We start from the raw sequence: 131,158 nt of genomic DNA on the forward strand, positions 1-131,158 counted from the left end.
AGCGTGGGGATTCGAACCCGCGTCGTCCATCACGCGGTGAATGTGGGCCCACTACGCTACCATTTCGGCCACCGCCACCTGAACAGGCAGTTTGTGATGTAAGTGACAGAGTGAAGGCCCTTGAAGACTGCTTGGCTGGAAACGGACAGCCAGTGCCTGCAGGGGCTAGTTGTACCCAAGATGCTTCTCCTACGCAAGTCCGGGGTAGTTTGAGCCCTGTTTCGCCTGAGTTTATCCCCGCAAGAAGTTCCGCCAGCCCCATGAGTCTGCTGGGTTCGCCTGTTAGAAAGAAGCCTCAGGAGTTTGATGGCAAGGTCTCCTGAGAGGCTTACCGCGCTCAGTTTGAGCTGTTGGCAGCTCGGAACGGATGGGATGACGAAGAGTGCGCGGTACAGCTGGCCACTAGCCTGAAAGGGGCGGCGCTGGAGGTCCTTGCTCAGCTCGACAATGCGACAAAGGGTAGCTACAGCGGGCTGGCACAGGCGCTGGAGCAACGATATGGGACCAAGCACCAGACCGAGCTCTTCAGGGTTAGGTTCAGAACCCGCAACAGGAGGCGCGGCGAGTCTCTTCAGGAACTCGCTCAGGACCTTGAGAGCATGGCGCACAAGGCATACCCAGGTGCCACTCCTGACCTGCTGACGGTTTTGCTGCGTGATCAATTCATCGATGCCCTGGACAGCCCTCAGCTGAAGATACAAGTGAACCAAGCTAAGCCAACATCAATGCAGGAAGCTCTGGCACGTGCCATGGAGCTTGAGTCCTTTGTTAGGTCTAGCTTGTCAAGCTTCAGGGACGACTCGACTTCTGGCTTTAGGGCACGAAAGGGCGCTGTCAGCGACACAGACAGGTTCCAAGGAACGTGCTGGTACTGCGAGAAGGTTGGGCACAAGGAGAACGAATGCTATAAGAGGAAGAAGGAATATGAAGGTGGCGTTAAGAAGACGCACAGAGAAGGACCCAAGTGCTTTACCTGTGGAGAAAAGGGGCACTGGAAGAAGGAGTGTCGGAAAACTGTGCCCCCGGCGAGGGACCACCACTCGGGAAACTAAGGGGGACTGGTTCACGGGGGCAACGACCAGTCTGTCCTGTACATGCCCCGAAGATATCAATGTGCAGGAGAACCACCATGACGAGCTGCCAAGTGGAGGGCAAGGTTGACGGAGTGTTGTGGCCTGTGGTCGTCGACACAGGCTCGGAACGCACATTGGTGCGGCCTGACGTGGTGAGTCATCGTCGGCTTCCTAAGAAGTCGCATCGACTGTGCGGAGTCACTGGACACTATGCAGAGCTCAGAGGCCCAGTGGACGTGAAGTTTGAGCTCGGAGGAAAGGAAGAGTCCCTCTCTGTGTACGTGGCTGACATGGACGACCCCTGCATCCTAGGTATGGATTATCTTGTCTCCCACAGGTGCGAGCTGGACTTTCGCGTTAAGCAGCTGACTGTAGGAGGAAGGAGGGTGCCACTGACGACTGTGAACAAGGAAGACCTGCCAGTGACGGTCAAGCGCACCACCATTATCCCTGCGAGGTCGGAGATGCTGTTACCCTGTCAAATTACGGGTGCCCCTCCGGCTAGCCTGTGTGTGGCAGAGAGTGGAAGTCGATGTCCGGTAGAAAACGGGGTGATTGTAGGCAGTACTTTGGTAGACCCTGCTGCAGCGGAAGTGCCTGTCGTCGTGGCCAATGTCTCCTTCAGCCCAAAGAAAATAGAACAAGGGACCATGGTGGGGTTGTGTCAAGAGATCGACACGGAACCGAGAACCTGTGTCTGCAGGAGAACCCTGACGAAGCCCCAGGAGGAGCTGCCCGACTACCTGCGCGACCTGTTTGACAGGAGCTCCAAGTGTCTAGAGGAGCCCCAAGTGGAACAGCTCAGGGAGCTTCTCGTGAGGAATGCAGATGTGTTTTCCACAGGAGACCTGGACTTGGGGTGTACGGACCTGGTAGAGCACCACATCGACACAGGTAGCCACCGCCCAGTGAAGCAAGCTCCTCGAAAGATGGCACCAGCCCGTCGCAAGGAGATGGATGAGGTAATGGATGATCTCCGGCAACAGGGGTTAATCGAGCGGTCCAGCAGCCCGTGGGCGTCTGCTGTAGTGCTCGTCAGGAAAAAGGACGGTTCCCTCAGGTGCTGCGTGGACTACCGAGCCCTCAACGATCTCACCATCAAGGATTCGTACCCACTCCCACGGATCGACGACACGCTCGACGCCTTGGTGGGCTCCAAGTGGTTTTCAACACTGGATATGAAGTCTGGGTATCACCAAGTCAAAATGGCGGAGCAGGACAAAGAGAAAACAGCCTTCTCCTACGGTCAAGGCCTGTGGCAGTTTAAGGTCATGCCCTTTGGCCTGTGCAACGCGCCGGCCACGTTTGAGCGGCTGATGGAGAGGGTGCTGGAGGGACTTCACTGGAAGACGGCACTCATCTACCTCGACGACGTGATTATCTTTGGCCAGACCTTCGAGCAGGAGATGGAAAGGCTATCAGAGGTTTTCGCCCGGTTTAGAGCTGCACACCTTAAGCTCAGCCCGAAGAAATGCTGTCTGTTCCAAAAGGAGGTCCAATACTTGGGACACATCGTGAGCGAGGCTGGAGCACGCACTGATCCTGAGAAGGTGGCTGCGGTAAGGTACTGGCCGACACCCACCAACGTGAAGGAGCTACGGAGCTTCCTCGGGTTGTGCTCATACTACCGCAGGTTTGAGAAAGGCTTCGCTATGATTGCTGCACCACTGCACCTCCTGACGAAGAAGAGGCGCAAGTTTGAGTGGACAGCGGAAACTCAGGTTGCCTTTGAGAAGCTCAAGGAGGCCCTCATCAGCTCGCCCGTACTCACCTACCCAGACCCCTCTAAGCCTTTTATACTGGATTGTGATGCCAGTGATGAGGGGATTGGTGGAGTGCTATCCCAGGCATGTGCCGACATGGAACGGGTTGTGGCCTACTTCAGCAAGAAGCTCACCCCAGCCGAGAAAAACTATTGCGTGACCCGGAAAGAACTCCTGGCGGTAGTCAAGAGCCTTGACTTTTTCCATCCTTACCTGTACGGTGCAACTTTCACCATCCGCACGGATCACGCTGCATTGCGGTGGTTGAAGTCGCTGAAAAACCCTGAGGGCCAGCTTGCTCGCTGGATAGGTAAACTAGAGCAGCATCACTACACTATTGTGCACCGATCTGAGCTAACACACGGTAACGCGGACAGCTTGAGCCGGCGCCCCTGCCTACCTGAGTGTCAACATTGCCTCCAGAGGGAAAGGTTCCAGAATATGTGCCGCCGAACTACAGTGGAACAGACAGCGGAGGTGCCATGGGAAGACTTGGGAAAACTGCAGCGGGAGGACCGAGATCTGAGACCAGTTATGGAGTGGCTGAGTCAGTCGTCAACGCGACCTGGGTGGGAAGTAATTTCGAGAGAAAGCCCTATCACCAAGAATTACTGGACTCAGTGGGACACTTTTCGGATGGACGACGGGGTGTTGCAGCGAGGCTGGGTCTCTCATGATGGTCTTGACCACTACTGGTCCACGGTGCTACCTATGAAGTCACGGGAAGGCGTCTTGAAAGAAATGCACGACAGCATCACTAGCGGACACCTTGGGGTAAAGAAGACACTGGGACGCCTGCGCCAAAGGCTCTACTGGGTTGGCATGAGGAAGGACGTGGAAGAATGGTGTCACGCGTGTGAGGTGTGCTGTGCAAAGAAGGGCCCCAAGAAGCGTCACCGTGCCCCATTGCAACTATACCAGGTTGGAGCCCCCATGGAACGGGTGGCAGTGGATATAGCAGGACCCTTGCCTCTGACGACGAACGGAAATAGGTACATCTGCGTCACAATGGATTACTTCACCAAATGGCCGGAAGCCTACGCCATCCCTGACCAGGAAGCCACTACCATCGCTAAGGTATTGGTGGAGGAGTTCTTCTGTCGCTTCGGTGTGCCTAACGAGCTCCATTCCGACCAGGGAAGGAATTTTGAGTCAACAGTCCTTGCTGAGTGCTGCAAGCTCCTGGGTATCAAGAAGACCCGGACCACCCCTCTGAATGGTGGAGAGGTTTAATTGGACGTTGGGCCAGGAGTTGGCTGTTAGCTGTTTTTTGTGTTTTTGATTAAGGCGCGAACTGTTATCTCACGTCGGGTCCGGTGTACCGTAGCCTGCTTTCTCCAGTTGATAGAAGTCGTGAGACAACACAATAGCCTTTTAGTTAAGTGATGTGGGTTATGTGTTGGCCGAGCGGAGCCGTTAAGTTCACTTTGAGTTCACTTAATTTACTCTCTCTCTCTCTGGTTGATTAAATGGTTGTATTGCTTTTTAAATATATTCACAGAATAGTTACAGTATTTTGTGGACGAGTCGTAAGTCGTACGCACACTCCGAGAAGTCCTGTGCTCTCGTCCGCCGCCCGCCCTGATCTGCCCCGGCGTCTCCCGGGACAGGAGCGGCCAGCGGCACCATGCTTGCTGAATCAACACCGTTCCCACGGCAAGGAACACCTCCTAAGCACAACGTAGCGTCTGTGGGTAACGTCCTGGCGCCGCTGGGCCATGGCGAAATGACATACATTCACACATTCACATGTATGTTATAATATACACATTACATCGCTCGGTCACGGAAAAAGTCGCGACCTCGCGGCTCACCTGACCCTTAAAATCAGTGTATCTACCCATGTTACAGTCGCACAATGTGTACTAGTTAAATGAGGGCCTATTATAGTTGCATGTAAAAAAAAAATATATACAAGTCAGAGCCCGCCTAACGATACAACATCGGGAAATGCCAATGACAATAAAAATAATCATGGAAGTAACAAGAAATGGGCAAAGTACATACAGGGCGAGGTAAACAGGAAGCTCAGCACTATTCCGAGAAAACAAAATAATAGCTCGAGTAGTCATTTATAAGATACATCCTAGAAAAATAAATTGGATACATGGTAACGGAGCTATTTGGAATAGTAATAAGGAAAAAAAATCCTTGAAGAAGATTTGAGACAAACTGAGTCTTCGAGTCACAATGCGTACGAACTCAGCGCGGTGGGGCAACTCTTGCCTGAAGATGGTTGTACAAAGTCAGAGCCCGCTTAACAGTCATACATTCACATGTACATTATAATATACACATTACATGGCCAAGCAGTGCAACAATGATCAGTCTTCATGGGATCAGAAGTTGCCTGCGCTCCTCATGGCCTACAAGTCTGCCGCCCACGAGACTACGGGGTATTCACCGGCAAAGCTGATGTTTTGACGTGAGCTGCGATTGCCGGTGGACCTACTGACAGGAAGGCCTCCTGGGGAAAGCCTTCCAAGGGACGCCTCCAGTTTTGCCCGTCAAATAGAGGAACGGCTGGAAGAGGTGCTCCATCAAGTCCGTGGTGCCTTGAAGTTCTCCGGGGAGGCCATGAAGCGCGGTTACAATATGAGGGCAAGCCACGTTGACTTCAAGGAAGGAGACCAAGTCTGGCTTTACAACCCGCAGAGGAAGAAAGGACAGTCTCCGAAGTTACAGAGCCCCTGGGAAGGCCCTTATACTGTGCTAGAACGCCTCTCCGACGTGACTTACCGAATCCGGAGAACGGAAAGGACCAAGCCGAAAGTTGTCCACGTCAACCGGCTATGGAGGTACCACGGTCCGGGAAACTACACCTGGAACAGCTACAGACACCCAGCAGCCGACGAAAACGCAAGGGACGTCCAGGACCGAGAGGAGGTCGACGACGACATAGGCCTTCTGGACCTTTCAGCCGAGGGAGATAACCTCCCGGCTGCGGCAGATGTTCCAGGGACACCCCAAGAAGCGGACGACGACGAGGCGCACCAGGAGACAGACGCGCAGGAGGCACCGAGCAGAAGACAGAGACAACGCAGGCGTTACGACGATTATTATGTTTTTGATTAATTTTTTTATGTTTGTATATAGTTAAGTGTGTGATCGGGACGATCACAATTAAGAGGGAGGGATAGTGTTGTGCTGGAAGCTTCCCCCGGCGTCCATGGGCCTCTAGAAGGCTCCGGGAGGAACGAGCAGGGGGGCGGGGAACAAGGCGAGCCGTCCGCGCCCCGCGGGGCGCGGCCAGACGCCAGGCGGGAAGTGTTGCCAACTCGCATATATTTTTGCTACATGTTCTTGTATGATTTAAAATATACTGTAACATTCTAGACTATACTGTTCTGGATATATGTAGGAGAAGAGGGCGAGAGAGGGCAGTCCCAGTCATAGTAAGCTAGTGGTAAGTGAAGAGTCAGAGTGAAGTGTACTACTAAGGAAGAATATTAAACTACAGAAGCTGTGCGAAGTGTTTACATATCTCCCTCCCACGGAGTCTCCTGACGGCGACACGGAACCCAAGTAACACGTCCGGCATAACAATATATATATATATATATATATATATATATATATATATATATATATATATATATATATATATATATATATATATATATATATATATATATATATATATATATATATATATATATATATATATATATATATATATATATATATATATATATATATATATATATATATCTTTAAGATGTCGGTAAATTCTGGGTATGTGCCCAATCAATGGAAAGTAGCTAATGTGACGCCGATTTTAAAAAAGGGAGACAAGTCAGCCACCTCAAACTATCGCCCAATTAGCTTAACATCAGTTGTGGGAAAGATGTTATAGTCAAGAGCATTCGGGACCATCTAGAAAAGCATAATTTAATTTATGACTCACAACATGGGTTCACAAAGGGTAGGTCTTGCCTTACTAACCTGTTGTCCTTCTACACTAAAGTAATCGAGGCGGTTGACAGAGATAAAAACTATGACATATTATATCTAGATTTCAGTAAAGCGTTCGACAAAGTCCCTCTGTCAGGACCCAGAAGACGAGGAAACAGAGGAGTGAGATATACAACTGTGTAGACATCTGACAGGACAGGATTGTGATTATTTGTTTGCGATGTAAAGCAAAGGTAAAACCACTGGGTGTGGTAAAATAATGTGTTTCCATGACTTGTAGTAGATTATACTACAGGAATGTGTTATTAGGATTTTGTGAAGAGAGTACATAATGATTGTGATGTAAGCAGAGAGATACAAACCACTGCTTGTGGAACGACGAGTGTTATTATTATTGGCAACAACTGAGCACATATTGTAGTATTATGTTTAAGACATGTCGTTTGTCATATGTTGCATCCATTGCTGAATATGCCAGTGTTATGATCGTCTGAGCATAGAATATTGCGTAAGGCAATTACTTTCATTTAATTTTAAATAAATGTATATTTACTTTTTCCCTTGTTTATCCCCGAACACCAGTCTCCAATAATAACTTAAGCCGGATCACGCTACCAGGGATACGAGACGGTGAGATCATTTATGGAGTAATTAATGAGTGATAAAAGAGTTGATTTAATACAAGAAAAGAAGGGTCTAAAACTGGCGGCAGCGGTATAGGGATAAATAGGGACATGTGCTTACACTGCTTTTGTTTAATTTACTCTGACGAGAAAACGCCTCTTATTTTCATTAAGCTTTGCTCGTTTTAAGTGGCGGAAATAATAGTGACGATTTAATTATATAATTAATGGTTCTTCCGGAGGACATGGACTTTGACGATATGGTAATGGAAACTCTGGCCAACCACTGTTGTTCTGTAGTGCAATGGGTAGCACACGCGACTCAACCGAGAATTCATGAGTTCCTTCCCGGGCGGAGTGGAAAGGGATGGGCAGTCTCTCTCCACCCGCGCCGCGATCCATTCATCAGTGAGAGGGTGTCAGGTGACAGGCAGCGGCAGCGTCCTGCCTCTCAGGTTTGTTTGTTTTAGGATTGTTACCCCAGGATGGAGGGGAGCACGGGGCTCACAGGGTGGTGGTGTGCCGCGGCGGACATGCAGCCATAGAGTGACTTTATAAAGGCCTAACCCGCGTCCCCCAGGTAGGAAGTGTAGAGTATGATCTAGAAAAAATGTGAAATACTAAGAAAAGTGTGAGGTATGGATAAAAAGTCATGAATGAAAAAAAAAAAAAATTAAGCATATGGACAATAGTGTGAAGTATTAAGATAAGTGTGTGAAGTAAGAGAATCAGAGGAAGAGGAGGCCAGGGTAGTGCCCCCCTCAGTTATCTACTACAAATAACATTAAATAAACAAATGAAAATAAATAAATAAATAAATAAATATGCACACTTGCACTGGAAAAAACGGAAGATGAGCGAAGAACAAAACAGGGAGTAACCTTTAATATAATAAGATGAAGGCTATAACGAAGAAGGGAGTAACCTTTAATATAATAAGATGAAGGCTATAACGAAGAAGGGAGTAACCTTTAATATAATAAGATGAAGGCTATAACGAACAAGGGAGTAACCGCCTCACATAAATATAAGGAAAAGAAGGCTATAACAAACAAGGGAGTGACCTTAAAAATAATGAAAAGAAGGCTATAATTAACATAACTCAAGAGTAACTTTGTTAGGCAGATCGCACTACTCATGATAACACATATGCAAAAGTGGCAGCGCTCCTAGAAACAGGAGCGTGTGTGAGTTTTTAACGGATGAATTTATTAAAGAATTAGGGCTCGCAGTAAATAACTGTGAAGCGAAACCCGTGAATATTGTCTCTGTGCAAAGATACCATATTGAAAATGACGGTAAAAGACAAGTTAATATGGAAGGAAAAAGTAGTTTCCAAGACTTATTGATAACACGCGATGTAGATTTGCCGACTCATATTATGTTGAGTACTGATTTGTCGTGTAGCACGAGATTATTTTGAAAACATTGCAACTAAATGAGGAACAAAAGAACGAAGCTTAAAACTGATAATAGAAGGGGAAACCATACAATTATGCCAGGAAAATATGTCTTATATCTAGAGGTGAAGGATCTTAGCTAAATGTAGATGGAAATGAAGAATGTCTCACTGAAAATAAGGCCGTACGTTGCCGACAGCGGAACCTTTGCAACTGCATGCATCTGTTGCAGGTTACATAACGCTAGTGACGCAACTACAGGCAAGTGAAGCTTTATTTGAGCCTTGTGTTAGTACTCCTCAGGCTAGAGTCTTGTGCTCAGGGATAGTTAAGTTAACCCCTTCATCTGACAATCAAAGATCTTATGTCACTGTGCCGTATTTGAATATTGAAAGTGAGTGTAAAGATAGATGATAATACAACGTTAGGATTTGTGAAGCCTGTCACTCATGAGCAATACGCTGATCTGCCACAAGTATCTAGTGTACAGACCGCTGACACAGCTAAAACAGACTTGAAGCCCGCAGAGCTTGAAGTAAGGAAGAAAAGCCTCTTTCAAATTGTTGACGCTAAATTCCCAAGTGAAGAGAGAGAATCAGGTTTTAAAGTCCTTAATAGATAAATATATAACAGTGTTTTCCACAGAACAAGAACCATTAACAGTAACGCCCTATTGTTTTGAGCACCATCAAGCAAAACACTGATGAAGTAGTGTACAGGCGTCCATATAACATTCATATCAGTTATCATGACAGAGTAAACAAACAACTTATATCGCTCCAGCAACAGGGTGTGATTCGCCCTTCGCGATCACCCTATAATGCCCCACTTATCCCAGTGCAAAAAAAGATGGAGTACTACGACTTTGTCTGGACTTCCGGGCACTTAATAAAACACTACGGGACGACCGGTACCCACTCCCTAATATAACTACCATACTCAATCAATTGGGAGATAGTAAGTTTTTTTCATGCCTAGACTTGAAACAGGGTTACCATCAAATCCCCCAAGATGAAATCAGCAGAGAGAAGACGGCATTTTCTTCTCCAGCAGGACATTGGGAATTTACTTCCCTCCCCTTTGGCCTTAAAACAGCCCCGTCCTGCTTCAAGAAAATAATAAGCACTGTCCTTACAGGACTATTAAGCAACAAGGTTCAGGTGTACCTTGATGACATAATTATCCTGGGCGATATATTTTCTAATCACGCAGATAACTTAGAACAAATTCTGGATCGCTTAAAGGAAGCCAAACTGACTCTTAAGATGGAGAAGTGTAACTTTTTTAAGGACAAAGTAGATTACCTGGGCCATGTCATCAGCTCAGAGGGAATAAGACCTCAATCTAGCAAGCTGGAGGCCATACAAAACGTCCCGGCCCCTCAAACTGTTCATGATTTACAGTCATTTCTTGGATTGACTAATTATTATCGCAAATTTATTGCAAATTATTCACAAATTGTTGCTCCTTTTCTAAAGATTTACAAAGGGAAGAAAGGTACACTAAAAGAATAAATAAAAATAAAATAAAACTCCACTCATATGGACGGATGAGACAAAAATTGCGTTCTCAACCCTTAAGGATAGAATGCTTGGTACAGTCACTCTACGCGTCCTACTACAATACTGGTGGAGTATTGCAATAACAGGATGTTGATGATAAACTAAGACCTGTATCTTTTTTTGTGAGAAATTGAATACGGCAGAACAGCGGAACAATATAGTTGAACGAGAGGCTTTAATAGTAATTTATGGGTTACACGTAAACCGCCCATTAATACTGGGTTACCCTGTTGAGATCCACACGGATCACAGACCTTTAGTCTGGTTGTTACAGGTAGCTAGTCCCAACGGCAGGATAGCTAGATGGCAGACTCTCATGAGTGAGTATGGTTTCACAATCAATCATTTGCCTGGCAAGGAAAATATAGTAGCAGATTTTTTTTTATCAAGGATGAAGGCTCAACAGGACACTGAGATTGAATTAGAAGGACACGCGCGATAATGTTTGTGGATGGGGAACAACAAAAACCGTGGAACACGTGGATAATGAGGGGCAAGGTATTGCACTAGTGCAGAAAAAGAAACAGGCGCCGAAAAATGAGAAAATAAAATATGATATGTATGGACCTGAATAGTGAGTGTATTGGCCACACACTTGACTGGAGTATTCAGGAGATTAGTGAGCTGCATGATGAGCAGCCAGCATATAAGTTTGCTAAAAGAAGGAAGCCCCATGAATGAAAATTGAGGAAAGACTCAGAGAAAAAAGGCATATTGTGAGATGCCGCCCCTGTTAGAGGTACAGGTGGAAATTACGTTATATTCTGTTGAAGATGGGCATAATGTGAGATGCCGCCCCTGTTAGAGGTACAGGTGGAAATTATGTTATATTCTGTTGAAGATGGGCATAATGTGAGATGCCGCCCCTGTTAGAGGTACAGGTGGAAAATGTGTTATATTGTGTTGAAGACGGGCATAATGTGAGATGCCCCGGTGGAAATTATGTTATATTGTGTTGAAGATGGGCATAATGTGAGATGCCGCCCCTGTCAGAGTTACAGGTGGAAATAAATGTATGTTTTAGTGAGTCCGTACGGAGAAGCCACTAAGGTGGTGATTCTACCCCCCAAGTATTTATAACTCTGGCTCATTCGTCGCCACTGCAGGGCACGGAGGAACCAAAGTTACGTTATGTCGGTTTAGAAAGTTCGCTTTCTGGCCTGGAATGAAACGGGAAAAAATAAGGAGAAGTGCGTCATGGTAGTCGTTTTAAAAGTGAGTTGGGAACTTGCACCCTGCTCCTTGGCGGCAATATCCAGACGTCACCGCTCCTTTTGAAGAATACACATGGACCTTGTGGGTCCCATGGGTGTATCGGACAATGGGGTTCGATACGTAATGCCCATAGTTGATGTTTTTAAAAGGTATTTGATTATAGTACCTTACGGAAGAAAAAAGCCCGCGAAATGCAAGGGGCGTTGTACGTGGATGTGTTTTGTGTACACGGTGTTCCTCAGACAGTTGTTACAGGTCAAGGTTCAGAGTTCGTTAATTCCGTGATGCAGGAGATAAATTAGAAGCTACCTGTGCGACACGCGAATAACGGCTTACCATACAAATGGGAATGGAATAATAAAGCGCGCAAATTATACTGTTGTTAACATTTTGAGGAGAATGTTCTAGGAAATGTGTCCGTTTGGGATATAATGCTACTTATAGACATCTTGGCCTATAATGCTGCGTATTATCGCACCATAAAGGAGTCCCTATTTTATCGAGAGAGACAGAGAGAGGATTTTTAGAGATCCTCCTGTACCCTACACTATGTTAGAAAAAAATTCAGCAGCCCTGGTATGATATTTACTCCTATAAAGAGGAAATGACTGCAATTGCAAGGAAAGTTTATGATATTTATTCCTATAAAGAGGAAATGGTTGTAATTGCAAGGAAAGTTTATGATATTTACTCCTATGAAGAGGAAATGGTTGTAATTGCTGGGAAAGTTTATGATATTTACTCCTATAAAGAGGACATGGTTGTAATTGCAAGGAAAGTTTATGATATTTACTCCTATAAAGAGGAAATGGTTGTAATTGCAAGGAAAGTTTATGATATTTACTCCCATGAAGAGGAAATGGATGTAATGCAAGGAAAGTTTATAATATTGACTCCTATGAATAGGAAATGGCTGCAGTTGCAAATAAAGTTTATGATAGATGCCAGGTTTACATTGAAAAGGGTAGAGAAGAAATAGAAAAGAAATACAAAGCTTCAAAATCAAAACTATCAACGTTGGAGACAGTGTTCCTCAAACGAGACCAAAGAAAAAAGTAAATAAAAAGTTGTAACTTATTTTTGATGGACCCTACAGGGTAATAGAGAAGATCAGTGATATAATGGTAAAAATTATAAACCTCAGGACTAGTAAGGTTTCAACGGTCCCCACAGATAGAGTAAAAGTCCTTCATGAAGATTGCATCGACGTGCAGCAATGTCCAACGATTAGGCGAGCATACCCTTTAAATCCAGAGACAGACACTGATCTATTCTTTGCATTGCTCAACCCTGAAATCGATGAGAAAACTTCTACCGAAAATAATGACTCGTAGCGGAGAGGTGACTGCTACTCATGACACATTAAATAATGTTCGTTCTACAACAGCAATAAACAGCTGATGCACAGGCCCTACCTTCTCAGGTTACTCCCAAACTTTCAGAGCCACCTCGGCATAGATAAAGCCGTCGCTCTTCGACGGTACAAGAGTTGCCTAATGTAATGTCAAAAATATTACGATATAGAACAGGAATAATGCATAAGGATGAAAATGCAATAATTGAGCGGAAATATGACGAAATAAACCACAGATTGATTTGACTCTTTCGGTGTACGACTCAATGACACAACAGGAGTCCCCAACACGTGCTGGCCAAAGTTTCACACCAACATACTATCTATATTATAGTCCTCACAGACAGAGACTATAGTACCGTTTAGCCTCACAGAAGATATTTTAGCTGCATTATATAAAGCACGGATTTTAACTACTTCGTTACTTGAAATGTTATTCAAATGTCACCTGAGTATCCAGCTGTAAAAGCAATAACATACACACTCTTCAATTTTGAAAACGAATTCAGTTCATTGTTGCATCATCTACGAAAAAAATTAGGCTATGTGATGACTACTATTCAAAACAAGCTGCATGCTTCTATGAATTATAGAAAAAAAAAACGGGAAATAATTTTTTTGAGGATCCTTGTCTAATAACCTATTTGGTACCGCGACCCAGGCTCAAGTTGATGCTATTCATGAAAAAATAGAGAACTAGAGTCATTAACTGAGAAAGATTTTATATAGTTAAATGTTTATTATGGAAAACTCAACATCATTAAGTAATATGCATGCCATGCAATCTGCCTTTAATAGGCTATATTCAGCTGTAGATGTATTGAACCAAGTTGTGCGCCATTTTACTATAGACTATGGCATTAGGAAGAGAAAAAAGCTCCTACAAGAATTGTTATATTTTGACTTAGCATTGAGACACATAAGACCAGGTATACAAGATTTATATTTGAGTCTGCAGGCTCCCCTGCAAACAAACATAACTCCAACCATTATGTGAGACAAACAGTTGTTCAGTACATTAAAGGAAGCCTAGGCTCGGCCTCCAGGTCTTTTGTGCCTTGCAGTTCTTGATTTTTTAGCTCTATATAGGGATGTAATAACTGTCCTCCAGGACAACGGCTTTGCACGATTCTCGTAATTTCTATTTCACCAAACCTTTGCGAGGAGATCCGATTGACACCTTTGATGTCTTTCGAATCGACTCCCTTCCATTTTCTGTGCATAATAGCACTTACTTTCTTATGTATAGTGTTGATTCAAGATGTATTGCCTTCAGTGAGAATAGGAAAATATATTTTATGCTTTCTAGTATAAAACACTGTAACAAGAATAACCATATGTTAGTTTGTCCTCCCACAGGCCCCTTCTATGAGGCTAGTGACGCAGCCTCTTGTGAATCGGCTGCTTTCTTGAAACATGAGTCAGTGATCAACCTCTGCCACACAATAATCTTGAAAACATTTCCCCCTATGTTTCTAAAAGGTCCTGGCTACTGGACCTGTTCACTTGCCTCCCCCATCACTGTGACACTCACATGCCATACCAATCCTGTAAACAGACATACTGTCAGCCTGACGGATAATGGGATATTGATGCTTCGGCAAGGTTCTCTTCGCAGTGCTGAGTCCATCCCCCTACAGGAGCTAACAGCTGGATTCCAGCCCCTAAATTATGTGGTCGAGCCGGATCAGCCCTTTCAACCCGCAATCCATTGGTGGATTGTCTTCGCCATTGTCGTGATCCTGGTTCTTCTGCTGGTGACGTCTGCCGTGGGGTATTCCTATGTCCTACGCTACGCACGACGCCGCCTAATTCCAGACTCAAACCAACTGCAAACATTGCAAGGCGTATCTTCACCAACACCTGTGAGATCTCAGGGGCGAGATCTTCCGGAAGGGGAAGTATGTCAGGACCCAGAAGACGAGGAAACAGAGGAGTGAGATATACAACTGTGTAGACATCTGACAGGACAAACACTAACAAAAAAAGTGACATATATAACAGTGTAAGCATCTCAAGTACCAAAGAGGGGAAACAACGAGGGTAAAAGAAAACAGATACCCAGACTCAGATATAGAAAACAGATGCCCAGTGGGCGTGGTCAGAAAGTGTGAACAACCATTGAAAAAGACTCTGACCCGTGACGTCAGTTGTGGCGACATGTTATGAGCCAATAATTTAACAGAAAAATCACTGTGGGAGTGTCTTAAGACTGACTCACGAATAGCAGGAGAAGTAAAACAATACAACATAATGAGCGAGCAGATGGGTGTGACAGGAAGTATTGGCCATTGGTTATGTAAAGAATTAAGGGCGTGTCAAGGATGTAAGTCCGCCTAAAGCAAAGAAAAATGTGGCCTAGAAATCAGTGGTATGAGTAGACCGAGCTTGGTTCTCGCCTCAAGCAGACCTGCTACTCACTCAGCCGAGGATGGCTGTTGTGATCTTAATCGTGAGTAGAAATTCGAGAATCTAAGGGAAACCGACTGTATTGTCCTGGAGATTATAATGTAGGAGATGTGAAGTAGGATTGTGAGTGGGACAGGATTGTGATTATTTGTTTGCGATGTAAAGCAAAGGTAAAACCACTGGGTGTGGTAAAATAATGTGTTTCCATGACTTGTAGTAGATTATACTACAGGAATGTGTTATTAGGATTTTGTGAAGAGAGTACATAATGATTGTGATGTAAGCAGAGAGATACAAACCACTGCTTGTGGAACGACGAGTGTTATTATTATTGGCAACAACTGAGCACATATTGTAGTATTATGTTTAAGACATGTCGTTTGTCATATGTTGCATCCATTGCTGAATATGCCAGTGTTATGATCGTCTGAGCATAGAATATTGCGTAAGGCAATTACTTTCATTTAATTTTAAATAAATGTATATTTACTTTTTCCCTTGTTTATCCCCGAACACCAGTCTCCAATAATAACTTAAGCCGGATCACGCTACCAGGGATACGAGACGGTGAGATCATTTATGGAGTAATTAATGAGTAATAAAAGAGTTGATTTAATACAAGAAAAGAAGGGTCTAAAACCTCATCACCGGCTATTACTAAAATTACAGGCTCACGGCGTAGATGGGAAAGTTTTGAACTGGATCAGGGCGTGGCTTAGTGGTAGGAAGCAGAGAGTGTAAATCAATGGTAGGAAATCTGAATGGGGCAGTGTTACGAGTGGAGTCCCACAGGGGTCGGTGCTGGGTCCTCTGCTTTTTATTATTTACATCAATGACTTGGACACAGGAATTAGTAGCGATGTCAGTAAGTTCGCAGATGATACCAAGATCGGTAGAGTAATCCAATCAGACAGCGACGCTACCGTTCTCCAGGATGAGCTTGACAGACTATATGATTGGGCGAGGAAGTGGCAGATGGAATTCAATGTCGGGGAGTGTAGCATTTTGAGTGTAGGTAGGAATAACTCCTTAAACAATTACTCCTTAAATGACACTCCTCTAAGCAGGTCTGGGCGTGAGAGAGACTTAGGAGTCCTAGTGAGCGCTGACCTCCGTCCTAGGGCTCAATGCATTCAGGCTAAAAATCGGGCAAACAGAGTACTAGGTTTCATCACAAGGAGCGTGAGCAATAGGAGCGCTGAAGTCATCCTCAAACTTTACTTAGCACTAGTTCGACCTCATCTCGATTATGCAGTTCAGTTCTGGTCCCCCTATTATAGAATGGATATCAAGATGTTAGAATCTGTACAGAGGAGGATGACGAAGATGATTCAGGGGGTGAGAAACTTGCCTTATGAAGACAGGCTAAAGCAGTTAAATCTACACTCTCTAGAAAGGCGAAGGGTGCGAGGAGACTTGATCGAAGTTTATAAATGGATGAAGGGATTTAATAAAGGGGATGTCAATAAAATTTTGAGAGTGAAAGAGCCAGGTAGGACGCGTGGCAATGGTTTTAAGTTAGACAAATTCAGATTCAACAAAGACATAGGCAAGAATTGGTTCACTAATAGTGTTGGACGAATGGAACAGGCTTGGGAGCCATGTTGTGGGTGCCAATACCATAGATACATTCAAGAAGAGGTTAGATAAAGCCATGGATGGTGAGGTAAGGTGTTGAGTGTATGCCTGCCTTGTATAGGCCAACCGGCCTCTTGCAGACTCCTTACGTTCTTATGGTCTTATGTTCTTATATATATATATATATATATATATATATATATATATATATATATATATATATATATATATATATATATATACATATATATATATATATATATATATATATATATATATATATATATATATATATATATATATATATATATATATATATATATATATATATATATATATATATATATATATATATATATATATATATATATATATATATATATATATATATATATATATATATATATATATATATATATATATATATATATATATATATATATATATATATATATATATATATATATATATATATATATATATATATATATATATATATATATATATATATATATATATATATATATATATATATATATATATATATATATATATATATATATATATATATATATATATATATATCCTTACATCCTTCTGTTTCCCTCAACTTAGCTGTTCTGTACAATATCTCCTTTGCTGCCTTCTGCGATCTTAGTCTTAACTTAACTGGTCTTGCTTTCCCTCCCATATAGGGGCCCATCCTATAAATTTCTTCCACCTCCTCCTCAATGTTTTGCCGTTCTTCATCATTTAAGTTCTTAAGTAGGTCTTTTACAGATTTTAGTTCTTCCTTTTCCCTTCTTGGTTTGTATGTTATATTATTTTCCTTCATACCAAATATTACTACACTCATCTTTTTGTCTGCTACTTATTTTACTAATTCCTCGTTTTTCTTCAAGGCCTTAACCATCTCCTTCTCTACTTCTTCCTAATCCTCTATTATTTGCTGTTCGATTACTTCCCTGAGGTTCACATTTGCTTTTTCACTTTCCACTTTCCAAGTCTTCACTTCCCCCATTACTTCCTCTCTAACTCTCTGTTTTTCTCTGTTCACTAATTCCTTTAAATTTTCGTTTTCCTTTCTTACCACTCCCAGTCTTTCCCTCATCGATTTCTCATACTTAGCCAGTTTTTCCTTCAGTTTCTCATTTTCCTCAATCAGTTCCCTGTCCTCCAATTTTCGTACCCTTGCTTTAAGTCCTCTTTGAAATTCTTTGTTCTGTAAATCCTCCTCGTCTCTGCTTTTAACTACTTCTATCCGCATGTCCGGTTTCTTCTCCATAAGCACTATTCTCTTATATATAGCCGAATCCTTGCTTGCAAATCCCGCAAAACCAGACAATCCATACCTTCCATCTGTACTCTCGTCTTCACTACTCCCTATATCCGTCCTTCGTTCTTTTCCTCGCACTCCGTGTCCTTTTCTTCTGGGTGTTTTCCGCACCATGGTCTCCTCCCTTTCACTCATCTTACCTACTTATCAATATAGGAGACAAAAACCAGCACATTTGCGCCGCCCAGGCCCATGTAAACACTACTACAACAGGTCCGGCGATCAGCTGATCCCAGCACAGGGAGTGGGGTGAGGACCGTTTCTCTGCACTCTGTATCGTGTCTGGTATGTGTGTGTCCAACTAGGTAAACACACACACACACACACACACACACACACACACACACACACACAGAAGGGGAAATGGAAAGGGTGTGGGGAGGGAGGGGCGGAAGTGCGATTCAGGTCATGTCCTGACTGAAGCCCTGACCTGACTCTCCCTCAGGACCTCACCCGACTCTCCCTCAGTACCTCACCTGACTCTCCCTCAGGACCTTACCTGACTCTCCCTACTGCCCCTCTCTCTCCACACCCTTCTCCTTTTTTCTTGTTTTCATCCTCTCTATCTCCCCTTTTTCCTCCACTCATTTTCCTCGTTCTCCCTTCTTACATCCTCTATCGGTATTGTTTTCATGACTCACTCTGTCCCTCTCCTCCCTTTCCCCTTCCCTGTATTTACCAAGTTGTGATATAAAAGAGTTGAGTTACACTCATATTGTCCTTTCTCTGAGTATTCTTCCGCCCCGCTCAACAAACTAATTTCTGCGTGAAGTTCGTATTTACGAAGCAAATGACGAAAGTCGAAACAAGAATTATAGAATCATTTTTTGGGACCGCGTCGTAACGACGAAACGTTGTAGGAAGTGTTTATAAGAGTGTGGGAAAGGTCAATATGAGTGTGGGAAAGGTTTGTAAGAGTGTGGGGAGGGTTTATAAAGCCTTAAAATATATATAAATAACAAAATCTAAGGTCGCTACTTCGCAGATTTTCGCCTATTGCGGGGGGTTCTGGAAGCTAACCCCCGCAATAGACGAGGGATTACTGTATAGGGCATTTACAGTTTGAGGAGGAGCTGAGCGCGCCATTTAAAGTTTAAAAGTTGCCAGATGCGTACTGTACTGTTGGTCAGCAGCTTCCTTCTTCTTGTTCTTTTTCATCTTTTTCCTGGTGATCTCGTGCTTCCTGCCACTCAGTTGGAGGTGAGTGGTAGTTATGGTGCTTGGTGTGGATTCAAGCACCTCTCCCATATAGCCTTCCTGATAGCCAACATTGTAGTCACAGACTGACTCGAAAACGTAGTCTAAGATCTGCTTATTTGCGTTTTTGTACTTGTAACAAAATTCCATATTCTCGAATGAAGATGTTCGTTAGGAATCTGCGTCTTCCCCATAATACAGGCTGAAAATAGATTGTCAGATGTTAGTCGCCTGTATTCACCCTAGACTTTTTGCCTCAGCTCTGATGGTAAAATAAATGGACATACATCTTCTTATGGTTAGTGGGGACTTGGTTGTTTGCCCTGCCCTTTTCATAGAAATACCAGCTGGGGATTTTCATCCAACGATGAGCAGTGTAGAAATGACGCATATATGTCTTTCCTCATCTGTTCTACGCTGCCACTGAAATTACGTCGGATAGAACTTCCGTAGTACTGAGTCAACTTATGTAACACATTGTCTGTTAATTTTCCTCTTCCTCCCAGTCTCTTCATTCTTAGCTGCTTTCCCTTTTTTGTTGTTTTCTCAGTCACTACTTGGTTCCTCAGTTTTCTGAGTGCTGTTGCGAGTCTCTTGACAACATGATTGATGCATTCACTCTTCTCTACATCGCCGTAGGGTCCTTCGCCATCATTCATCATACACACTGCATCGTATACCGGGCTGTCACCATCAGATATAAAAATATTTGTAGCCAAGTTTCTTTGCTAGGCTTCTACAAAACAACGCCACTGCTGCTGCTGCCTCCATTCCCCTGGAACTGCCAGTGTAGTTTTTCTTGCACTGATCTTTGTGTCCTTCAAACCACTCATTGCGCAACAAATCCTACGAAGAAAGGCTTTCTACCCTTAACATGTTCTCTCTTGAGAAACGTCGCCTCCGAGGAAAACTGATCGAATGTTTTAAAATACTTAATGGTTTCACGAATGTAGACAGATCAACATTGTTTATGATCGATGACACTTTGCGCACGAGGAACAATGGCGTAAAACTCAAATGTAGACAAGTAAATTCAGACTGCACCAAATTTTTCTTCACCAACGTTGTAGTGCGAGAATGGAATAAGCTTCCACCATCAGTGGTCCAGTGTAACACGATTGACTCCTTCAAAAATAAGCTCGACCGTCACTTCCTTCAACTTAATATAAACTAGAGTAGAAATGCAACGTTTTGGAGTCTTCTGATTAATGTAAAATCACTTAGGTTTAAGGACAGACCACCTAGTCTGGACCATGGGGTCTGTGTGGTCTGATTTTCTATGTAAATCTATGTAAACTCTTCTTCAGTTGTTTTCTCTGCCTTCTTGCTACACACTCACAAAATTTACTAATGGTTTCATTATTATCATAGTCTATTACCAGTCCAGTTTCAGTATCAATCACAGCACCAGCTGCAAGAAGACTCGTGTGTCCTCGCTTCTGCCATGTACCGTCAAACAGCACACATATGTCATACACTCCATTTCCATCTGGCTTCACTTTTAGTTTTTCTGAGTAATGCTTCTTCACAGAACTAACACTCGCCTCTTATACACTCGCTGTTTTCTCTTTGGTGGCTTCAGTCACGATTTTGGCATACTGAAAATACTTTTTCCAAAGCGGCTTCATACTAGGGTTTCCCAAGAACTTGTGCGTGCAGACCATTATACCCAATGCCACTTTGTAAGGCACTATACACTACCATATTTGTCACAGGATTTTCAATTACTTCTGAAATTTCTTTATTGCCACATTCTCCACACTCCACATCAACTCCACAATTCAAATCCTCTTGCACAAACGACACCTTATGGTAGGCAGCTACTCCCAAAACACCGTCCACAGGTAAACCTTGCCATCACTTTCTTGATAGTTCTTCTCAATTATCAAATGTACTCCTTGTCCGCTACAGGCTTGTCTGCTTCCTGCACTTGTGATGAGAAGTCTCCTCTTCTTGGCATTATGTACTTTGTGTGTGTGTTCTAGCTGGTCAGGGGCGGAAGACGTGGTGGCTGACGTAGCAGCGTGACACCGCGCTCTGTTCTCTTCTTCTCTCGTCTCTTCCTTCTGGCTTCCTCAGTTTCTTTTCTTGTGTTCTTTCTACTCTGAAGAACACGTTTCTTCACGCCTGCCATCGTGAGAGGTTGGTCTGAGAAGTTGACAGGCCGAAAGAGGAGGAGATGCCTTGCCAATGTAAACGCGCACCTGCTTCCCAGTAAGGTCCGTAGACCCCTGAAGCTATTTCGATCTCAAGGACACGGAGAACCAGGTCAGTGCCATCCTAGAGATGCCAAAAGCTTCCAGACAATAATGACTTCATTTCACCGCAGAAAAACACCATAGTTTCTTGTTGAGTGACCAATATAGAAGTATTTCCTGTAATATTGGGGTTGCCTTGTTGGTGGTAGCGAGTGTTCTAAGTGCTAATCGGTTCACGGATAGAGAAACTCATATCCGCCAGGGTTACTTTATTCATAAAAACATACACAGGTCATCGAGACAAACACAACACATAGAAAAGGTGTTTGTGTGTGTATGCATGTGTGTGAATGTTGAACAGTGTTGGTTAACATTTAAGTGTTGGTGTGTGTGTGGAACAATGTGTAGAAGTGGACAACAAGAGGACATGGACGGACAGTCAGAGATAGACGAGTAACAATAGATAAACAGTTGAAGACACGACGCGGACTACGGAGCGCGACGAGAGACAAGGATAGTGACAATGAAAATACACAGACGGCACAGGAGCCAAGGACAAGGGTAGACATAAACATTTCACATTAATATACTTGTTAAGTCTGTGCTTGCAGCGCTACATTTTCTGTCTCACCGGAGGAGAGCACGCGACCGCTTGAGCAGTGGCTTGCTACAGATACTCCCCTCCAGTGACGAGAAAGGAGGAACGAAATCTTCCCTGGTGCGGAGGCGCTGTGGCAGACGGTGTTGCGTTGCGGTGAGTAGCGTTGCGCGGTGAGTTGCGCTGAGTTGAGTGGAGGTGCGCGGTGAGTTGCGCTGAGTTGAGTTGAGGTGCGCGGTGAGTTGCGCTGAGTTGAGTGGAGGTGCGCGGTGAGTTGCGCTGAGTTGAGTTGAGACGCGCGGTAGGTTGCGCTGAGATGCATTGCGTTGAGTAGAGTTCAGCTACGGTGAGTCGAGCTGGGGTGAGTTGCGCGGTTCGGACAGCTACGGTGAGTCGAGCTGGAGTGAGTAGCGCGTAGAGGACAGCTACGGTGAGTCGAGCTGGAGTGAGTAGCGCGTAGAGGACGGCTACGGTGAGTCGAGCTGGAGTGAGTAGCGCAGTGACAACAGCTACGGTGAGTCGAGCTGAAGTGAGTAGCGCAGTGACAACAGCTACGGTGAGTCGAGCTAGAGTGAGTAGCGCGTAGAGGACAGCCACGGTGAGTTGAGCTGGAGTGAGTTGCGCGGTGAGAACAGCTACGGTGAGTCGAGCTGAAGTGAGTTGCGCGGTGAGGACAGCTACGGTGAGTCGAGCTGAAGCGAGTTGAGGGTTGTGTGCATCTGCAGTGAGTCGAGCTGAGGTGAGTTGAGTGGTTGGCTGTTTAATAGATCCTGGAAGGCTTGAATCCGCACTCCAAAATCGCGAACCACGTAGACGGGTCCTGAGTAGAAGAGTGGTGCTCTGAAGGACACCGCTGTTGTAGAGGAAGAGTTGCATGTCGTCAGATATGGTGGAGTCGAGCGGCGTGGAGATGGGCAAAAGGCACTGGCGTAATCGCGCCGGGGGCCACGGCAGTCCGAGAGTGCGTCGAGGGAACTGCGTGTGAAGGCGCTAGCTGCCAGCGTGCCAGGGGCCTTGGCAGTCCATGAGAGTAGAACGAACTGGGTGTGTTAAAGGCGCTAGATGCCAGCGTGCCAGGGGCCTCGGCAGTCCATGAGAGAAGAACGAACTGCGTGTACTATGGGCGCTGGCGAGTGCTAGGGGCCTCAGTGGCTCGAGGAGCGAACCAGTGTCAAAAAAGGCACTGTAACATAACACTGCAAGCTTAGTATGTAACACTGTGACACTAACTGTTGCTGGGGACTTGCTGCACTAAACTGTTGCTGGACACACTGCACTGTACACAAAGATCCACAGGTGTAGGATAATCCAAGAGGGCGGTGGTAGATCCAGGAGGCGGTGGTTAATCCAGGGGGCAGCTAGTAATCCCAGTGGGGTGTCACACTGTGTTTGCGTGTCTCTCTGAGTCTGTGTGGTGTGTGGTGGCGTGTACACTGAGTCTGTGTGGCACTGTGTCTCAATAATGTGTCGCACTGTGTTTGAGTGTTCACTGAGTCTGTGTGGCACTGTGTGTCTCAGTAATGTGTCCTACTGTGTTTAAGTGTTCACTGAGTCTTTGTAGTGTCACACGGTGTGCGTGTCTCAGTCGCCGTACCAGCGGGAAGGCAGGGAGGAGGAGGGGTGGGTGGGTGGGTGAGCGCTGGGAGGAGCACCATGGGGCACAAAAGATGCCTGGAGAGGGGGCACAAAGGGTGCCTGGAGGAGGCGCTGAAGGTGCCTGGAGGAGGCGCTGAAGGTGCCTGGAGGAGGCGCAGAAGGCGCCTGGGGACAGGGCACAGAGGGTGCCTGGAGGGGGCACAGAGGGTGCCTGGAGGAGGCGCTGAAGGTACCTGGAGGAGGCGCTGAAGGTGCCTGGAGGAGGCGCAGAAGGCGCCTGGGGACTTGGCACAGAGGGAGCCTGGAGGAGGGCACAGAGGGTGCCTGAAGGAGGCGCAGAAGGCGCCTGGAGGAGGGCACAGAGGGTGCCTGGGGGAGGGCGGGGGAGAACCCTGAAGGTGGCAACTACGCCCACGGCGTAATGCTTCTCCTGACCCTGGGACTCAGCCTCACGAACCCCAAGAGGATGTGAGGATTTTTGCCCCATTAGAGGGCGGACGAATGGACAAGTTACCCTGCCCAGGTCCTCCACTCTGAGAGAGAGTGCCCTTAAAACGGCACCGGTTCTAAGCCACCTTGAACCATAGCAACACTGCAGGGTCACCAATTGTTGGTGGTAGCGAGTGTTCAAAGTCCTAATCGGTTCACGGATAGAGAAACTCATATCCGCCAGGGCTTTATTCATAAAAACATACACAGGTCATCGAGACAAACACAACACATAGAAAAGGTGTTTGTGTGTGTATGCGTGTGTGTGAATATTGTACTGTGTAGGTTAACATTTAAGTGTTGGTGTATGTGTGGAACAATGTGTAGAAGTGGACAACAAGAGGACATGGACGGACAGTCAGAGATAGACGAGTAAATAGATAAACAATTGAAGACACGACGCGGACTACGGAGCGCGATGAGAGACAAGGACAGCGACAAAGAAAATACACAGACGGCACAGGAGACAAGGACAAGGGTAAACATAAACATTTCACACTAATACACTTATTAACCCTGCGTTACTTTGCTGGGGTTTCCAAACATGAGTACTCCCCTGGGGTATTTACTCACCCCAATACAAAAATATTTATAATGTTACTATTATGTAAAACATAGTCAATCTGTTGATTCAGGACATATCTACAATCCCTATTGAACAGTTTGAATCGCTTGTAGCTGGCTGATATTAATATACAATAATGCAATAAAATAAATTATAAAACTAAGGAAAAATTACCAAAACTTAGATTCAGATCACATTTATTTTGAAAATATTCACGGGATACACCATTTTGTGTGACCCTTTAATATTTATGATGAATATTAACATTAAAAAATTACAAAATAGGCAAATCTCCCTTATAAACTACATGAAATGAAAACTTGAACTAAAGACATAATTATTCATTGAAATTAAAGTTAATATAAATTTGTTACATAAACATAAACATGGTTTCTTTATCAAAAGTAAACACAAAATGTTTCCATGAGTTGAAATGAAATAAAAAAATGTGAGCTCATTGCTTAACATTGAATTAGTTACATAAATTTAAACATGGTTTCTTTATCAAAAGTAAAAAAAAAAAAAAATGTTTCTATGAAATGAAATTCTAAAAAAAAATCAGTGTGAGCTCATTACATAGCATTACATTCACTCTGATTCACCACTTACTGCTGTATTCTCACAATCTATGCAACTCACAGTCATCTTACTGTGAACCTTGCAAACATGTTTCCCGCAAGTGCTACATACTGTTTTCACCTTCCGATCCTTTGACCTGGCATAAAATACACATCTCTTTGCTTGGCATTGTAATGTCTGTGAGCTTGTTGAGGTTGTTGCATCTGCAGCTTCGGGGAATAGTCTTGCAATCCCTGTTCTGAGACCTTTTGGCAGGCGGATGTTCTGGAGTCTCCTCTTTAGAGTGTCCTCTAATAGCATCATGCATACTTCCTTGATGAATTTGCGGCGCTTGAGTTTATTCTGTGGGTTGTGAGCATACAGGACATACGAATTTACACAGACGATGTTCAGGAGAGCAAAGAACACAGTTAGAGGCCAACGCCGGCTGTTTCTAGAAACGCTATACTTATCCATCATCATGTCGACCACATCTACGCCTCCTTTGGTTGAATTATAGAACGTGATGATTTCAGGTTTCTTGGCATCACCTGTAGCTTCGTCTATCCTGTCATCATGGTGCATGCTGCTAACGAGCACCACATTGTTCTTCTTGCTCTTACTATTTGGTATGTATGAGACTAATGTAAGGTTGTCTCCAAATCCAAACATGCTGTCCACAGGAGGTCTATTCTTTGTCACCAAGAATTCTGGAGGAATCTCCCTCTTGTTCTTTCTGAGGGTCCCCACACCAGTCAACTTATAGTCACGAAGTAGTGATTCCACTAGTGGATAGCTAGTATACTAATTATAAAATGTTACATTTCTAGCAGACCCAGAGATGTCAGAAATAAGTCTTGTGACCACGGCCTGTGATGAATTGTACTGCTTGTCAGCCTTGAATGGGCCATCTGGTTGTGTTCCGGCATATATCTCCATGTTACATACATAGAATGTTTGTGCATCACACAGTGCATGTATTTTGATGCCATATTTGGCTGGTTTGCTGGGGATATATTGCCTAAAGGGACAATGGCCCCTAAAGGCTACAAGCATTTCATCTATAGTCACAAATTCTGATGGGGTGTAGCTCTTTTTGCAGTTTTCTACAAACATCTCAAATATTTGCCTAACTGGGGCAAGCTTATCCACCCTCTTTCTTTCCTCGCGTGTTGTTTTGTCGTCAAATCGTAGACAACATAACAGAAAACGAAAGCGATCCAGTGACATAGTCAGCCTGAACACCTCGATACCAGTACCATCTGCTTTCCAAATATCAGCAAGGTGCAGCCTGCTAGCATGATATGTACCAGCTAACATAAGTAGACCAATCAGTGCCTTCATTTCGATAACATCAGTGTCTTTTGTTCTGTAGGACTGAGCATACTTCCCTTTCTGCATAGCGATCATCGAGTTAGTATGCTCTACTAATAAACCAATTATTTATGGAGTGATGAATACTCCCCAAAAGTCTGCAGGAGAATTGGCATTTAGAGCTGGTCCTTTTAGTCCTGGTGTAAATTTGATAACATTGCTAGAACGGGTACGACCTAGCAATTTTGGAACATTCTTCTTCCACCATGTTGTTTTATCTTTTCCCTTCCATCCATCAATTTTTGGCTTTTTTATTCCCTATCTATATTACACAGTAGGCTACCGATATACAATATGCATTTATCTCGACCCATTTTCATTTCCCATGGAAAAAAAAAGAGTGTATATAAGTCATAAAAAAACATACCTGCGTTAGTCTGGTGGGGTGACTGAACACCCCAGAAGGCCAAAGCGACGTCTACCTCCCAAGACAACTGACCCACAACTGAGCAACACTACATATGACACACCCTTCATGAGTCAGGAGAGTACTGGGAGGGAGAAAAAAAAATAAGTTGCCAACTAGGAATTACGAGCAATTAAGCAGAATTGGGGTGCCAAAACACCCCAGGGGAGTAACGCAGGGTTAAGTCTGTGCTTGCAGCGCTACATTTTCTGTCTCACCGGAGGAGAGCACGCAACCACTTGAGCGGTGGCTTGCTACAGCCTCTGATAGCAAAATTTTTATCTATTTTACTAATAAAAAACACTTTAGAAACCAGGTTTAACAACAAAACTTTGAGAGACTGTTGCCATCATCACAATCATGTTTTAGAAACACAAATAATTTTCGTCAAATCTCAGAAACTATTGTACATTTTACTGTGACGCTCCCTTAACCAGTACAGCCCCGCTGCTGACACCTGATTTGTACACTGAGGGCCCGCTGTCTGCTATAGCCGAAACTAACTTCTCCCTTTACTTACACGGCTTGTATGATATCCAAGGGTTTTCAAATTGAACACGTGGTAGCTCTCTCTGTCTCTTTGAGAGAGAGAGAGAGAGAGAGAGAGAGAGAGAGAGAGAGAGAGAGAGAGAGAGAGCATCGCCTGACTCCCGCCACACCCAGCCACCCAGCCACAGCCATAGTGAACTCAACACACTGAAGTGCAGCTCTAAATGAGCGAAAAAGGACGCTTACTAGGCTATATACAGGACGTGTCTTTCATTCATCCTGGACCTCCCACATGGCGCAGTGAAGCTGACTCCGGACCTTCACCATGGCCACACCTAACAGACCTGCCGTGAGGACCCTCAGGTCCCCTGCTACAACGTCCAGGGGCCTCACAAGCGCCCTGGCACAAGCAAGAGCCGTGATCCAGGCCCAGCAACAGGCGCTCTACTCTCTGCATGCCGGCCTCCCCGCAGTGGTCAGCGGCGGCCATGGCGGTCACCCAGTACGACAACCCTTGGCCTCTGCCCCGGAGAAGTGCGAGATAGAAATGACATGCACTGCCTTTAGGACCTGGCACCGTTCCATGACTGCCTGGATGCAACTCTGCAAATTCCCCCCATGAGAAGCGGTACAACACATACGGCTCACGTGTTCCTGTCTTGCAGAGTGCAGTGGACACCCGGTACACCGACGCCCAATGGAGCGCCTTCACCCCGGAGGAGGCCCTAGACACCCTAGGCAAGTTAGTGCTCCGCTCATTCAACCAAGTAGCCCTGTGGGCTGACTTCTTCGGTGCGTCGCAGGGGCAAGATGAGCCCATCAGTGAGTTCTTCCGACGCTCTGTGCAGGTCGCGGATTGTGCGTTTCAGTGCCCAGAGTTTCAGTGTGATTTAGCAGAGTATGTTCTGCTTCGGAAGCTTGTGGTAGGCCTAAGTGATCAAGAGTTGAAACATCACTCCCTGTGATGGCTGGCAAGCCTCACCACATCCATCTCATGAGCGGCGCCACAACCTACGTCTGCCACACTCCAGCGTCCATCCCTCGACACTGGGAAGAGGAAGTGAAAGCACAACTCGACGAGGACGTGCGGAGGGGCGTGATACAGCCCGTCCCAGCTGGCGAAGCCACAGAGTGGTGTGCGAGAATGGTCATGGTAGCTAAAATATCTGGCCAACCGAGGCACACTGTGGATTACCAGCGCCTAAACGCCCAGTGTCTGCAAGAGACCCACCACACTCCCGCCCCATTCGACATGGTATCAGGCGTGCCTCTCCACTCTTACAAGACTGTGGCCGATGCGTACTGGGGGTTCCACCAGGTGGAGCTTGATGAGGAGAGTTGCCGGCTCACTACTTTCATCACTCCCTGGGGAAGATACCAGTACTGTAGGACACCAATGGGTCACTGCTCTGCCTCTGACGCCTATACAAGATGCTTCGACAACGCAATCAAAGACATTCCCAGAAAATACAAATGCGTGGATGACACCCTACTGTATGACATGGGTATCGAAGAGGCGTTCTGGCACGCTTATGACTTCTTGAGGGTGAGCGCTGAGACAGGAGTCACAATGAAACCAGAGAAATTCCAATTTTGCCGGCGGGAGGCGGAGTTCTTGGGGTTCCACCTGGGCTAGGATGCTTACAAGCCCACATCCAATCAGCTGGCCGCGATCAAAAGCTTCCCCATGCCAGCCAAGCCCACCATATCGGACATCCGATCATGGTACGGTTTTGTCAACCAGTTGGCTCCGTTCCTCGCCACCCCACCAGTCATGAGCCCCTTCAGAGAGCTTCTGAAGAAGCCCACCGGGAAGCACGTATACTTTTTTTTTTTACAACAAAGGAGACAGCTCAAGGGCACACAAAAAAAGAAAACAATAAAAAAAAAGCCCGCTACTCGTTGCTCCCAAAAAAGAATCAAAAGAGGTGGCCGAAAGAAAGGTCAATTTCGGGATGAGAGGTGTCCTGATACCCTCCTTTTGAAAGAGTTCAAGTCATAGGCAGGAGGAAATACAGATGAAGGAAGATTGTTCCAGAGTTTACCAGCGTGAGGGATGAAAGAGTGAAGATGCTGGTTAACTCTTGCATAAGGGGTTTGGACAGTATAGGAATGAGCATGAGTAGAAAGTCGTGTGCAGCGGGGCCGCGGGAGGGGGGGAGGCATGCAGTTAGCAAGTTCAGAAGAGCAGTCAGCGTGGAAATATCGATAGAAGATAGAAAGAGAGGTAACATCGCGGCGGAATTTAAGAGGTAAAAGACTATCAGTAAGAGGAGGAGAGCTGATGAGACGAAGAGCCTTAGACTCCACTCTGTCCAGAAGAGCTGTGTGAGTGGAGCCTCCCCACACGTGAGATGAATACTTCATACGAGGGCGGACAAGGCCCCTGTATATGGATAGCAACTGCGCGGGGAAGAAGAACTGGCGGAGACGATACAGAACGCCCAACCTCGAGGAAGCTGATTTAGCGAGAGAGGAGATATGAAGTTTCCAGTTGAGATTTTGAGTTAAGGATAGACCGAGGATGTTTAGTGTTGAAGACGGTGACAGCTGAGTGTTGTCGAAGAATAGGGGATAGGTGTTTGGAAGATTGTGTCGAGTTGATAGGTGAAGAAATTGAGTTTTTAAGGCATTGAAGGACACAAGGTTCCTTCTGCCACAATCGGAAATAATAGCAAGGTCTGAGGTTAAGCGTTCTGCAGCCTCCAGTCTGGAGTTGTGTACTTCCTGTTGTGATGGTCTTCTATTGAAAGAAGTTGAATAATGCAGAGTGGAGTCGTTGGCATATGAGTGGACAGGACAGTTTGTTATGGAAAAAAGATCATTGATGAATAACAGGAAGAGAGTGGGTGATAGGACAGAGCCCTGTGGAACGCCACTGTTGATAGGTTTAGGGGAAGAGCAGTGACCGTCTACCACCGCAGAGATAGAACGGCCGGAAAGGAAACTGGAGATAAAGGAACAGAGAGAGGAATAGAATCCGAAAGAGGGCAGTTTAGAAAGCAAAGACTGGTGCCAGACTCTATCGAAGGCTTTCGATATGTCTAGCGCAACAGAGAAAGTTTCTGGGACGAACAACTCCACGCCAAGTTCCGGCAGGCCCAAAACACGATATGTCAACTAGCAAAGGATGGTCTCATCTACTACGACAGATCCCAACCCACAACAGCCATCACTGACTGGAGCAAAGAAGGAGTGGGATTTATCGTCCTTCAACAGCACTGCAACTGCACAACGGTCGACACACCCTTCTGCTATAAGGGAGGCTGGCACCTGGCGCTCTGTGGTAGCTGCCACCTCACCCCGGCCGAGTCCGGATACTCCGCGGTGGAAGGGGAGGCCCTAGCAGTTGTGTGGTGTCTTCAGAAAGCCAGGCTGTTTCTGCTGGGCTGCCCTAACTTTTACCTAGTTACTGACCACCGTCCATTCGTCAAGCTACTGGGGAACAGAGCACTAACAGACGTGAGCAACCCCCAGCTGTTCAGGCTGAAGGAAAAGACCCTACAGTTCAGGTTCACCATCGAATATCTGCCGGGGAAGAAGAACTCTGCAGCGGATTTCTTGTCCCGCTACCCGTCCCTGAAAGCAGCTCCAGACTCCCTGGACACCGAACTCGATGAAGACCTGGCGGCCTCAGTCGCTTTGGCAACCATACAAGATGGATGCATGATGGATGAAGAAACAGTGAGAAGAGCGGGCGACGACGACCCCGTGTATCAGATGTCGGTCGCCAAAGTGACGAGCGGAGACTGGCAAGAAAGCAGGTCACTTCAAATGCCCTGCCTTCGTCCGTTCTATGGCATAAGGGAATGACTGGCTGTGAACGAAGGGCTCCTCACTTACACATACGATCAGGGAAACGTCCGCCTTGTCGTCCCCGAGAGTCTCCATAACCAAGTTGCTTCCAACCTCCACGCTAGTCACCAAGGACTGGACTCTATGCCACGAAGGGCCAGACAGTCTGTGTATTGGCCCAGCATTGAGGGAGACTTGCAGCATCACAGAGCATCATGCGAGTCCTGTGACATCCACAGTCCATCACTGCCACGATAGACCATGGAGCTAACCCCGCCCCTGACTACCCATTCCAGCACACCGTAGTTGATATGTTCCAGTGGGAGGGCCACACCTACATGGCCTACGCTAACTGGTTGACAGGTTGGCTCGAGGTGGCCCATTTACCCAATGGGGCCAGCTCTTACATGATCCAGACGCAGCTTAGTGTAGTGACATACTATGCCGCGTGCTGTAGCGGTTTGCCGTCGCCGCGCGCGGCAGCGGCAAACCGCGAAAGTTTGAACCTGACATACTATGAGCGGCAAACCGACCTCCAGTGCGGTTCAGTGTTGTTCGGACATCAGCGGAGGATGGATGTGGCAAATTTCTTTAAAATTGCAACTTTGTGCGCTGCTGAAAGCGAAGGTTTACTGGATGCTCCTGGACGTGCCCGGACCTGCTCCGTTCACCCCTATAACCGTGGCCGAGATCCTTTCCCTCGTTTCTACGCAAATATTAGAAACCACAACGATAAATTCTTCACCTACTTCCGAATGACAATATCAACCTTTGATCACCTGCTCGAAGTGCTACGTCCTGCGATCACGAAGACAGATACTTCTTTTGGAAAGCCAATATCTGCAGAGAAAAGGTTGACCATCACCCTCAGGTAAGGATATTTATATTATGTAAACAAATTGTAAATATTTAGTTGATACTATAGGTTTTTGAGTAGAAGAATACATTATAGCAAGATTAATTTTACGTAGAAATTGGATAAAACAAAATAACATGGCTTTCAATACCGTTTATTTGAAGAAACAAGAAGTGTAACATCAGACATAAGAAAGAAAGAAAGGCATGTATCCACTCGGTTCATTGAATTGATATGCTATCAAATAAAAGCAACATAACATTATTCTTTACATCATAAATTTCTAGAAACTGATAATTCAAAACTTTAAATTCCTTGACCTGCTGCATATAAAAAAGTTAGCTGAAATGGCTTCATTTTATACGCAAATGTAATGCATCTTTTGTTGATAGACGGCCAAAATTATTAGAACTGAATTTTTTACCATTTTTTATTCACTGTGGATTGGGTGAGGGGATGCAAGGACTCGCCACAGAACCTGTCGGAGATGAACTTGCTGAATAAGAAGTATTAGTATTTGAGCAAAATTGTTGTTGATCTCCTCCACGCCACTGAGGTTGGTAATAGTTCTGTGAGTAGAATTGTTGCGAGGTTGTCGGAGGAGAGGTTAAATACACATTTTGGAAAAAATTGGCTACGTATGTCCGAAATTCCCACTTTTTTGCTGTAGTTAGGTTTTTGTAATCTGGGAGTAGGGACATCAAGTACGACTTGTCTGCATCTTCTGGATCGTTCTTTGGCGACTGAAGTGTCTTTGTTGCCTGGTCCAGGCTGCTAATGAGGGATGCCTGAAAAGGGATTATCTTTGATGGCTGGCTTGGTTTTTTTAAGACCCCCTTTCGGCGGCTTTCTGGAGGGTCGATGGACGAGGTTGACATTAATGAATCGTCTTCATCATCCAGAATCGCGGACTCATCAGGATCTGGATCAGCCGTGTTGTCATCTTCGTAGTTGCTACTTGTACTGTAAAGAAACAATTATGCAAAGTAATACCCGGCAATCTTTACTCATATAAAGAATTAGATATACAGGAGGCCCTCCTAGTTAGTAGCATCTTAAATAGTATGCTTCTCATCTAGACTCTAGACTCTAGACTTTACCTTCTTTTTTCGGCGCTGGTACGAAGGAACGTCAGAGCTTCAAAATGGACATATTTTTTTTTCTTTGAGGCACAGTCTCCACTCTTTGTTTGAAGGGATTTCAACATTGAATCCCTCATGTTCTTCCATTTGAGCTTAATATCGTTCACTGTAAGGAATCAAAATTCAGTTTGAGTATAAAACACGAATACTATGTTTTCATAAAAAGTGTAAATTTACATTCAAAGAGTACACTTATATACGCCCACAAGCCCCAATGCAAATGTTAATGCAGGTTGGTTAGGTTAGGTTCAAAGTTTGGGTGAGTCCCTCCTGTAATTTTTCCCAAAAATATTTTCATGTATTATAATACCTGTTGGCTGAGGGAGAAATTTTTATACCCTCTTCTGTTCTTCCGCAGATACCTGGCTACGGGGAATTCCTTCACGGCTCTTCAATTTGAATTCCATAATGGAAGAAGTACCATTGCTAAGATAGTTTTTGATACATGTGAAGCAATCTGGATTCTTTTGAAAGATATTGAAATGCCCGAAGTAACTACTGAAGAATGGTATAAGATTGCCGAGGCTTTTGAAAAGAAAATTAATTTCCCCAATTGTTTGGGAGCCATTGATGGTAAACACGTTCGTTGTATGAAGCCTCGCAGTTCTGGTTCAAAATTCTTCAACTACAAAAAGTTTTTTTCAGTGGTTCTAATGGCTGTTGCTGACGCTAACCTTCGATTTGTCTCTATCGACGTGGGGTCGTACGGCCAAGAAGGTGATTCTACTGTTTTTCGAAACAGTGCTTTCGGATCAAAGTTATACTCGGAACAACTCAATATCCCACAACCTAAGCTCTTACCTGGCACTAATGATGACCCCCAACCATTTGTTTTTATTGGAGATGAAGCCTTCAAAGTGCATACCAACCTTTTGCGACCCTTCCCTCAGCGGGAACTTGATTATCGTAAACGAGTTTATAATTACAGACATTCAAGGGCTAGACGTTCAGTGGAGTGCGCATTTGGATTATTGGCGAATAAGTGGCAGATTTTTCACAAACCGATCATGGTTGCACCTGATTTTATAGATTCTATTGTCAAAGCATGTTGTATATTACACAATTTCGTCAGACGAAAGGATGGAGTCAATTATTATGACGAAGCTGCGGAGTCCCCATTCCGTGATGTCACTAACACCGGGCCGGCTCCTCGTGTTTTAGGAATTCAAGTTCGGGATTATTTTGCTGACTACTTTGTTGGAGTGGGTGCTGTTCCATTTCAAGACAAATACCAGTATTGAAATAATTGTACCTCTGAAAATGTAAATAAATGCTAATACTTACTTTTTTTTGTTTGTTCTTCTTTACTGAGGGAATCCCATTCTTCGTAGACGCCATTAGCTACAGTTACCCAGGCTTTATCTTTTGCCAGTGGTGATAATAGAGGTCTTGCCGTACTGCCAATATACTGTCAGGCTAGACGGTAGCGGCCTTCTGTCTCTGAGGAACCGGAGACACTTACAATGTGAGAAAGCTGGGACAAGCAGTACCTCAGGTGCTCTACCAACTGCAAACCCCAGCAGCACACCCACCAGCACCTTCCCGGCACCCCAGCCCAGACGCCCAAACAGGGACAAGAAACGCCCTCGATCTGTGGCTGAAGGATTATGAGGCGTAGGCTACTCGCCCTGTTTGCCTTGCCCTGTTGTAGTTTATTTTTATTTGTTTACAGTACACCCTTTCTTAAGTATCAAATATAGAGTATTATTTTGGAGGGGGGATGTAGGGTGTACAATAATGTTTAGCTGTACCCGCGGCAGCACCAACCCGCGCGCCACTTGTAACCATAGCTGGGCGTTATCGCGATACTTTATCGCTGATAACAAAATCGGGTTATCGTCCATCCGCTACTTATTTAAATATATATCGGTATCTTCATTACTTTTGTAACCAAACTAGCGATAATCGCTACTTTTTTTCCGCCTCAGCAAAAAAAAAAAAAAAAAAAAAAAACGTTGTCTCCTTACTGCGCATGCGTGGCCCGGTATTGTATGAAAAACTTTGGGGTATGAAATATCTTCGGTGAAGATATTTCATACTTAGATCATCAACATCAAAACTTTAGGTTATTTTTTTTGTTACTCAAAAATCAATATATCAAAAAGAAAAACACTGGTCTCTCATGAACTGCACATGCTCAGACCAATAAGCGTAGACCTGTACAGTCTCACAAAGCTTTTTAACACATTAAGAGTTGCTGGAAGGCTGAATCAGACATACAGTACCACCATCCTCGCTGTTTCTAGAACGACTCTGTACATATAGATACAATTCGTACAGAGTGTCGTTCTAGAAACAGCGGGGATGGTGGTAGTGGTACTGTATGTCTGATTTAGCCTTCCAGCACCTCTTAATTACGGTTTAAAAGCTTAATGAAACTGTACAGGTCTACGCTTGCTGGTCTGAGCATGCGCAGTTCACAAGAGACCAGTGTTTGTAAACAAAAGCGCCAGCTTTTGACGGTGGGGAAGCCAAATAACACAACACCGGTTCAGTCGTTTCTAGTATTACCATCCATATGTACGTGTCAACGTGTGGTTTTCAGGTTTTGTAAGTTTTCAAAAATACAGATAATGAAAATTTGAATTCACCAATGTTTTTCTACTTGAAATATCAATACTCTCGATTTACGCGAGTTTGGTTTACGCGTTTTTTAAATAACGCGGGGTCCAAAATCCAAATAAATGTTTAATTTACACGTTTTTTCCACTTATACGCGATATTTTATGGAGTGGCCACCAGATGTCACACGCAACTGGACTCACACGGCGTCGCGGCCACACAGCTGAGCTCAGTTCTTCCCGTGCGCCACTTGAACAACAATACAGTACCCACGCTGCCACGCTACTCAACAATAGGGGTGGGCAGGTACCGGTACCAGTACCGGTACTAACGGTACCAGCTATACGGTACGGTACCGGTACCAGACCGGTCGTTACCGGTACCAATACTAGCCAGCAGCTCATGGTGTCCCTCATTTCTTCCTCACACGAGTGAGGCTGAGACTAAGTGCCTGAGTGGATATCTCGGTGATACGGATATTCTCTCTCTCTCTCTCTCTCTCTCTCTCTCTCTCTCTCTCTCTCTCTCTCTCTCTCTCTCTCTCTCTCCACTGTATGAAGTGAATAAGCATATTATTCCCACCATCACTCGTAGGTTATGACAGACAACTAGGCAAGACACAATTCACACGGTTCTGGTGACACGCGGCATGCAGCTGTTTGTTGTATGGGTGTGGTTGTGTGATTTGTAAACAATGCAAATGGCGGCCGGGCTGGTATTGCGCGAAATAACTCCTCGTACAAGACTCATGATGTACAGTTTCTGATATCATATTTACCCCATTATTCTCACTAATATTAATAATTAATAATGAACACATGGATATTTTTTTCCAATATGATTTTTAACGTAGCTTGTACTGCTCCTTAGTCATACAATCTTAAGCCACCTGTGACATCAAGATCAAGATCATACAAATGGCGCCCGACGGAAAAACGGGATAACAGCAGGGCATGGGCGATCCTCCACCTATTACATTTTTGTATAGTAGTTATTAGATCGCCCTGTATTCTATGGTAACATATTATAAGACAACCATGGACTATGAAGGATTATAAACAATAATAAAGGTAAGTTTGCCGTTGTTATTGGATATGACGAAAAACAGACCCTTAAAAACACCCCAAAGAAAAAAAATCATTAAAAATTTGTACATTCGGCGCATAACGAGCAAGGCTAAACTTTCAGGCATTTTTTATGTGAAAAAAGTGCGCGCTATACGCTGAAAAATACGGTATTTATTTTTCGACAGAAACCTACCTCTTGTTTGATTTACATTGTTTTTGATTTATGCGACCTCTTCAAGGACGCAATACTCGCGTAAATCGAGAGTTACCTGTATAGTATCGTTTTTGCCTATCGGAATTATCGCTAGCTAGTATCGGAATTGTGGATTTATATCGGGTATCGGTTATCGCCTATATTTGTGTCTCCAGTTAACGAATATCGGTTATCACCGATAAGGTTTTTCATTATCGGTTATTGGGAATAAGGTTTTCTGTTATCGTGCCCAGCTATGCTTGTAACACTCAGTCAGCACTCAGTAAAGGTCAGAGCAAGACGTGTTTTTCATTCATCCTCGACCTCCCACAAAAACATTTTGTGTTTCTTACATATTATTACCAAGACAATAATGAGTGACAGTAAGATCGACAGAGACGCATTGATAAAAATGAAAGTATGGTATTACACAAATAGTATATATTTAGTTATTATTATAAATTTTACAAAGTTGTTGATGTATACAGTCAAAAAGACAATCATACTGCTTACAAACATCACTAAAACAAGAATAATACAACGTCAGAGTGGCGCGCAAGATGAGGGAGGTTGGCGGCCAGGCGGGAGGACGCAAAGTAGCGCACGCCATAACCATCACCCATAGACAAAAATAAGCCGATATGAGTGTTATTATACCTCTTCCCCTTAGTTTTAGATAATTTTCAATTGATTTATGCAATAGAAAAAATTTGATAGTGGTTTGGGATTGAGGTGAAAAAAAGCTGTAACAGGTTAATGGCTCTCCCACCACAATTTCAAAAGGTCAACTGGACAGGGATGAGCTCTGAGCTCCACAGTCACACATAGCTATAGTATATGCTCCCATTACACACACATGACATGCAAACACACAAGCGTGTACTTTACCCTCAGCTAATCCGTTTTTTTCAGAATCTATGGAAAACATTTTTTTTTTGTCCAAGTTTTGTATTTTGTGCAATCTGTTTTATATGGTTGGCTAATAAAATCCATTGGAAAAGTGTTTTGATGTTTAATATCACAATCCTTTGTGTGTTCCTGAAAGTCATTAAGAACAAAAATAGTCTATGACACAGTCATTTGTTTTATTCCAGAAATTAAAGGCAGTGCAAACACTCAAAAAAGGAGAAAATAAAAAATGATTAGTGATTTTTCAGTCTGGCCAAGTTTTCCTCATGGTATTCTCTAATATACCTCTTTTGAATTTCAATAAGTTCCAGTTGGTTTTCATTAAGTTTTGAGAGATTAGCATAATGTTCTGTTGCCAACCTCTTTTCATGTTCCATCAGTTCGAGCCGTTTTTGGTGTACCTCCCGGTCCATTTCCCGCAGCAAATGATTTCTCTCAGTTGCTAGTCTGAGAGCTTCTTGTTTCTCTTGGGACGCAAGCTTTTTCTTTTTCGTACAACGTCCCACCTGACTGGAGGTTGATGGACCAGTCCTTGTGTCAGCAGGAGGACTGGGCACCGGTGGAGATGGTGTGACAGCAATGCCTGCATCTTTAGTGTCATTGTCTTCAACCTCAGACACAGAAATTGTTACTGAGCCATCATCTGAAATGAGAACAACAGAACATAATGTATTAAACTGCAAGAATATAACAATCTAATAATCTGAAGGAAACTGAACAACCTACACTTGGTGTGTGCACAATGTCAAAAAATATCAGTCCATTGACATAATGGGTACACACATGTGAAAAGTGCTTTAAATGTGACACTGCACTGCACTTAACTGTGTCAAAAGTCAGTGACACCACAAAGACCTAAAATATTGATTACACAGGGGAAAAAAAAAGTCAGTTTTTTCAACTGATTTTGGACAAAATTGCACTGCTGAATCTGAAAATGACACCTGTTTCTCTCGATCAGGTCAGGTATTTGTGCTAAGTTGATTTAAAAAGAAAAAGAAAAAACAAACAAACTTAAAACTAAATCAATTACATTTTTGTGATATTTTCAGTTGATTTTGTTAATATTTCTCATCCAAATAGGTTCTTAAAATAAAAATAAACTTTCCTGACACAATTCATTAATTGTTACAAAAATTGACAATTGTACACTGCATAGTCGACATTGATAAAGGTAAGTACATGCAAATTGGATATTAGGTCATCATTGTTCAAAATTCAGGGCATGAACTTCTGTTTCTTCGAACTTCTAGAAAGCTCAGTGGTAGGGATGTCTTCTCTCTTCAGAGTCCAACAGTAATCAGCCATCATGACTGCATCCCAGTGTCCCTGATACCTGGTCTCTATCTCTTTCATGTCCTGATGGAATCTCTCCCCCTGCTCGTCGCTCACTGATCCCAGATTCTCAGGAAACCGATCCATATGTAAGAAAAAGTAATGCATTTTGATGCTCATGTTGCATCTGAGGTTTCTGAAAGCAGTCAGCATATTGGTGACAGGCTCTGCATAGTTCCTGGCCTTCTTGTTGCCAATAAAGTTCTTCACGACAAGAACAAAAGCCTTCCACACTTCCAGATCCACTTCGTTCATTGAGTTTTCAAACTCTGGATCTCTGATGAGCTGACGGAGTTGAGGACCGACAAAGGTGCCAGGATTCAAATTCTCCATGGTTAATCCTGGAAAAGCCTGGCACAAGTGAAGCAGCCACCATCCTTATCCAGAGCTTTGGTGAACTGTTTGATCAAGCTGAGCTTGATGTGCAGCGGTGAGAAGAGTATCCTGTCTCTGTCCACCAGAGGGTTGTTTATGACGTTCCTTGCTCTACAAGGCACCAATTCCTCCCGTACAGGCCACTCCTTCCTCGTGTAATGCTGAGCTTTGTCCCTACTATCCCCCATGCACAGAAACCACAGGTACTTGGTGAACCCAGACTGTTGTTACAACAAAATACAAAAATACCAGTTAGTCAAAAACTGGCGCATGTAAACTCTTCAGAATTCGTTTATTTAAAGAAATAAGGAAGAATTTTGCCTCATATAAATAGAAAATACCTGTGCGTGTAAAAGAAAAACGTAAAACACATCATGTGGCAATAGATAGAAAAGTTGACCTGATTGAGCAAAAACAATGTGATTTTGGAATTCAGCACATCAAAATTGTCCTAAATCAGCTAAAAACTTCAGACAATAAAATTGTTGTTGGCCAGTGTTATGATTGAAATATCCAAGATAAACCCTTTTGCAGTAATGACTTCCAACCCTCCATTCAGACTGACAGACCATCCTCAGGTATGTAAAATGGCTGGAGAGTTGCAGCGTGGATGTGCTCCCCCAACACGAGGAGAAATTGCACACCAATCCATGATTTATGTTAAAGAATATGGAAAATGTGCCAAGAGCTTACAAATGAAACAACATCTAATTAGATGGATGTGATAACATTTACCATTAAACATTAACATGTGTTTAAGTCACAACTTCAAATGGCAGTGTATATATAGTGGATATGGTTGCTACATGTGACTAACCTCATACGGCTGAATATTTTGAAGACTTCACAAAATCGTCATTTCAGCTGATTTAATCAGACAACCCTGGTGGTTACACCCTAACCAAAATTTTCAGTTTCATTACTTTCTTACCAACACTCAAAGCAGTTTGACCATGAAATCCTTGATCACTCTCCCATTCCTGGTGCACCAGCCCGAGTTCATCCTCAATCAGGGGGAGAACGGCTACTGAGATAGGGTCAAAAAGAGCTGGTGTGGGGCCTCCTCCAGTCTTCCCTCTCGCTGCTTTATTGCGGGAGTAGTCCTTCTTGGCTCTGAAAAATTGAAGGATTTACAAACACCCAATTCTTACCTCAAAAAAACTTTGCTTTTATTATTTTATTTATTTATTTTTTTACAGCACAGAGAGCTACTCAAAGGCAACAAAAAGATCTAAAAAAAAAAAGCCCACTAACTGTTGCTCTCATATAGTGATAAGTCTAGAGTGGCCAAAAGAGAGGTCAATTTCGGATGGAGAGGTGTCCTGATACACTCTTCTTTAAAGAGGTCAAATCGACAGGCAGGAGGAAATACAAACGAAGGAAGGCTGTTTCAGAGTTTACCAGTGAAGGGGTAAAAGAATGGAGATGCTAATTAATTCTTGCATAAGGGGTTTGAACAGTATAGGGATGAGCATGAGTAGAAAGTCGTGTGGAGCAGGGCCGCGGGAGGGGTGGGAGGCATGCAGTTAGCAAGTTCAGAAGAGCAGTCAGCATGAAAATATCGATAGAAGATAGAAGAGATGCAACATGGCGGAAATAAGGCTGTCAGTAAGAGGAGAGCTGATGAGATGAAGAGCCTTAGACTCCACTCTGTCAGGAAGAGCTGTGTGAGTGGAGCCCCCGACACGTGAGATGCATACTCCATACAAGGGCGGACAAGGCCCCTATAAATGGAAAGCATCTGTGCGGGGGAGAAGAACTGGCGGAGGCGATACAGAACGGCCAACCTCGAGGAAGCTGATTTAGTATGAGAGGCGATATGAAGTTTCCAGTTGAGATTTTGAGCTAAGGATAGACCGAGGATATTTAGTGTTGAAGAAGGTGACAGCTGAGTGTTGTCGAAGAATAGGGGATAGGTGTTTGGAAGATTCTGTCGAGTTGATAGGTGGAGAAATTAAGTTTTTGAGGCATTAAAGGACACAAGGTTCTTTTTACCCCAATCGGAAATGATAGCAAGGTCTGAGGTTAGGCATTCTGCAGCATCTAGTCTGGAGTCTTGTAATTCCTGTTGAGAGGGTCTTTGGTTGAAAGAAGTTGAATAATGCAGAGTGGAGTCGTCATCATATGAGTGGATAGGACAGTTTGTTATGGAAAGAAGATCATTGATGAATAACAGGAAGAGAGTGGGTGATAGGACAGAGCCCTGTGGAACACCACTGTTGATAGGTTTAGGGGAAGAACAGTGACCGTCTACCACCGCAGAGACACAACGGCCAGAAAGGAATCTGCAGATAAAGGAACAGAGAGAAGGATAGAATCTGAAAGTTTAGAAAGCAGAGTTGCACCAGACTCTATCAAAAGCTTTCAATATGTCTAGCGCAACTGCAAAAGTTTTGCCGAAATGGCTAAGAGAGGATGACCAAGAGTCAGTTAAGAGAGCAAGAAGATCGCCAGTAGAACGCCCCTACCGGAACCCATACTGGCAACCAGATAAAAGGTCAGAAGTGGAATGGTCCATTTGAATCTTTCAGTTAAGGATTGAATCAAAAGCTTTAGATAGACATGAAAGTAAAGCTATAGGGTGGTAGTTTGAAGGATTGGAGCAGTCACCCTTCTTAGACACAGGCTGTATGAAGGTGTACTTTCAGCAGGAAGAAAAGATAGATGTTGACAGGCAGAGGAAGAATTTGGCCAGGCGGGAGTCATCACGGAGGCACAGTTTTTAAGGACAATAGGAGGCACTCCATCGGGTCCATAAGCCTTCTGAGAGTTAAGGCCAGAGAGGGCATAGAAAACATCATTCTTAAGAACCTAAATAACAGGCATAAAGAAGTCAAAGAACCTAAATAATGGGCATAAAGAAGTCAGAGGGGGGATAAGTAGGAGGAATATGCCCAGAATCATCCAAAGTGGAGTTTTTACAGAAAGTTTGAGAAAAGAGTTCAGCCGAGCCCAGATGGCAGTGCTGCCGTCTGGGTTGAGGAAAAGATGAAGAAGTGAAATTGGAGGAGATATTTTTGGCTAGGTGCCAGGAGTCCTGGGAAAAATTAGAAAAAGCAAGGTTTTGACATTTTCTATTGATGAAAGAGGTTTTGGTAAGTCAAAGAATAGATTTGGCACAATTATGTGCAGAAATGTAAAGATCATGGTTAACAGGAGTGCGAAGGCTCTGGTACCTTTTGTGAGCTGCCTCTCTATCTCTGACAGCACGAGAACAAGCGTGATTAACCCAAGGCTTTTTAGCATGAGGAGTAGAGAAAGTACGTGGAATATGTGCCTCCATTCCAGAGACAATCACCTCTGTGATGTGCTGGGCACACACAGAGGAGTCTCTATCCTGGAAGCAGTAATCATTCCACGGGAAATTGGAAAAGTACATCCTCAGGTCGTCCCACCACAAAATGTCAAAAGCATCGCCTCTTTGGTGGGTCCAGAGGGTGTACAGGAGCGATAAGACAGGATACAGAAATAAGGTTGTGATCGGAGGAGCTCAATGGAGAGAACAGTTTGACAGAGTAAGCAGAAGGGTTAGAGGTCTAGTATGTTGGGCCTGTCTACAAGACAGTTGGGAATATGTGTAGGGTGCTGTACCAACTGCTCTAGGTCATTGAGGAGAGCAAAGTTGTATGCTTGTTCACCAGGCTGGTCAGTGAAAGAGGATGAAAGCCAAAGCTGGTGGTGAACATTGAAATCTCCTAGGATGGAGATTGCAGCGAAGGGAGAGTGGGTCAAGATGTGCTCCACTTTAGAGTTCAAATATAGTCAAAGAATTTTACATAGTTAGTAGAGTTAGGTGAGAGATAAACAGCACAGATGTATTTAGTAATAGATTGACAATAAAGTTTTAACCAGATGGTGGAAAATTCAGAAGAGTCAAGGTCATGGGCACAAGAGCAAGTGTTGTCGTTGTGCGCGTAGGTGCAACATCCAGCTTTGGACTGAAATTTAGGATAGAGATAGTAGGAGGGAACAGAGTAGAGGTTGCTGTCAGTGGCCTCAGAAACTTGTGTTTCGGTGAGGAAGAGAAGGTGAGGTTTAGAGGAGAGATGGTGCTCCACAGAATGGAAATTGGAACGGAGACCGTGAATGTTAAAGAAATTGATAAGAAAAAGGTCTGAGGACTTATCAAGACACCTCTCAAGTTGGCAGCCAGAAAGGGAGTCCTCCCTGGGGGAATTTTTTGGTCCCCCTCCCCAGGCAGGGACTCCGAGGCACTGATCTGTAGCCATTTTGAATTAGTAAAATTTTGGGAGATGTGTATTTTTTTTTTTTTTTACAGCTAAGGAAACACCTCAAGGGAAGGAAACAGCTCACAGACAACAACAAAAAACAAGGTGTAAAAAATAAGCCCACTAATCAATGTTCCCACAAAGACAAAAGTAATGAGCAGCCAAAAGAGAGGTCAATTTCGGGAGGAGAGGTGTCTTGATACACTTCTCTTGAAAGAGTTCAAGTCAAAGGCAGGAGGAAATATAGATGAAATGCTGTGTGAAATGTTGTGTGAATGTAGTGTGGTGTGGAGAGGGAATCTGTCTTTATAGAGTATGCTGAACTACTCTCTGGTGTTCATGAGACAATAGGGAAACAGATAGTGAGGACATGGGAAGGGTCTTTGGAGGTCTTCAGCACCCTCCTTGCTTACCATATATACCTCACCAAGAGTGGCTTATGCCCATTTCGGTAGGTGTCTTCTTACCTACTCCCTTATATATTCATCAGCTTTATTAATCATTTGCAATTCTAACTACGTTCATAAAGAAGTGCATTGAAAGCTCATATAGTATAATCAATGTTACTTACCTATTCCTGATGTTTTCCCATATTTTTCTGACTTGCTGCGGTGACTTCCTGTTGCCCGTCAAATCATTGAACCTCCTGGCCAACTCTTGCCACGCCACTGCCTTCTTGTTTATGGCATTAAACTTCATACTCCTGTCATTGATGACCTCAATGTACTCCTTGATGAGGTCTACCAGCATCTCCTTATCAACTGAGGATAAGGGAGATGATCGGGAAGCAGATCTCTCCGAAAACGACGCCGTGGTGCACACTGCACAATGAAGATGGAAACAAATGAGCCTTAATTAATGAGGTATATTACAGAGTTGCCACCAGCAGGTACTGGGTGACTTAGGGTCACAGGGCCCATGAAGCTTGAGCTATTCTTTCAATTCTCATAAATTACCTGTGTTTCTCTGGGACTTGTAACAAGTACACTTCAATATAATAAGTGACACTATCATTAATCAAAAATGTAGCTAATCATTCTCATTGTTTTATTAGCATCAGGCATCTTGACAACATCCCAACACTAAGAGGGCAGGTGTTTGTTTCAGTGAGGTCACCGGCTTCCGCTCCCAGCATATTATACTCCGCCCTCAGCTGTCTGCTAGTTGTTATGTGAGATGAACCAAGGCCTTGGGTGAACGCTGACCGCCATCAGGAGTGTGGAAAGATGAAAGGTGATGCCCTTTAAGACCAGGAGTTGTGGGTGGAGAGAAACACTTTTGGACGGAAGTCGATGTCACATATGGACAATAAACAAAGGAGGGTCGCTTTCTGTTGAGATGCCTGGCACCCAAATGTTTTTGATAAATTTCACCGAAGGTGACACTGATGCACCTAAAGCAGGTACTCAGCATAGGCTTTGTAGACAATAAGGTGCTACATCTAGCAGGATTTGGGCGTGTTACCACAGGCAATCACTCTCAGTCGCTTAGGCTGGCGAAGAATGGGTGTTTGAAGTACGGCCTTCCTCACCAACTTTAAAACCGCCTTGGCAGACAGTTTTAAATAACGGCCCAAAGGCTCTTCGTCTCATCAGCTCTCCTCCTCTTACTGACAGTCTTCTATCTCTTAAATTCCGCCGCCATGTTGCATCTCTTTCTATCTTCTATCGATATTTTTATGCTGACTGCTCTTCTGAACTTGCTAACTGCATGCCTCCCCCCCTCCCATGCCCCGCTGCACCTAACTTTCTACTCTAGCTCATCCCTATACTGTCCAAACCCCTTCTGCAAGAGTTAACCAGCATCTCCACTCTTTCATCCCCTTCACTGTTAAACAATGGAACAGCCTTCCTTCGTCTGTATTTTCTCTTGTCTATGACTTGACCTCTTTCAAGAAGAGTGTATCAAGACACCTCTCCACCAGAAATTGATTGATTGCTTATTGGGGCGTTTGTCTTGGCACCGCAACTGCAGGGTCATGTGGCGCCGAATAAAAGATTAAATAAACTACGTTTTAAAACTACAGTACCCTCTCGAGTTTCGCGCTCGCTTCGTTCCGAAGGTTTAGCGTTGAACTTGAGGATCGTGAAACTCAAGATATTGAAAACACTGAAAAAGCGCTGATCTGTTCCGACCCGTGGAGATTTTTTTTTTTTTACATGTGGCCTATGGCGCCGGTAGGCTATCCATCTGGGCCCAATGGTCGGCCCCAAGCCCGTCATGGCGCAGGCAACTCTTTATAGTGGTGCCAATATAACTGGCTCATGCTGCCCCCCGGAGCTCACTTTTTTTCCTCCTTTACTCCCTTGTTATCTCAAAATATGTACCTTGGAAAACAGGAAGAGAGAACGGGTCATTTTAAAGCCATAGATGAAGCCTTACGATTGGCTGAGCTCTGAAAACATGCTTGTGATTCACTGGGAGTCCGATGACGTCATCGCCGGCTCTCACCCAATCAGTGGCCTCACTGCCTTAAGGCGATGTCACAATGGCCGTTTTTCTCTAACCGTTGTGGCTACTGGCAACACCAGGTTTTTTTCCTTCCTGCCGCATTGGCGGCAGCTTGGGCAACTGGCAACTTTTCCGGGTGTGCGTCACACACATAGGGGGAAATTAGAAGGGTGTTGGGGGGTAGGGGCAGAAGGGAGACTCAAATCATGTCATGACACGCACACACACACACACACACAGAAAGGGAAATGAGAAGGGTGGGGGAGGGAGGGGCAGAAGGGAGAGTCAGGTCATGTTTTGACCTGAGTCAGGTCATATCCTGACCAAAGCCCTGATCTGACTCTCCTTTCTGCCCATCCCTCCCCACACCATTCTCATTCCCCTTCTGTGTGTGTGTGTGTGTGTGTGTGACAAGTCAGGACCTGACCTGACCTGAGTCAGGTCATGTTTTGACCAAAGCCCTGATCTGACTATCCTTTCTGCCCCATCCTCCCCACATCCTTCTCATTTCACCTTGCGTGTGTGTGTGACAGTTATGGACATGACCTGACCTGAGTCAGGTCATGTCCTGACCAAAGCCCTGACTCTCCTTTCTGACCCTCCCTCCCCACACCCTTCTTGTTTTCATTCTCTCTATCTCACCTTTCACAAGGGGCTCATAACCAGAGTGAAACTACACACCTCTCGAGTTGGGGGCTCGCGCGGTACTGAGGCTGTGCCGAGTTGAACCAAATACGACAGGGAGGAGGTGGCAGGAAGTTCAAACGTGGGTAACATGTTAATAAATCTCTCTCTCTCTCTCTCTCTCTTGCCATAGCCACAATTTTTGGAGGAAAACTTCCAGTGTGATACTACCTTTTAATGTAGCGTGCGTGACGCTGATGGTAAAGTAGACGTGACCCGTACATGTCAAAGCAGCGCGAAACTCGGGGTGATAATGTGCGAAAGTCAGGATGGTAAGAATTTAGGACTAGCCGCGAAACTCGAGGATCGCGAAACGCGAGAGAGGGTACTGTATACCAAACAGTATTTCATTAAAAACAAGATAAAAGAATGACTCAATAAAAAGACAATAAAACCTACAGGAGGCTGAGATGCCAGCCTCCTGTAGGAAGCCATAAACATCATGTCCCAGTAAGAGTCCCTTCTCCCCAGCACCAGAGAGAGAAACTCCCATCTCCACCCCAACACTGGGGAAGGTACCGCTCTCTCAAGTCCCCCAGACTGGGGCACTTGACCAGCAAGTGCCGGGCTGTCAGGGGGACCAAACAGTCATCACAGTAGGGCTGAACTCCCCGGGACATGAAGAAGCCATGTGTCTATCTTGTGTGACCCCCTCCAAGGCAGGCCAGGACAGTCTCCTTCTTACTCTCTTCTTGCTCTCTTTTGGCCACTCTTTACTTTTTGCTTTGTGGGAGCAACAATTAGTGGGCTTTTTTTCATACAATTTTCTTTTTATTGCCCTTGAGTTGCTTCCTGTGCTGTAAAAAAAAAAAGTCCTCTATCGGGCCAGTGCTTGGCAGTTTTTTTTTGTGTTCAATGTTTTGCCGTTGAGCTGCTTCCTTTACTGTAAAAACAAAGGCTGATCCCAACAAGCTGGTGCCCTACACAATGCTCCCTCACAACACCCCACAGCAGCTGAACGGAACATTTGTAGAAGGAAAGAGGACGGAGGAGAGATGATCTTGGCCACACCTAGAACTACGCTGGCTGTTTCCAGTTTTATTTACATTCACTGCCCTCTCCCTCCCTGGCCCGGCCTGATTTGGCGGGATGTTTGCCGCCATCTTGGCAAGACTTGTTGGCTGTGCTGCATGACACTGACAATGTCGTGATGCCAGCGGGTGAACTGAACTCCGGGAACAGATGCGCACCCTTCTTGTGCACCTTCCCGTACAGCATCTCCTCAGGCCAGCTTGAAACAACTTGCCTACTGCAGCTCTGATCATTAGTTGTGAAGCTTGGGACTGTTCTTACCCTATCACTACACTTGAAATCACCAGCCAGAAAAATGCTCGTCACAGGGCCACGCTGAAATTAAGTTTTAACCATACATGAAACAAACAATATGTCCATGATGTATAAGAGTGCATTCCACAGCTTGAGAGATGTCCCTCAACTCAGTAAAAGATGTAACATAACTATTGTCTCTTTTGTGATTGTTAACCCTGGAGCACTAAACTTATTTCCCTGTCACACAACCACTAAACTTGGGTTTCTCAAGCCCATTTTGGAAAATCAAAAAACATAGTAAATATATGAATTTATTGAAGCAAACATAACACACTTAACTTTGAGGATTAACCTTACACGTAAGCCTGTATTTACTTACTATTTACCTTACTTTAATTTTAAGCTGAATTTTTATAAAAAATGTGTGAAAATAGAAAAATAATGACAATTTTGGAAAATAAGTATTCCTAAAAAAAAAAAACGAACTGCCGATTTCCTTATTCCTTCGCAACAGCTTTCTCAGGTATGCTGGCTTTCCTCCCAGAAGGCGCCAGCTTACAGTCTATAAAGGAACCATCATGAAGAGGCCAAAAAGGGCCCTACACAGTCATACCTATGTTTACGAATTTAATTAGTTTCACAATTTTGCTTGCACACCAAAACACTCGTAAACCAAACCAAATTTCCCCATTGAAATTAATGGTAATCCCATAAATGCATCCACTATCTCAAAAAAATATCTATGTAAAAATAATTTTACTTGTTATTTTATACGGTAGTAAAGTAATTTTACATCATCAAGCCGCCCTCTGCCGAGAGGAGTCTCCACATGAGATACACTTCGTAGCGCCACTACCAGTTGCTTCTAAGGAGCCACACCGGGCGGTTGTGCAGCACGACGCTCCGCGTATTTTCAGCACTTTTCTACTCGTCTGGTTAAGGCCACATCACCTGTCACGCAGGTACAGTGCCTTCTACCCATAATCCTATCATATGGAGCGGGTAGAGCCTCGCAAATGGCTTTATTATGCAGTGTTTGAGGTTTACACACGTGCCCACGGCAGTTGTGTTTTTGTGTTCCGGCAGGTGTGCAGTCATGTCGGCCTCAGGGGAAGACTCAACCGAACCCCATGGGTCGCCTAGTACCCCAAGGACCAGCAGGTCTTCACGGGCGGGTGCTACCAGGTCCAACCCACGTACCGTGAGCCGGGACTCCAGCACGTCTTCCTCGCGGGCCATGCGGTTGGGAGTAAACAGACCATCTTGGCCCTGCTCGCCGGCCTCGGCCCCTGCTGCCCCATGAAACACGGTGTTGGAGGCCTTGTCGGAGTTGAGAGGTGGAGTGGACAAGTTGAAGGCGGAAAGGCAGGTTTCCACCCCTGGGCCTGCTATGGTGAACTTTGGGGCAGGTACTTCAACGGGTGCACCCCGCACTGCTTCACCCGCCTCATTCGCGGGTTTCCATGACTCAGGCAGTGAGGAGGGTGAAATTGGGGAGCATGCCCCTGGCAGTAGCGCCTTAATGCAGGGGGTTAAGACCTTTGGCCCTCATGAGTTAGTTTCTGAGGAGATTGATCCACAAGTGGCCGAGATGGTGAACTTCGTGTTCGACAACGGTATGCGGGACGAGGATTATAAGGACATCTGTGCGGATGACATCACCAAGAGGCCTAGCAACTGTCATGCACTCGCTCCGGTGGAATGCAACCCGCAGATTCTGGAAGCGCTCAGAACCGACGCAAAGAAGGCAGACTGGCGGTTAAAGGACGTCACTAAGGACATTCTTCAAGCGGCGACTATCATCACCAAATCTCTTTTGGCTCTGGAAAAAGTGGCGCAAGAGGAAGAGCACTCTGTGGTGGCACACAAAGTGGGCATGATCAACGGTGCCCTGGCCTTGCTAGGCAATGCAAACCACAAGAACAACCTGGCGCGACGTTTTGTGATGAAGCGGGAGATCAACAAAAAGTACTTGCACCTCTGTTCAGACAAGGTGCCAATGACCCGATTCTTGTTTGGGGATGACGTCTCACAGTCCTCTAAGCACATTGAGGAGTCAGAGAAACTGAAACACAAAATCACAGCCACGAAACCACCCGCTGCGTGGAGATATGCCGGAGGAAGGACGAGAGGTTTTTGGGGAAGGACCTCGCACAGGGGGTTCTCCTCCAGATTCCAGCCTTATGGACTGCACAAGTCGGCCTCCAGGGGAAGTCAACGACCAACCTCTGCACGTCATGACACCGACTCAAAAAACGCCAGGGACCGCACACACTACAGGCCCAGGCAATAGCAGAGGCAAGTAACGGCTTCGAAGCGGGTAGATTGCATTACTTTGCACATGAGTGGCGTAGCATTACTACTGACCCAATTATTTTGGATATTGAACAACATTGCCACCTTGATATTAAAGTTGAGGACATTGACCATTTATTCTTAAGTGAATTAGAATATCAATTTAATAGGGTGGAACAACAAATTATTTGTGAGGAGATTACCAAACTCTTAAGGCTCAAGGTGATTAAGGTTACGCAGAGGAAGGCGGATCAAATTATTTCTCCCATTTTTTTAAGGGAGAAGAAGAACGGTGAATTTAGGTTGGTGCACAATTTAAAAGAATTAACCCTGGATAACTAACGTGGTACCACATCTGGCACCAGTAGCTGCGCAAAATCATGTTTTTTTGCATCTGCGCATATCGCGTTACAGTGACAGTTGATTTGGACCTGCAGGCGTTCAGTGTGTGCGAGGAGGCAGGGGAGGGCGGTCACGTCTCGCTCTCCACGCATGCACCAGGCTCTCCACGGGTTAGCCGGTACCATTTCTGGCACCACGTTATTGTCTAGGTGAGTTATAAACATAACCACGTGTTTTTTAAATTCCATTTAACCCTGGATAACTAACGTTATTTTTTTTGTCATAAACACTGACGTGGTGCCATTTCTGGCACCACAGTTAAAAATCACGAATATATTAATTCTGTTATTGTTTTCAGTTCAGTTTTTCTGTCAGATTATACTTTAACTATAGGAGGGTATATAAAAAATATTAATAAAAAAATATCCTTTTATTTATACATGAAAAAAATGGTAAATTTTATTACTATTAGAAAAAAAAATAGAAAAAATAAATTATTCCTGAGAATAAGAATAAGGAGTGCTGGAGACCTGCATTTCTGTCGATAGCGAAGAGGAAGAGTGTCCCTCTTCACATGCAGGCCCCTACCCCTCTGTCTTTGTTACGGCACATGCTGCGAAAGGAATAATTTAATGTAATTTTTTTGCCCTGTAAAAACGTGAAAAAGTCACGTCGTCCCTAAATACACATGCATAAACAAGAAAATTTGTGTCATTGCCCACAAGATCTGGAAACATAACAAGAGAATGAAAATGGAAATGAAAATTTCAAATGCCCCCAAGTTTATAAATATAAGCCTTGTAATGAAGCTCACCTCTAATCTGTGCACTCCATGCAGCTGTAGTGGAGATGCTGTGGACACACATTCCTTTTGCACGTGCCACAGACAAGTCTCGTCTTCACGTTGCTCACTCTTGGACAGATGTAGCACCGTTGTCGCTTGATGGTCTTGCCTGCGTCTTGTGGATGGGTTGGAGGGTCTAACAAAACCCCAAAGGTTGACTGTATGCAAGTCCTAAGGCCACGAGATAGCCGCACCTGTCCCTGTAAACGACTAGTGGCCAATGGGTAACTCAGTTTTTCAGCCACTTCTCGGTGGAAGTTTCTTCTAGTCATGGGTTTCTTCTCCTTGCCCTGAGATATAATGTAGGCATTGACCATGACCAGGTTGATTATCCCATAGAATAAACACAGGGGCCAACGACGGGTCTTCCTTGAACAAGTTAGTGCAGCGCACATCTGGTCAAAGGTGTCTACTCCTCCCTTTGTACCATTATAGAACATTTGGATATCTGTCTTGTCCTTTTCTATTTTCTTGGGTCTGTGGTGTATTGTTGAGAGCAGCTGCATCCTCTTCGTGGATGTGACTTTGGTACACTGTAGCGTAACTTTGTCTTCATAGTCGAAGACAGCCACAGACTCACCGTTATTCATTCTGAATGTTTGTACTTCTTTAGGTAGGTAGGGCTTCTTCTTTATGGTTCCCACCAACTCCAGGTCATTTCTTCGAAGAGCCAGGGCCAGAGGCAGCGATGTAAACCAATTGTCAGTGGTAACTACCCGGCCACGACGACCATAGCCTTTGGTTAGCTCAACTGTGAATACTTCCCCCAGGGTCTGACCTTTTGACAGCTGCACTGTCCCTTTACCCAGGTAAGGTATAGCATTGCACATGTAGTGCGAGTCAGCATCACACATCATCACAATTTTGAGGCCGTACCTGTAAAGATAGGGAAGAAATATTAGTTATCAATTTCATGAATAGTATGTAAGCAATGAAAGTCAACACAGGTACCAGTAATAACAGGATAGCAGAAGTACAGGTAAGGAGTAGAAGTAAGTTTATGAGGTAAGTATCTACTGTTCAACAGGTAAGAACCATGAAATAGATAGGTACTGTATAACAGGTAAGTATAACAGGTACTGTAAACATAGTATAACAGACAAGTATTGCACAACTTACTTGGCAGGTTTGTTGGGGATATACATTCTGAAGCTACAGTGTCCTCTGAAGCCAAGGAGTTGCTCATCAACGGTGAGATGTGGGCCAGGCTGATAACACTTGGCAGTGCAGCACTACATCATCCCAAAGGGAACGAATAGGAGCGAGTCGGTCTTCCTTCATCCTTTCTTTTCTCGTTGCTGCATCATCGAAGCGTAGAGCCCTCAGAAGAAATGCAAATCTCTCCTTACTCATTGTGCTTTTGTACATCGGTGCACCATCCAATTCAGACCACATGTCAGTGATTGGAACGTGGTTGTCTTTCTTCACCCCTGACAGTATTAGGATTCCTAATAGACCCTTCAACTCTAACAAGCTTACATCACTTGTTGTATGTTTTTCTTTGGTTTTGAATCTCTCCCTCAAAATACGTATTCTCCTGTTTGTGTGAACACTAACAGCCGCCAAACTCCGATCTGTTAAAAAAAGGGAGAAACATTCAACAGGAGTGGTAGCTTGATTTGTTGCAACTGTGGGACCTCCAGGTTCAATGCGGTTGCACATCAGGTCAGGTAGGTGTGGGTTCTTATGCTTGTGCCACACATGATTGTCCTTGGTCTTGATTCTATCGACATCTAATTCATGTATTGCCTCTCCTGCGGCAGGGAGCAGTGGGCCCCGTTTTCTCTTCCGACATTTGAGTTCTGTAGGACTCAAGTTTTCTTGGCCTGATGTAGTAATTGGGGTAGAAGATGGGAGGAGGTTGTCTGGGTCATCTATACTGTTCACATGCCTAGTGGTAGATGTGGCAGGAAAGGCAGGCAAGTGAGAGGTAGTGGGTGGTGGTGGAGAGAGGGACGCTGATGGTGGTGATGTTACAGAGTCGTGGACGTCGATCAAGTTGTCATCCACGCTGTCTACCTCATCTTCCTGTTCATTTGGGGTCTCATTATCACTTGCCTCATCGTCGGATTGAAATATAAAGCTTTCAATCTCCTCATCAGTGAGGGACTTCCTGGCCATGATATCTGAAAAAAATACATATATATGATGTGGCGTCAACACACACACACACACACACACACACACACACACAGACCACTGAATAAATTTCACACAAATTTAATATAATGTCATTAGTATTAAATGTGATTTAAACATCCATATCCCATACATACACTTTAAAATGGAGAATTTTGAACAAGCCATTAACCTTATCAATGCAGGAGACTATTTGGCTTCAGTAGATCTGAGACATGCATATTACTCGGTAAAGATTGCGGAGGAACAACAGAGATTCTTTTGTTTTAAATGGCAAGGTACAGTTTACCAGTTCACTTGTCTTCCAAATGGTATTTCAGAGGGTCCAAGACTTTTCACAAAACTGATGAAGCCTATTTTGCAACTCGGAGAGAGAAGGGTTACAGTATTACCAGCCTTATAGATGTACAAAGTCACTAATTTGTAATGATATCTCTACTTCAATTTGGGAATGGTGTGTAGCTAATAATGCATGGGTCACATGTTCACACATACCGGGAAAAGAAAATGTTATGGCGGACATTGCATCTCGTAGAGTCAACGATAGGCATGAATGGAAGCTGAATGAACTTGTTTTCCAAGACCTATGTCACGTTTTTGGCACCCCTTCCATTGATCTGTTTGCATCTAGACTTAACAAACAAGTGGCTCATTTCTGTTCATGGAAGCCAGACCCAGAGGCAGCTTACTTCGATGCTTTTTCAATTAAATGGACGATATTTGACCTCTGTTACATTTTTCCCCCATTCTCTTTAATCACTAGGTGCCTGCAAAAGATGCGTGCAGAAAGGGCCAAGGGGTGGACGGTTGTACCCCTGTGGCCGTCGCAGCCATGGATGGGCATGATACTCAGGATGTTGGTCGCGCACCCCCGCATAATTATGAGGAGGAAGGATGTACTGATGCACCCTTCCTCAACAGAGATGCACCCAATAATGAAGCACATGCGACTTATGGCATGCCTACTGTCCGGGAGACACTCCGAGAACGGGGCATATCTGCAGAGGGTGCAGACATCATCCTGGCCTCCTGGAAACCCGGGACAGAGAAACAATACAGGCCACACATCAGAAGATGGATGCAATTTTGTGATAGGTGGGACATCAATCCCCTTGATCCCACTGTATCCAACATCATCAACTTTTTGACAGAAACTTTCCACAGGAGAGTGAGGTATGTGGTGAATGGCTGTAGAGTGGGGAACCACCCACTGGTTAACAGATTCATGAGAGGGGTGTTCAATCTAAGACCAACTAAACCCAGGTACACGGAAACCTGGGATGTTACACCAGTATTACAGGAACTTAGATCTATGTATCCATTACATAACTTGTCCCTCAAAGAACTAACCCTGAAGCTTGTGATGTTGATGGCACTTACACAAGCGGCGAGAATCCAGACTTTACACTTGTTGGTGCTAACAGGCATTAGCACAGGGGATGATTACATTTCTGTTCAGTTGGGGGGAAACATTAAAAAAAAACAATGCAGACCTAACTATAACATTCAAAGAGTGAAGTTTCAGGCTTCTTCTAAAGATGCCAGCTTGTGTGTATGTAAAACTTTGCTAACCTACATTCAACAGACAGAGGAACTCAGACGGATCAACAAACACAAGGTGGATAACCTACTCATCAGCTTTATCAAACCACACAAACCTGTCTCAAAAGACACCATCACACGTTGGATCAGGACCATGCTTCACATGTCGGGTAGACACCGCCAAATTCACAGCGGGCAGTGTTCAGCCAGCCGCAGCGTCGAAGGCCAAGGCTATGGCTGTCCCAGTAACGTGTATTATGGTGAAAGTGGGGTGGTCAAGAGAAACAACTTTTGCAAAATATTATGACAAGCATATTATTGCCGAATCAGACCCATTCCAGGAAGCCATATTAGAATGAGTTGGGTATCTTACTACAACATATGGGTGGACTTTACGGGCCATGTATAATCCTCAGGCAACTAATTCAATGTTATTTTGTATTTTGTGAACATTTACATTACCATGTCTGGGTATCAAAGTGTGGTGCACAGCTAAGGCATGTGGATTATTATTATTTTATACACTAAGTTTACACAGCAGTAGATCAGCATTTCACAATGGATGAGCAGTTGTTCAGATTAGCTGGGTAATCATGACATGTTCTTGTCAAATGAATTATACAGGTCAAAGTGAAATTTTGTCATACTTACGTGCACGTGTATGTACATGAACATATCGGTAGATCATCGGTGTCCACAAATATTTTATTGACCCAAATTCATAACTAATATCAGATACGACACCCACATGGCTTCAAAGCCTTATGTGGAGGCTCCTCTCGGCAGAGGGTGGCTTGATGATGTAAAATTAAACAAGTAGACGAGATTTATCATGTGTCAGTTGAAGTATGCTTGTAATTTTACGAAGCAAGCCGCCTCTGCTAGAGGGGAGCCTTCACATGCCCTCCACTCCCTCCCATTCTTGCATGATTAGGACTCATTCACCGTCCTATACGGTTACGCTTATCTTACGGCATGTGGGTGGTCGTATATTTCGAAGTCTGGTGGTGGCGCTACGAAGTGTATCTCATGTGAAGGCTCCCCTTCTAGCAGAGGCGGCTTGCTTCGTAAAATTACAAGCATACTTCAACTGACACAAGGTAAGTCTCGTCTACTTGTTCAATTTTACCAACAAATAGGAATGATGAATTATATAAAACAATCAATGTGTTATGCTTACTATGGAGACTCCGGCAACAGCTAATTACGTTTGAGGTGTAGGTTTCGCACCGGGGTTTAGTAGCCGCAGTTTCTCTACTCTCAAGACACCGGAACTACGTTCGACCACCAACATGGAGTTAATCCGATGTATCATCTGAGATAGATGGTGAATGGGAGTCACAGTCACATCCAGGAGGGCATACAAACTGCTGAGGCTTTACCCTGTTCCTTTTGCGAGCATAGTATCCGCTGTTCCTGTTTTCTTCTTTGTAGCACCATCCCTTTTAACCATCTTTCTGGGGGACATTGTTCAAACACAAAGAACGCACACTGTAGTGCTGAAAACACAAAGATCGCACACCAAAGTACAAATGCAATCGAACACAAGCGCACGGGTGCTATCCCTACGAGTTTACAACACGGACTGAGACTAGGGTTTGCCAACTTGCAACCCTTACCTTAAATTACTGAACACCATTTGTTCCGTACTTTAGAGTCTGAAAGGTTAAGCAGATAAAATTCAGCACTTTGAAACTGCAGTGAGTGCATTTTTTGGTGAACCACAAAAGCAGTCCATAAGATTATGTTTGTCAAGGGTCGTCCTGAAATACGTGTAAAACACACGTCATAACGTCCCTCCCCCCTTCCTCCTGCCTTCACCAGCGTGGGCAGCGGCTGTCAGTCATGGCACACAAGAGAAATTTTAGTGTTGTCACCTGTTCCTTAAACTATGGATTCGTTCTGTATTGGAGAATGGGACATTGCGTTCCTTAATTTTTTTAACTCAAGGCGGCAGCCCTAACTGACTATACCCACTGTCTTCCGCTTTGAGCACTTTCGTCTTGTGGCGAATGAAGGGAACACATGCTCACGTCTTTGACTTCTACAAAGAGACACGCCTGTCCACAGCTGGGCATGATAACAGAAAACCTTATTCCTGATAACCGATAACTGATAATGAAAAACCTTATCGGTGATAACTGATATTCGTTAACTGGAGACACAAATATAGGCGATAACCAATAACCGATACCTGATATAAATCCACAATTCCGATACAAGCTAGCGATAAGTCCGATAGGCGAAAATGAAACTATATTGATACAGGTAACCCTCGATTTACGCGAGTATTGCGTTCTTGAAGAAGTCGCGTAAATCAAAAACAATGTAAATCAAACAAAAGGTAGGTTTCTGTCGAAAAATAAATACCATATTTTGCGGCGTATAACGCGCACCTCAAACTTTGAAAAAAAAAAAAGTTTTTAAAATGCTCAGAAATATGTACGGGTTAAAGAACATTGACAATGTACAATTTTCCGAAATTTATATGTTTTAGGTGTAATCTTTACTGCTTGAATTGACAAGTGTCCTTGAGTAAAGCAATGAAAATGGCGGCCTGGCTGGTGTTGTGAGAAATACATCCCCGTACATACTGATGATGCACAGCTTCTGAGATCATAATAAGCATATTATTCCCACCATCACTCGTAGGTTATGACAGACAACTACTCAAGACACAATTCATACGGTTCAGGTGACACGCGGCATGCAGCTCTTTGTTGTATGGTTGTGGTTGTGTGGTTTTCAAACAATGCAAATGGCGGCCGGGCTGGTGTTGCGAGAAATATCTCCTCGTACATACTAATTATGTACAGCTTCTGAGATCATAATAAGCATATTATTCTCACAGTCACTCGTAGGTTATGACAGACAACTAGGCAAGACACAATTCACGTGGTTCTGGTGACACGCGGCATGCAGCTGTTTGTTGTTTGGGTGTGGTTGTGTGGTTTGTAAACAATGCAAATGGCGGCCGGGCGTGAAATAACTCCTCGTACAAGACTCATGATGTACAGTTTCTGATGTCATATTTACCCCATTATTCTCACTAATATTAATAATTAATAATGAACACATGGTTATTTTTTTCCAATATGATTTTTTAATGTAGCTTGTACTGCTCCTCAGTCATACAATCGTAAGCCACCTGTGACATCAAGATCAAGATATACAAATGGCGCCCGACAGGAAAACGGGATAACGGCAAGGCATGGGCGATGCTCCACCGATTTCATTTTTTTATAGTAGTTATTTGATCGCCCTGTATTCTATGGTAACATATTATAAGACAGCTATGGACTATGAAGGATCATTAACAATAATAAAGGTAAGCTTGCCGTTGTTATTGGATAAGACGAAACAGACCCTTAAAAACACCCCAAAGAAGAATAAAATCATTAAAGATTTGTACATTCGGCGTATAACACGCAGGGCTAAACTTTCAGACATTTTTTATGTGAAAAGGTGCGCGTAATACATTCAGTGGAGAGAGAGAGAGAGAGAGAGAGAGAGAGAGAGAGAGAGAGAGAGAGAGAGAGAGAGAGAGAGAGAGAGAATATCCATATCACCGACATATCCAATCAGGCACTCAGTCTCAGCCTCACTCGTCTGAGAAAGAAATGAGGGACAGCATGAGCGCCTGGCTAGTATTGGTACCGGTACCGAGCAGTCTAGTACCGGTACTGGTACCGTTACCTGCCCATACCTATCGTGAGTAGCGTGGCAGCGTGGGTACTGTATTGTTGTTCAAGTGGCGCGCAGAAAGAACTGAGCTTAGCTGTGTGGCCGCGGCGCCGTTTGAGTCCAGTTGCGTGAGACATGGTGGCCACTCCATAAAATATCGCGTGTAAGTGGAAAAAAACTTGTAAATTAAACATTTATTTAGATTTTGGACCCCGCGTTATTTCAAAAACGCGTAAAACAAACTCGCGTAAATCAAGAGTTACCTGTATTTCAAATAGAAAAACATAGATGAATTCAAATTTTCATTATCTGTATTTTAGAAAACTTATAAAACCTGAAAACCACACGTTGACACGTACCAATGGACGGTAATACTAGAAACGCCTGAACCGGTGTTTTGTTATTTGGCGTCCCCACTGTCAAAAGCTGGCGCTTTTGTTTACAAACACTGGTCTGTCATGAACTGTGCATGCTCAGACCAGCAAGCGTAGACCTGTACAGTCTCACAAAGCTTTTTAAACGTAATTAAGAGTTACTGGAATGCTGAATCAGACATACAGTACCACTACCACCATCCCCGCTATTTCCAGACCGACACTGTACGAGTTGTATTTATATGTACAGTGTCATTCTAGAAACAGCGAGGATGGTGGTACTGTATGTCTGATTCAGCCTTCCAGCAACTCTTAATGTGTTAAAAAGCTTTGTGAGACTGTACAGAGCTACGCTTACTGGTCTGAAGATGCGCAGTTCACGAGAGACCAGTGTTTGTAAACAAAAGCGCCAGCTTTTGACGATGGGACACCAAATAACACAACACCGGGTGCCTTCAATACCATGGCATGCTCACAAACGAATATGGAATATCATATTTGAGGCAGTGAATAATAATTTTGGGGGGCAAAGTTAAATGATTTTTCTCTTTGATATATTGATTTTTGAGTAACATAAAAAAATAACTTAGTGTTTTAATGTTGATGATCTAAGTATGAAATCTCTTCACCGAAGATATTTCATACCCTGAAGTTTAATTGTTTATACAAAACCGGGCCACGCATGCGCAGTAGGGAGATGACAACGTTTTTTATTTCTTCTGAGAGTAGGAAAAAAGTAGCAATTATCGCTGGTTTGGTTACAAAAGTAACGAAGATACCGATATATACTTAAATAAGTAGTGGATAGCCGATAACCCGATTTTGTTATCAGCGATAAAGTATCGCGATAACGCCCAGCTATGCGCCTGTCCTCGTCGAAAGACCAACTTGGTTGGTTAGCGACCTCCATATAGCCCATGTCCCCGCCCTTGTTTTATTTTATTTTTTTATTACAGCTAAAGAAACAGCTCAAGGGCAACAAAAAAAGGTAAGGTATCGTGAACGAGACGCACAGGCGCAAAGTCGCTTTATTTACTTGGCGGGACTTGTTACACGACGCCATGACAATGTGGTGTGGGCTGCAGCAGGATAAAAGGACACAGGGTCAACCAGCGCGCAGAAAATGACGTCAGCAGTTGGAGCGAGGAGAAATGAAATAGAAAACGAAGTATTCACGTCAAACGATAACGCAAATAAAATCGAAAGTATTTACGTCGAGCGGTAACGTAAATAGAATCTAAACAGGCTTTCATTGTCTTTGTCTTTGATTGACAAATATCGTATCTTCTATAGTTTTCTGTAGTGAATTTAACACACAAAGAAATTACATAACCACATCTTTAGGTAATGTTTATTACTTATACTCACTATAATTCATTTGATTGTCAATATATGCATATTCTAGACACAGTATAAAAATACAAAACATGCTAAATACCTTTTTGGCCACAATGGGAGAGCCTAAACATTAAATCTAAGAATAATGACTGCACGTCCCTTTGTTATGGCTCACAGTAGTAAGCGTGGGATTGCCTTTGTAACGGCTCACATCTTGCTGTGTAATAATAATACGTACAATGAAAACTATAAGCTTACATTCAAATCCTCTCTAACGAGCATGATGCTACTCGATCCTCTAGCAATAGGATTCAATAGTTTATCCTGTATACATAAATAAAATAAGACATTATAGAAAATCGATTCCTTTAAAGGTACACTTGCCTATATCTACTTACATTCCTTAAAAAAAATACATACATAAGAAAATAAGGAATCTGCAAGAGGCCAGTTGACCTACACGTGGTAGTTCCTGTAAAACTATAAACTCTAAAATCTATCTCCATCCATAAATATACTGAGTGGCCCGACTCTTCGTATATTTTCCGCATGTGGCCCTCTGTGAAAAAAAGTTTGGACACCCCTGACCTAGACAGACTATGGTGCTTTCTCTAGAGCGTTAAATAGCCTACTTACAGACTTGCAGCCAGATACTTAACAACTGCAAGGCATTGTGATTTGACAAGAACAAGCAAACCGTACACCACCGCTTCCGGCTGGCTACTGAGGCGTAAACCATAGCTGAACCCACCATCCTTCCACCTGATGACGTCATGCGCCAGTTGATTCAAAATTTGACGCGCTCTCCGGTAGACCCTGTGTCCTTTGATCCTGGACTGCAGTAGTGGGCTTCCGCTCACTCCAGTAACCGAGTGGCCTGCCCCAGTTGTCAGTTATGCATTTTCTGCTGCAGTGTTACCACCCTCTAATGGCGGCAGCGTCAGTTCATTTTCGAGAAACCAACAAGACCTAAGCTAAAAGGGGGGGCTTCGCCCCGCCTCGACCCCCCCACCTTCTTAACCGGGGGGAGGGCTTTGCCTTCCTTCGATCCCCCCACCCACCCGTCGGGCTCACCCCGCAACAAGAGGAAGCGGAGGAAGGAGGTCTCGTAAGACAGCGCATCATGCCGCCCAGACCACGGCATTAAACTAACGCCCCATACCCCTCTCATCCAAGAAATTACCTAACCTCTTCTTGAATGTATCTATCATGTTGGCGCTCACCACAAGACTTCTACGTCTGTTCCACTCATCCACCACTGTTGGTAAACCAATTCTTGCCTATGTCTTTGTTGAACCTGAAGTTATCCAACTTAAACCCATTGCTACGTGTCCTACCCGGAGTGGTGTCATCTGTCATCCACGTATCCTAAGGCATCCCATCCAATCTGCGCATGCGCGGGATTTGTTTACAAACAAAGGGTGGATGAATTGCGACACGGTACCGTGTCTTTATCGACTGCCTATCGCGATATGTCCCACCTGAGTTTTTATTTTTCATTTTTTTAAAGTAAATGTTGACGTGTTTTGAATTTGAAAATTGCTTGAAATACGAAAGTTTCTTCCTGCACCCTTTGTATGTCAGTAAATGAGGTAAATGAGGTATGTCGGTAAATGAGATAATCTGCTCCCCTTGTATGTCGGTAAATGTGATAAATAAGATAACCTACACCCCTTGTATGTCGGTATATGTGATAAATGAGATAACCTACACCCATTGTATGTCGGTAAATGTAATAAATGAGATAACCTGCACCTCTTGTATGTCGGTAAATGTGATAAATGAGATAATCTGCACCCCTTGTATGTCGGTATATGTGATAAATGAGATAACCTGCACCCCTTATATGTCAGTATATGTGATAAATGAGATAACCTGCACCTCTTGTTTGTCGGTAAATGTGATAAATGAGATAATCTGCACCCCTTGTATGTTGCTATATGTGATAAATGAGATAACCTGCACCCCTTGTATGTCAGTATATGTGATAAATGAGATAACCTGCACCCCTTGTATGTCGGTATATGTGATAAATGAGATAACCTGCACCCCTTAATTGTATGTCGGTATATGTGATAAATGAGATAACCTGAACCCCTTAATTGTATGTCGGTATATGTGATAAATGAGATAACCTGCTCCCTTTGTATGTCGGTATATGTGATAAATGAGATAACCTGCACCCCTTGTGTGTCGGTATATGTGATAAATGAGATAACCTACACCCCTTGTATGTCGGTAAATGTGATAAATGAGATAACCTGCACCCCTTAATTGTATGTCGGTATATGTGATAAATGAGATAACCTACACCCCTTAATTGTATGTCGGTATATGTGATAAATGAGATAACCTGCTCCCCTTGTATGTCGGTAAATGTGATAAATGAGATAACCTGAACCCTTTGTATGTCGGTAAATGTGAGAAATGAGATAACCTACACCCCTTAATTGTATGTCGGTATATGTGATAAATGAGATAACCTACACCCCTTGTATGTCGGTAAATGTGATAAATGAGATAACCTGAACCCTTTGTATGTCGGTAAATGTGATAAATGAGATAATCTGCACACCTTATATGTCGGTAAATGTGAGAAAAGAGATAACCTACACCCCTTGTACGTCGGTAAATGTGATAAATGAGATAACCTGAACCCTTTGTATGTCGGTAAATGTGATAAATGAGATAATCTGCACACCTTATATGTCGGTAAATGTGATAAATGAGATAACCTGAACCCTTTGTATGTCGGTAAATGTGATAAATGAGATAACCTGAACCCCTTGTACGTCGGTAAATGTGATAAATGAGATAACCTGAATCCTTTGTATGTCGGTAAATGTGATAAATGAGATAATCTGCACACCTTATATGTCGGTAAATGTGAGAAAAGAGATAATCTACACCCCTTGTACGTCGGTAAATGTGATAAATGAGATAACCTGAACCCCTTGTATGTCGGTAAATGTGATAAATGAGATAACCTGAACCCCTTGTACGTCGGTAAATGTGATAAATGAGATAACCTGAACCCCTTGTATGTCGGTAAATGTGATCAATAAGATAACCTACACCCCTTATAAGTCGGTAAATGTGATAACTAAGGTAACCTGCACCTCTTGTATTGCAGTAAATGTGATTAATGAGATGCCCTACACCCAGTGAATGTCGGTAAATGTGATAAATGAGGTACCCTACACCCCTTGTATGTCGGTAAATGTGATAAATGTGGTAACTTTTTTTTGTTTACATCTCAGCCTATAGCGCCGGAAGGCTTTCTTCAGGGGCCTCGTGGTCAGCCCAAGCCCGTCATGGCGCAGGCAATTTTTATAGTGGCGCTAGTTATGCTTGGCTCATGCTGCCCCCTGGAACTCATTTTTGATTCGCTTGTACGTTTCTTCTAGAATCCGGGATGATAGATGGTCTTCTGGACAGCCTGTGGATAGTCTTAAGCCACTCGACGGTGACTAAAAAATCCCAGGTGGTAGCGTGGGGATTCGAATCGACATTGTTCATGGCACATGGCGTGATGAATGCTGGCCCCGCACGCTAATCACTCAGCCATCACCTACCCTTGTATGTCAGTAAATGTGAAAAATGAGATAACCTAAATCCCTTGTATGTTGGTAAATGTAATAAATGAGGTAACCTGAAACCTTGTATGTCAGTAAATGTGATAAATGAGATAACCTGCACCCCTTGTATGTCGGTAAATGTGATAAATGAGATAACCTACACCCCTTGTATGTCGGTAAATGAGATAACCTACACCCCTTGTATGTCAGTATATGTGATAAATGAGATAACCTACACTCTCTTCTGATTGATGGTCATGTTTCTCAGATTCTCTCCATTTATTGGTAGGGTATCTGAATTATGGGGCCATGTCATTCTTGAATTTGGCCATTTTCCCATAAAAGCTTCCATGCTGTCTTGCCACCATCTTGCCTGGACAAACTACGATATCAACACTGTGTTTGTAAACATTGGGTTCCGCGCATGCACAGATCAGGATGGGATGTCTTAGGATACGTGGATGGCAGATGACACAACACCGGCTCACTTAAAATCAAAACCTTATTGCTTATGTTCTTCTTGTAACTAATTTATTTATGGACCAATATCTTTTATTCAGAAAGTTATTTAATCAGAAAGGATAGGAGATTAATGATCACTATCGCTCGTTTTTTATAGAATAGTAAAAAATATTTCCTAGATATCGATGATAAAATATTAAAAAGTTGAAAAATGTTTGTCGAAAATCTAAATCAACTTTAAACAAAAGTAAAAATAGCGAACATAATTCCTTTTTCATACTTTTAGAAATTGAATAAAAAGAGTAGACTTAAATAAATGCCTAAAATAAGAAGTTAAGATAACATTTTTTGTTTACCATGTCCTATATACAAAAAAGAAAGAGGAAAAATAAAGATATATATTTATAAGCAAATAATTAAGTTATTACTTTTTTTAAATTATTACTTAAAGAACGCCTATAATAGGTGTTTCTTGTAATTATTATTTTAAAAAATAATAGTAATTTATATAAGTTTTGATGATCGGATGATCGGAACGGTGATCGGAACAGCAGTACTTAAAAAATTATCAGATGATTGGAATCGGATCAGCTGCCCAAACTGATCGGATGATCGGGGATCGGAACAGCAAAAAAGTGATCAGTGCCCACCGCTTTTATATATATATATATATATATATATATATATATATATATATATATATATATATATATATATATATATATATATATATATATATATATGTATATACAGTACGCTATCCGAGTTTCGCGATCCACGAGTTTTGCGGTTAGTCCTAAATTCTCACCATCCCGACTTTCGCGCATTATCACCCCAAGTTTCACGCTGCTTTGACACGTATGGGTCACGTCTACTTACCATCGGTGTCACGCATGCTACTTTTAAAGGTAGTATCACACTGGACGTTTTACTCCAAACATTGTGGCTATGGCAAGAGAGAGAGAGAGAGAGAGAGAGAGAGAGAGAGAGAGAGAGAACGGGTCGTTTTGAAGCCGCAGTTGAAGGCGGCTGCCTTACGATTGGCTGACAGTTCTGAAAACACGCTTATGATTCGCTGGGAGTCCGATGACGTCATCGCCGACGCTCATCCTATCAGCAGCTTCACTGCCTTAAGGCGGTGTCACAATGGCTGTTTTCGTCCAACCGTTGGCGCTATGGGCAACGCCTGTACGCCCAACCGGGAGCGAGCTCACAGTTATCTGTAAGCTGGTGTCACACAGGGCTTTTTTCTTCCCACCATGTTGGCGCCAGCTTGGACAACCGGCAACTCCCACTTTTCCGGGTGTGCGTCACACACGGCCAAGGTCGGTTGCCCGTATCCACATCCACAATGTAAACAAAGTACTTGCCCTGTATCAACATGGCGTCGTCTGCTAAAGTAAGGGCTGTCGCGGCTTGTGCTGTCATTACCCAAGTTGTGGAGTTGTTGCTGAAGTTAAATGGAAGGAAGAAACAGTTGTGGGTGTGGCATGCCTGTGTTTCCTGAATGCCAGTTCTCATTGTCACCACTGTGCGTGCGCGGCCAACCCACCCATCTTGACTCAACCACATAAACACATGGCTCGAATAACAACACACACACACACACACACACACACACACACCAGTCTCATTAGGAACCATTGCAGATGTTTCTGACAAATAGAAACGGGCTTCACCATTTCTTGAGTGTGTTAGAACGTATTTGGCGAGTGGCTCACATGAACCAAACCTAGCTCTTGGCAAGAAAAGAGCAGTCGTCTTTAACACTGCTCTCTTCTTGCCATTGGGTATGTTTGGTTTGTATGAACCACTCACCAAATAAGTTCTCAGACACTCCAGGAAATGGTGAAGCCATTTTTGTTTGTGAGAAACATCTGCTATGGTTCATGATGAGTCTGGTGTGTGTGTGTGTGTGTGTGTGTGTGTGTGTGTGTTGTTACTTGATCCACGTGATTATGTGGTCAGAGTCTAGATGGGTGGGTTGGCCGCTCACGCGCAGTGTTGACAATGAGTACTGGCACGGAAAAACCACAAACACGCCACACCCACAACAGCTTCTTCCTTCCATTAACCTGCAGCAACACGTCCATAACTTAAGTAATGACAGCACAAGCCGCAAGAGCCTTTACTTTAGCAGACAATGCCATGTTGATACAGGACAAGTGCTTTGTTTACATTGTGGATGTGGATACGGGCAACTGACCTTGGCCGTGTGTGACACACACCCGGAAAATTTGGATTTACCGGTTGCCCAAGCTGCCGCCAACGCGGTGGGAAGAAAAAGGCTCAGTGTGACACCAGGTTACGGTCAACCGACAACTCGCTCCCGGATGGGAGCACAGGCGTTGCCAGTAGCCACAACGGATAGAAGAAAACGGCCAGTGTGATACTGCCTTAACGCAGCGAGGCTGCTGACCGGGTGAGCGCCGGCGATGACGTCATCGGACTCCCAGCGTGTTTTCAGAGCTCAGCGAATTGTAAGGCTTCATCTGTGGCTTTAAAACGACCCGTTCTCTCTTCCTGTTTTCTTCCTTTTTCCAAGGTACGTTTTGGAGATGACAAGGGAGTAAAGGAGGAAAAAAAAATGAGCTCTGGGGGGCAGCATGAGCCAATTATAATGGTGTCACTATAAACAGTTGCCTGCACCATGGCGGGCTCGAGGCCGACCATCAGGCCCAGATGGATAATCTTCCGGCGCCATAGCCCACATGTAAAAAAAGGAAAAAAATAAAAAAAACTCCACGCACCCCTGAGGGAGGTCACTCCCAGCGGTCAGGGTGTGCCCCCCTCCCTTCTCTCTCTCTCTCTCTCTCTCTCTCTCTCTCATCCATAAATATATAAATGAAATTTGACTGGAACATAAAAATAGTTTATACTTTACTATCAAGACTTGAAAATCACACACACACACACACACACACACAGGAACGCACGTGCGCAGACACACACACACACACACACACACACACACACACACACACACACACACACACACACATACACACAGATTGACACTAAAGTGCACTTGGTCATGTCGGGAGGGTACCTGCTGGCAATTAAGAGTCAAACACTTGATCAGTCCGTGGTGAATTACACACATATATTCTCTCTCAATGTTTCTCAATTCTTTCCTGAATGTATCCAAGTTGTTTCTCAACTGCTTCCCGAAAAACTTGGGAAACGTCTGGGATACATTGTTGACATACAAAGATTCCTGGTGTGGACGTGCCTTGAGGTTTTACTGTACTTGATGGCTGGGTGGAAGACGAGCCATGCGACGTTCTTACCTTTCAAGGGCCCAGCAAACACTGCTGCCATGCTGGCTTGTTTGTGATGTTCATCCTGAAGGAGCCATTACCCCTGAAGGCCAGCAGCTGCTCACCCACCGTCAGTGTTTCATTTGGCGTGTAATGTTTCTGACAATACCCGATAAACTTATCCCTTACACTCCTGATGGGGGCTAGTTTATCGGTTGCCTTCCTCTGTTCCCTCGTAATTGCATCATAAAAAAGCGGAGGCAGCACAACAAGAAGCAGAAACGGCCCTCTGGCATTGCTAGCCTGTAGAGTGGACCCCACCCCAGCTTGGAGGGTTGTCGTGCCTGTAGCCACTAATATCAAAACACCCAGCAGGGCGCCAATCTCCTTTGCTGTGATCTTCTGAGTTGTTGAAGTCATCTTAGCAAATTTTGCTGCAACCTTGTCAATCTTCTGATTGGTCCATTCAGAAATTTCAGCCAAGATTTCATCGGTGAAAAACAGACGAAAACACTTCTCTCCTGTGTCGGCCGGGCAGCTTTATCGGTGGGAGCGGGCCTGAAAGGTGGAATGATGTTGCGTGATGGTGTCCCCTTGATGATGATGATGATGATGACTAAGGCCTTGTGTGCCACACATATCCACTCTTGCTCTTCACTGTGGCAGTATTGAATTGTATTATCCTGCTGGTGATGTTATCGGCACGGGTACGTCGTCGTCCCCTGCGAGAAACAGGAGTAGCAGCAGCAGCAGTGGTAGCTCAAGAGTCGTCAGGGTCAGCAGGAGCATCAGAAGGGCCAGCAATGAGGGAGGCAGGAAAGGCAAGGGTGGCAGAAGGACCAGCATCGGGGATAGTGGCAACATGGGAGGCAGGGATGGCTGGTGCGTGGGTGGCACGGGAGCGGCTGGGGGGACGTCTCCCTCTCCCATCCCGCCCAAGCGCGTTTTGCTTGCTTAGGACGGAAAGACCTAGCAGCCCCATTTTCACCGTAGTCACAATCACTGCTCTCATCCTTTGGTTACACAGCGTATTCAGCATTTCTTTCACTATCGTAAAGTTCCTCAATTTCAAGCTCGTCCTCCTCATCACTCATTATCATGGAAGAGGAGCTTGTTCCATCTCCTGAGACAAACTAGGTAACCTTGATGCCATATTGTCACTTCTGCATCTAGGAAATAACTAATCACTTTCTGAAAGGCAAAATAAATATTCACCATACAGTAAACCCTTGATATAACATACCTGGCTATAATGGATTTCGGATATAATGGACAAGGTCAGAGGGTCACATATCCATGGGAACTGTTATAGTAGTTGTAATTATATCAGTGTATTATTATTATTGTTTAATATCACCATGGATTAGGAATGCAGGTATAGTGGAAAATACCCACTTCAGAGAGATCACGCCACCTTTATAGGAATGTCATCCTTCAGTGTTTATCGTCCGTTCGTTCTCGGTATGTGTAACAAACACTTCGTCACCTCAGCGGTCACCTTGACTTACGTGACCAATTGTAATTTCATTATTTTCCAAGTCTCTAACGTCACTCCTTCCTGAGAGCTCGTCTGACACAGACCTATTGTCTCGGCTCTCTCTCTCCAACGCTCCCTGTATTTTTAGGTTAAGAATACATTTCACCTAAGGCAGCGAGTGTTTCCCTCACGCCCCTGTTCGCCCACCAAGACCCTGTCTGAGCTCCACGCAACCAAGCCTTCCACCGTAACAGGACCGACCGAGAATAGTTTTTGAACCAACCGCGCCTGCTAATTACAATAGCGTCTACTAGCCACCTTGCCCTCTTCCCTCCATCTGCTGTCCCATCCTTGGACTACTGCAATGTCTCAGCCCACTTGATAAAATATTTTCCTCCCCCATTTAAATGAATATCGTATTTACACCACAAGAAAGTCTTACGCATCAATCCACGACGTAAATGTAATGAAAAATTGCCAAGTGTTTGTGACTGTTGGTACTAACACAGCTGAATGGGTCACCTGTTAGGTCGGTTAGGTTTGGTTAGATTAAATTTAATCGGTATGCGGTGTGGGGCGGAAATACAGTGTTGATGTTGTTCAAAGATTGCTCCCTCCCTATAGTGTGGAGCACGGGCCTTTGCTAATGGTGGCTCGTAGCACAGTGCCAAAAGACTAACTCTATCGGCTGACATGAGCCCAAGTGACCAAGTTGGTCTGTCGATGAGAACTGGCGTGTCTCTGGAAATACAGCGGAACTACACAGCGCAAGACGGGACAGGGCGGCGGCGGGGGTGGTCCACCATGTGGGCCAGTGTTACAAGAAATATCTCCTTGCAGAAATCAATTGCTCTGCTGTCCACCACGCATGCGCACTGGGGGAATACACAGCAGAAAAACAGTAGTTTGCCTGGTTTTGTTTTAGCTTGTCCACTTGTGATCTTTGTGAGTGGAGTGAAATATAAAAACAGCTAGTAAGCAAGTTGAACCGCTCTCTGGGAGCTATTTTGCGGCTGTGGAGGTGGGTGTACAACAGCCATTGAAACATCAATCACATAATGATTTGTAACAAAATTAGTAGATTATTTCATAACATACTGAAAACTACCCCCCCCCAAAAAAACTGTTTCTTCTGCCAGTGCAATTGTAAAATTTTACCATTATCCGTAATGATATGGCCCCCCTTGCAGCCTCAGTGCCCTTGCTGTCCGCCTCCAAGCGTGCTGTTCGGCTATACAGACAACGTTAAGACTACATACGCAATAAAAAAATATAAAAACATATAGCCTAAGTTTATTAAGTTCATCGGTATTATTATACAGTGGAACCTTGCATCGGGCGAATACATCAGTCTGAAAATATCACGGAAAATGCGACATCGTCAGATCTGGGGCAAACTTTAAATGGGAAAAAATTACCAAGGGACTTTTATCACCCAAAAGTTGCCGCAATTTTCCCATATTTCCGTACTCTCATCCCAAGGAAGTTAATCATAACTACACAAAGCATCAACATGGGTAAAGGGGTACATAAACACTCACCAATATCATGTCCAATAGTGTTTTATTGAGCCAAGAGTGTGTGTCATGGCTTGAAGAATAACTAGGAATGTGTGACAGCCTCTTCATCACTGTCCTCGCCCGCCACTACCAGCTGCACCTCCCAAGGTCGCCGTCACTAGCTGCCTGATACCGCCAGACATGAAAGATGTGCGTGCAGCACAAAAACTAGTGAGGTGACTGAGGGGAGAAACCAGGTAGCTGTGGTGTGGGCTGTGTACGGTGGCACCGAGGTGCAAACAATGGTACCAATTAAAAATGGCTGCCATCAAGTGAGAAGCTGGATGTGCACATAGCAATCATTAGACGCGATACTATCCTGCAAAATGAGAGTTTTGGAAAGTTGCTAACCCATCACCAAATGTGAAATCACAAAGTAAAATAACGCCAGATGCGATGTTCCACTGTATACATTTTTAAATTTCTGCCGTTTATAAGGGACTTTTGGCATTAACAGATTAAGTTTCCCCCCCAGTTGGTCCGTTATATGGAGGGTTTATTGTATTTGCACTCATTACATTACCACTTAACTTGGATGCAAGACACCCAGTTTGGATTTACACTGTAACCACTAATCTTGGGTGTGAGGCACCCGAATGCATATCTATGGAAAAAAAATGGGTCAAGTGACATGACCAACCTTGTGAACCGCCTTTTAACCCCCATGGCGTCGGAACATTTCCCACCCGTGACCCCCCCCAGCGTCGGCACTTTTCAAAAAAAAATTTTCTCCCATTATGTCAGAAATGCTGAAAAAACATAGGTTTAAGTCATGAAAAGTGTCAAAAATGACATCTGAGTCACGGTGTGTGTCGTAAATTGTCGCGTCGTATATGTACGACGCCGACGCTGGGAAGGTGACTCAGCCTGTGTAGTACATGTACAACGCCGACGCTGTGAGGGTTAAGCGTCATTTTTAACGTGGTTAATGTAACGTGTTACGTTTAAGTTTAAGGCGCGAACTGCTGTCTCACGTCAGGTCCGGTGTACCGTTGCCTGCGTTCTCCAGTTGACTGAAGTGGTTGAGACAACACAATAGCCTTTTAGTTAAGTGATGTGTGGCCGAGCGGTAGCCGTTATAAGTTCACTTTAGTTCACTTTAGTTCTCTCTCTCAGGTTAATACAAATACCAAATGTATTTTAACTATATTAACAGTTGTACTACATAAGGTTTACAGTTTACGTGAGCGAGACGCACGAAATCAGAGACAGCCACACCGCTGCAGGGCACGGGGCGGCAGAGCACCGCTCGCCTGCCCGTCACCCGTCTTCTCTCCCTTCTCCGCGTTGTTCGCCCGTTTTATTTGCTTGTAGTTCGTCCGGAAGGGTGTGGGTTCCGGTTGATGACTGTTGATGAAAGTCATCATTTGCTGATCCTAGTGTCAGTTCATCACAGCTTCCCACGGCCAAAAGCACGACGTGTTGTTAGACATCCTGTTGTGCGACACCGACCGGGTGTCGCCACACATACAGTCATACATACACATGTACATTATAATATACACATTACAACCTCTGACGAGTTTCACGATCCTCGAGTTTGGAGCTTAGTCCTAAATTCTTACCATCCCAACTTTTGGGGTGCTTTGACATGTACGGGTCGTGTCTACCTACATAACTCTCGATTTACGCAAGCATTGTGTCCTTGAAGAGGTTGCGTAAATCAAAAACAATGTAAATCAAACAAGAGGTAGGTTTCTATCGAAAAATAAATATTCACTTCATTCAGTGGAGAGAGAGAGAGAGAGAGAGAGAGAGAGAGAGAGAGAGAGAGAGAGAGAGAGAGAGAGAGAGATTGATTTACATAGATTTACATAGAAAATCAGACCACACAGACCCCATGGTCTAGACTAGGTGGTCTGTCCTTAAACCTAAGTGATTTTACATTAATCAGAAGGCTCCAAAACGTTGCATTTCAACACTAGTTGATATTAAGTTGAAGGAAGTGACGGTCGAGCTTGTTTTTGAAGGAGTCAATCGTGTTACACTGGAACACTGACGGTGGGAGCTTATTCCATTCTCGCACTACAACGTTGGTGAAGAAAAATTTGGTGCAGTCTGAATTTACTTGTCTACATTTGAGTTTTATGCCAGAGAGAGAGAGAGAGAGAGAGAGAATATCCATATCACCGAGATATCCACTCAGGCACTCAGTCTCAGCCTCACTCGTGTGAGGAAGAAATGAGCATAGCTGGGCACGATAACAGAAAATCTTATTCCCGATAACCGATAACTGATAATGGAAAACCTTATCGCTGATAACTAATATTCGTTAACTGGAGACACAAATATAGGCGATAACTGATAATCGATACCGATATAAATCCACAATTCCGATACTAGCTAGTGATAAAGCCGATAGGCGAAAATGATACTATATTGACATTTCAAATGAAAAACATAGATGAATTCAAATTTTCCTTATCTGTATTTTAGAAAACTTACAAAACCTGAAAATCACACATTGACACGTACCAATGGACGGTAATACTAGAAATACCTGAACTGGTGTTGTGTTATTTGGCGTCCCCACCATCAAAAGCTGGCGGTTTTGTCTACAAACACTGGTCTCTCGTAAACTGTGCGTGCTCAGACCAGCAAGCGTAGACCTGTACAGTCTCACAAAGCTTTTTAACCGTACTTAAGAGGTACTGGAAGGCTGTATCAGACATACAGTACCACTACCACCATCCCCGCTGTTTCTAGACCGACATATTCTGTACGAGTTGCATTTATATGTACAGTGTCGTTCTAGAAACAGCGAGGATGGTGGTACTGTATGTCTGATTCAGCCTTCCAGCAACTCTTAATGTGTTAAAAAGCTTTGTGAGACTGTACAGGTCTGAACAAGCGCAGTTCACGAGAGACCAGTGTTTGTAATCAAAAGCGCCAGCTGTTGAAGATGGGACACCAAACAACACAATACCGGGTGCCTTCAATACCATGGCATGCTCACAAACGAATATGGAATATCAAAGTTGACGCAGTGAATAATCATTTTTGGGGCAAAGTTAAATGATTTTTCTCTTTGATATATTGATTTTTGAGTCTAACATAAAAAAAAATAACCTAGTGTTTAATGTTGATGATCTAAGTTTTTTCATACAACAACGGGCGCCTGGGCCACGCATGCGCAGTAGAGAGGAGACAATGTTTTTTTTCCTGAGGCAGAAAAAAGTAGCGATTATCGCTACTTTGGTTACAAAAGTAACGAAGATACCGATATATATTTAAATAAGTAGCGGATGGCCGATAACCCGATTTTGTTATCAGCAATAAAGTATCGCGATAACGCCCAGCTATGGAAATGAGGGACACCATGAGCGACTGCCTAGTATTGATACCGGTACCAAGCAGTCTAGTACCGGTACCGTACCGTATAGCTGGCACCGGTACCTGCCCACCCCTATTGTTGAGTAGCGTGGCAGCATGGGTACTGTATTGTTGTTCAAGTGGCGCGCGGGAAGAACTGAGTTCAGCTGTGTGGCCGCGACGCCGTGTGAGTCCAGTTGCGTGAGACATCTGGTGGCCACTCCATAAAATATCGCGTATAAGTGAAAAAACGTGTAAATTAAACATTTATTTGGATTTTGGACCCCGCGTTATTTAAAAAATGCGTAAACCAAACTGGCGTAAATTGAGCGTTACCTGTACCGTCGGCGTCATGCGTGCTGCCTTAAAAGGCGGTGTCCAACCATTGGGACTATGGGCAACTGCAGTTGCCCGTATGCCCAACTGGGTGCGAGTTAATTGTTGGTTGTCCGTATGAATGCAAAACGGTTGTGGGTACGAGCATGGGTAAGTGGATACCATGGCTGTATGTAAACAAAGAGATGACAGCAGTGGCTGAGGAGTGAGGAGCAGTGGAAGATGGCCCACCAATAGACTCGTAAAATGGACTGGTAGAGCTGCTTTGCTTACTACTTGATTAACAAGAGGCTGGGCGTTCTGTACCGTCTCCGCCAGTTCTTCTCCCCTGCACAGTTGCTGTCCATATACAGGGGCCTTGTCCGCCCTCGTATGGAGTATGCATCTCATGTGTGGGGGGGCTCCACTCACACAGCTCTTCTGGACAGAGTGGAGGCTAAGGCTCTTCGTCTCATCAGCTCTCCTCCTCATACTGATAGTCTTCTACCTCTTAAATTCCGCTGCAATGTTGCCTCTCTTTCTATCTTCTATCGATATTTCCATGCTGACTGCTCTTCTGAACTTGCTAACTGCATGCCTCCCCCCCTCCCGCGGCCCCACTGCACTCGACTCTCTACTCATGCTCATCCCTATACTGTCCAAACCCCTTATGCAAGAGTTAACCAGCATCTTCACTCTTTCATCCCTCACACTGGTAAACTCTGGAACAATTTTCCTTCATCTGTATTTCCTCCTGCCTACGACTTGAACTCTTTCAAGAGGAGGGTATCAGGACACCTCTCCTCCTGTATTTGATCTTCCTTTCGGCCACCTCTTTTGTTTTACTTTAGGAGCAGCGAGTAGCGGGCTTTTTTTTTTATTGTTGTTTTCTTTTTTTGTTGCCCTTGAGCTGCCTCCTTTGTTATAAAAAAGAAAAAAAAAAAAAAAAAAAAGAGAACACCCCATGCTGTGGAACCACAGTCCAAAAACCTTTTTCTCCAGTCTATGAAAACTGTAGAACTCTCGGTGTTGTTTTCCTCTTCTTCTTCTTCTTCTTTTGACCTGTAATGCATGGCAGCGACGGTGAAAGTAATAGCGGAAAATAACAAAAGGGCATAGAAACACAAAATCAGGGAAAGAAAAGGACAGAAAAACACCTAAGTTCAGGGTGAAGTGAATAAGTGTGCACTGTGAAGTAACTACATGCATGTTGTGAAGTATAAAAGTGTGGAGAAAGAGGACCCAAGAAGCGATACAAAGCATTACAGGTCAAAAGAAGAAGAAGAAGGTCCACTCCACTGGTGCCATTGTAAAGGCAATACCTCCGACACCATCATATCATATGGCAGTGACGGTCGGATCCACTACACTGGCCGGTGTTACGAGAAATATCTCCCCGCTGAAATTAGTCATTCTGCTGTCCACCACACATGCGTGCTGTGGGAATACACAGCATTAAAAGTATTAATTTGCCTGGTTTTGTTCTAGTTTGTCCGCTTGTGATCTTTGTGAGCAGTGAGGGAAATATGGAAAGAGTAAGCAAGTTGAACCTCTCTGCGTGCTATTTTGCTGCTGCGGCAGCAGTTTACGTTCAATATGCATTGAAAAGTCAATCATGATATTAGTGATTTCATGATTTATAACGGAAAGAGTTAGCAGATTATTTCATAACACACACAAAACTACTAGAAACTATAGGTTTGTCCAACTGTACCATGGGTGACCGCGAACGCCCTTACTTTAGCAGATGATACCACATGGATCACAAGCGTGTTTTCAGAACTGCCAGCCAATTGTAAGGCAACCGCCTTCAATTGCGGCTTCAAAACGACCTGTTCTCACTTCCCATTTTCTGCCCATTACCAAGGTACATATTTTGAGATAACAAGGGAGTAAAGTCGAAAAAAAAGTCATTTTTTTGCACGGGTCGGAACCAATAAGCGCTTTTTCGTGGATTTCAATGCCACGAGTTTTGCGATCCTCGAGTTTAGCGCCATACCTTCGGAATGAAGCAAGCGCTAAACTCGAGAGGGTACTGTAGGCTTGAGAAACTTTGAAGGCACTGAAAATCAGAGCGTGGTTGGGACATGGGAACATCACGTGATCATCCTCACAGCACTAGCAACGTTTAGCACTCTAGGGTTAACCACATATGTGAAGCAATATGTCCATGATGTATGATGTATAGGAGTGCATTCCACAGCTTGAGGGATGTTCCTCTACTCAGTAAAAGATGTAACACAACTATTGTCCCTTTTTCGTTAATCTGTCGAACTGAGTCTCAGTGAACTTACCTTTGACAGATGATGCTCCTGTGTCTTCGAGTGGCTGTGGTGGTCCTCCCCCTGTCTTAAAAGACTTCCTAATAAAGGCACTTTTTTTTTTCTTCACCCTGGAAAACATATCAATAGTGTTCATTAATCAACAATTTTAACAGTTTTTCAGAGTATCATTATCAGTGTTATGGGTATATTTATTTATTAATTTATTCTACAGTAAAGGAAATGACTCAAGGGCACAAAAAAAATAATAATAATGAAAAAAAAAGCCTGCAAATTTACCATAACCATGTGCGACCATAACCAGGTTTTTAGGAATATCACTTGTAGTTGGTCAGGCAGTGTGCTGATAGTGGTGTTGGATGATTCTAGGGCAGTGGTTCCCAATTTTTTTTCAGGGGACCCCAATCAAGCACCTCTAGACATGACCGTGACCCCACTAGTTTAGTTGTATGTGTTATTATAATATAATAACACCATGTTTGATATTCTGAGGTCTTGGCGACCCCACTTGGGGTCACGACTACAGGGTTGGGAAAGGGGGTTCTAGGGTGTGCCAGCTGTTGGAGGTGGGAAGTTACAGTGTGTATCTACTTGGTAACTGGTTGGCCATGCAGGAAATAGTTGGTGACTCCACTCATCTGCCACAACAGAGGAAGGACACAGGTACAGCAGCAATGTTACTGAGAGGGCTTTAGGGGTTCTGAAATGCAGGCTTGATATACTCAGTAAGATATGAACCACACTGCCAACCACAAAAGAAATCATCATGGCATCTGTCACTTTAACATTTAAGTTTCACAATATTCCCTTACCAGATGAGATGGGAGAACAGAATGACAGAATGAACTGCTACCTCTAAATGCTAATCAAGAAATAGCTATCCAGACCCGTGGATTTTTTTTTTTTCTTCTTCTTTTTACATATGGGCTAAGGCGCCAGCAGACTATCCATCTGGGCCTGATGGTCGGCCTCGAGCCCGTCACGGCGCAGGCAACTATTTAGAGTGGCGCCATTATAATTGGCTCATGCTGCCCCCCGGAGCTCACTTTTTCCTCCTTTACTCTCTTGTTATCTCAAAATACGTACTTTGGAAAAAGGAAGAAAACAGGAAGAGAGAACGGGTCGTTTTAAAGCCACAGATGAAGCCTTACAATTGGCTGAGCTCTGAAAACATGCTGGTGATTCGCTGGGAGTCCGATGACGTCATCGCTGGCACTCACCAGTCAGCAGCCTCACTGCTTTGGGGCAGTGTCACACTGGCCGTTTAATTTCCTCTAACCATTGTGGCTACTGGCAACGCCCGTGCGCCCATCCAGGAGCGAGTTGTCGGTTGTCCAGTACCTGGTGTCACACTGGGCCTTTTTCTTCCCACTGCGTTGGCGGCAGCTTGGGCAACCGGCAATTCTAACATTTCCGGATGTGCGTCACACACGGCCAAGGTCAGTTGCCCGTATCCACATCCACAACGTAAACAACGCACTTCCCCTGTATCGACATGGCACTGTCTGCTAAAGTAAGGGCTGTCGCGGCTTGTGCTGCCATTACCCAAGTTATGGACTTGTTGCTACAGTTAAAAGGAAGGAAGAAGCTCCTTCCCTTCACTCAACTGTTAACCCAACCCATTCTGGCCATTCCCAAAACTTGCTAAAAATCACAGCAAGAGCAGAGCAAAAGCTTCTGCTTTGTTTATCAGCAAAAGAGAGTGGGATTATGGGAGTGAGGGAAGGACTATATTTTCTCTTGTAGGATGCATTAGTGAAAATGGCATTGAAAGGATAACTAAAATAAAGGCATAAACCTTATTGTTTGAGCAATTTAACGAGTAAAACTGTCAGGGGGCATCCATAAGGGCGTGACGAGGCGGACTTTTAATTAAATGCCCGAGACGCAAGGGACATTTAAAATGCAAATTATGGCAAAATAAAAATGCCATTTGAAAGTACACTTATAAAAAGCGTTGCATTTGCCAAAAACAGTTTTTCAACATTTTTTCTTATTTTTTCACCTCAGAAGGTCCCGTTAAACATTCTCAACTCCAGACTGATTCTCAAAATTCTAAATTTACATATGATAGTATTATTTCACACACTATTTCTAATGGTGGTAGTCCCAATTTGGGGAAATGTTTCTATGTTGAGTTATGTGCCAATAAGAGTATGCTGCCTAAGAGGCTCAAAACAGTAATAGGTTAGGGAAGGTCAAGCCAAAATAATGTGTTTGGATATGTTAGGTTCTTTTGTGTTAGAATATGTCAGGTACATTAGGTTAACCCGGCAGCAGCGGGGATCATGTTTCTTAATGGTCCCTCCAAGTGAGAAAAATGAGAAAAAATCACCCATCACACAAACCATTTCATAATATATATCAAAGCATTTGTGATCAGATTATGTATCTTCTATTTTGGGGGGTTTATATAATAGCACAAAATTGGCCCGTCACTGCTACACGGTAAAGCAACAAATCTGGCCCGTCGCTGCTACCGGGTTAAGATATATCTTCAACTGTAGTCTCCAAAATAACAACAGGTCAAATTTAGTGTTTTTTAAACTATTTTTCTGTGGAAATTTGTAGTGACCCAATCACAACATTTACCTGGCTAGCATCTGCTAATGAGTGAATACTTTTGGCTTATTCTTTCCTTTTAACCTTCTCAGTATTATTACTCTTGTCACCACCCACAGGACCGTGATTTCTTTCATATATTGTCAAAGAAGTAACTGGGTGTTTATTATCGATAATTCATCCGAAAAAGCTGAACCACTGTTATACACATAAATAATTCAGCAGCAGTACACTAAACAAGCATGTACTCGTATCCATTTACAGTTTCCTGATGTACTCCCAAACACGTTTGAGCAGCAGGACTGTCTTGGGCTGGTGGGCAGGGTAGCTGGCACTGAATTCTGCAGCCACCTCCTCCCACGCATCGTGCTTCTTCCTGACGACATTAGAGCCAGTGAAGTGGCCTTGGAGGATTTCCTTCGAGGCTATAATGTCTGACAGTCACTGGAGTTGGCTCCTGAAGCATGGGGCCACTTTTTCCCGCGAGTAGAGAAGAGAGGTCACACTCACCCTGGAGGCAGATACACAGAAACTGTGCCACGTGCAGGGTCAACGGCCACTCGTGTTTGTTTGCTGCCGCTCAGGGCTGCAAACATCCCAAATGCAAGGCTGCCAACCCTCCTGGTGACTACTTAGTCGGGTTCGAGTTTCAGTTTTATTAAATCTGCACAGCTAGTTTGAGGAAATTTGCCCAACGTTTAGGATTAGGGTTCGGGGCCTTTTTCCCAGATTTTTACAAAATGACCGTCAGAAATTTGTTCACAGTCCAAATTTTAGGACCACCCATAATTTGGAGCATGGACAAAATCAGTCATGATGGTCACAGTTGTCTTCAGAAGAATTCCACCAAAACAATCCAGAACAGATGCTAACGCCACACAAGCAACAGCTGTGTCAAGTCCGTGTGTCCGTCTGTGTATGAGCAAACGTAGCTTTGCAAACTTCAGAATGTTTTTCCCAAAAATATTTTGGACTTTTATTACTTTTTGAACCATGGACGGTGAAAACTGTGGATACGGCACGTCAGGCCAGGCTGACTGAACTAGGAAGGCAACTTGATTACTCACCTGGTGCTTCTTGGATTGGACTTCTGCATAGGAGCAAAGACGGTATAGCCAGTGAGTGGGTCGAAGTCTTCAATGCCCTCATCTTTGATGCATACCTCCTCCTCCTCCTCCTTAATACCAATCTCATCCCATTGGAGTGATCCCTCGGAGTGATCGCTGTGAATGAATGAGAACAGATTAATAAAGATGTGGTGCAGTGGTTAGCGTCCCTGACCATAGCAGCACCGTTCCTAAATGAGGGCTGTGGTGGGTCAGGGCAGGTCAACACCTGTGTCCAGCCTTGCCACGTATCCCAACCCAGCCATATGTAACTTCTGTGATATATGTAAAAGGCATCACAAATAATATATAAACACACATACCAATACTATTTCAACACAAATTTTATGATATATCAGAGAAAAGTAAACTGATGCGTAAGGTATTTATACGGCAATAAAGAAACATGGCACATAATTTACAGTGGTGCCAAGAAAATGTTATTACTTTCACTGCAGCTCTAAGGTGGGTGGGGAATGTTAAGTTATATTTATAAGACACTTTGAAGGAACATAAGTAGAAAATATGATACTTTCTTGATAAAACTAAATGTGAACCCCGTCATGAGCGGCAACACTCCCACTGACCCAAGCTGACATGAGGCATGTGTTGAGTGCTGCGACGAACTCACTTTGCATCTTGACACAGATATTGTAACTAGGATGTGACATGAGAGAGAGAGAGAGAGAGAGAGAGAGAGAGAGAGAGAGAGAGAGAGAGAGAGAGAGAGAGCATCGTGGGTGTGGGAGACACAGCAGCGCTGGACACAGGTTTTGCTCCACCAAGAATCTAAGAAGTACTCCTTACAGAGGCCAGGATCAACAAGCTCCCAAAACAAGGTGATTAAGAATCCTTCCCTACAAGCTGCTGCAGTGAGCAGAAGTGTCCCCGCCCAGAAAATACTGCAGTGACAACCTAGAGTTAGTGCATGATGCTAAAAAGCACTCCTTGCAGTGGGCAGGCAGAAGAAAGGGCACTCTTTGTAACAACCTACCCTAAGTGCATATTTTCTGATGAGCAGACACCAAGGTTCATCTCTGGTACATTGAAAACAAGTAAGCTCCCTGAACTCAATAACAGTGGAGTGGCGTAATGTTTTCTGATGAGCAGACACTCGGGCTCATCTCTGGAGCACTGAAAACTGTGCTAACCAACTAACTACCCGTGCCAAGACAAAAAAATGTACTGCGGTAGAGTGAACAGCATAAAGTTAATACTGAAACTCAGTCCTAGCAGGATAATTTGGGGGCTGTTAGTGGTATAAAGGTGAATGAGGGCTTTTTTTCTCACCACAAGAGAAACAATACACAGTATGATGATGTTCTGGTTCATGTGCTGGGATTTTACAAGCTTCACCAGTGTGATAATGTCATGCATGATGGGGCACCTGAACAAGAAATCAACACAGTGGCAGGGAAGGTGCAGAAGCTCACACAGTAAATCTTTCAAGAAATAACAACAGTGGCAGGGAAGGTGCAGAAGCACAAACAGTAAATCTTTCAAGAAATAACAACAGTGGCAGGGAAGGTGCAGAAGCTCACACAGTAAATCTTTCAAGAAATAACAACAGTGGCAGGGAAGGTGCAGAAGCACAAACAGTAAATCTTCAAAAAATAAAAATAAATGATAATGCACTTCTGGAATGACATGGACAATGTTTTTATTATTTCTGAAAACTAGCAAATTCCATGCCTTCTATAATTAAAAAGTGCTTGAACTCAATGTAGATGTGACAAAACCTTGAGTCCTGTAAAAAAATATAGAAATGTTTACATAAACATATTTTATTTAAACTTCAGCTCCGTGGTGCCAATCACACCAGGTGGGCAATGTTTTTGCAGCCACTACATAGGTGCAGCAAGCCTGGCAACTCCTTGTTTTGTGGGTCTGTGTTTTTTGCCAGTGCTTGATCCTTCCACAGACTTTTGTGAACAAGTATCAGTATTTTACACAAAGATCCTTGGCATCCACCACCAACCACCAGGTGCACTGCTCCCTCCCAACATGTCCCCAACAACACAACACAACACCTTCCCTTCTGTGTGGTGCTTCCTGATCCATGACCACCACTGCCAACACTGTCTGACTTCCCAGGCTGTTTCCCTCTGTTTCCTTATCCCTGACAAACACCACTGGCTTCACTGCTGCATCCCTTAGTACCATTCTCCCAGCCTCTTGCATCATGGTTCCCCATCCTCCCCACCAGTGACCATTTCCTGCAAAGCTTGGCAAACAAGACTGCTCACCTCACTCTGTCCATCACTGAGGGCTGCTGGGAGGTGGATGAAGCCTGGCCGCCTGTTGGCTCCTCCCCCACCTCCACCTTCACAGCCTCACACAGGGGCTCCATCCTGTCCTTCCCTGCAAGGAAGGTGAGATAATGACTGTAAATCAAAGGCCTCAACAGAAAAAAGTTAAAACAATGAACTGTCCAACCTTGATATAAAAAGTTTACACATGACAAAAACATCCATGTGCAGCAGGATGTTGAGGTTACTCAACCCCAAGAGGGCGGGCACTTATGACCATGGGCACTTGCTCAGGGTTTGAGGCACAAAAAGCTGTTCTTCAAGCACTCATAATAATGGCTGAGTGGTTAGCATGCAGGCACAGCATCCAGGAGGACGTGTAGTTTGTTTTATATCCAGTATTTCTGAGTATCCAGCAAAGGGTTAAGGGCACTAGGACAGAGTATATATTTGTAAACCCCCAATGGAGGGGTCTCACCCCCATCTCCATATTTCATCTCAATGGGCTACTCCACCATAAAACTAGCACAAAGAGTGCTCACACAGCTAATGAGGGGGCTTCGCCCCCCTCAGCCTACATAAGGGTGCTAAGACAGGAGAATATATACCGTATTCCCACCATATAAGACGCACCTATAATTTGGCAAGATATGTTTAGAAAAAATTAAAAACACCACATTTTCCCTGAACTTAATGTATATGCAGTACTACATTTGGCCACCTTACTTATAATTATGACTATGATACTGTTTGTTGCTTCGTGTCCTTCTCTGTGTTCAAAGTGTTCCACTGTTGGTAGAAATGTTACAGTGTTCTTGCCCTGAGTAGCTGTGATTTTAAAATGGTACACAAAAGGGTTGGTTGGTAAATTCACTCAATGCGCAGTGTGCAGGCGGCAACTTTCCCCGAGCTACTGAGGGAACTAATCACACGGGGATGCTACGTTCAATGGGCAATCTTGCTCTTGATCTTGACTTTCACGGACTGTATACCTACTTTCAAGTAGAAATAGATGTTGGTTAATTTGTCAATCATATTAAGTGTTATTTTAATTATTTTAACAATGAGAAACAAATGGTTTAACAATAAACACTTTAGTCATCCTCGGATATCCATTCTGTTGAACATGTATCACAGAAAAAGTCAGGTGACCGGACCGCTGCACAGCAGAAATACTTCCAGACCAGTGGTGGGCACGGTTCCACTAATTAGCAAAGCCATCTTTTCCGTTAGCTGATTAGCGTTTTCACTAACTCTGGAAAGTTAGCGGACCAATTAGCTTCCGCCTTCCGCTAAATGCAGTTCCTCCTCCTCTAACTTTAAGTCCACTAAAAATTTCATACAGGTTTGTTCTTGTCCGTTGTGGGCAGACACAGCACCAGTTGAGCCAAATAATTCCAGGGCTTCCACTTTTGGGTAAATTTTTATTTGTGTACACCTTTATCATCATCTGATTTTGGCATGCTATACCTTTCTGGGAAGCTCTATGTCTAAGCTACATGTTGAAATTTCATGTCACTAGGTCTGTTTTTTAAGGGTTTTAGGGCCAAAATGATTAACCGAAGCTAAATCCACATAAAAAGTTAGCTATTAGAGGTTAGTATTAGCTTCCAGTAATTTCTTTATCAGCTAGCGGTGCCCACCACAGCTCCAGACTAACCCGCTCAAGTCTGCCCCTCGGTCACTGAGCAGAGGCATATCAGGCAGCACCCTGGTGATTTTTCGAATTTTTTTTTCTAAAAAAAGTGCGTCTTATTTGGCGAGAAATACAGAATGTAACCTCCGAATAGGGGACTTTGCCCCCCTCGACCCCCCTGTGCTTTCATACTTCGTCTCACTGCACTACTCTGAAGCCACAGTGCCATCTGTACACACCTCTTTGCAATAAAAAAAAATGACTCTTGAGGGCTTCACATACAACATCCACCACAGGTGTAGCAGATAACAATAGTGGGAAGAACACTGTGTTCTTGGAACTCCTCAACAGCCATTGGAGTTGTCCTCAAATACTGTCTACCTAAGAAAAAGAAATCCACCCCACCACCACAAACTAATTCAAACTGGCAGTCCTGCCCCGCCTGGCTGGGGGGTCTTTGGAGGATTTGATGTAACTGGCCACCATGAAGTGCATGACAAAAGGCATGTGTTTCACTGGTCCTTCTGTTTCATGTTTCACTGAGCGGCCACCCAAGGCACTGTGTCTCTGAAGGAAGAAGGTGCTGATGGCTGCAGGAAGGAATATTTGCATATATTTTTTACCAGTAAATTTAATTATGCAACTGTGGTCAAAGTAAGAGGTTTCCAGACATGAGCAGACACAGCAGTGCACACTAAGCCAAGATTTTGGTGAAAAATGTAAGCTATAAGTGTGCTGTTGTGTGCCCAGGCCTCCTGTATAATGTAACAAAAGAGGGAGGGGGTGGTGACCCCGGGGCCGGCTTTCGTCACAGCTAAGGGATCGGGCCTTGGAGAGAATGGGAAGGACTGAGGGAAACAATGTTTGCTGGTAGCTGGTTTATTAGCTTCCCCACAATAGCCGACACGCCAAGACACACTCGTCGAGTCCCCGCCTCATCTGCGCCTTGCAGCTCCGTTAGGGGCGCCGAGTACCGGCCCCCACCCGCTTGCAGGGCTCATTGTGCTGGCATCCTTGCGTTCTTCAGGGCGCTCAGTGTAATGCAACGGGCCCCGGGAACCACAGAGCCGTGCATAAAGAGGTCAGCTTAAGTGGTGTGGTCAGCTCAGAGGTGCTGGATGGACTGACTTGGTGGCAGCCAGGCTGTGGAGACATAAGGTTGGCTCTGGTTCCCTGGTGTCTACGTGGCGGCTCGGTGAGGAGGGTGAAGCCTGGTAGTTCATCCCCGTGAACCACCATTCGGGTGGGGGTTCGCTCATGTCCACGAAACAATAATATCCCAAATGATGCTCAAAACACTCAAAAGTTTAAAAACTATCAAACAGAGGAAAATTACCAAAATACAGGAAATGGCAATAAAGGAAAGAAATACTCTGAACTTGACCTGACCTGACCTGCCTACAGTAAATGTTTGACAGGTTCATATCAAGGTTATTATTCACTTGCACAACAAATGATGCCTTAAGGGACGGGTATCATATTTTTGAGTGAAAAATCAACCAATATATAAAATGGATTTACACCAGCACTGAGGAATCGAGTGTACTTTTGGATACTCAAGTGAAGTAAGCTTCAAGGTGATGTATGAAAACAAAAGGCACAAAAAAAAAAAAAAAGCGGTGAAAAATTGCCTTTAAATACCGTAACTTTGACTACCTAAAACCTCAATAGATTATATCATGTGACAATAAAAAATTAAATATCTGTGAACAGATTAATCCCTGAAGGATAACTTACCAAGTACACATTTTCCAAATAAGCCTTCATTATTTTTAAAATTAGTATATGAAGTGGGACACTGCACGACGCACATGAAATTCAATTTACACACGCAAAAATAATATTTCCTCTCCCAATCTATATTAAGTTTTCTTGGGCAATTATAATGAATTTAATGCCAAACACAATGAACCAAGAATGAAGAAAATAGCATGAATAGTAAAGGAGCAGTAGCAATTCAAAGCATAATAACTTACAAGCGAGAAAAACGCACTTTTCGCTGCGTCATTAGAATCCTCCCGCGACGTATTCAAGGTCCCTCCACATCTTGCTGTTTCGCATCTCTGGTCTTTTCAAGGATATTGTTTGCATGGACCACAGCACTCTTGGTTATTTAGTTAGCATACCTGATATATGTCGCCTTAGCAAAATGTTTCATGCCCAACAGAGACACTACTTGTGCTAGCATACCCAAGGATCATCATTGCATAAATCATTAGGCAAGTCAAAGGATAAAAGCTCTTTTCCTTCACCTGTACATTTTTTTGTGTCTAGTATTACGTGCCTATACTCACGCTTCACACAGATAGATGTGTCAATTTGGTGGTGAATAAACTTTACTTCCAAACAATCACTAAAGCACACTCGATCCACACCTGCTTTCTACAATGTCTTTTACATTTTGTTCTTCAATCAATACACGGAGTCATGTTGTTGCTTCTTTTTTCACCTCATCAGGAAGCACAGTAGACCGACGCTTCCCTGAGCACATGGAAAGAGGTGGGGAGGCTGGGAGGTGTGGTGTCAGGCTGCCTACACACACGCATTCCTCACGTGTCAGGCCTGCTTTCTTTGAGATTTCTGTGTGCTTGCGAGGCAGAGCAACATTCTTTTTTGGTCTAGGCATGCTGACAGTTCTGGTTGATCATGGTTGGAATAATTAAAGCAGTGGAAAACATTCGATTTGTGGAATACAGCAACAAAAAGGCACCACACCCCTCACATCCCTGTAGACCAAGGCCACTAACTCACCCTCCCCAGCCTCTCTCCCGCTTCCCTCGCAGCACCAGGGAAAGATGCCAAGTACAGCAAGTCTTTCAACTAAAAAAATCACTAAAAAATCAAGAAAAACACGAGTAAAACACTCATAACTGCATCGTGTTGCTACGAGAGCAGTTTAACCCCTTAACCCCGGGTGACGACATATGTCGCCCTTACATACAAAGTCCCTCACCCCGGGTGACGACATGTGTCGTTCTACCATTTTTTTAAAAAAATGTGCCAATATTTGTGGCTCCTTGAACATTCTGAGAGTGGAAAATTCCACCATCCATCATCCTGCGCACTCCCGCCCGCTTCCTGCCACCCCCCAGGCCCCCCCCTCCTTACTCCCTGTCATCCCCGTTTTGCACACGGCACCAACACACACGTGGGTTTGTACTGCTGCCCCGCCACTCACTCACTCAGGCATACCTGTTTCCTGTGCTGTGCACCATGTTGCGCTCAAGTTTGTCCTCGCGCTCGGGCAATGTGTAAACAGCTTGGTGTGGTAGGTATAAAAACACACAAAACACATAAACAATGCAACGCAGCACTTAATCATTGGCAAATAAACAGGCAGGGGAAGGAAATGTACTTAATTTTTCAGTTTTGTCACAAAAATTACAATAATTTCTGTTTTAGGTGTAAACAATGACATTCCAGTGCAAACAATGCGTTTTTTTTTTTTTTTTTTTTGTATTTATACGTTCAGTAAAGGTGCCATAAGTCATGTATGCTCAATTTGACACCGAAAATTACAACTTTTTCACAAAAATTCATGCAAACAAAAAGCAAACACTTGAATTTTTTTTTTGTGGTTGATAATGATACCACACTCGTAGATCATGAAAAAAAAAAAATCTTCAAAATTTGATGTTTTTGGGGGTGTAAACAATAATCGTGGGTGTAAACAATCACCATTTGTGCATTTCTTCAATTAGTAAGGATAGCCAAACAACAGTATAACTCACATACGTCATTTTTACCTCTTCATTTCATATGTATCGCGTAAACAATCCGCTGTTTATGGTGTAAACAATGATGTTTGTTTGCCATTGTACCTCATATATTGCTACAATACACTTAGTCACAAGCAATGGAATGACGTTTTTTTTCATAAAAAAATGTACAATATTTCACTAAATTTAGATGTAAACAACCTGTAAACAGTTGTTTTCTTTTTTCAGGCCAGCCAACTCTGCAAACAAACACTGTTCCGCGCTAGTACCATTTCACAGAAAAAAAACGTGTGTTTCCCACATGCTTGCCCCACTTGCTTGTGCAAACAACCAAAATTCCTTGTGTAAACAAAGTGATACTGTGTATATATGAGCCCAGTATTATATAAACAGCTTTGTGAGTGTGTGGTACGTCCTGGCGTGCTGGGAAGTGCCAATAAATTTGGGGCAAACTACCCTTGTTTGCCCCCCCCCCCTAGTCTTCTTCATTGTCTGCGTACTGGTCAAACAAGACCGCCATATTGAAGTCCAAGGAATGTACTTTCATATGCCGTTTGGTTTATTGAGCTAGGTTCAGTATTTTTTTTTTTTTTGTGAATATTTTCCCAAGGGCAACTTTTGCCCAAATATTCCATGCTACAGAACAAGACTGCTGAAAATATGCCCGGGGTTAAGGGGTTAAATGCCTGACGTAAACATGCCACGCCCCCGGCTCTTTAATCGTTAAAAACCTATTTAGAAGTCAGATACCTCTTTCATACTTGGTGAAAATGTTGCCAAAGCTATACTTGATTTTTCAGTGCGGTTAACTCAATTCTCAATTTTGGTCGATTTTCACTCAAAAATACGATAACCGCCCCTTAAACACCCAAAAAAGCCTAAATACTCCCAAATGGAGCAGACTAGAGGGCTTTTATATTTGCTTATTTCTGCCCCGGAGCTGCCCCCTTTACTGTAAAAAAATAATGGAAAAGATAAAAAATAGGGAGCAGCAATAATGGAAGGAAAACCCTGCTTTTTCTGGCGAGTTTTTAAATGTTTTTATTAATGTGCTTCCTCGCCTCTCCAGTACCACTGCTTCAGATGGGGGAGGGGACTCAGAATGGAATAATTTGAGGCAGCAACTGATAGCAGATCAACTAAAAACAAAGGGGCTTTGCCCCTCTTGACCCACCCTAGTGGAGGGCCTTGGCTCCCCAACCTCCCTAATGGGATGCCTTTGACCCCTCGACCCCCCTTCTACTTTCCAGAAGTCATTTGTTACTGCACTGCATTCAGGGGGAAAAATCAAATCTATGGAGTAGGAACAGTCATCCCTCAAATAGTACAAGGGTTGGGGACCCAGCACCCCCGAAATATTCAAAAATTTGTATAAAGTTAGTGCCAACCCTAGAAACACTCCTGCCCACCAATTTCTTGTTTAAGGTAAGAAAATGCCTATTTATGTTTTTACAATAGGTAAATTCATGAACAAACAGAAAAGGACGGTCTTTATCTCCACTCTTGCAGCACTGGCAGTTACTGCGGCAAGAATTTCTTTTTCACTACGATTGATACAGCGAACACTGCTCTCATTCACATGGTAGGCTCTCCCTACCACAACGTAGCTCATACCAAAACGTAACTTCTCCTAAATCTGAATTCTTCTGCAAGGTTAACACCTTTCTCGAATGCTTTGGGATGTTTTCAGCGGGTGTTTTGGCTTGTCTCTTGTGTCTAGTGTTCATGTTAAATGGTAATGGAGAAACGTAGCTGAGGTTGTGCACACACACAGACTTAGGGAAAGCTCATAGGTTTCAATCTGGCAGAACAGCGTTCCTGAAATTGTGCACACACACATGGACTGAGGGGATGCGCATGGGTGGCACTCTGGTAGAACAGTGTTGCTACTCACGCCAAGGCTACTTGGTGTGACGAGCGAAAATTAAAAAAATCTTAAAAAAATCTTGTATGTCAATCCATATAAAACCGAAACCGTACTAGTATTGGAAACCATATTATTTGAGGGACAACTGTATAAACTTTGCAAGGGGTGGCTATACCCTTTCTTCAGTATTACCCAATCTAAAGGCTATTATTCTTGATTGTCACCCATCTCACAGCAAAGAATATCTTGGCGCTACATGAGGGGAATATTCACGAAAGTGTAGCCTACTAATTTCAAGATGCTGACTGCTTATTTCTGGATAAAATATGATGCTGTTTATCAAGGAGATAGTATTTTTCTCCAGAAATCACTAAATGATTGACTTTTAAATGCCTTTTGTGGGCCCGCCGCCACAGCCACAAAATAGCTCACAAAGAGGTTTAACTTGGCACCGTGGGAAATTGAAGGTTTTGGGTGGGGGAGCATATTTAAACTACTCCAACTGAACTTTACATAGCCTCCTAACCAAGGGGGAGGCGCAGGACACCCCCCCATGTATATACGACTTATTTCTGCAAGGAGATATATCTCGCAACACCGACTGGACCGCCGCCGCGGCCACCGCCAGAGGAGGCTACACTTTCGTGAATATTACCCCTACATGATATATTTTGTGTCCATATAACACACTGCCATATTGATTTTCCATTGCTAATAGGAGGGGGGGCGAAGGTTGAGGTTGAGGCCGCCCCAGTAGGGTGGTCGGGGGAGCAAAGCCCTCCATTAGGTAGGTTACGTCAAGTTTAAAGTGACTAGATCTGCTGAAGCTAAAAACAGGACATTTTCACACACACACACACATCCATTGAACTATAGACCAGTGTCATTAACAAGCGTAGTAGCTAAGATGTGTGAGAAAATTATAAAAAACAGATGGGTGGAATATTTAGAAAGCAACAGTATATTAACAAATAGTCAATTTGGATTCAGAGGAGGACGATCATGTGTAACTAATCTGATAAGCTTCTATTCAAGAGTAATTGATATGATACAGGAGAGGGACGGTTGGGCGGATTGCGTGTATCTGGACTTAAAGAAAGCATTTGATAAAGTGCCCCACAAGAGATTAATATGGAAACTAAATCATGTTGGAGGGCTGGGAGGTTCAATGTTGGATTGGATTATAGACTTTTTAACGAAGAGAGAAATGAGAACAGTAATTAGGAACAATAAATCAAGCTGGACGGAAGTGACCAGTGGAGTCCCCCAAGGATCAGTGTTGGTTCCGATTATGTTTGCAATATATATAAATGACATGACAGAAGGGGTGACAAGCTATATGAATATGTTTGCTGTTGATGTTAAAATAATGAGGAGGGTGGCTAATGAAGAAGACTGTGGAGCCCTTAGCCAGGATCTAGACAGAATAAGCAAATGGTCACGAAAATGGGAAATGACATTCAATACAAAGAAGTGTAGTGTGATGGAGTTTGGTAAGAGCAGTAGACGAATATCAGGGAACTACTCTCTGAGTCAGGGTTGGCAAAAACCAATGGTTAAAAAAAAGAAAAAAAAAAAAGTTTTTTTTTATTTAAACCATTTTTTTATGGTTTAAACCATGTTTTTTTTGGTTTAAACCACAATTTTTTTTTCAGTATTTTTATTCCAGTAATTCTATCCATATATACACAGATGAGTTTGAAAAGGAATTATAGATAGATTTAGCAATATATTCATTGATCTTCATACAATCTGTAGAAGAGGCAAAATGCAGCTTCTCTAACATGCTTTTCAACAGCAATGTTAAAGAGTAGTAAAACATGAAAGACCTCTTCTAATTTTCCAGTTGCATGCTACAAAAACAGTTGTAAGAGAGAGAGAGAGAGAGAGAGAGAGAGAGAGAGAGAGAGAGAGAGAGAGAGAGAGAGAGAGGGGGGGGGGCACTTTCCTGGCTATATCCCGCACCGCATACTGTCGTTGCTACAGTAATACACTACCAGTACACAACACTATCACTTTGCACCTTGCTCCCGACCGCAGCTCACAGCTCTGAATGACTAGAATCGTGAGTCACTCTTTCCCTTCCCACCAGAGTTGCCAGGTTCGGCATAATTATGCCAACTTGGTATATTCCAGGCCTGGTTGGCGTACTGGAAATTTAGTTTTATGCCTAACCTCATTTGGCATAATTTTTGGTATATTCAGGGGTGTTTTTAATATTATTTCATTTATATTCATAATAAGGTGCTGGAAGTCAAAGACATTGACCAGATTCTATAATATATCTAGTGAATAAAACATCAGAAAAAAGCATTATACACATCAGATGAGGGTACCGTTCCTCTTGGTACCGTTTCACGACCTAAAGTTCCTGATCACCGCAGAATGCATATTGTTCGTGTTCGGTTACTAGTCTGCAGGTCTGTGCGGGAAAGGAGGAAGTGGCCTCCGCTGCCCAGCAGTGCCCAGGATTGTACGCTACTTTACGAGGACTTATGCTATCCCAGCTGTGTTATTGTGTCTTACAAGTGGACTCAAGTATCAGAGTGTGCTAGGATCCATTCCTGACCCGCAGTAAAGGCTATGAGTCGCAAAAACTTTGAAGTATTTGTGGCATGTTCCTTGGAGGCATCGACGAATGTGGCGGAAACGCTGCAGCATCACATTTTTATGTGCTTATAAAGACCCTGAGAAGCCATTTTAACATGATTTAGGAGTAAATAAAGCCATTTGTATCATATTCTCCCCTCACAGTGTGGCATCAAAGAAAGGAAGCCAGAAATCTTTAAAATGTGTTGATAGGAGTCGGTTTCTGAGTCAAAGAACTCCTCTGCATCCTTGTAATCTACTGCTGCACACATGCAATGGTGTGGAATGTGGAAGGAGTGGACAGTGCTTGATTGGAAACAAGATATGAAAGACCAAAATTGTGTTTTAACTAGCTAGAGTGAGGGAGGCCGCTGTGAGGGACGAGCAAGTTTGGCGCAAAAACGGGTCCTATGTAAGGGGTCCTGGCTTGTAACTCCCAAGAAAAGGCTAAGATAATACGCATTTGAAAGATGTGCAAGTCTTAAAAGTATTGAAATAATGCAACGTGTGCGTGTGTCTACCATCCCAGTGCTTGAACAGTGCCATACAGCGAAGGTGATGTGAGGGTGAGTGGGAGGATAAGATGATGTGGTAAAGGATTTTTTTTAAACAATTTATCTGCTGTTTAGTGAAGTGGCAAATATATACATATATATATATATATATATATATATATATATATATATATATATATATATATATATATATATATATATATATATATATATATATATATATATATATATATAATGTACCAAAATTATGTTTTCAGTTACTTTGAAGTTACAGCATTTGAATAGAGATTTGAGTTTACCAACTGACGTTTTCATCCTGGTGTTAGTAAAATGACTGTGCAAGATGAAAAAATTTAAAACCACAATACCTGATGAAACTAAAAAAGATTCACAAAAAACACTGGTTTTATTGATGGGTTTTTGGTTTAAACCAGGGGTGTCAAACTCATGGCCCGCGGGATAGTCATAAATGGCCCGCGGTATCACGGTAACTTCAATCTTGTCAATGTATTTTCTACCCTTGTTGGCCCCCATGATGGCACTTCAGGGTATGAATTGGCCCTCGAAGGGTTTTGAGTTTGACACCCCTGGTTTAAATCGCCAACCCTGCTGTACATAATTAAAATCTTACATATAGTTAAAACCACAATACTAATGAAACTAACAAAGATACACACAAAAGAAAAAAAAAAAAGTTTTAGTAGTTGGCTTTAACCACTGGTTTTTTTTATTGGTTTAAACCATGGTTTAAACTGCAAAACCCTGCTCTGAGTAATGAAAGAATCATGAAAAACAGAGGAAAAAGATCTGGGAGTGACAATAACAGACAAGCTATCCTTTGGAAAGCATATAAATCGGATAACTGGGGAAACATACAATCTTAGAAACATAAAAGCAGCATTTACACATCTAGATGAAAAAATGGTGAAGAAACTAATAACATCGATGATACGTCCAAGATTGGAATATGCTGCATTGGTGTGGTCACCTAGATTAAAGAAAGAAATTAGAAAGTTGGAAAGAATACAAAGAGCAGCAACTAAACTACCAGAAACTCTGAGAGAGCATACTTATGAAGAAAGACTGCAGAAATTGGAACTAACAACACTGGAGAGGAGGAGAGAGAGAGGGGACCTAATAGCATTATACAGGATACAAGAGGGATTGGAGAAATTGGACAGGGAAGACTTAGTGGTATGTGACAAGAGTATGACAAGAGGGAATAGTAAAAAAATGAAGAAGAGCGACTGCAGGAAAGACATCAAGAAATACAGTTTTCCATACAGAAGCATAACAACAAGGAACGGACTTGACAAGGAGACTGTGTGTACAAAAACAATTCATGAATTTACAGCCAAACTGGATAATAAGCGTTATGGAGATGGGACAGCATGAGGCTAGTATGGCTCTTTTCCTGTATTTCACAAGGTAAATACACGGCCCGGTAGCTCAATGGATAGAGCGTCTGCCTCACAACCAGAAGAACCGGGGATCGATTGCCCGGCCAGGTGAAGATAAGTTGTGTTTATCTTCTTTCACATGTAGCCCCTGTTCACCTAGCAGTGAGTAGGTACGCGACGTCAGGCAAGGAGTTGTGACCTCGTTGTCGCGGTGTGTTATGTGTGAGTGGTCTCAGCTCTACCCAAAGATCGGTACTATGAGCTCCGTGCTCTTCCGTAGGGTAACGACTGGCTGTCTCGAAAGAGACCCACAGCAGACCAAGAGGTGAATTAAACACACACACACACACACACACACACACACACACACAAAAAAAAAAAAAAAAAAAAAAAAAAAAAAACTGAGGGAAGGAAGATGCTTGAGAGACAAAGAAATATAGTCTCCCGCAATGAAACATAAAGGTTTGGAACAGACTAATTGAGGAAGTAGTTTCGGCAAAGAGTGTGCACAACTTTAAGGAAAAACTGGACAAATATTACAGATATGGAGATGGGACCACAAGAGCACAAGCCCAGGCCCTGTAAAATTACAACTAGGTAAAAACAAGCCCATATGTGGGCGTGTGTGCACCTCATGTCAACGATGTAAATCTAATGCTAATATGTGAGTGGAGTAGGCAAAACGTTTCATACAAACTGCGTAAAGATACCTACGCATAGCTATATTTACCTTGACATGTATGTAGTATGGACGACATAAGTACGTTTTGTGTAAAGTTACCAGTTACTGAAACATTAAAGAATGTAAAGATGCATAATTTACCAGTAGTTCACGTAAAAAGTGGGACATTTCAATACCAAACAGAAAATGGCGGGACAGACGTATATAAAGTAGGACATTTTAGGGACACTAAGAAAAGCAGGACAAATGTAAAAAAATTGGGACTGTCCCACCTAAAAACGGGACTCTGGTCATCTTAACCATCTCCCACACCGTAAGTTTCCAATAGGTTTCTGTTCCACTCGCCATGCATTTTTCAGGCCCGACCGGCCTTTTTCTAACAAAGCGATACTCTACATTCCCGGACGTATTTTACCCTCACAGACATATTGTACCCCAATAAATTTGATATCAATGGAATAAAGACTTGTACTAGAACATAACATGCACATATAATAATAGAGGAAAATAAACAATACAAACTCGTTTCAAGTCTCTGTATAGAGTATTGTAGACAATAAATCCTATGTACCAACTCTTCCCTAACTAGCTAGCAAGCTAGCTCAAAATTTTGTGGGCCAACTTTTTTAGCCGAATATACGTTTCGAAGCGGAATTTAGTGAGGATTTTTATGGTATCCTCAAAATCCTCATACGCGTATTAGTTCCCAAGTTACACCATGAAAACTGTATTTTTTTCGAGGTGACCAACCCCTCCTCCATTCACTCCTCCTCCCTCCTCCTCATCTGCGCTCCTTAGAAAGGTTGCCATATGTTACCATTAAGAAACTTATCCTAACAAATGACGCTCCCAAATTTGACGCAATTTCACCAAAAACTTAATTTTAAATAATTTTTTAAACTTTTATGACGTGTTTCGCGTCATCGTGCACCAGGACCTTTTACCTTTGATGACGTGAAACATGTTATCGTGTGTGAGAGGGTTAATACTTTCCCTGCGATGTGTACCACTGGTGGTACACATCGCATTTGCCACTGTTGCATGTTGCGCTACCTGTGGTACATTTGCTTGCAAACACATGAAAAAGAATCTTATGCTGGGATCCCACATCTGCGATTTTGCCTCTGTGACTTACTGTGATACCAAAAATGTGAAAAAAGTGGTAAAATTGCAATCTACTACACCCTCGCTGCAACAATCGTAACAGGAATCACAGAGTCTTTCCGAGGCATAGCAATGTCACCACATATTGCAGGTGATCGCGTGATGTGGCCACCGCTGCGATTTGTTTTGGAATGTTCAAAACAGATTACAACTACCTCTGCGATTCCCATATCGCTCGACTCATCGCAGCATGATCGCAGTGAAAGCGCAGAATACTGCGACTTGGCAATTAAATTGTTGCATTGATTGCAGTGGCCTGCAACAAATCATTGATGAATCTAATAACTTTCTCATCACGAGATGTGGCAACGAGGTATCACAGCGGCGTCTCCTACATATAAGCTGGGCGAGCGACGCTGGCCAGCCTAAGGCATATAGCCCATGAAGGTTCAAGCTCCTCAAAACCATACAGACGCTGCCTCGCTTGGTTTCCACACTGCCGTGTTCTGATGGCAACTGCCTCTCACTCTGCCAACCACCGCTCCCGCCCACAGTGTGCCACACAACGTCTTATCCCCTTCAGGACCCCTTCTACATCATGCCGAAGGAGAGGAAGGACAGCAAACCCCCCCAAATAGACCAAGAAGAGGAAAGTCCAGAACATCGTCTTCTTTTCAATGTAGGGTCGAACACGCTCCACTGTCTAGTTAAACATGGTCTCAGTGATGAGGATGAAGTTCTGGTAGAGCAGAGGGTCTTTGTCAGCCAGCTCACACATCAGGTTTTGATAGCGACCTTTGGTGGTTTGTCGTGTCAGGTATCCATGTACCCAAGTACTTCGGGCCTTCCTTTTCTGTGTCAGCTGTACAACATATTGGAAGGTTATTATGTGCAATCTCTCAAAGGCAATTATAGCTGCCACTAGCTGAGGAGTCTTCACAATGTCACTGTCAATAAAGTCAATGAGGCTCACGGTGTTGGCGGTGCTATTGCATGGGTAAATTGGTTAGTGTATAGGCAGGTGGACCTACTCCTCATTTACATCCATGGTGGGACACCCAGCAGGTGGTCACGATTAATTGCAGTACGTTGTTGCGAAGTCGAACTGGAAACGAGAGCCAGTCGAGCAGCAATCTTAATCCATTGCAATAATCGTGCGTACGACGCAGGTGCTCACGATAAATCCCTGCACAAGTTTGCGATAATTGCAGTAAGCTGCGATACGCACTCGATCTTTCCTTGCTTCACCTGCAATGATTGCACAGGTCTAGGACTAAGCGATCGGAGATTGAACACGCTGTAATGGATCGCGAGATCTTACTTGTCGCAACAAATCGTGCTGCTCGGGTGGCGACTGAGCTGAGATTCCAATATTTTCAGTATCGCAGTAAGTCGCGGAGGCAAAATCGCAGATGTGTAATCCCAGCAATAGTATTTTTAGACCTTTTTTCTTTTGATTTATTATATATCATTCAGTTCATGTTAACATAGGATGGAATAAAAGTATGACCAACAAAACATTTAGTCATTCAGTTTAAGCAGAGAAAAAAAATATTTCAAAATTACATTTATCCTATGTGAAAACTCTCCAGTATTTAGCTAAATTTGGCCTCTTAATTGTAATACCTTTTTTTTTTTTTTTTGAAACCCCTTTTGTAGGATAAAGTAAAATAAATAGACCTCACCAAGCCAGGCAGTTAGTCAGTCAGTCAGTCAGTCAGTCAGTTAAGCATTCAGTCAATCGGTTAGTCAATGGTTCAGTCAGGAAATAAGTCAGAAGCTTTTCTTTTTGCTTATTTAGGTAGACTTCAATACTCAGTCAGTCATTCAGTGAGTTAGAGAATAACCTAAAAAATTGGTTATCTTATTGTTCAGCTATATATACCTTTAGTGAGTCAATCAGTCATTTAGGCAGTCAATCAGTTTGTCAGTCAGTCTATCAGCTAGTCAAGTCACTGAAATATAAAGTTAAAATGTTAGTCATTCAGCAGCTTTTTCTTCAGTTAGTCAGTCAGTAAACGTCAGCCTACATGGAAAATTCAGTCTGAAATTTATAGTCAGTTAACTGGGAAGTCAGTCAGTCATTTATTTAGTCAGTCAGTCAATCAGTTAATAAATGAGCAAGTCACTCAGTCAGTCAGTCAGAAAGTTAACTATTTATTCAGGCAGTAGCAAGACAGTAAGTTAATCGCTGAAGAAAGATTAGCATGATGGCAAAAGAAAAGTACAGAGAGGGATGACACAAGGAAAGGAAGAAGGAAGAAGATTTTTAGGATAAAGAAATGCTAAGACAAAAAAGTGTCACAAGATCTCATAAGACAGGCTATGTCTTGTAATGAATCAACATTTAGTGTGCTCCCCATGTGGTACAGGACACATGCTTTTCAAAGAACAATGCGTGTATGGTGGCTTGCACCACGGATGGAGCAAAAGCAGCGTGATCCACTGGTGGCGCACTACGCAATGTGATGAATGAAGAACAAGTCTTGGGCATAGTGTACCACAGGTGGAGCATGAGTTTTATTGTCTCAGTGGGAGCTCATAGCCAGAGTGAAGCAACACACCTCCTCTCGAGTCGGTGGCTTGGGTGGTATTAAGGCTGCGCTGAGTTGAACCAAACGCAACAGGGAGGAGGCAGCAGGAAGTTCAAACGCAGTAAATGTGTTAATCAAGTTAGGTTTGGTTAGTTTAAATTTATTTGGCACGCAGTGTGGGGCAGCAGAAATATGCAGAGCAGGAAGGGACAAATGCTTTCCTCAGACTTTCTAGTGTTCAGGGTTTGAAGCTTGGGCTCTGGAGATCCTCGATAACCAGATACTTCTTCTTTCAGTGATCAACTCCCTCCATTCACATTGCCGCATTGGTATTTTAGGCAGGCAGTAAAATGATAAACTTGGGTGTTTATATGCCTTATTTCCACACCCAATAACACAGCAAAGATGTGGCATTTCTATTCTCAGACAGGTCACCAGTATTAGAAGGTTACGTAAAGTTAGGTTGAGGTAATTAAAATATATTCGACATGCGGTGTGGGATGTCAAAAATTACACAGCGCGGGACAGAGTGGGACGGCAGCGGCCACTATGCTGGGCATCTAATGAAACGCCCAACACTCGTCTACAGAACAAATGCAGTGGCGTCTGCCGCTGCTAGATTACTTAGATTAAAAGACAACAGGGTTAAGGAACTTTCCTCAAAGTTTTGGGACTAAGGATTTTTTCCAATTTTAGGGAAATTTTGGAGGCCCATATGTCAGTCAATTTGCCTTCTCACACCCAATTAAATCCCAGATTCCCCATACATTCCACACTCAATATAACACTCCTCAGGCTATTGAGTGTTAAGTGTGGGACTGACATGACGGGCAGATAGAGATGCCTTCAGCACTGGGGGGGGGGGCAAGCCGGTGTGCGTCCATCTCGGCCCATTGCTAACTCGGACCATTCACGATTACCAACTCGGCCCACCTGGTGAACCAACTTGGACCATTTTTTAATACCAACTCGGACCATCAGCTTGATTCTTTTAAAATAAGTCATGTTCACATTCCTGAAAATTTCCTGTGGTATGACATTTCTGTTGGTGGCTGACGGCATCTAATATTTGCTACAGAACAACTATCCCTGTTAAGCAAGGCAAACCATTGGTGCGCAGATGCAACTTTTGAAATAGTCCGCCGCCCCACTACTCAACTTTGTAGTATTCATACATTTGTACAAAGTAACAAGAACTTAAAACAAGTGCCACTGCTTTTTGCACTAATGTCTGGGAAAAGTTGTAGAGATTACAAAAAGGTGTTTGCAAAACCTAAAGATCTTTTAGGTGGGGAATTGAAAATAAAGCAAGTTACTATTGATTTTGAGGCAAGCATTTGGATGCAATTCCCGAAATCCTGCCAGATGTTATAATTTGAGAATGCAGCTTTCATTGGGGGCAGGCAGTATGGTGGAAAATTCAAGAAATAGGCCTACAGGTATCTTACACAAATGATGTTGGAACGCATAAATATCTCAGGAAAGTCCTGGCATTGCCTTATGTCCCTGCAGAGCATATTGAAGCCCTGCAGAGCATATTGAAGAACTCTTCATAAGATATTACAGGAAAGCAAATGACTCACGCCCTCATAAGTCTTCTAGACTATATAAAAAACACCTGGATCCATTCTGACATTTGGCTTCCCAGAGCGTGGTGCGTATTTGGTAGAAGCATCTGTACAAATAACGATTTGGAAGGTTGGCATAATAGGCTAAATAGGAAGGCGGGCAAAGGACAACTCAGCTTTTACTTGCTCAAAAAATTACTCAGTGACTTTGCAAGTGTGTCTCCTCTCAGATGGGAAGGTATGGCGTATGTGTTATACATATCTCAAGTATTGACTAGGGGTTGGACAGGCATGATCTGTCCTCCTCTTATGTTGTAATTTTCAATAATAAACTATTCTATTCTCTTCTATTCTACTTTTATTACTTTTGGTTTTAGCAACTGACTGCAGCTTACTGTACCGTGTAAATAGGCATTGTGCACTTGAAGAGAATAGATTAAATTTCATTGAATATTGTAATTTCTAGCAGGTGTTTCGTTGTGTTGAATACGCAATGGGCTGAGTTGGTATGCAATGGTCCAACTTGGCCATGGGCCGAGTTGGCAATGGACTGAGCTGACCGGCATTCAGCCAAGCCCCCCCCCCCCCCCATTAGAAGGGGGATCGAGAAGGGCGAAGCCCCCCATTAGAAGGTTATGTAAAGTTAGGTTAGGGTAATTTAAATATATTCAACAAGCAGTGTGGGCTGTCGAAAATGGTATTATTCTAGTGTTTGCCCATACTCACCCCTCCCAACCAAAATTGGCTAGGGGGCCATTGAGACCGAGGAATTCGGTGGTAAACATGAAATGCGTCGCAAATGCATAGTTTTGAGCTATGGGGGGTTGAAAAATACCATAGATGTAGGGAAATTCCTTACAATTACTTAGAAGTAGGGAAATTTCATACATTCCGGGTTTTTTTACAACGCAGTACGGAAACCACGCAATTTCACTCACTCTCCATACCAAAGGGGGGTTTGAGAGGGGCGAAGCCCCCCGCTACAGTATTATGGTCATAATGAAGCATCTATAAATGGTAAGTAATTTACGTCATAGGAATCTTGCAACCGTCATATACGACTATGTATTCACTTACTGGTAGCACGTACAAACGCGTGAAGCAGGTTTGGTATCACGTACGAACGCGTGAAGCAGGTTCGAAAGCAGGTTACTTGTGTTCAATGTCCCTCAGTTAGCTTTTAGGTCGTACAGTTCGGCTGGGGTACTTTAAGAGGGGGAGGGGGTCCAGCGGTTAGGTCGTAAAGTTCAGTTGTAGTAGTTTAAATATGCTCCCCCACTCAAATACCCTGACCTCCCGCGGGCCCCCCAAGATCGTTGGGGGAAGGGGATTAATTCGGCTTCTTGACTTTTAAGTACTTCCGCCTTCATATTATGGTTGAGGGACATGTATTTTGTTTTTTAACTCTATATATGATATAGGGAGGCGTATTATCTTATTCTGGAGGCGCGGAGTCAATTTCCACAATCACCTTGTATACTGGGAATACTAACCCGTGAAGCAGATTCAACATGCGGTCAGTAAGGATTCACGTGTTCAAACAGCTCGGGCAGGAGGTTCGAGAGCCTTCACTTGCTCTAGAACCCGCAGTACTGTTTAAGGCGCGGCGTTGGACGGATCAAGGCTAGCTGGTGGTTTTGCTTGTGTCAGTGATAAACAATGAAGATACACTGTGTTTGGTGCCACAGACTCTACTTGGAGGACAGAAACCTTGCGATGAGGTGAGACCCTACTAGAGAGAGGGCATGAGTGTGGTGTAGGCGGTTTATGTGAATGCAGATGGCCTCCAGCGCCACGCCAGATCTTACCTAGACATCTTACCTTGAGGGGTTCCACGAGAAGAGAACCCCACAAGTGCCAACACGCCAGCAGAATGCATATTTGCGTAATTACTCTTAACACTAAAACTATTAAGCCGCTGCTGGAATGTGTGTTGATTGCACCAAGTAAAGACTAGTTATAAAATATAATGACTTATATGTATATAAGTGAAATAAGTATTTATATTCATATTGCTGTAAGTAAAATAAAGTAAGTTAGAGTTGATATGTTCTTTGACCAGTGTGTTTAGGAACTATAGTTAAAAATGAGATCATATGAAATTATATATGAGAATACATTGGTATTAGTATGTAGGGGTTAAAATTCGTATAGCCTTAAATACAGTTAAGGATGTTGACAGGATAACTGTGTCTGGCAGGCTATTCCACAAAGCAATCACTCAGACTGAGAAGTATCGCCTACGTATTTCTGTGTTGCTGTGGGGTAGAAATATTCTGTGTGAATTTCCACGGGTTCTAGATGATGTCTGAAGGGAAAATAACTCAGAGGGTTGCACAGGAGAGAGGCCATTGAGAATCTTCCAGACCTTGACTATGTCAGCTCTAAGCAGTCTGCCATGCACAGAAAAGAGACCCAAGGCATCCAGTCGGGAGGCATAGTCAAGATGCGAAAGTCCAACAATCTCCTTGGTCCATCGTCGTTGGACTCTCTCAAGCAAGTCAGTATCACCTACATACCCTGTGTGCTATACAACTGAACAAAATTCCAGCACAGGACGGATATGAGAGGTGAGAAGAGATTTCATAAACTCAGGCTCACGGCTAATTGTGCTCTTACGTAAATTCGACGAAATTCCTGCAGCTTTATTTGCAAGAGAGTGTATGTGGAGATGAAACTTCAATGAAGTATCAACTTGAACCCCTAAATCTGATGCAGACTGCACAAACTGTAAAGGATTTCCTCTAATATAGTAGTCAGAGTACGGGCCAAGATTTGGAGCAGATCCTCGGCAGAACCTAAGAACACGGGTCTTGTCCGAGTTGAGCCTGAGCCCCCATGATTCCGCACGTGACACCAGTAGGTCTACATCTCTCTGCACAGAAGCAATATCTAACAATGTAAGAGAAGGCGTAGTCTTATTTATCTTTTGGTATATTTTCAGATCATCAGCGAAAATTTTGTATTTACAGGTCAGACCGTGAGCCACAAAGTTAATATAAATGAGAAAGAGGGTTGGTCCAAGGACAGACCCTTGGGGAACTCCACTAGTTACATGCGTAGAATCACTCTCAGAGCCCCCAACCACAACCCTCATTACTCTTCCGTTCAGAAATCCGTGTATCCAAGAGAGTAAGGGATCCCCTATACCGATGTGGGAGAGCTTACTGATCATAATGTTATGATTAACAAGGTCAAATGCTTTACTAAAGTCAAACAGTATAAGGTCGACCATATGCCCTTGATCAAGCCAGCAGGTGGCGTCATCATATGTTAGAAGGAGCTGATCATCAACTGAGTGAGCCTTACGGAAGCCAAACTGATTAGAATCTAATAAGTTATTATTCACGAGAAAAGATGTCAGATCATTCACAGTAATACGCTCGAGATACTTGCAGGATACTGAAGTGAGACTTATTGGTCTGTAATTAAGAGGGGAAGGACGCACACCTTTCTTAAAGATGGGGACTACTTGGGAAGACTTCCAGACTGATGGGAGTTCACCAGTTTGGACTGACTGATGGAAGAGCCAGAGAAGGGGGTATGAAAGGGATGAGAAGCAGTGTTTGAGCAAACAAGGGTGGATACCATCAGGCCCCATACTGCTGGAAGGATTTAGATCACGCAGAATACTGGTGACATCAGACAGATTTATAACCAAGTTATTCAAGCTACCTTCAAAGTGTTGGTGCTCTACTGGATTATCAGGGGTACTGGTAGAATATACAGAAGAGAAGGCCTTAGTAAACAAATCTGCCATTTCTGGGGCAGAAGAACAAATTTCACCAGAGGGTTGTTTAAGGGGTCCTATAGTGGGTCGTCCCACTTTCTTGTTACGGATGTAAGCATGAAACAATTTAGGCTTAGTCTTTAAGTTAGAGATCAGGGCCCGTATCCTCGTCAACTATTAATACTAAACTTGGTATTAACTTCACTCTCAAAGTGTATCCTCACCAACTATTAGCCTAATACCTACTATTAACTTCGGTTTTAACTTGGGAGTGCTGGCGGGGACTTCTAAACACTTAATAGTAAAATTAATAGTGAATCCCAGACCCAGACCCATATCAACATGGCCGCCGGACTTCCTCACCCAGCCCGCCTACGCAATTTAGAGTTCGATAGGACGCTTTGGAACTGAATAATGACGGTGAACTTGTCAAGAGATACATATTAGACTGTGCAGGAATGGAATATGTGACTGATCTGGTGAGAAGAGAGCTACAAGATCCAGTTCAAAGGGAGCATTTCCTCATCCCGGGGTTGAAAGTGATTTTGACTTAGCCTGATTAGAATCAGAATCAGGCTACTTGGCTACAGGAAAAATGTTGCAGTGTTCAAGTGATGATTTTGGGGTAAGCCAGAGTAGTGTATGCAGGGTGATTGCGGAAACTCTGGCTGCCCTCAGTGACCTGTAGGTAGTCGGGAGGTTTATCCAGTCTCCCCTTGATAGAGTGGAGATCCGTGAAAAGCAAGCAGAATTTTACCAACTTGCCGGTGTTGTAGGAATGATAGACTGCACCCATGTGAAAATAATGGCACCAAAGGAAAACGAAACAGTTTATGTGAACAGAAAAAAAAAACTTACATAGCTCGAACATACAATTAGTGTTTGATGCCTTTGTTATTGATTAAAATGTGAAATATTTGAGTTAAGGAAAACGAAACATAGGAAAAAAACTTTTATTTGTAGCAGAAAGGTACACACATGCAAATGAAAAAGATGACATTAAAATTGCATTAAAATGTAATTTAAAATATGATTTATAATTATTGTTGCTTTAAAATCAAGTTAGAAAACAAATTACTCCTGCCGGTTATTCGTATGGAGATAATGGTTGTAAGAAAGCTTGTTAGTGACGTCTGCGAGTGTGAGGGAGGTGGAACGAAAGGTCGAGGCGACCACATCGCGTACATCATGACTTATGAGTGAAGTAAAACGAGGTTACTTGGTTTCTGTTTACAAAGTTCCAAGTGGAAAAACAACTTCATTGTGAATTTAGTGTATACTTTTCTGGAGTATTGTGTTTATTGAGTGAATTGGTGACCAATCTGTTACTATTTGTGTCTTGCTTGAAGATATTCATCATTGGATTCAAAGCTATGGTATTAATGTACAATAGTCGTCATAACAAAATACGTAGTAATTAATTATATATGTCAACCTATTTATTTTCGTGAGATCATGGTATGACCACTGAAAAACATAGCTTTTTTATCTTGGCTCCATTACAAATTCGGTATATAATTACTCATATATTAAATAAAGTAGTGGAATCCAGTTTTCAGCATCTTTTATTATTATGCCAATATTCTAAGCACTCAGCTTGCAAACACGCTTAGGTTTATGTTGTCAGCTTGGGTCGGACTTAAGTGAACACTTTACCAAGTGACCTAAGATTACTCAATGCTACCATATAGGTATACTACATCTTTGATTGTGAGTGCATCAGAGAGCACTGGAGAGCAGCATGAGTCTAATTAGGTGCTAATGAATATCCTGCCTGCATCACAGACTACATAAAATGCAAATATGATCGGTGCCTAAAGGTGTTATAAGCTAATGGTAAATATATATATATATATATATATATATATATATATATATATATATATATATATATATATATATATATATATATATATATATATATATATATAAATATACATAATACTGTCTGCCCTAATGTCCCTCCCACTTTTGAAGTCCAAATGACGCCCCTGATTGTAACAACGTATCTTGTAACACCCACAACTGGGTGCCGGTGCAAATATCCTCATTTAACACCGAGAAATTAATCTAGGCTCTAGGTAACTCAGAAAAATCCAAGTTAGAGAGTGCTGGCTGTGGGGATTGAACCAGTGACCTTCGACATACAAAGCCATGTCTGTCAGTCGAGCCAATAAAGGTAAAGGTAAAGTTGGGGCATACGCTGTAGCAGCGCGTGGCCTCAGTGCTCATCTCCGTAACATTGGCCCTTGAGCCTGTGGTGGGAGGGAGCCCATTACCCCGGGACACAGGGCCAGTGTGACATCCGGGTTACCACAGTTTCCCCAGGTTTCCCCAGGTAGACATTTATCGACCAGCCCGAGAGGGAGGATGATCAGCTGGGTGAGGATTCGAACCCGGGCCCGCGTAGAAGCCAGGCATGCTGCCCACTAGACCACGGAGGCGTATTGGAGCCCAATCTCAAGTGAACCCACTCACAATGGCACACAATTTTTTTTCTGGTAAATTTTGTGCTTTGAATGAATTTACTAACCATTTCTGTCGAAAAACAGCAGAGATTATTTTTCACCCCTTCCACCTTAACCTCCTCAGAAATAAAATAAAAAAGTGACAAAATCATAGCCTTGAGGCAGTAATATTCAGCCCCAGCATCAAAAAATTATACTGCTGCCCTGTGAAAGGCATCTCTTAACTCCGATGAAGTAGGTGGTGACTGTGGTGGAGCAGCTTCATTGTCATCCCTTGCAGTGGCAGGTGTCATTGGGCCAGCAGATGATGAAGCAGTGGCTGGTGTCATAGGGCCAGCAGATGTTGAAGCAGTGGCTGTTGCCAGAGCATCTGATGGTATCTTTTCCACAAGTAATGAACAATGTGCTGGGATGATCTCTAGCAATATAGCAGTGGGGCTGAAAAAAAGCGTCATATATTAGTCATGATTAATGCATGTAACTTACGGCCGTATTCTCAGTGAATCTCTTCCCCCTTCACGCAAGGAAACAAGGCTTCGTGGACCAAACGGTATTCTCAGTGACGAGGAGTGTCTTTGATGCAGCGCGCGAAGCGGCGAGTGGGAAAAAAATGAACTAATTTCCTCTCTTGACGAAGAGGAGGTGAAGGCCCGCTCTTCGCTAATATCTTCGCACATTTAATGCTTTATTACAACATTTTTCCATGTTGCTGTATTATTAATTGGGTATAAGAATAATTTAAGTTTTCTAGGCCTTATATAAAAAATAATACAATGCGAGAAACAATATAATTCTGTTTATTCAAGACTTCACGGTTCCTATGATAATTTAAGCCAACACTGGAACACACCTCTCAACCAGCACGCCTCGCCCTTTAGTCTCAACTATTCACAACAGTTATCTTTTTTGAGCGTTTGTAGGATGGGAACTTCGAACCATAAGCATGAATTAAGATTGCTGGGATGAATTTTAAAGTGACGGACTAACAGGCTTTCTCCGGGCGCTTGTTTCACAAGTCTGTATGAATATGTGGTGGTATTCGCACTGCTGGGCTTACCACAGCCAATCTCTAAACTCGTGACGTCACCTGTGGGTGGAGCTTAGCAAAGCTCAGCAATATAGATGATACCATTTTCCACCCACTGATAGGAGCTCTAAAGCTAGTTAAAATATATTTACAAGTGAGAAATAACGAAGGGCGAAAGAGATGTCTCATGGAACAGGAGGAAAATAAAGAAAATAAAAGCAGTTTATTCTAACGAGGTCTCCTAAGCTCCGCCCATTGGTAACGGGATGATATGAAAGCGAAGCAAACATAGCCATGGGTACCAACCAATTAAATGCATCAATGTAAAATTTCTGCTATATATAATGTATGTCACTGTATCAAGCACTGTTTACATAAATATTAGTCACACTATATAATCCATTATAGAAATGTACCTAAATTGCATTAAGGTTTCGGTTTTCAACATTTGTTTGATTTGCAGTAGTACCAACACTACACGGAAAGATTGTTTCACAAAGGAACACAAAGGAAGAACAAACAACAGCAGACCTGCTGGTCCTTACGAGGTTGTTTGTGACAAGCTACACTAACTATCTAATCAAAGGTGGAAGATGAAGGACAGCAAAGGCGAAGGCTCCTCCCCACCCCCCCATCCCTCCAGCCAAAGCTGGCAGGAAAGGAAAAAGAACCATGCAGCATGGAAAAACTGCATGGAATTTATGTAGGAAAGAGGAAAGAACTACCATTACTGCTACCACTAACCGGGCAATAAAAGCGGACAAGGACACCAGTATTCGAAAGAACTTAACGTTATTACGACAATGAGTAATATCTTAGTTGCTGGTTGGATTCAAAACACTTGTCTAATCTATTCTTGAAGGTCGTAACTGTTGTACTATCAACGACATCACAAGGTAGAGAGTTCCAAACATTAACAACTCGATTGAAGAAGAAGTGTTTAGCTTCGTGCGACGAGAATCTTTTACCACTTATCTTCAAATTGTGATTTCTTCTTGTTCTATTTGATCGATCAATTGTAATCTTCCGCATTAATATCACTGAATCCTTTGAACATTTTAAACACTTCTATTAGATCGCCTCGCATTCTTCGTTTTGATAGGCTGAATAAATTTACTTCTTTAAGCCTTTGTTCATATGACAAATTTCTCAACCTAGGAATCATCTTTGTTACTCTTCGTTGGACCCGTTCCAACTTTTCTGTCTTTTCTGTAGTAGGGAGACCAAAACTGTACACAGTACTCTAGACGGGGTCGAACCAACGAATTATACAGTTTTAATATTACTTTTTCCGATTTATTATTAAAGACTCGTCCGATGAAGCCAACCAATTTGTTTGCAGTTTTAACTACCTCTGAACAATGCTGACCGGGCTTTAAATCGCTTGATATAGTGATTCCAAGATCCTTTTCTTTACTTACTGCAGAAAGTTGTTGGACATTCATTACGCATCAACGCGATTGTTATTTTTTGATGTGCAACACTTTACATTTCTCAACGTTAAATTTCATTTGCCATTGATTGGCCCAACGTGCAAGTCGATCTATATCTGATTGTAGCTTCTTCGTCGAGTATCGCAGATACTTTCCTAGCAATTTTAGTGTCTACAGCAAATTTAGATACTTTGCAAAGTAGCCCATCATCGATATCATTAACCTAAATTAAGAAGAGCATGGGGCCAAGAACGGATCCTTGAGGTAAGCCGCTTTTGACATCGAGCCAGTTATATGTAACACCGTTAAGAACTACTCTCTGTTTCCGCCAGAGAGCCAGTCCATAAACCAATTGTGAATGTTACCCGAGATACCGGCGCCAGTAGTTTGCTGAGCAATCGTTGGTGGGGACCTTATCAAATGCCTTTTGAAAATCCAGATATATGATATCTACTGATCTGCTTTCATCGAACACCTCAAAATATAGTGAAAAAATCAAGTAAGTTAGTCAAACACGAACGTTTACTACGGAAGCCATGTTGCGAATTATTTATTATATTATTTTCTTGAAGAATTTCACCATATTGTCGCGAATGATAGTCTCCATTAACTTACAAACAATAGATGTCAGGCTAATTGGTCGATAGTTTCCTGGATGAGACTTGTCCCTTTTGAAAATTGGTGTGACATTTGCAAGTTTCCAATCCGACGCCACATGTCCAGCTGTTAAAGATTTATTGAATATGATGGAGAGCGGTTTACAAATTTGATGTTTGATTTCTTTTAAGACCCTAGGGGTAATTTTGTCTGGACCAGGAGCTTTGCTTACTTTAATCTTTTCAATTGTGCGTAAAATGTCACTTTCACGATGAGCACGCCACTTAACATCTTTTCGGTCCTTCTAACCTCCGGCGGTTGAGGTGATAAACAATCTTATGGTAAATACGGATGCAAAAAGTTATTTAGGATTGTAGCCATTTCATTTTCATTCGTGTGGTTACCATTTTCATTAGCAAGCGGTCCGATACCACAAGTGAGTGACTTTTATTAATATTTACATAGCTGAAAAATTCTTTAGGATTAGATTTACTTGTTTCCGCTATATATTCTTCAAGATTTTCTTGCTTTGTTTTATTAATTTCTTGGTTTCGGCGAATTCTGTCCAACTCTAGTTTGTCAGCCTTGCTCTGAGATGATATGTACCTACTGTATACGCTTTTTTAAGAGATAGGCTATTTTGAATTTCGTTATTCCACCATTTGGGTTTCTTCTTAGAAGCTGAACGTCTGTTACGATAGGGTACGATATGCTTATGGCATTGTTCAATATTGTGGTGAAGGCCCCAAGATTTATCAATATCTGCTTCCGCCGAGATTACAGTCCAGTCAGAATTATTTAGAATTGATCGGAGTCTTACGAAATTCGCTCTCTGATAATCAGCCACCTTTTCTTTTCTAGGAGTTCCTTTACTTTCTTTCATCTTGATACTGAATGTGATTGTTCGGTGATCGCTAGAACTAAAAATTGGACCAACATTTACTTCGTTAACTAGATCAGCTGTCGTTGAAAAGATAAGGTCAAGTATATTATTTTTTCCCAAGTCGGTTCTTTAACGTGTTGATGTAAATCACTTTCTAGCAATTTGTGTACAGGTCGAGCCCTGTATGAGAGTTCAACGGTTCACCCCGGCTTTTCACTGGCAAGTTAAAGTCCCCCACACTTACTGCCTCACAACTGCTACTTGTTTCTAATATGAATTCACTTAATGCGTGGTGGATATTAAGAGTCTGCCTTGGCGGTCTGTAGATAAGTCCAATTACTATTTTACGAGATTTATTTTTAATTTCAATGAAGACAGTGTCTACATTGGTTATAATATCTGTTTTCACGGATACTGGATGGAGAGAGTTGTTGATATAAAAGATAACGCCTCCACCCTGTCTGTTCTCTCGTTCATGACTAAAAATGGTATAACCCGGTAATCTATATTCCGCAATGAAATCTCTATTTGAAGTGTCTATCCAAGATTCTGTGACTCCGATGATGTGATAATGATTTGTAGCTGCGAGGACTTCTAAGTCTTCAAATTTGTTACGAGGCTACGAGCATTTACATAGCAAGCTTTAATGTGATTCGAGTCGGGAGTTTTATGGTTGAGTGCACCCTCACGGTGGAGCTGCTGGTGTTCTCGCCTCCGCGTTTTTGGCTTCGAAGAGCCACTTGGTCACAGAGCAGCCTCAAACGGGCTGCTCCAACAGGGTTTAAGTGAATGCCATCAGGAAGGAACAAGTCTGAGTCGTAGTAAAAATTGTTCCACAAGTTAGCGAACTGGACGTTTTCTTGTGAGCAAAGGGACTGAAGTCTGTTGTTTGTGCTGAAGGCCTTACTGTAAAAGCTAGATTCGGCACCGACCCTCGGGAGGATTCCTGAAATTATGATGTTACTGGCATCCGTTTTACGTTTATACTGCTTGATCATGCGGCGGTATTTCTCAAGCAGTTCCTCAGAAAGGGTTGTCTTTACGTCATTTGTCCCCGCGTGAATGACAAAGAGGGTGTTTCGGTCGGCATTTCTCGTGACATCATCGCACGCTGCGGTGATGTCGTCCAGTCTGGCACCTGGATAGCAGTAACGTTTTCTGCGGCCGTTTGATGAACGACCACAGAACTCAACCAGCTGGCCACGCACCATGGAGTCCCCAACTAGGCGAGTCTCGAACTCATCCTCCATGGTGTCTGCCAGCACCTGGAACCTATTGAAGGTAGTGGGGGTCAGTAAATCCTTGGTTGCCTGCTTCGGTTTGGCTCCATTCCTTACAGGTTAGGGACTGGGCATACCCTTCAACGGAAACACACTCTCTAAGAGACGCTTCGACGAAGAGGGAAGAGCTTCACTGAGAATATGGCGGTTAACCCCTTAACTGCAGATTATAACCTACAAGAAAACATCACCAAACTACAGAAATGGAACAAAAAATGGCTGCTACAATTCAGTGAAGAAAATGTAGTCCTGCACCTTGGGAGGGGATATCCAGCATACCAATACCACATGGGAAACGCTCCACTATCCACTGCCAGGCAGAGAAAGACCTGGGACTACTATGTTACCAGGCTACCAGTGAAAGCCAAATCCATGCCAATCGTAGCGGACGGGTTAAATAAGTACGTAGTTGAAGAAAAAGGGTCTTAAAGGTGAAATATTACTTATTAACAGAAATATTCCACTATTTGTTATTGGTTGTAAAGTAATTGACTGATAAAGTGTGTATCTACAAAGAATATGAATTTAAGAGTGATTAATAAATTGTTTTAAAGAGAATATAAAAGTTTTTCCCAAAAACATACAGGCCAGTCAATATTTCAGTGCTGCTTGACTGCTGCTGCTGCTGCTGTCCTATCCCTACACATCATCAGCTGTGTCAATGCTGAATGGCTCGTGTACCCCTTCAAATACATGAGACGAGCAGCCTATGATGTCATACACCAGTTTATCTACCACAGTTAATGTCATAGTTATATAAGCAGGCGCCTGCGTATCTGTGGTGCCACACGTGTGGGGCACTCAGGTGCTGGGGGAAATGTCATTGTTATGAAGGGGCAGGGGTAAACCAGTGTATGCTGTGAGGCCTTGGTGTGGAAGTTCCTTGTCTGAACTGTGCAGCTAATCCCCCATACAGTGAGGGCCCTTTTTACTCCCTCAGGGGCTGTGCAGCTGAGAGAGTGGTGTACATGAGTGTGAATGTGTGAGTGAGTGTGTGCCTGTCTTGGCTCAAACCCTTCACTGGGGGAAGACAGCCAAGGTATTTAGATAGATTGATAGTCATTGACACATGAACATTAAAAAAATTTCTTTATCAAATATGCAGTTCACTGCTATGAACTTATTAACTTTAAGCTGAAATAAAGGCATTGTGGCCAGTATAGCTGCATTCTGTGAGCACATAAAAAACTAACTAATATACGTTTTACATTTAAAGACATAACAACTAAAAAAAATTACCAGTCTGCCGCTGCTCATTCTTGCACTTGGCAATGCAAGACTTTGATTTTTGTTGTACGTTGTACCAACGCCTCTCACAGTCATCCTGCGTACGGGGTCCACTCCCAGGGAAGGCACTGTCAGGGTATAAATGTGAAGCAAGTTTCTTAATAGTTTCACTATGGCATGCTATTTATTTCCCATACCTTCTCCAATAACATTTAATACATGCTGTGATGGAAAGCTAAATCAGTACCAGTATTTTATTTACATGCATCATAAGACATTAACTTTTTAGTTGTTATGAACATGGCCATAAATACTACTTTTCATTACCTACTTTTCTAAAATGCTTTTCTCTAAGTAGGATGATATTACACAATACAGCTATACAAAAAAAATCAGAGCATTAATCTTGATTCCATTCTTTTGAGTGCTTCTAACCTAACATTATATCACCATAAATTGTTTGACCAATGCTATCAAAATAATATTTTAATCTTACTTTACCATTCATCAAATCTACCTATTCCGATATAGTTTTAACATAAAATACTTGTAAAAGTGTGGAGAGTCTGGCATGCCCAACCCACCCACCCCCCAAAAAAATCTAAATAAGGAATAAATAAAATAACAGGTAAATATGACTTGACTCTCTTATACTAACCCCCTTGGGGACCTACCATGTTAGGTTAGGACGTGTTAGGTAAGACAGGTTTAGCAGGAGTTGGTTTAGTTATGTTAGATTGTTGAGGGAGTGGGGGTTGCAGCAGAAATGGTCATGATGATGCTATTCACATGGAGCAGCAGGAAAAAGTATGTTCTGTTTGGAAACTCTGTGGTTGTGTTCGTATACAAAAATACCCATTTGACGAGGTTAGGTTAGTTTGCAAGTTACTTGAATCATGAATATGAGAATATTTAACAAAATAAAAGTGTTAACCTTAATTTCATTATCTTGAGTACATTCCAATCTAACATTATATCACCATAATCTGTTTGACCAATGCTATAAATATCCTATTTTAATCTTACTTTACCATTCTCATGAAACCTACCTATTCCCATATAGTCTTGACATAAAGTACTTGTAAAAGTGTCCATAGTCTGGCATGCCTAGCACCCCCCCCAATAAAATAAAAAAAATAAATAAATAAATAAAGAATAAAAAAAGGGCAAATATGCCTTAACTATCTATACCAACCCCCTCTTCCCCCCCAACAAACTTGGCATGTTAAGTTAGGATGTGTTCGGTAGGACGGGGCAGGTTTGGCATGGTTAGGTTGCGTTATGTTAGGTTGTTGAGGGAGACGGGGTTGTGGCAGAAATGGTCATAATGAAACTATTCAGATACAGAATGAAAAGGTATGTTCTCTTTGGAAGGTCAGTGATTGTGTTATTATGCAAAAAATACCCAAATGATTAGGTTAGGAACCATGAATATGTGACTACCAACCTTGTTACAGCTTCTGCCACTTCAGTCCACGCTCTCTTCTTATCCTCAGGGGTGATACTCTTCCCATAACACCCTCTGATTATACGTCTTTTTTTCATGAATTTGATGTAAGAAGACCGTTTCATCTGGCGACCAATTAAACTTACTCCTTTTCTGCGCTGGTTCTCCGGCCCGTAGGTGTGCTCATTGGGGCAGATGACGTGGTTATGGTGCGGTAATTTCAGCAGAGCAAGTTGTGACGCAGGAGGGGAGATAAGGGTATTGACGAGTGACGAAGTAAAAGCAGCCTTTGAGGCTGCTTCTATCTGCCACAAAACTCAATATTTTCTTGTGTTTGCCATTTATTATGTTTTTGTTGTACATTTATACATGTTTTCTTTATTTTTCTTTTGAAATATTTACTTAATTTATGTCGGATGTTTACGTTTTGCACGGAGGCGTCCTTAGCAACGAGCCCGCCATAAAGAAGAAGAAGATAATAGTAGCAGGATTTGCTAATACTTACACTCAAAATTGACGAGGATATCTATTACTCTTAATAAATTGAAACTAGTCACCCATCATGTTGGCGTGTTCATGATCTCCACCTTGTCTAACCGACGCGGTAATTGTGCCCTCCCCTATTATCTTACGGATGCATTGGTATTAAAGAGGGGCAGAGAGTAGGAGGGGAGGGAGAGAGAGGGGAGGGAGAGAGAGGGGAGGGGGAGAGAGAGGAGAGAGGAGGAGGGAGGGAGGAGGGAGGGAGGGAGGGAGGGAGAGAGGAGGGAGAGAGGGAGGAGGAGGAGGATTCTCTCTCTTGTCTCTCTCTTTCTCTCTCACTCTAGATTAAAAACAAATATGGTTTTTATGATTGATTCTTCTATCTGTGGTGAATACAAAAAAATTTTTATAACACTTGGCACTGCCTGCTTCTTTATCGCATTTTTTTTTTTTTTTGTGTGTGTGTGCTCCATCCATACAATATCAGCCATATGGCATAAATATGACAAAAAAATGGAGACTGTACCTGTATATGTAATGCCAGGACGTCAAAGCAAATTTTGATGGATCATTAAAAATATTACTTTTGACTTATTTCCACACCACCCAAGGGGTAAAGCCATCGTCGATTTTTTTTCATCGTCCGCATTAACTTATGGCATGAATTATCAGACGATCAGGATGTTCACGCCTGCAAGACTTTCGCGTGGCTCAACCTGTCTCTCAAAGCTCTCCTGCTCATCCTGGTGTCACTTGCAATAAGAGGTGTCACTAACTCCAGAAGTATGCGCATCCATGCACGCTTTTTTTTTTTTTGGCTTCGTCTAAGTCTACAATACACAGTATTGGGGTTAGAGAAGTTTACATTCCATGGTCTGTGTGCCGACGGAAAGTTTAGAAACGACGGGAAAAAAGTTGAAAAAAAGTGCTAGTGTGACACCGCCTTTAGGTGCATGACTGCTATTGTGAGATTTTCTCATAGCAACATTATCCTAAAAAAAACACGCCCGCACACACACACTGTGTTGCCAGATTGGGCTACTATATTCGCATTGGGCTACTTTTGGGAACGAAAAAACATTATTAACTTTGATAGTAACTTTACGAGTAAAAGTTAATAGCTTGTGAGGATACGGGCCCAGGTGGGATTCATAGTCTCTCTGTGACTGATAGGAGTAGCTTCTATACTCATAGTTAACATCTAGAAAGGAGGACAAGGCTATCTGGGCGACATCTGAGTTCCTACCCCTTGACTGTCACATTGCTTTATAATGAACCCATGCATTGTGACGCCTCCTGACAAGTTCAGCCGGTGGCTTAGATTTCCAAGGGACTATAGGGCAGTCACAGGCAACTCTACTAGGAACATACAGTGAAATCACTGCTTGCAGTATTTCTAGAAGTCTATTGTAAGCAGCTTCCACAGACATGTTTGAGAACTCGTAGTCAAAGTCGAATTCCAAGAGAGCATTATTCATGGCTCGATAATTACCTATGTGCCATAGTATAATTGTCTTAGGAGTCTGAGCTGGAGTGAGACCATGAAAGGTATAAATAAAGGATATAGGGAGGTGATCACAGTTGGGCAAGGGAGGATGGAGCTGCACCTGAGCGACCCTTTCATGTTCCGTGGTAAATACCAAGTCAAGAGTGTTGTCCGCTCTTGTGTTAGTAGGTAGGCTCTGTCACCCACTGATGAAGACCAAGAGACATAAAGCAGTCAAGGAAGGAGGTGTCATGGGCAGTAGAAGCAATGGGCACATCACCACACCAGTTAATACCTGGTAGATTGAAATCTCCCACAGGGATTAATTCCTTACCAGGAGGAAAGTCCTCCAGGAATGATTTAAGTTCAACATCATGTAGTTGGGAGTTTGAGGGAGGGCGATAAGCTGCTAAAATATATACACCATAGGAAGGCAGGTGAACTCCTACTAAGTTTCTGACTGGTAGGTCCAGCGCTATATATGCAACAGTGTTGCATATATAAAGGTAGGTACCATGTTTGGCAGTGGATTCTGGTGTATCTTTATGCACTAAATTATAGTTGGGAATGGCAACGAAAGAATCAGGAACAGAAGGAAGAAGCCATGTTTCAGTAACAGCTAAGATATCAATCTTGTTTTGAGACAGAAAGTAGGAAACTAAAGTTAGCTTATTACTAATACTATTTATATTGATCTGAGACAAATTTACTGTGGTAAAGGGACAGAACGGGACACAGCACCACCGGACGGCTGGCCATGCTGGGCACTGCCACCAGTGTCACGAGAGGTAGAGTCAGCAGAGCCAGCCCCAGCCCCCAGCTGGCTGCTGACAGCACCCACAGAACGCTGGCACCTAGCATACAGCTCTTGCCTTTGCATATCTGTTAAGTCTCTGTTGAAATAGATATGCTGACACTGTTCGTTGGTCCTCAGCGAACTGGCTTTCTGAAGCAATTCCTGTCTTTTATCCATATTTACACATTTGACTCTATAGATACCTCGCTCACGATTGATGCAGTATATATCAGATGATGGGACAACGGAACCCACAGCCAAAGTAGCAGCCTGATCTGTCTTTGCCAAGGCCTCAGCGTCGTTGGTGGCCTTGATGCCCCAAACAATCAAGTAGTCCTTCCTTTTTCTCCTCTCCTCCATCTCAGTGATCTCCTTCCTGATCATAAGGCTAACAGAAACTGAGTTGAGGTTAGTCTCTGTAGGAATTTGCAGTGCTGGGTTAGGGGAAGTCCTGGCGCCAGCAGCAGCCTGTGTAGTGGTACCCTGAACACTGATCATGTTGGTGACCTGTTCAGTGAGAGATCTTACAGAGGCGCACAGAGCTCTGACTGTCTCGTGAAGTTGCATCATGGCACCGTGGTTAACATTTCCACCACCAGCACCAGCAGAGCCCCTAGAGGTACTACCACTATTTACCCTACAACCTGTACAGACAAACAGTATCCCCTCACCACCAACATCCTTAAGTGCCTGGATAGTAGTCTAGGGTAGGCCCATATAGATTGTTGAGTCATGAAACCACAAAGGGCATCAATCACAGCCAATAGATTCATCATTAGTCTCACCTCCACATGTTCCGCAGTGACCATCAGTACAAGAACTAAGGTTGCTATTGATTGAACTATTCACACTGACATTAGAATCTCGCTGGGTGTTGTGCTTACGAGTGGGGCTCCCACCTGTACCGGCACCACGTCCAGGAGCCAGCCGACCCCGAGTCATGGCGACGAGGTAGGAAAAGTCAGGTCAGCAGGGGCACAGCAGGTGGTCCAGGTCACAAGAAGGGGCCAAAGGTCAGAGGCAGAGGCCAAAGGTCACAGGCAGAAGCCAAAGGTGATACACACGCACAAGGGAAGCGGCATGAACAGTCTCATGGGCAGTCCAAGGACACACAGTCACCAGCAGTATGTATCCCTGCCCACAGACCACGAGGAAGGAAGGGTGAGGTGAGCATCGTTTGGTGGGTTCACTACGCTTCTCTCCCAAAACAAGCTTGGGGATCCAGTGAGTGCGTGGTTTCCGTATGGGAAACACTAAATTCGTCACAAACGCTCATTTTTTGTGGTGGTGGGAGGAAAAATCCCTAGATTTAGGGAATTTCCCTAGATTAGGGAGTTTTTATCCCCCTCTCCCCACTAAAGAATACGCGATTGCGACGGATTTCGTGTCCCCCACCCGAAACCCCGTGTTCCCACCAGGTCCCCAGGCTTGTATGGGGGGGGGGAGGGAGGAGTATGGGCAAACTAGAATTTTACCTCGAAAAAACAGATTGGAGCAGCAGTGGGGGAGTTCCACCACTCTGACCATCCAATTACACTCCCGACACTTATCAACAGACCGGCTGCCACGGCTGCTAGGTTATGTTGGAATAGATTACAATAGTATACTTTAGGGGCTTTTCTTACTGCAGGGAATTTTCCCTATTTTAGGGATTTTTAAGGGAAATTTTGGAAGTCCATTTTTCAGTGATTTTGCCTTCCCCCCCAATACTCCGGTTCCACATAGGTCCCCAGGCTTGTGTTCGGGGGTAAGGGGGGCTGAAGTGGTGGAGAGGGAGTAGTAGTTGTTCTGCAGTTTTACCGACAAATCAGAGGCACAAGCGACAGTGTAGGAGGCAAACACCCCCAGCCAAGAATCCCACAGAGCCACAACACAGGCGCCCAACAGCCTCAGCTTCCAGGGCACAAGAATATTCAATTGCCCCCCAAAAGAAATCCTGAGCCTCACAAACTGCCCCGTGGAGACGTTTAAAAACCACCTGGACGTCTTCCTCAGCAGCCTGCCAGATGAGCCCTAAGTGAGGAGCCACACACACCTCAAATTGAGGTGTGTGTGGCTCCTCAAAGGAAAGGGACGCTAGACTGGGGAGCAGCAGTGGACCACCAAGACTATGAGGCCTTGGCCTCTACTAAACAACATCAAGTAATCAAGTAAATCAAGTACTATATAGGAAAGGTTATTAGCTTGGTAGCTTGTAAAGGCTTGCTCTCTGCCCTTTAAAAAAAAAAAAAAAAGTGACCTTACCTGTGCGTGGGTCAGCAGCAGGCAGGCCACGGAAAAACTTCTCCTTTTGATCTGTCCCGCTTTGTATCGCTTTGTTCCCCCTTGGCCTGCCCTGCAGACGTGGTACCACTAGTAGAGTGACGCGACCAGGGTTGCCAACCTGATTTTGCGGATAGTACCAAATCGGAGCATCAAAACGTACCAAATCTGAACAAAACGTACCAAATGTAAAATCCAATATATATATATATATATATATATATATATATATATATATATATATATATATATATATAACGTATAATAAGAAACAAATTTTCTTACCTTGACTAAAGATGTAAATCCTCGTCCTCTCTTGTGTTTTCCTGTGGAGTCCACTTTCGGCTCATTTTAGATAGAAGAACCTGAGAAGGATGCCATGTTTTGCAACTGTAGTCCTGAAGCATACATTTGCTACGTATCAATCCATTCAGAGTCTCTGTTTTTAGTCGTGATCTGTTCTTTGTTTTTATGTTTGTAACGAGGGAAAAAATCCTTTCTGCGGCAGCAGACGAATGAGGCAGAGACATCAGGTTCATCATAAGCTTAGAGATATTCGGAAATCTTGCCTCATCACCACACTTTTCTAGTGAAGCAGCATACCAGAATTTTTCAGGCTCCTCAGATGCTACACTTAGAGCTGGCAGTTCACAGGAAATTATTTCTCCACTCTCTGTTAAGATCTTCATACGCACTCTTCTCAATTATATTTGGAAATTTTACTGCCAGTGGTATGATAGACTTTGGTTTTCCTTGCTGTACATTTGATGGGTCAAGTGCTTCAAGCAGATGTAAGTTGTTGAATAGATTAGAGGACAGGAAACGTTTTAGCATTTGCTTTGAGAGAGCAACATAGAAATTGAGTGTCTTCACGTGAAACTGCTCTAAGTCTCTGTTAGAAATATCAGAAGAGTGCTCTAGGAAAATACTTTCTGTTATTGCTCGCGGTAAATATCTCCAAGGCTGAGATAGTTGGAAGGATCATGAACATTAATCTGAGTCAGATCACTGCTTTTAGTTTGTCTGCTTTCATGAAGTTACTTAAGATGCCCTTGACACTGCTACTGATAGATGTTCGAAGCTTATGAATTCTCAGGGATGTTGCCTGGAAATCTAGGTTTAGTTTATTTACTGCAGGCAGAATGTATGCCAAAAAGGAAAAGTACATTTTTATAACAGGATTATGTAATTCCTGCAATATTGCTGAAGCAGATGCCATCTTATCCTCCAATGCAGCAGATGTAAAATACAGCTTAAGTGTAGGCCATTGCTCTAAAACTCTTTTTACCACCTCTTCCAAGGAGAGCCATCTAGTAAAACTAGGGTGCAGTATTCTATGAAGTGGAGCCTCTGTGAATTTCTGAAATTCCTCATATTCTGTGAATCTTTTAGGGCTGTTCATTATGTAGGTATGTATGTTCCGAGCTAGTTCTTCAACCCTATTAGGCAGCTCGCCACATGCATTTGAGGCAGAGAGGGCAATGGAGGCACACGCATCCTTGCACAAACAGGGATGGATTTTCTTTTCTTAGCAGAGCCATGACTCCTCCTTTTCTCCCATCATAACACTTGCGTTATCGCTGGCAAAGCCGATAACATTTTTCATAGGAATTAAATGCCTGTCAAAAACTGCACTATTGAGCTAAAATACCTTGAGCTGTACAATCAGTTACCTCAAGTAAACTCAGAAAGTGATCACAAGTTTTCTGAACTTCAAGGTCATAGAACCGAGCAATCAAAACAAGGTGTTTTTGTGTAGAAAGGTCGGTAGATTCATCAATGATGAGAGAAAATTTTGTGTCCTTCAGACGAGCAACAATCTCAGATAGAAAAGCATCACCCATTACGTTCCCAAGGATAGCTGAGGCTTTTGTTCTGCCACATTTAACAGCACTCGCAATTTTGAGTCTGGGCACATTAGCAATAAACCCTGGCAAATGATCCATTACTGAGACAGGTAAGTTATGTTCTGCAATGAAGGCGCACATCTTAAGCTCTGAGGCTACGACTTGTTTTTCAAAGCTTGCTGATACACTTGGTTGAAAATAATTGGTGACTTTCTTATGCTGGTTACTTGCATTCATGTTTTCTTGTGTTTCTCAGTTAAGTTGTGCCTTTCTAGTAATGTTATGCTGCCGGATAATTCACTATCACATGCAGTGCAGAATGCCTTATTTGGGTTTTTCTTACTCTGGATCATCCATGGTGAGAATTTGGGGTCACTTAGCAGTTTCAACTGAAATTTATGATCATATTTGACTTTCTTCTTTGGAGTCTGAGGACCCTCATCATCACTGTCAGAGTCATGTGGTCTTACTTGTCTGATATCACTCATGCTTGTAGCATGTCATTAACCCTGGATAAAAGAAACGAATAAATAACATTCGTAACCGTACTGTATGAAATTATCTCGTAGACCCCAAGGCCACTAAAGCACATAGCTTACTCATCTTTCCCTACATATTCACCCCACTCCCACGCACGTGGCGGTCCTTCGCTACCTACACACATCCTTCCCCACCCATCTACACACACACACACACACACACACACACACACACACATAATCCTTCCCCACCCATCTACACACACACACACACACACATAATCCTTCCCTACACACACACACACACACACACACACGTTTCCTAACTCATTCCTACACATGCACACTAACATATATGTTTTCCCTTTAAAAAATAATTGAATAAATAGAATAAAATTTATAAAAAAAAATATGCAAACGCCCAGGCTACATTTGTTTCTGATAAGCTGGTATTGGTACGTATAATACTGTCCTGAATAAAAGCAAACTGTCTACATAATCTGATCCTTCACCGTAATTACAAAACAAACGTGGTTTCACTTTAACGACACTCACGCTACAAGACCCTTAAGACAGGGTGATAGATCACCAGACCACTAGCTGTGACACCAGACAGACACTGATGAGTGATGGACCAGTGCTGCCACTCTTGATTTTATAAAAAAAAAGCCAAGAGCACAAGCAGGTGTTTTACTGTCCTTAGGGCAAACTGTCTGCATAATCTGATCCTTCACCGTAATTATAACACAAACGTGGTTTTACTTTTATCAGTTTCACGACACCCACGCTACAAGATCCTGAAGGTAATCCGTAGGGGTACAACCCACGCCAGACTGACAGACACTGACGAACCAGTCGAGTCTGAGACGCGGCGCCTGTATTCTGACGAGTATGGTACGTGTAGGATACTAGTAGTCAGGTCCGACCAAAGAGACTATACACGAAGAGATAGTGGTATGTGGTAATTCCGCGGGCGTGCGGAAGTAGCGCCATCTATTGCAGCCCACCAAAAACGTCACTTTTCAGGGGTAGCTTTACTATTTTTGAAGTACCTGCTACAGCACCCTATCCAGCCTTTACTTATTTTTTTCATTATTGTAAAATGATTTACTAATGGGGTAAAGAAAAATACATTTGTTCTTATGTTTTATTAAGTATTATCTACACTATATCAATTTGTTATTTTAGGAAAAATATGGTGTAGAAAGCATTTGCTAATATAATATAATATATATATATATATATATATATATATATATATATATATATATATATATATATATATATATATATATATATATATATATATATGTGTGTAGCAAACATATCCAGTGCTTTAAATACAAGCAAAGCATACAACATTCTATGCATGCTAGATTACTAAAATGCCTTTGCAACTGTGGTAACCCGGATGTCACACTGGTCCTGTGTCCCAGGCCAATGGGTTCCCTAACACCACAGGCTCAAGGGCCAATGTTACAGAGATGAGCACCGAGGCCACGCGCTGCTACAGCGTATGCCCCCAACCATACCTTTACCTTTTGCAAAATGCTCTTAGCTGAGTAAAAATATTATACTAACTGTACAAGTGCCAGATAATGGCAAGCATTGCATACTTCTTGACAGGGCAAAGAACAAAAGCTTCTAAGCATTACAACTGAAATAAACAATGGGAGACACTCAAAGCTTGTTAAATGAACATGACCCGATTTATAACAGGCAAAACCAACAATGGTGCGTTATATACAATGAAAACTGTATAAAAATGTTGCAAGGCACATCAATATAAGAGCAAAGCATCATAAAACATGCTGAAATACATGATGGAGGACATCAAGAAGGTAACACATGAGTTGTCTTAAATGGAATGCAATAGCTTGGTGGTCCTGGGAGACAGCCGAGACTGGAGGTGAAAATGGGATGTAGGACACGGTATGATCTCACAAGCTCTGACCTTGGTGTCTGGGTCATGAAGATATTAAGCTCAGTAGGCACAACTCTGCAGCGGAGGCACATATGATAAAAGCAAATGAGACAAAATAAGGGAACTCATAGTGTAAGAAAATAGCAGGAAAGTTATGCTGCAGTATGTGACACACCAAATTACAGGGCAGAGAGTGATATGTGTTTCATAGGCTACATCAGTAAACATGTAGCATTTATTGCAGGAACCACACATTAAAGTTGGATGTAATAAAATATATGTTTTTAGCACACATTAAAGTTGGATGTAATAAAATCATTTGATATGAAACTCCTTGAACTGGCCAACCAAACAAACCACTCTCTGTCCACCCCCCCCCCTTCAAAAAAGCATTACTTTTCACAAGGTTTATGAGGCATTAGTCAAGAATATCAACTGCCATTACATTTTGTCAAAAAAAAAAAAAAAAAATCATACCTATGCGATTATGTATATCATATAAAGCAGAAAAAATTGCAAGCTGTAATACAAACAAGATTACTCCTGGAAGCCACATTAATGATGCCAGACACGTGATGATAGACACTTAGTGTGATGAAATTACATGCTGTATTTCACATTATGAAACCAAGCCAAGTGTCACTGCAGCACATTATTAGGTAAGGCAGACACCAAAAGCTTGTTACCTGAACAAGATTAAATATAACAGGCAAAATCCACAATAAAGCATTGCATACTGTTGGGTAGGGAAGAGAACAAATGCTTCCAAGCATTACACCTGAAATAAACAATGGCAGATATTCAAAGCTTGTGAGCTGAACAAGATCTGATTTATAACAGGCAAAACCAACAATGGTGCATTACATGCGATATCTGGCAGGGGATTCCTTGCATTACAACTGGAAAGTGGCAGACACCTAAAGCTTGTTAACTGAACAAGATCTGATTTATAACAGGCAAAACCAACAATGGTGCATTACATGTGATATCTGGCAGGGAAGATGATTCCTTGCATTACAACTGGAAAGTGGCAGACACCCAAAAGTTGTTAATTGAACAAGATCTGATTTATAACAGGCAAAACCAACAATGGTGCATTACATGTGATATCTAGCAGGGAAGATAAATGATTCCTTGCATTACAACTGGAAAGTGGCAGACACCCAAAGCCTGTTAATTGAACAAGATCTGATTTATAACAAGCAAGCCCAACAATGGTGCATTACTTGCAATATTTGGCAAAGTATATGGAAAAATATTCTTGGCGTAACAAGAGTAATACTAAATAATGGCAAATCCCACAAAGTTTCTCTTCTTTTGACAAAGCCTGTGCTCTTTGCTGCAGGGCTGTCAGAGTCTGTTTGCTCCAGCCAACATTTACTGAAATACCCCTGAGTCATGAGTGAAGTGTTGAAACTGAAGGCAAGTGAAATACTGTGCTTATAAATCTATTAGCATTTGGACTTTGATAGTATAAGGCCAGAGCAAACCTCCTCTCTTGTAACCCATATCTCCTACTAGGCTTAGATCTTGGCATCTTGCAGCATGTTGAACCTGACCTCAGAAAAAATCCATCCCTATTGGATCTAAAAAATTGCTGGCTCTGGGCAAAAACTGCCCAGGAGTTGTAACAGCCTGGGATTTGAGCTAACTTGCCTCCTGGCGCAGACGGCAGACTGTTGTGTGCAGCAATTTTCGCTTTTCATGTCTGAAAATACATGAAAAAATATTTAATCACAATTAATCACAATTCTAAATAATAAAATATGTGCATGTAATTGCATTATTTTCAGTGCTATAAGGACAGTGAATCTAAGCATTGGCATTATGTCTACACGCCAGCTTCGATGGAAGGCTTCGCTTACATTGCCTGACAAGAGTAATATTTTCAGGAGATGGGGGAGAGGATACAACTGGAGACTCTTGACAGATATAATTTCAAGATCTACAAGCACCCATTTACCATATATATCTTTGATGTTCAGTCCATACTAAACATTTGTCAATGTGTTGCCACACTAAAAATCTAAAAATTCCCTGTTTCTGCAATGTTAGTCATACCTAAGCCCTGCTAAACCATCCAAGGGAATCAAGAATGAGTCCCGGGTGGCAGCATGAGCCAATACTAAATGGCGTCACTACAACAAAAATTGCCTGCATCATGACGGGCCTGAGCCGACCGCCAGGCCCCTGAAGAAAACCTACCGGCACTATAGGCAGGTGGGAAAAAAAAAAAAAAAAAAAACAGATCACATCAGAAGAATGTTTGTTAGTGGCACTTCAAGGTTATGCTACCTCTTCAAAGATTGGCCAGTCATGGTTTAAAGTGGAACAGGATAAACAAGAAACGGGTAGGTATCTGTGGGCACTACTGTTACTATCAATTGCCAGCCTATGGCAAAATTTGAACCTATGTTATCAAAAACATAAGACCCATATGCTGATCACTCGACTAATCGTAACGGTACTACAGCCATAGAAACATAATAAAGAGTTTAAATATATCATTCAAAATGTCAACCTTTTTACATACCTTTTTTTTAAGATATGAAGCCTACTGGTGTAACAGTTAAATATTGAACTCAATTTATATGCAGAGATGTGAGGTATGTTATTAAGCTGTAATGTTTCCAACACATTAGTTGTGATTAAAGTAACATGGAATAGTAACTAAAGAGGATAAATTATCACTGAGAAGAAGAGGTTCCTTACTATATTGTGGTGAGCTTGATGGCCGAGTCGAGTTTCCTCCAACCCCATCAAGTTCACACCCTGTTGAGAGGCAATTTTTTAATCAAAGTGAAAAATGGATGCAAATGGTCACTAAAACTAGTTATTATACTTGGTGTCACAAATTCGGGCAAAGAATTTAGGGAAGGACTCCCGGACTTGGCGTCACTGATGAGGTAAATGATCTTGTGCACTCATTGAGCTATAATATATACATTGTTATAATGTGTATTATTGTCTTGTTACTATATATTACCTACTGATAATGGAAATACATGTCAGGATTAATGATCAAATACAAGGAAAAAAGAATCATGTATGGAAATTGTGAACTTTTAAGTTCATGTAACAAACAAGGTTTATTATACACAAAAAGGTTGGATACTTCAGATGTAAAAGATTTTTGGATATAACATCACCCCCTTCCTCCATATTGGTTCTTTAAAGCAAGGGTTGACTACAGCTGATTATTATTTGCGGCAGGTTTCACAACACTTTTTTTTTTAGTGCAAAGCATCTGGAAATCAATGATCATTATAAGGAATACTTCTCATGAGTAGCTACTAAAACTTTACAACCTAGAAGGATGCACCATCAGACTGTAAAGGATAGATATGTTATAAGACATAGCTACATTGGTGGATCCAAGGGGGGAGCCCAGGGGGCCCGGGCCCCCCCAATGGTCCTGATACAGGAAAACTAGCTCAAAAGCGCGCTGCAGCTAAAACAATGCTTTGGCACAAAGTCCAGGCCGTTATACCCATTGATTTAGGTCACTCATCCAGTTTTTCAAGACCAGGACTGCCGAGAATGGCTAATCAGTAACGCTAATGCTCCTTCCACCCGCAAAAAGTCTGACGTCCCCCCAAAAACTCATTTCCTGGATCTGCACCCAAAGACATACCATAACATGGTTCAGTGATCATGGACAAAAAAAATGTTAAGACAATCAATATCCAATCATTTCAGGATACATAAATCAGCATCCATATGAAGGAATTCTACAACTTAAAAGTGATGCTGAGTAGGGCATGCATTAAGTGACTTGCACAGTCTATTTTGTGAAGTCATAATTAGATTAATAACACAACAATCAACAAACACTAGATGAAGTATTCATACCAAAATCAGTACATGGAGCTGGTGCACTGCAATGGGAAGCACATTCCTGCAGCTCACCAAGAGGGTTGAATGCTGCCATGTACTTCAGGGGGTGGCTAAATGTCTTCACCCTTGGCCTCTTTCTTGGACTCTCCCCTTCAGCTGCCACATTCTCTTGGATGATATCGGACGTGTTCGGATCTGTTGGGATGTGGTTGTGTTAGATGTGGAATAACATACGACAGTGGAACATGGAAGGAAAGAGTATGTCCACACGGTAAAATACAGAGATGAGGATTGCACTGCATTAGTTAAGTGATTACAAGATGTAAATTGAAATTCTTTGGATACTGAAAGGATGTACGGGGACAACAGGGTGAGAAGGGAGAGAGATGCTGATTTTGATGTTATATAGCTAGTTACACCAATGAAGACTTAGGACATACGCATTCAGAAAGACCACAATTTTGGCTGCTAGATGGAAAAGCACTAGATGTCAAAGTGCCAGGACATTGAAGGAAGTAATAATAAGAAAAGCAATAATAATTAATAAGTATAAATATATTTCTGATATTTTTGTTTATCTTAATACTAATATTGGAATTTTCAAACACTAAGAATATAATAAATAAATATTGATAAATTAATGAAAATAAATACATTAATTGTACTAATACTACCACAAACGACATTAACATCACTGCACCTAATAGACTGAGCAATAAACTGAGTCTGATATATAACCATAATTAAACTGTCTCTGTCTGAGTGTTATGTGAAGCTTGCTCCATGCACCGTGATAGGAATGGCATAGATGCATGCAGGTTGCTGAGATACAGTCACCAGCCACTTGTAGATATGGCATCAAAATGTGTTGGAAGCATTGGCGGCCAACTTCTATTTATTTAATTATTATTTTCTTTAAACAAAGGAGACAGCTCAAGGGCAACAAAGCGTACTAGAAAAAAAAGCCCCCCAAAAGAGCTTGCGGACTGGCTCTGTGAGCGGAAACAGAGAATAGTTCTAAACGGTGTTACATCTAATTGGCTCGATGTCAAAAGCGGCGTACCTCAAGGATCAGTGCTTGGCCCCATGCTCTTCTTAATTTATGTTAATGATATCGATGATGGGCTCACTTGCAAAGTATCAAAATTTGCTGATGACACAAAAATTGCTAGTAAAGTAACTGTGACACTCGACGAAGAAGCTTTACAATCAGATATAGATCGACTTGCACGTTGGGCCAATCAATGGCCAATCAATGGCAAATGAAATTTAACGTTGACAAATGTAAAGTGTTGCACATCGGAAAAAATAACAATCGCGTTCAGTACGTAATGAATGGCCAACAACTTTCTGCAGTAAGTAAAGAAAAGGATCTTGGAATCACTATATCAAGCGATTTAAAGCCCGGTCAGCATTGTTCAGAGGTAGTTAAAACTGCAAACAAATTGGTTGGCTTCATCGGACGAGTCTTTAATAATAAATCGGAAAAAGTAATATTAAAACTGTATAATTCGTTGGTTCGACCCCGTCTAGAGTACTGTGTACAGTTTTGGTCTCCCTACTACAGAAAAGACATAGAAAAGTTGGAACGGGTCCAACGAAGAGTAACAAAGATGATTCCTAGGTTGAGAAATTTGTCATATGAACAAAGGCTTAAAGAAGTAAATTTATTCAGCCTATCAAAACGAAGAATGCGAGGCGATCTAATAGAAGTGTTTAAAATGTTCAAAGGATTCAGTGATATTAATGCGGAAGATTACTTTACAATTGATCGATCAAATAGAACAAGAAGAAATCACAATTTGAAGATAAGTGGTAAAAGATTCTCGTCGCACGAAGCTAAACACTTCTTCTTCAATCGAGCTGTTAATGTTTGGAACTCTCTACCTTGTGATGTCGTTGATAGTACAACAGTTACGGCCTTCAAGAATAGATTAGACAAGTGTTTTGAATCCAACCAGCATCTAAGATATTATTCATTGTCGTAATAACGTTAAGTTCTTTCGAATACTGGTGTCCTTGTCCGCTTTTATCGCCCGGTTAGTGGTAGCAGTAATGGTAGTTCTTTCCTCTTCCCTACATAAATTCCATGCAGTTTTTCCATGCTGCATGGTTCTTTTTCCTTTCCTGCCAGCTTTGGCTGGAGGGATGGGGGGGAGGGGAGGAGCCTTCGCCTTTGCTGTCCTTCATCTTCCCCCTTTGATTAGATAGTTAGTGTAGCTTGTCACAAACAACCTCGTAAGGACCAGCAGGTCTGCTGTTGTTTGTTCTTCCTTTGTGTTCCTTTGTGTACTCACCACTCCCAAACAGACAAAAGTAGTCTTGATACACTCTTCTTGAAGGTCAAATTATAGGCAGGAGGAAATGCAGACGATGGAAGGCTGTTCCAGAGTTTAATCAGTGTAAGGGATGAAAGAGTGGAAATGCTGGTTAACTTTTGCATAAGATGTTTGGCAAGATAGAACATGCAGTAATTTACTTAAATTAGAAAAAGTATAGATTTAGGAGGGAAATGGGCAGGCATTGGTTTAGTAATAGGGTGGTGGGGGACTGGAATAGGCTCAGCAATCACATAGTGAGTGCAGGGACGATAGCTTGTTTTAAGAGTAGACTGGATAGCTACATGGACGAGGCTGACAGGTGGTAATGGGGAGGAATCTGGAGCTGCCGTGTGTAGGCCATTCGGCCTCTTGCCGCGGGAGGAGGGGAGGCATGCAGTTAGCAAGTTCAGAACAGCTGTCAGCGTGAAAATGATTAGAATTTCCACATTATCATTATTTATATATATATCACTTACCCCGGCTGGCATCCTTCCGTAATAAATGTAGCTTCACACCAGGCTGTGTCCTCTTTATCACCACAAAGGGACATGATTTGAAACTCCGGCTGGTAAACGTGGCGGCCGCGGCGGTGTTATGATTTTTGAACGAGGCAGCGTTGCAATCGGAGCAGAGAAAGATATTGCTGCGAATAGCGATATAATAAACAGTATAAGTTAGACCAAGATAATTATATTCACCCACTCTTTCCCCCTACAAACCAATGACTCAATG

At 43.1% G+C, this 131,158-nt stretch overlaps 1 protein-coding gene and 3 long non-coding RNA genes across 9 annotated transcripts in view; 1 reads left to right on the forward strand and 3 right to left on the reverse strand.

Moving 5' to 3' along the window:
- Positions 1-32,495: 32,495 nt before the first annotated feature.
- On the reverse strand, positions 32,496-120,651 carry LOC126992616 (myb/SANT-like DNA-binding domain-containing protein 3). Of its 6 annotated transcripts, none has more exons than XM_050851433.1 (8): positions 120,304-120,651; positions 120,001-120,186; positions 83,283-83,397; positions 80,998-81,153; positions 77,381-77,478; positions 44,733-44,982; positions 40,864-41,045; positions 38,311-38,865 (listed from the first exon to the last, which is right to left on the reverse strand). In XM_050851433.1, the coding sequence occupies exons 3-8, from the start codon at positions 83,384-83,386 to the stop codon at positions 38,456-38,458; spliced, it is 1,200 nt and encodes a 399-aa protein (XP_050707390.1). In that variant the 5' UTR covers positions 83,387-83,397; positions 120,001-120,186; positions 120,304-120,651; the 3' UTR covers positions 38,311-38,455. The 6 variants fall into 6 exon arrangements, 2 of the variants coding, with proteins under 2 accessions (XP_050707392.1, XP_050707390.1); XR_007746755.1 differs by lacking the exons at positions 38,311-38,865; positions 40,864-41,045; positions 44,733-44,982 and adding exons at positions 48,864-51,815; positions 52,017-52,922; positions 53,166-54,172; XM_050851435.1 differs by lacking the exons at positions 38,311-38,865; positions 40,864-41,045; positions 44,733-44,982 and adding exons at positions 32,496-33,312; positions 33,450-33,597.
- LOC126992624 (uncharacterized) lies at positions 59,214-65,632 on the reverse strand. Its single transcript, XR_007746855.1, has 2 exons — positions 63,733-65,632; positions 59,214-63,606 (listed from the first exon to the last, which is right to left on the reverse strand). It is a non-coding gene; the product is annotated as an uncharacterized LOC126992624 (long non-coding RNA).
- LOC126992621 (uncharacterized) lies at positions 88,089-89,115 on the forward strand. Its single transcript, XR_007746838.1, has 2 exons — positions 88,089-88,189; positions 88,869-89,115. It is a non-coding gene; the product is annotated as an uncharacterized LOC126992621 (long non-coding RNA).
- Positions 120,652-123,660: 3,009 nt separating the features above from the next.
- LOC126992631 (uncharacterized) overlaps positions 123,661-131,158 on the reverse strand; it is a 7,732-nt gene continuing 234 nt past the window's right edge. Inside the window, exons 1-4 of the long non-coding RNA XR_007746864.1 lie at positions 130,903-131,158; positions 128,121-128,300; positions 126,981-127,040; positions 123,661-125,976 (exon numbers count right to left, since the gene is read on the reverse strand). The exon at positions 130,903-131,158 is cut by the window's right edge and continues 234 nt beyond it. This is a non-coding gene — a long non-coding RNA (uncharacterized LOC126992631). The remainder of the gene's footprint in view (positions 125,977-126,980; positions 127,041-128,120; positions 128,301-130,902) is intronic.

Source organism: Eriocheir sinensis, chromosome 7 (assembly GCF_024679095.1).
Source record: "Eriocheir sinensis breed Jianghai 21 chromosome 7, ASM2467909v1, whole genome shotgun sequence".
Classification (NCBI taxonomy): Eukaryota; Metazoa; Arthropoda; class Malacostraca; order Decapoda; family Varunidae; genus Eriocheir; species Eriocheir sinensis.

What these genes read in the sequence shown, in the direction of transcription:
- LOC126992616 (XM_050851433.1), bottom strand. Translation starts at nt 83,386, where the DNA reads ATGGAGCCCCTGTGTGAGGCTGTGAAGGTGGAGGTGGGGGAGGAGCCA. An exon ending in AGGAGCATCATCTGTCAAAG is followed by an intron (nt 44,983 to 77,380) that starts GTAAGTTCACTG and finishes TTCATTGTGCAG; the next exon opens with TGTGCACCACGGCGTCGTTT. An exon ending in TGGGAAAACATCAGGAATAG is followed by an intron (nt 41,046 to 44,732) that starts GTAAGTAACATT and finishes TCAATTTTTCAG; the next exon opens with AGCCAAGAAGGACTACTCCC.